Source organism: Neovison vison, chromosome 3, assembly GCF_020171115.1.
Source record: "Neovison vison isolate M4711 chromosome 3, ASM_NN_V1, whole genome shotgun sequence".
Lineage (NCBI taxonomy): Eukaryota > Metazoa > Chordata > Mammalia > Carnivora > Mustelidae > Neogale > Neogale vison.
This window is the reverse complement of record NC_058093.1, coordinates 213,634,249-213,758,658: the sequence shown is the minus strand read 5'-3', so window position 1 is coordinate 213,758,658 and position 124,410 is coordinate 213,634,249. Positions and strand designations below refer to the sequence as shown.

Here is a 124,410-nt window from a genome sequence, read left to right as displayed (position 1 = left end):
ATGCTTGCCTTATAGCATGAGTTGGGAAGTTTTCCTTTCTCTTCAGTTTTTTGGAAGCATTTGTGAAACATTGGTGTCAGTTCTTTAAATGCTTGGTAGAATTTACCAGTGAAACCATCTGGTCCTGGGTTTTTCTTTGCTGGAAGCTTTCTGATGGTTTCAGTCTCCTTAAAAGTTCTAGATTTATTCAGAACTTCGGTTTCTTCATGATTTAGTCTTAGTAGGTTTTATGTTTGCAGGAATTTGTCCATTTTTTCTAGGTTATCTAATCTGTTGGCATAGAGTTGTCATGGTGCTTTTTTATAATCCTTTAGTGTTTCTTAAAACAGCTTTATTGGGATGATGTTGGCATATAAAAATTGCATATATTTAAGTTATACATTTGGCATTTGCAATATGTGTGTATATTGTGAAATGATCACCACAGTCAAGCTAATTAATACATACATTACTTAGGTAGTGTGTGTATTTAGGGAGAACATTTAGGATGTGTCCTCTTAGCAAATTACATGCATAAAATAACAGTATTGTTAACTGTTGGCACCATGAGGTACATACATTAGATCTCCAGAAATTATTCATCTTGTATAGTTGAAACTTTGTATTCTGACCAACATCATCACATTTTCCCCTCTCCCCACTCCCAGCCACCACCATTCTACTCTTCATTCTATGAATTTGAATATTTTATTTTATTTTTAAAAATATTTTTATTTGAGAGAGAGAAAGAGCATGTGCATGTACAAATTGGGGAGAAGGAGAAGTAGACCCCCGCCAAGCCGGGAGCCCGATGCAGGACTCAAGTTCCAGGACCTCAGGACCCCAAGCCAAGGGCAGACCCTTAACTGACTGAGCTACCCAGGTGCCCCAAATTTAGAATATTTTAGACTCCACATGTGAAATCATGCAGTGTATTTCTCTTCTGTGTCTTGTTCATTTTGCTTAGCATACTGTCCTCCAGCTCCATTCGTTTTGTCGCAAATGGCAGGATTTCCTATTTAAGGCTATTACTACATCATACATAAATAAAAACGTACTTACATGAATGGATAAAGGAAACATGATATTCTTTATCCTTTCATCCACTGAGAGATATTTAGGTTATTTCTATAGTTTAAATAGTGCTGCGAAGAATACAAGAGTGCAGCTATCTCTTTGCTATCTTGCTTTCAACTCTTTTGAAATATTTACCTAGAAATGGTATTACTAGATCACTTGATAGTTCTTTTAATTTTTTGCGGAATCTCCACGTTTTCAGTGTTTATACTAATTCGTATTCCCATCAGCAGTGTATGAGGGCTCCCTTTTTCCAGATCTTCACAAACACTATTTTTGTCTTTTTGATAATACCCAACTGAGCAGGCGTGACGTGAAACCTCACTGTGGTTTTGACTTACATTTCCCTGATGAGAGATGTTGAGAACTTTTTCATGTCCCCGTAAGCCATTTGAATTTCTTCTTTAAAGAAGTGACATTTAGGTATTTTGCCCATTTTAAATCAGGTTATTTATATTTTTAGTGTTGAGTTATAGGAGTTCCTCATATATTTTGAATATTAATGCCTTATTTGATATATGGTTTGCAAACATTTTTTCCCATTCCATGGGTTGCCTTTTCACATGGTGGTTTCCTGTGATATACAGAATCTTTTTAATTTCATGTAGTCCCATTTGTCGGTTTTTGCTTTTGCTGCCTGTAATTTGGTGTCCCATCTAAGAAGTTATGGCCAAGACTAATATCAAGATGTTTTTCCCATTTCCTTCTAGGAGTTTTGTAGTTTCAGGCCTGAGGTTTAGTTCTTTAACTCATTTGAGGTGATTTTTGTGTATGGTGTGGGATAGGGATATAATTTCATTCTTTTGCATGTGGATATCCAGTTTTCTCAAAACCATTTGTTGAAGAGTGTCCTATCTCCATTGTGTGTTCTTGGCATCCTTGCGGAACATCAGTTGGCTATAAATATGTGGGCTTATTTCTGGATTCTCTCTTCTGTTCCATTGGTTTGTCTGTTTTTATGTGGTTTGGTTGTTATGTAATGTAATTTCAGACCAGAAAGCATTATGTCTCCAGTTTTATTGTTCTCAAGATTACTTTGGTATTTGTGGTATTTCGTGGTTCCATACGAAATCTATTTCAATTTTTCCATATGTGTAAAAGGTGTCATTAGAAAGATTTTGGTGAGGGTTACAATAAATATGTACATTGCTTTGAGTGGTATGGACATATTAACGATATTTTTCTAGTCTAAAAACATTATAAAATATTGATGAAGGAAATTTTCAAAAACACATAAATGGAAAGATAGTTAATAATTTAATAAATTTAATGTCTTTCCACTTATTTGTGTCTTTGAAAATGTCTTTCCATTTATTTGTGTCTTTGAAAATTTTCATCAATGTTTTATAATGTTCAACACATAGAGGTCTTATACTTCTTTTATTATTTCCTATGTATTTTATTCTTGTTGTTGTTGTTTATTCTTGTTATTGTAAATGGAATTGTTTTCTTAATTTCCTTTTTTGATAGTTCATTCCTTAGTCTTTTTTTAAAGATTTTATTTATTTGACAGACAGAGATCACAACTAGGCAGAGAGGAAGGCAGAGAAAGAGGAGGAAGCAGGCTCCCTGCTGAGCAGAGAGCCCAATGCAGGCCTCGATCCCAGGAGCCTGGGATCATGACCTAAGCCGAAGGCAGAGGCTATAACCCACTGAGCCACCCAGGTGCTCCAGTTCATTCCTTAGTCTTTAGAAATGAGAATTTTTGTATGTTGATATCATATCCTGTAAGTTTACTGAATTTGTTTTAGTAGTTTTTTTGTGGAGTCTTTATGGTTTTCTATATATGTGATGATCTTATCTGCAAATAGATAATCTTTTTGCATTTTATTTTATTTTTTATTTTTTATTAGCATTTAATGTATTATTAGCCCCAGGGATACAGGTCTGAATCCTCAGTCTTACATACTTCATAACATGCACCATAGCACATACCCTCCCCAGTGTCCATAACTCAACCACCCTATCCATACATCCCCTTCCCCCGGCAACCCTCAGTTTGTTTTGTGAGATTAAGAGTCTCTTACGGTTTGTCTCCCTCCCGATCCCATCTTGTTTCTTTTTTTCCTTCCCTAAACCCCAGACCTCTCACTTGCAAGTAGATAATTTTACTTCTTTCTTTATAATTTCTATACCTTGTATTTCTGTTTCTTTCTTTTTTTTTTTTAAAGATTTTATTTATTCATTTGACAGAAATCACAAGTAGACAGAGAGGCAGGCAGAGAGAGAGAGAGAAGCAGGCTCCCTGCTGAGCAGAGAGCCCGATGCGGGACTCGATCCCAGGACTCTGAGATCATGACCTGAGCCGAAGGCAGCGGCTTAACCCACTGAGCCACCCAGGCGCCCTGTATTTCTGTTTCTTGCCTGATTGCTCTGGCTAGGACTTCCAGGAGAGTGTTGAATAGCAGTAGTGAGAATGGGGATTGTTGCCCTTGTTCTGGATCTTAGAGGAAGATCTTTCAGTTGTAACTCATTGTTTATGATATTAGCTGTAAATTTTTCATAGATGGCCTTTCTTGTGTAGAAATTTGAGAGATTTTATCTATCACGATTGGATATAGAATTTTGTCAGTGTTTTCTACACCTTTTGAGATGATGATGTAATGTTTGTCTTGCATTCTGCTTGTATTGTGTATCACATGTGTTGGACTAACCTTGCATCCCAAAGATAAATCCCACTTGGTCATGGTATGTGACTCTTTTGATGTGCTATTGAATTTAGTTTGACAGTGCTGTTGAGCCTTGAACAGCAAGGGGGTTAGGAGCACCAATCCCCTACATAGACAAATCTAACTTTTGACTCCCCTCAAACTTAATTACTAATAGCGTACTGTTGAACCTTACCAATACAATTAACATATATTTTAGATGTTATATGTATTTTGTACTATATTCGTATAATAGATTAGAAAAAAGAAAACATTAAGAAAACCATAAAGAAGAGAAAACGGGCACCTGGGTGACTTAGTTGGTTAAGTGTTCGACTGTTGATCTCCGCTCAGGTCTTGCTCTTGAGCCTCATGTCAGACTCCACGCTGGGCATGGAGCCTGCTTAAGATTCTCTCTCCTTCTTCCCCTCCCCACCCCCACTTGTGTACCCACTCTCTCTAAGAGAAAAGAGAGTGAGATAATTCATTTACACTATTGTATACATACTTACTGAAAAAATTTGCATATAGGTGCACTGGGTCAGGGCAGGGTGGTGGCAGTGGCAGGCCTGGCCCTGGGATGGCAATGTTCTGCAGCCTGTAGCCTCAGTTCAGCAGTGGCAGCTGCTGGGTGCGCGCAGAGGTGCAGTATAGCTGCTCCCCCATCTGCCAACAGGGGTACCATCAGCCGTGGTCGATAGCCACTATGGCCAAGCTTGAGTAGGCTGGTCTTCAGGTGGCCGTGGGGCCAGGGCACCACTACAGGGAGGAGTCCACACCCAGTCCATGGGGACCCAAGGCTGCAGTGACCCCAGCACAGTCCTAGAGTCCTGTGCATGGAGGACTTGTGTGGGATGGGGGCACCAGGGGTGTGGGGCTCCCTTTGCAGCACGTTCTCTGCCCTCTGGGTACCTTCTTCTACTTGAGCCCAGCCTCCTGCCTGCCAGCCCCAAGAGTTCAACCCAGCCACCCCAGTAGTATGGTTACCTGCACCCTGCCCAGTCCTGGGTTCCCCTGGGGGGGGATGCTGGAAGCCTCATTAAGCCTCTCTAGGTACTTAGAGCCTGACCTCTGTGCCAGAGGCTTTCAGTTTGATCTTATGCCGTGGTAAATAAATGCCTTGTGGCTTATGCTGTCAGCACTTTAAAAAACCACATGTAAGTGGACCCAGACAGTTCAAACCTGTGGTGTCCAAGGATCAACTGTGTGTTTTTTCTTAAACATACATACCTATGATAAAGGTTACTTTATAAATTAGGTACAGTGAGAGATTAACAACAAAGCTAGTAATAAAACAAAAAATTTAACAGTATACCTGTTAGGGTCTGTGACCAAAGGAATGAGACTGACACAAAACGAAAATCAAGCAAAGCTTTATTTCACGCCAAGCATTGAAAATCAAACTGACCAGTCGGGGCCATCTCTTATGAAGAGGCGACGATGACGAGGACGCGGCTCCCAATGACAAAGAGGGGATGACGATGAGGACGACAACGCCGCTCCAGCGAGGCCGCTCCCCTGCAAGGCCACTCCCTGGATGAGGCCGCTCTGGACGACGAAGAGACAACGATGACGATGAGGATGACAACCCCGATGACACAGACTCTGCTCCCCATGATGCCACTCTGACAAGGCCACTCCCCAGACCATGCTGCTCCGGATGAGGTCACTAGGCCACTCCCCAGACGAGGCCACTCCAGATGAGGCCACACGCTGATGAGGCTGCTCTCCGGAATGACGCCGCTCCGGCAAGGCTGCTTGCAGTGGGGCCGCAGCTTGGGGCAGGAAGGCTGCTTACTGCGGTGCTGCTCCTGACGACTATTACTCCAATGACTACCCTAATGGCAGTTCTAACGGCTACTCTAACAGCTATCCCAACGGCTATTCTAACTCCTCCTGCTACTCTCCCCCCTGCCCTAGCCTCACAGACTAACCTTTATAGAGGTGGTTGAGCCTGGCCCACACACAGGTGGCCAATGAGATTTCAACTCACCACAGTAAATATATGCGTGCCCCACTGATTGGATGTCTCCATCTGGCCATGTTAGGGTCCGTGATCAAAGGAACAAGACTGACACAAAGCGAAAAACAAAGCTTTGTTTCGCACCAAGCATTAAAAATCAAATCGGTAGGGGCCATCTCTGACGAAGAGACGATGACGTTGACCCCGATGAGGCCACTCCGCAGATGAGGCCACTCCCAGGACGAGGCTGTTAGGGTCTGTGATCAAAGGAACGAGACTGATAACAAAGCGAAGGTCAAGCAAAGCTTTATTTCGTGCCAAGCATCAAGAATCACACTGACTGGTCAGGGCTGTCTCTTACAAAAGAGTGACAACGATGACCCCGGCAAGTCTGCTCCCAACGTGGCTGCTCTGGACGAGGCCTCTCCACAGATGAGGCCACTCCCAGGATGAGACCATTGCTAATGAGGTCGCTCCCTGGACAGGGCTGCTCCCTGGACAGGGCTGCTCCCTGGACAGGGGCTGCTCCGGCGAGGCTGCTCCCCATACAAGGTGGCTCCCAAAAGAGGCCACTCTGGAGGAAGCCTCTTCCCTGATGATGCTGCTCCTGCAGGGCCGCTCACCAAGGAGGCCTCTTCCCAGACGAACCCGCTCCCTGGAATGATGCAGCTCCGGCGAGGCTGTGGCTCAGGATGACAAGGCCGCTTGTGGCTCGGGATGGCAAGATCATTCGCAGTGAGGTTGCTGGCTCTCAGGGCCGCTGACGGCTGGGGGCCGCTGACAGCTCGCCTCAGGGCTGCTGGAGGCAGTTATAGCTCTTACAAGAGCTGTTACAGCCTTTATAGCTCTTACAAGAGCTGTTACTGCTCTTCTGCTTCTGCCCACTCTTCCTTCTACTCCCTTCTCCTTCCTCCTCCTTCCTCCGACAGCTCTCCTACTTCTCCCCCCTGACAGCCTCGCAGACCAACCTTTATGGGGGGTGGTTGAGCCCCACCCCTACACAGGCAGCCAATTGAATCCCAATTCCCCCAGTGGATATATGCGCGCCCCACTGATTGGACATCTCCACCCGGCCTGCCCCGCCCGTATATCCGGGGTCCACAAGCAAGTTCCTCTGGGAGGGGTAGGCCCTTACATTCCCCCCTTTTCTTTGGAATTTAGTCAATCCTTGACTTTTCAGCTAGTTCTATGTTATATTGAGCATATAAGATTAACATTTTATCACTCCAATTTTCTTTAGTATAGCAACAATAAACTTACAGGTTTTTTTCCAATTTATTTATTTTCAGAAAAACAGTATTCACTATTTTTTCACCACACCCAGTGCTCCATGCAAGCCGTGCCCTCTATAATACCCACCACCTGGTACCCCAACCTCCCACCCCCCCCCGCCACTTCAAACCCCTCAGATTGTTTTTCAGAGTCCATAGTCTCTCATGGTTCACCACCCCTTCCAATTTACCCAAAAGCACATACCCTCCCCAATGTCCATAACCCTACCCCCCTTCTCCCAACCCCCCTACCCCCAGCAACCCACAGTTTGTTTTGAGAGATTAAGAGTCACTTATGGTTTGTCTCCTTCCCTATCCCATCTTGTTTCATGGATTCTTCTCCTACCCACTTAAGCCCCCATGTTGCATCACCACTTCCTCATATCAGGGAGATCATATGATAGTTGTCTTTCTCCGCTTGACTTATTTTGCTAAGCATGATACGCTCTAGTTCCATCCATGTTGTCGCAAATGGCAAGATTTCGTTTCTTTTGATGGCTGCATAGTATTCCATTGTGTATATATACCACATCTTCTTTATCCATTCATCTGTTGATGGACATCTAAGTTCTTTCCATAGTTTGGCTATTGTGGACATTGCTGCTATAAACATTCGGGTGCACGTGCCCCTTTGGATCACTACGTTTGTATCTTTAGGGTAAATACCCAGTAGTGCAATTGCTGGGTCATAGGGCAGTTCTATTTTCAACATTTTGAGGAACCTCCATGCTGTTTTCCAGAGTGGTTGCACCAGCTTGCATTCCCACCAACAGTGTAGGAGGGTTCCCCTTTCTCCGCATCCTCGCCAGCATCTGTCATTTCCTGACTTGTTGATGTCAGCCATTCTGACTGGTGTGAGGTGATATCTCATTGTGGTTTTGATTTGTATTTCCCTGATGCCGAGTGATATGGAGCACTTTTTCATGTGTCTGTTGGCCATCTGGATGTCTTCTTTGCAGAAACGTCTGTTCATGTCCTCTGCCCATTTCTTGATTGGATTATTTGTTCTTTGGGTGTTGAGTTTGTTAAGTTCTTTATAGATTTTGGACACTAGTCCTTTATCTGATATGTCATTTGCAAATATCTTCTCCCATTCTGTCAGTTGTCTTTTGATTTTGTTAACTGTTTCCTTTGCTGTGCAAAAGCTTTTGATCTTGATGAAATCCCAAAAGTTCATTTTTGCCTTTGCTTCCCTTGCCTTTGGCGATGTTCCTAGGAAGATGTTGCTGCGGCTGAGATCGAAGAGGTTGCTGCCTGTGTTCTCCTCAAGGATTTTGATGGATTCCTTTCTCACATTGAGGTCCTTCATCCATTTTGAGTCTATTTTTGTGTGTGGTGTAAGGAAATGGTCCAATTTCATTTTTCTGCATGTGGCTGTCCAATTTTCCCAACACCATTTATTAAAGAGGCTGTCTTTTTTCCATTGGACATTCTTTCCTGCTTTGTCAAAGATTAGTTGACCATAGAGTTGAGGGTCTATTTCTGGGCTCTCTATTCTGTTCCATTGATCTATGTGTCTGTTTTTGTGCCAGTACCATGCTGTCTTGATGATGACAGCTTTGTAATAGAGCTTGAAGTCCGGAATTGTGATGCCACCAACTTTGGCTTTCTTTGTCAATATCCCTTTGGCTATTCGAGGTCTTTTCTGGTTCCATATAAATTTTAAAATTATTTGTTCCATTTATTTGAAAAAGATGGATGGTACTTTGATAGGAATTGCATTAAATGTGTAGATTGCTTTAGGTAGCATAGACATTTTCACAATATTTATTCTTCCAATCCAGGAGCATGGAACATTTTTCCATTTCTTTGTGTCTTCCTCAATTTCTTTCATGAAATGAAAGAAATGAGTACTTTATAGTTTCCTGAGTATAGATTCTGTGCCTCTTTGGTTAGGTTTATTCCTAGGTATCTTATGGTTTGGGGTGCAATTGTAAATGGGATTGACTCCTTAATTTCTCTTTCTTCTGTCTTGTTGTTGGTGTAGAGAAATGCAACTGATTTCTGTGCATTGATCTTATATCCTGACACTTTACTGAATTCCTGTACAAGTTCTAGCAGTTTTGGAGTGGAGTCTTTTGGGTTTTCCACATAGAGTATCATATCATCTGCGAAGAGTGATAATTTGACTTCTTCTTTGCCAATTTGGATGCCTTTAATTTCCTTTTGTTGTCTGATTGCTGAGGCTAGGACTTCTAGTACTATGTTGAATAGCCGTGGTGATAATGGACATCCCTGCCGTGTTCCTGACCTTAGCGGAAAAGCTTTCAGTTTTTCTCCATTGAGAATGATATTTGTGGTGGGTTTTTCATAGATGGCTTTGATGATATTGAGGTATGTGCCCTCTATCCCTACACTTTGAAGAGTTTTGATCAGGAAGGGATGCTGTACTTTGTCAAATGCTTTTTCAGCATCTATTGAGAGTATCATATGGTTCTTGTTCTTTCTTTTATTGATGTGTTGTATCACATTTACTGATTTGCGGATGTTGAACCAATCTTGCAGCCCTGGGATAAATCCCACTTGGTCGTGGTGAATAATCCTTTTAATGTACTGTTGAATCCTATTGGCTAGTATTTTGGTGAGAATTTTCGCATCTGTGTTCATCAAGGATATTGGTCTATAGCTCTCTTTTTTGATAGGATCCTTGTCTGGTTTTGGGATCAAGGTGATGTTGGCCTCATAAAATGAGTTTGGAAGTTTTCCTTCCATTTCTATTTTTTGGAACAGTTTCAGGAGAATAGGAATTAGTTCTTCTTTAAATGTTTGGTAGAATTCCCCCGGGAAGCCGTCTGGCCCTGGGCTTTTGTTTGTTTGGAGATTTTTAATGACTGTTTCAATCTCCTTACTGGTTATGGGTCTGTTCAGGCTTTCTGTTTCTTCCTGGTTCAATTTTGGTAGTTTATATGTTTCTAGGAATGCATCCATTTCTTCCAGATTGTCAAATTTGTTGGCGTAGAGCTGCTCATAGTATGTTCTTATAATAGTTTGTATTTCCTTGGTGTTAGTTGTGGTCTCTCCTCTTTCATTCATGATTTTATTTATTTGGGTCCTTTCTCTTTTCTTTTTGATAAGTCTGGCCAGGGGTTTATCAATTTTATTAATTCTTTCAAAGAACCAGCTCCTAGTTTGGTTGATTTGTTCTGTTGTTTTTTTTGGTTTCTATTTCATTGATTTCTGCTCTGATCTTTATGATTTCTCTTCTCCTGCTGGGCTTAGGGTTTCTTTCTTGTTCTTTCTCCAGCTCCTTTAGGTGTAGGGTTAGGTTGTGTACCTGAGACCTTTCTTGTTTCTTGAGAAAAGCTTGTACCGCTATATATTTTCCTCTCAGGACTGCCTTTGTTGTGTCCCACAGATTTTGAACCATTGTATTTTCGTTATCATTTGTTTCCATGATTTTTTTCAATTCTTCTTTAATTTCCCGGTTGACCCATTCATTCTTTAGAAGGATGCTGTTTAGTCTCCATGTATTTGGGTTCTTTCCAAACTTCCTCTTGTAGTTGAGTTCTAACTTCAGAGCATTGTGGTCTGAAAATATGCAGGGAATGATCCCAATATTTTGATACCGGTTGAGTCCTGATTTAGGACCGAGGATGTGATCTTTTCTGGAGAATGTTCCATGTGCACTAGAGAAGAATGTGTATTCTGTTGCTTTGGGATGAAATGTTCTGAATATATCTGTGATGTCCGTCTCATCCAGTGTATCATTTAAGGCCTTTATTTCCCTGTTGATCTTTTGCTTGGATGATCTGTCCATTTCAGTGAGGGGAGTGTTAAAGTCCCCTACTATTATTGTATTATTGTTGATGTGTTTCTTTGATTTTGTTATTAATTGGTTTATATAGTTGGCTGCTCCCACGTTGGGGGCATAGATATTTAAAATTGTTAGATCTTCTTGTTGGACAGACCCTTTGAGTATGATATAGTGTCCTTCCTCATCTCTTATTATAGTCTTTGGCTTAAAATCTAATTGATCTGATATAAGGATTGCCACTCCTGCTTTTTTCTGATGTCCATTAGCATGGTAAATTCTTTTCCACCCCCTCACTTTAAATCTGGAGGTGTCTTTGGGCTTAAAATGAGTTTCTTGGAGGCAACATATAGATGGGTTTTGTTTTTTATCCATTCTGATACCCTGTGTCTTTTGATTGGGGCATTTAGCCCATTAACATTCAGGGTAACTATTGAGAGATATGATTTTAGTGCCATTGTATTGCCTGTAAGGTGACTGTTACTGTATATTGTCTCTGTTCCTTTCTGATCTGCCACTTGTAGGCTCTCTCTTTGCTTAGAGGACCCCTTTCAGTATTTCCTGTAGAGCTGGTTTGGTGTTTGCAAATTCTTTCAGTTTTTGTTTGTCCTGGAAGTTTTTAATCTCTCCTTCTATTTTCAATGATAGCCTAGCTGGATATAGTATTCTTGGCTGCATGTTTTTCTCGTTTAGTGCTCTGAAAATATCATGCCAGCTCTTTCTGGCCTGCCAGGTCTCTGTGGATAAGTCAGCTGCCAATCTAATACTTTTACCATTGTATGTTACAGACTTCTTTTCCCGGGCTGCTTTCAGGATTTGCTCTTTGTCACTAAGGCTTGTAAATTTTACTATTAAGTGACGGGGTGTGGGCCTATTCTTATTGATTTTGAGGGGCGTTCTCTGAACCTCCTGAATTTTGATGCTCGTTCCCTTTGCCATATTGGGGAAATTCTCCCCAATAATTCTCTCCAGTATACCTTCTGCTCCCCTCTCTCTTTCTTCTTCTTCTGGAATCCCAATTATTCTAATGTTGTTTCGTCTTATGGTGTCACTTATCTCTCGAATTCTCTCCTCATGGTCCAGTAGCTGTTTGTCCCTCTTTTGCTCAGCTTCTTTATTCTCTGTCATTTGGTCTTCTATATCGCTAATTCTTTCTTCTGCCTCATTTATCCTAGCAGTGAGAGCCTCCATTTTTGATTGAACCTCATTAATAGCTTTTTTTATTTCAACTTGGTTAGATTTTAGTTCTTTTATTTCTCCAGAAAGGGCTTTTATATCTCTGGAGAGTGTTTCTCTAATATCTTCCATGCTTTTTTCAAGCCCGGCTAGAACCTTGAGAATTGTCATTTTGAACTCTAGATCTGACATATTACCAATGTCTGCATTGATTAGGTCCCTAGCCTTCGGTACTGCCTCTTGTTCTTTTTTTTGTTGTGAATTTTTCCACCTTGTCATTTTGTCCAGCTAAGAGTATATGAAGGAGCAAGTAAAATACTAAAAGGGTGGCAACAATCCCAGGAAAATATGCTTTAACCAAATCAGAAGAGATCCCAAATCGTGAGGGGGGATTTCTCCCCCCTCACGATTGCGTGAGGGATCTCCTCTGATTGGGATCTCCTCTGATTGGGATCTCCCAATCTCTTCTGATTGGGATCTCTTCTGATTTGGGGATAAAAAGAGGTTCAAAAAGAAAGAAAGAAAAAAAAGAATTAAAAAAAGATTGAATTAAAAATTCAATCAAGAATTTAAAAAAGAGATTGAAGAGATTGGGATCTCTTCTGATTTGGGGATAAAAAGAGGTTCAAAAATAAAGAAAGAAAAAAAAGAATAAAGAAAAGTATAAAAAAGAAAAAATATACGCATATATATTAGATAAACTAGTTAGAAAACGTTAAAAAATAAAAGGGTAAAAGTTTAAAAAAATTTTAGCAGAATAAGAGAAAAAAAATGAAAAAGAAAAAAATTAAATTAACTGCAAGACTAAAAAATCACAGGGAGAAAGCCATGAGTTCCGTGGTTTGTTTTCTCCTCCTCTGGAATTCTGCTGCTCTCCTTGGTATTGAAACTGCACTCCTTCGTAGGTGAACTTGGTCTTGGCTGGATTTCTTGTTGATCTTCTGGGGGAGGGGCCTGTTGTAGTGATTCTCAAGTGTCTTTGCCCCAGGCGGAATTGCACCGCCCTTACCAGGGGCCGGGCTGAGTGATCTGTTCGGCTTTGCTTTCAGGAGCTTTTGTTCCCTGAGCGCTTTCCGTAGAGTTCCGGAGGACGGGAATACAAATGGCGGCCTCCTGGTCTCCGGCCTGGAGGAGCCGAGAGCCCGGGGCCCCACTCCTCAGTGCGCCTTCAGAGAACAGCGCCCAGTAACTCCCGTTTGCCTGACCTCCGGCCGCGCTCCGAGCTCACCAAGCCTGCGGTCGGTTCAAGGTAACCCCGAGCTGCGAGTTTACTGTCGGCTCTGTCTCTGTAGCCGGCTTTCCCGTTCCAATATCCGCAAGCTCTGCGACACTCAGACACCCCCGATCCTTCTGTGACCCTGCGAGACCCAAGGCCACGCCGACCCCGCGTGGGCTTTGCCCCGGTTTAGCCTCTGGAGCGATGTCCCTCAGCGGCACAGACTTTTAAAAGTCCTGATTTTGTGCTCCGTTGCTCCGCCACTTGCCAGGAGCCGGCCCCTGCCCCCGGGGTCTATCTTCCCGTCGCTTTGGATTCACTTCTCCGCCAGTCCTACCTTTCAGAAAGTGGTTGTTTTTCTGTTTCTAGAATTGCTGTTCTTCTTCTCTTCGATCTGCTGATGGATTTGCAGGTGTTTGCAATCTTTAGATAAGCTATCTAGCTGATCTCCCGCTAGCTGAGGTAGTCTCAGCCTGCTACTTCTCCGCCATCTTGACTCCTCCTCCAAACTTACAGTTTTTTTAAGTCTTAGTTTTAATCCATGGTCAGTGGGGTCTGTTGGCTGCAGCTCCCATCTCTGGGGGGCGTCCTTACTCTGGGCTCGTTTGACGTGACCCACATGAATCCAGGCCCTAATGCCTTCTACTTTTACTGCCATGGGGGTGGTTAGGATAACAGTAAATGGTCCCTTCCAGCGAGGCTCCAAATTCCCCACTTGATAGCAACGTATCCAAACCAAGTCCCTGGGTTGGTAAGGATGTGGTTCCACCACCATCTCCATCCCTGTGTGGGCAATTTGGATCCCTGTGTGGGCTTTTTTAAAGACAGACTGTAATGCCTGCAGTGACTGGAGTACAGACTGATCAGTCATTTCTGCTAGGGCAACCTCCTGTAGCCGAGGACAGTGCGGGGGGGGGGGGGTCTCCCAAACATTATTTCAAATGGGGTCACCTTGCTTAAATAGGGTGTACATCGGGCCCTGAGGAGGGCAAAAGGAAGGAGATCTACCCATCCACCACCAGTTTCCAGAATTAGTTTTGTCAAGGTCAGTTTAAGAGTCTGGTTCATTCTCTCTACTTGCCTGGAACTCTGAGGCCGATAGGCACAATGTAGTTTCCAATTTGTGCCCACGACCTTGGCCAATGCCTGTGAGACTGAACTCACAAATGCAGGGCCATTGTCTGACCCGATCGCAAGAGGCAGCCCAAACCTAGGAATTATTTCTTCTAGTATCTTTTTGGCTACTACTGCTGATGTCTCATGTTTGGCAGGAAAAGCCTCCACCCAGCCTGAAAAGGTATCCACAAAAACCAACATACACTTGTGCCCATCTTTTCCAGGTTTCATTTCCGTAAAATCTATTTCCCAATAAATTCCTGGTTCCTTACCTCTTTCTCTTTTCCCTCTTCCCGTCTTAGTTCTTCCCACATTAACTGCCTGGCATTGAGCACATCTATCAACTACATCCTGAACCATACGTCCTAATTTAGAAACCTGGAACTGCTTGCCTATAAGCTCCTTGAGTTTGCATGTCCCTAAATGAGTACCCTGATGTATCTGGTCTACTAACTTCTTACCTAGTCTTTGAGGAAGAATTATTTTTCCTGTTTTAGTCTTGACCCAGTCCTCTTCATAGTCCAATTTAACCCATTTCTGTAAGTACTTTAAGTCTTCTTCTGAATAGTTTGGTTTTCTGGTAGGGCTGGAGCCGGGAGTGTAACCAGATCTTGCACTGTTTCTCGAGCTGCTTGCTTTGCGGCTTGATCTGCGAAGTAGTTTCCTTTTGAAATAGATCAGTCCTCTTTTGGTGTCCTGGGCAATGCATAACAGCCACCTCTTTTGGGTCCCAAATAGCCTGGAGGAGAGCCAATATTTCTCTTCTGTTTTTAATTCCTTTTCCTTCTGCTGTTAATAGGCCCCTTTCTTTTTTTTTTTTTTTATAGGCCCCTTTCTTTATAAATAGCCCCATGTATATGGAGAGTAGAAAAGGCATACCTGCTGTCCGTATAGATGTTGGCGGTTTTATCTTTGGCCATCTGCGGTGCCTTAGTGAGTACAATCAGTTCCGGTCTTTGTGCTGAAGTTCCATTTGGCAGGGCTGCTGTCCAGAGTTTCTGCTCAGGATAAACCACCGCGGCCTCTGCATACCTCTTTCCATTGACCATGTAGCTACTTCCATCTGTGAACAGAGTCATCTCGGCATCAGGGAGGGAATGTCTCTGAGATTCGGCCTTATTCCTGTGACTTGGGTTAAGACCTCCCCACAGTCATGTGGATGGTCAGCTAGCTCCTCTGGCAGCAGTGTGGCTGGATTTAGCACCACTGGGGGTTGGAAGGTCACTTTTGGTTCATTGAGGAGAAGGGCCTGATACCCTATTACTCGGGCGTTCGTCATCCATCGGTCTGGTGGAGTCCGGAGAAGGCCCTCAATAGCGTGTGTGATGGTTACAATAAGATTTTGACCCAAAGTCAATTTACTCGCATCCTTGACCAGGAGGGCCATTGCAGCATTTATGCAGAGGCAAGGGGGGAACCCACCTGCTACTGTATTGCATTTACTCTGCCCGCAGAGAGACACGACACGTAATTGAGGAGAGCTCTTTTATTCTTGCATGCTAGCTTCTTACACTCCGGAGGATCCTTCTTTCTCCGTGAGGAAGAACACACAGTTATATATGCATAGCTAACCAATCAAGAAGAAGTACATGAGTCAAGCACGTGGACACTACACCAAGGCATATAGGGCATGCAGAGCTCACGCAGAGATCATGCAGCGCCCGGTCCAATGGGGATCACTTCCTCATTCAAGTGGAGCTTGTTTACCGTGGAGCCTGACCGCACTGGCTCCTTGCCAGCCGCCATCTTGTCTGGCTTGCCTTGTGGGGTCCCGGACACCCCGACAGCTCGCCCTTTTCATTTTGTTTTAAGGGCTGGCAAGAGACCGTGCCTGTCTTAGGTTGAGGGGTCGGCTCGTATCCTTACCCGTCCTCAAACACTGTAGAGCATGCTACAGCTTCTGTCTTAGGTTGGTATACGGCCACCTCCTACATTACCCGTCTTTGACTACCGGTCTAGCATACTAAGCCAGACTTGAGGGGAGCTGCCTGTTTCTAAGGCAACCATGGCTTGTTGGAATATTAGGCGGTCTCGCCGAGCTGACACTCATATGCTTGTAATGAAATGGATTAAGAGGAGAAAACCCAGGCCAAATAATATAAACAAGACCCCAACACCTGCCCATTGTTTTGCAAAGCTGGTAGCATGATTCGCCCATGATATGAAGTCCATGGCTTTGGCTATATCAACCCTCGAGGCATTGAGGGAGGATATCTCCTGCCGTAAGGTTTGAGTAAGGTTATCAAACTCAAAGGTCCATGTACCATTGAGCAAAGTTCCGAGATGTTTGGAAATATTGGCTGCCCGAGATAGGTTGGTATATTGTGTGCTGGTGACACAAAGTCCTGTCATAGAGGTCACACGTGTAGAAGTCAGGACCTCTGAAATTATGTTCGTTTTTGTAGGAGGTCCACCCATTGGTTCAGTAGCATGATGCCCCTATGGAGATGTTGATTAATGGCACTTTGTGTAGAGAGGGCCGCTGCCGTGGAGCTGGTAAGATTGTTGAGCGCTTGAGCAGTGGGCACAGACAGTGCCAGAGCTGTTCCGGCAGCTGCTGCTGAGGTGGCCGCTACGGCGATTGCTGTAATAACAGCAGCAGTGATTCCAAAGTCTCTTTTTGCTTGTAGCATTACTGTTAAGTCTCTGTTGTGTACCTTTACTGGGAAAGGAATATAGGTTGGAATGCAAGCAAGTATAGCCAAATCATATATGGAACCGTTCCAGCAACTAGATACAACACAAGAATCATTATTTTGGGTACAATCTAAGCTATTATTACTGACATGACAATAATTGGATAAAATGAAGACAAACGGAGCCCAAACACATACTGGGGTAGGAGCAAACGGAATGGTTGGGCCCTTAGAGCAGTTGACATTTACATCAGTTTCAAAAAGGTGTACTGGTATTATATACATAACTACAATTTTTAAAACTGCCTCCGTTTAGGAAGGCTAAACCATTGAGTTGAGTGCAAGCACCCCTCTTGGAGCAGAGCAACCAGGAGTCAAAAGGATTGGCTGGAGCACCTTGTGTGGGATTTCCAAAGGAGAAGTTATATCCAGAAAAAGAATAATTAGTGAAAGTAGGAATTTTGGGGGAGAAGATGAAATCACAATTTGTGAAGACACAGTGTGGAGTGAGTTTGCTTTGGCATCCTGTCCAGCTAGGGGGCCACTGGACTTGTGACTTACAGCGTGATAAGATAGTGGGTTGAGGAGTAACAGTAGAATTGCCCTTAGGGACTAAGCGGGGAACAGTGCCCATTACAGTTATGGCTGATCCTGAGATAACACCGTTGGTGTGGTTGTTTATAGTAAAACTTGCCAGGGTCTGATTGGCAAGCACAATGCATGGAGGGGGAGAGCCACCCGAACTGTCGGAGAAGTTGAAGCGCGTGAGGAGACAGAAGCTTCCAGGTAAAAGGATTTTTGAAAAGTTGTTAGTGGCAGTAGTAGGATCAAAGGGTAATGTTGGCCATTCAGAAGTGGCATTAGTACTAAAGATGAATGGCAATAATTGGGAGCTATTTCCTAGAGGCATGGGAAAAGGCCAAGCCTTTACTAAGGCCCATAGCAGATGTTGTGTCTCTTCGTTCGTTTCCAGGGCTGCTTTCGCCACCATCAGGAGTTTCAGTGTGATCAGTAGGGTCCGCATTTTGCACCATTCGTGTCAGTCACTCCGGCACCCAGATAGGAGTTTGTTGATCCTGTGGGAAAACACAGACAGACCCTCGGGCCCAATGTAACATAGGATCTGGACCTCTCCATTGCCCCGTGAGAATATCCTTCCATTGTGCCCACTGTTGTGGTGCTTGGTTGGGGGAACTATGACGGTCAGCAGCTGAGCGTCCGTGGTTGTCCAAATTTTAAAAATTTAAGATAAAAAGGGCTAGGTTAAGTTTGTCTTTTGGGGATCTAAAGGATGTTCCTATTCCCCCTTTTAGATTAATAAACAGTTTTTTAAGGTTAGGTGTGTTCTTTCTATAATTCCTTGCCCTTGGGGATTATAGGGAATACTGGTTATTAATTGTATGCCAAAGGTGGTGGCGAATTCTTTAAAGGCTTTGGAAGTGGAGGCAGGGCCGTTGTCTGTTTTGATGGTTTTTGGGATGCCCCAACAAGCGAATGCCTGTAAGCAATGTTGAATAACGTTACTTACCTTTTCCCCGATCAGAGGGGAAGCCATAATGATCCCTGAACTAGTATCAACCGAGACATGGATAAATTTAAGATTTCCAAATTCGGGTATATGAGTGACATCCATCTGCCAAATATGATTAGGTAAGAGGCCCCGGGGGTTGACCCCAAAGGATTGAATAGGGATAAGAGGTGCACAGTGTTGACAGTCTTTGACTATTTGTCTCGCGAGGACTTTTGGTATTGGGAATTTTCTGGTTAGGGTGGTGGAATTAACATGAAATTTTTCATGGAAAAGTTTTGCCTGCTCTTGAGCTGAAAAGGCAAAGATAGTTTTGGTGGCTTGATATGCTATGTCATTGCCTTTAGTTAGGGGCCCAGGCAGATTTGTATGAGCTCTGATGTGCCCTACAAAAAAGGGGTGGGAGCGTTTAAGAATTAATGTTTGTAGACTAAAGAAATAAGGGGCTATGGTAGACTGTGGGGAAGTATATGGTATAGTTTCCAGTACAGTTAGTGAATTGACAATATAGTTACTATCTGTGAGTAGGTTGAATGGCATTTTATGTAACAGTTTAAAGGCTAGGATTACCGCAGCTAGTTCGGAAACTTGAGCAGATGAAGATTGAATGATGGTTGTAAATACATCCTTATTTATGAGAACAGAGCCAACTCCATTTTTGGACCCATCAGTGAAGACAGTTATACATCCTTGTATGGGGGTGGATTTAGTTATCTTGGGGAAGATAATGGGAGTATTTTTACAAAATTGGATCCATGGGTGTTTAGGATAATGATTATCAAATTTCGCGGTGGTTGTGCAGCAAAGGATGGCCCAGTCTGAATTATTGTTTATCAACCACTGTATCTGGCTCGCAGTATATGGTGTAATGATGGTAGTGGGCTGTGTACTGAATGTGGATAGACAGGTTTCTATACCTTTAAATATAAGTTGTGACATTGCAACAGGGTAAGGCTGTAACATTTTTGAGGGAGAGCTTGCCAAATGAATACTTTGCAGAGGACCACCTTGCCATATAATACCTGAGGGACTATGGTTTTCTGGGAAAATAATTAATAGTAAAGGTTGTTTTGGATTGCGGCGAACTATTTGACAAGATTGTAGTCTTGTTTGGATTAATTCAATAGCTTGCCTGGCTTCTGATGTTAGTGTTCTTTTTGAGTTTAAATCTGGATCTCCTTTGAGGATATCAAATAAAGGTTTTAATTCTCCTGTAGAAAGTTTCAGATATGGTCTAATCCAATTTATGTCTCCCAGTAATTTTTGAAAATCATTTAAGGTTGATAAATGATCCACTCTAATAGTGAGCTTTAATGGTCGGACTGTAGTGGCTGATAAAGCAGTTCCTAGATAATTTTGCAACTCATTTGTTTGTATTTTTTCTGCGGCTCAGTTTTATGAGAGTATGACTGCTGTTCTTTTACTTCCTCTAGAATTGCATTTCCCTCTTCTAAAGGGGGTTTATATCTTTCTTTGGGTGAAGTCAAACAACCTTTTACTAGAGTCCATATAGCCATGGTACCAGAAGGCAGAGGAGTTTTTTTGTTAGCCTTTTGTAAGTCTTCCCCCAAATGTTCCCATTGTAGGATGTTTAATAGTCCCTCATCTAAAAACCAAGGGGCGATATCTTCTACTGCTTGTAAAAATCTCCTTGCGGGGGCGCCTGGGTGGCTCAGTGGATTAAGCCGCTGCCTTCGGCTCAGGTCATGATCTCAGGGTCCTGGGATCGAGTCCCGCATCGGGCTCTCTGCTCAGCAGGGAGCCTGCTTCCTCCTCTCTCTCTCTCTCTCTCTGCCTGCCTCTCTGCCTACTTGTGATCTCTCTGTCAAATAAATGAATAAAATCTTTAAAAAAAAAAATCTCCTTGCGGAGGAGGTTTTTAGGGGCGTCCCATTAGCCTTTAACAGAGTCTTTAGGGGCCCTTCCATACGGGCTCTGGATATCTCTGAGCCCATAATTTCTCTTCACTTATGTATCGCTTCAGTTTTAGTGGCCGCTTTTCGCGTGCTTAGTTTAGTTTCAGTTTTAATGGCCGCTTTTCGCGTGCCTAGTTTTAAAGTTACTGAACCGCGTTTCGCGTGTTCGGATAGTCGCAATACCGCGAACGTCAAGGCTGCCTTTCCTTAGTTTTATCCGCTTACCTTATGACTTGCTTACCTTAATGTAGTTTCGATTCCCGGGTTTTGGCACCACTTATCGCATTTACTCTGCCCGCAGAGAGACACGACACGTAATTGAGGAGAGCTCTTTTATTCTTGCATGCTAGCTTCTTACACTCTGGAGGATCCTTCTTTCTCCATGAGGAAGAACACACAGTTATATATGCATAGCTAACCAATCAAGAAGAAGTACATGAGTCAAGCACGTGGACACTACACCAAGGCATATAGGGCATGCAGAGCTCACGCAGAGAGCATGCAGCACCTGGTCCAATGGGGATCACTTCCTCATTCAAGTGGAGCTTGTTTACCTTGGAGCCTGACCGCACTGGCTCCTTGCCAGCCGCCATCTTGTCTGGCTTGCCTTGTGGGGTCCCGGACACCCTGACACTACTGGATATAGTTTCTTGCTAAGATAGGCCACTGGCCTTTGCCAAGGCCCCAGAGTCTGAGTTAAAACTCCTTTGGCCACCCCTGCTTTTTCATCCACATACAGTTGGAAGGGCTTGGTAACATCTGTGATGGCCAACGCTTGGGCACTCAGTAAGGCTGTTTGTAATTTCCGAAATGCCCCTTCTGCCTCAGCTGTCCACTCTATCATAGTGAGTCCTCCTTTTGTCAGTTCGTAGAGAGGTTGGGCAATCTCTGCACATGACGGTATCAATAGCCTACAGTAGCCCACCATCCTAAGAAACTCCCTCACTTGTTGGGACATGGTGGAGCGGGGGTATCGAGTGATCACCTGTTTCCTGGATTCAGACGGTGAATGTACTCCTTCGTGGAGACCAAAGCCTAGATAAGTGGCATGGCTCTGACAGAGCTGTGCTTTCTTTACTGACACCCGATACCCTTTTTCCTGCAGAGTCTGTAAGAGAGCTCTCAATCCCCGCAAACATGACTCATAGTCCTCAGCGGCTACTAGAAGTCATCAACATACTGTAACAGAGTGACTCCTGGGTTGGAGGTTCTGTACTCACTCCCTTGTGTAGGGCCTCGTCAAAAATGGTGGGTGAATTCTTGAATCCTTGGGGAAGTCTTGTCCAGGTGAGCTGGCCTTGAAACCCTTTCTGTGGGCCAGACCACTCAAAAGCTAAAAGGGGTTGAGATTCCTTGCTAAAGATATACAGAAAAATGCATCCTTGAGATCTAAGACAGTATATACAGTTCTTTTGGGGCCCAGGAGGGAGAGTAGGGTACAGGGGTTAGGCACCGTCGGGTGGATATCTTCAACCCGTTTGTTAACTTCCTGCAAGTCCTGAACGGGTCGGTACTCCCCAGTCTTGGCCCTTTTGATGGGCAGCAGAGGTGTGTTCCATGGAGATTTGCAAGGAACTAGGATCCCGTCTCCTTGGAGGCGGTTAATTTGTTTTCTGGTCCTTTTCTTTGCTTCCTGGGGAAGGGGGTACTGCCGAATGTGAATAGCTGTAGCTGTCACCTTTAATTGTACCACCACTGGAGGTTGTTCTTTGGCCAAGCCAGGGGGCTTCCCTTCTGCCCAGACCTGGGGAAACTCGTCCTGTAGGATTTGGAGAAGTCTCCCCCCCTTTGTCTCCTCTGGTTTTGAGACTGGCTTGTAAAGGAGATATTCATCTACTGCTGCCATAAGCACTTGTACAGTGGGTTGTCTCAGCTATAGTCATGTCTCCTTCCAAGAACTGGATGCCAGCTCTTAACTTATGGAGGAGATCTCTTCCCATCAAGTTATATGGGGCATTAGGGAGGACCAAAAATCGATGTTTAACTACTCCCGAGGCCAAATTTAAAGTCCTTTCTGTTGTCCATTTATGTCTCTCTGTGCCATTTGCTCCTTGTACCCAAACTTCCTCTCCAGATAGTTTTCCCATAGGTTTAAGTAATGATGAAAATTGGGCTCCCATATCCACCAGAAAATCAACTGATTTCCCCTCCACTTCAATTTTTACCTGAGGTTCGGGAAGGGTCTCCGAACCATGGCCCCTTCAGTCTCTGGTGGCAAGCATTGCTGTCTTCCTTTTGGGGCACTCCCTGGCCCAATGTCCTTTTTCCTTACAATAAGCGCATTGATCTGAATCTAAGTCTTCCCGCCTGCCTTCTCTGTGCTTAGGCTCTTTTCCTTCCATTTATTATCCCCTACCCGTCTCCTCCCCGCCTCATGTAATGCCAAAACCTTAACCAGTTTTTTTGTCTGTTTTTCATTCTCTTGTGCATCCCTGTTGTTAAACACCTTTTCTGCTATTCCCGCTAACTCAGTCAGATTCTTCCCTTCAAATCCTTTGATTTTCTGAAGTTTCCTCCTTATATCTGGAGCTGACTGACTGGCAGAAGCAAGATTCATTGCCCTCTGATTTTTGGGTTCCTCAGGATTGATCGGGCTATACATTTTTTAGGCTTCAAATAGCCTTTCTATGAAAGCTCCTGGAGACTCATTCTTACCTTGAGTCACTGTGCTAATTTTAGATAAATTTATGGGTCTCCTTGCAGCTACACGGAGGCCTCCAAGTAGAGCCTGGTGGTAGAAACATAAGCTCTCCTTACCTTCATCAGAGTTTGGATCCCAGTCGGGGGGCTCCCTCGGGCAGTAGTCCTCCATTCGATGGGGATCGAGGTCCCTGCCAAGTCTCTCACTTATCACCTTATAGGTTTCTTGCATGATGCGATCCCGTTCTTCCCCATTAAAGAGAGCTATAAGGAGCTGTTGAGAACATCCACCCAGGTAGGTTGATGAGTAAGAAAGACAGTCTTCAAGAGGCTAATTAAATCCTGAGGGTGGTCAGAAAAGGATTTGTGTTGGGTCTTCCAGTTATAGATGTCAGAAGAGGAGAAAGGGATATAGCTTAGGTAGGGCCATCCTCTCCCATCTGGTAGAACAACCTCACGAAGAGGCAGCATTGGCACGGACAGTACCGGTGAGGTAAAGGGAGGCTGAGGGGGATAGAGGAAAGGGGAAGGATCAGGGTGGTCTCTCAGCTTGGTGGTCCCATAGGTGGACCCTGACTGTGTATGAGGTGGACTGGTAAAGGCATTTTGGGACTGAGAATCAAATTTAGAGGACAAATCGGGGTGGGGGGAATTCAACATCCTCCATATCCAATGGAGGTAGAACGGTCTTCTTCCCTGGATCCCCCTCATCTGTCTGTTCTGGTTTTGGTGCTCTGACCTGCCTTAGAGAGAAAAATGGTTTCGTTAGCAGGGAGAAGGTGGGATATGAGCCATGACGGCAGCTCTTCTATCAGATATTGCCAGGCCACGATATACGGTATTTGGTCTCAATGTAGATCAAAGACCTCACTCAGGGTAGAATAGGTCTGAGTCAAGGCAAACGTTCCTTCTGGTGGCCACCCTGTGGGGAAAGTGGGCCACTCTAATTGGCAGTGTTTTTAGTTTTCCCGGGTAAACCTTGTCACCTGAGTGGATTTACCTTGAAAATCCTTGAAATGTTCAAGAACAAGACCTAGGGCTGTCACAGGCCCCTTACTCCCCGTTTGTCCCATCTCTCCAAATACAACAAACAGCACAACAGGCAAAAAAAAACAAGGCGAAGACAGCCGCAGACCCAGCAATCCCCATCCAGAGCCTGCTGCTGGTGGGAACTTTCTTGGTCCCCTGCAAACACAACAAACCACACAACCGACAATAACAACAACAAAAAAAAAAAAAAAAAAAAAAACAGGCAAAGACAACTGCAGACCCAACTATTCTTACCCAGAACCTGCCACTGGTGGGGGCTTTCTTTATCCCCCAACCACCTAGGCGGACTCGAACCCCTCAACTGTCTAGGGGGACTCAAACCCCCCAACCGCCCAGGGGGACTCGAACCCCCTGACCGCCCAGGGGGATCTGAACCCCCTGTCGATCTACCAGCAGAGGGATGGGGCGTCCCCGCATCCACTCCAGCCCTGGGGAACATGGCTGCGTCCAGCTTCTCCCCGGTGGGCTATACCCTGGAGCTCCAAACAGATAGGATCCCAATACCCAAGATCGCAATACCTCCGGAGGCTTTTCCCAAAATTTTCGATGCTGGCTCAGTTCTCATTTGATCCCAGACGAGCCCCCAGTGTTAGGGTCTGTGATCAAAGGAATGAGACTGATATAAAGTGAAAATCTAACAAAGCTTTATTTCATGCCAGGTATCAAAAATCAAACTGACTGGTAATGATGCAGCTCCGGCGAGGCTCTTCGCGGCAGGGCTGCGGCTCAGGGGTGGCAAGGCCGCTGGCAGCTAGGCCGTTCCCTGTGGCACCACTGCTGAGGGCCGCAGTTCTGGGCGTCGGGGCACTGGCAATGGGGCCGCTGGCGTCGGGGCCACTGGCATCAGGGCTGCCAGTGGCTCAGTGGTGGCGAGGTTGCTGGCGGCGAGGCTGTCGGCGGCTAGGCCATTCCCTGCGGCACCACTGCCGAGGGCCATGGTTCCGGGCGTCAGCGCTGCTGGCATTGGGGCTGCTGGCTGCTCGGTTGTGGCGAGGCTACTGGCGGCGAGGCCGCGGGCAGCTAGGACGCTGATGGCGAGGCTGCCAGCAGCTAAGCCGTTCCCCGAGGCGCCGCTGCCGAGGGCCGCAGTTCCAGGCGGCAGGGCCACTGGTGTCTCTTACAGTTCTGACAAGAGCTGTCATAACTCTTACAGCTCTTACAAGAGCTCTTACAGGTCTTCTTCTCTCTCCCCGACGACTCTCCTTCTTCCTCTGACAGCTCTCCTTCTTCTGCCCCCGACAGCCTCGCAGACCGACCTTTTATGGGGGTGGTTGAGCCCCGCCCACACACAGGTGGCCAGTTGAATTTCAGTTCACCCTAGTGGATGTACGTGTGCCCCACTGATTGGATGTCTTCATCTGGCCTGCCCTGCCCCTACATCCCGGGTTTATAAGCAAGTTCCTCTGGAAGGGGCAGGCCCTTATAGTTTCCACCTGACCCAACCCACCCTTGTATTTGGGCGGTTACCTGGGACTGGTTTCCTGGACTTGCTTTTAAGTAAGTTCTCCTGGGGGGGGGGCAAGGTCAACATAAGATTTACTGCATAAACAACAATATGGAAGTTCAACCGGGGCTGCTCTGGCTGAATAGCCCCTTACACTATGTTACTGGTATCTAACTTCACCCCACTGTAGTCAGATAAGGTACCTTCTATATCTGTCTCTTAAAATCTATTAAGTCTTGTTTTGTGGTCAGGCCTGATGAATATCCCGTGTGTGTTAGAGAAGGATGTGAATGCAGTTGTGTTCTATATATTTCTGTTAGATCAGGTTGGTTTATTATGTGCACATGGTCCATTTTCTTTTTTTTTTCCTGATTGTTACTGATTTCATTTGTCCTGTTTCCAAGTCCATGGATTCTTCTACATGTTCAAATCTGTTTTTCAATCTCTTCAGTGAATATCTCTCTTTAGTTACTGCACTTTCTAGGATTTCCTTTTGGTTTTGTTTTATGTTTTAGGAAACATTACAGTTATTTCTACTTTGTTCATATATTTTCTGGATGTTCACTGTTCCTTTAGCTCTTTAAGCAGTCTTCACAATGGTTGTTTCCTCTAGTATATCCACCTTGTAGTTGTCTTGGAAACAGTGTCTTTTGGTTTATTTTTTTTCCTTTGAATTGGACTTTCCTTCCCATTTCTTTGTAAATCTTGTAATTTTGTTGTTGTTGTTTTTGAAAACTAGGCATTTGAATCTTACAGTATGGGAACTCCATAAATCAGATTCTTACCTTTCCCCCAGGTTTCCTGGGTTGGGTTTGTTGTTGTTGTTGTTTTAGGAAATCTCTTTGCTGGGGATCACATCACCTGAGATAGAAATTTTAAGGAGTTTTTTGTTCTTCTCTGAGCCTACATCTTTTCAGGATATATGCAGCAATTTTCTAAAGTTTTTGAAACTGTTGATTTTGAATACCTAAATCCTTCAATATTTAGCTCCCAAAAGGGGAAAATGGGGGGGGGAGTAGCCAGTATCTTTTTAAACTCCTTGGAAGCTGCTTTGGCCCATGGTTGTTACAACAATGTTGGCTTGCATGTGTCTGATCAAGAGCAGTCAAAACATAGATTCCTGATTTTTGGAGGACAAAGTCCTCATTAACCATCCTGACTCTATTACCCAACAAATGCAGGCTGCTCTTTGGTGAATTATAGACAGAGACTATGCCACGTGGAGTTGCCTCACAAAGTCATCTTTATTTGCAGCAAATTGTCACGCTTTCCCTGCCTGCAGAGATGACGCAACACCAACACACACACAGTGAACAGGAGGTACCTGGGGCTCGTAGACAGTGGTGGCATGCGGTGTTCATGTGACGAGCACGAGGTCACGTGTGGCCAGGGCGGATGTTTTTCAGGCTGTCCGTGCTGCTCGGACTATGTAGCCGGCGCCATCTTAGGGGCGCGACCCTGACAGCAAATAAGGAAATCACAGGAACTCCTTTCCAAAGCTGTAACTTCCCCAGCCAGGGATAAGCAGGGTTCTTCTGTTAGGGTTAGGATGAATATTCAGAGGTGGAGGCCTTGTCATTACAGGTGCACATGTGCACTCAGCATTCATACTGTATGTCATGCTAATGAGTTTTATGCCACTTACATGGATTTTAACATAATGGAACTTGTTAGGGTCCGTGATCAAAGGAACAAGACTGATACAAAGCGAAGGTCAAGCAAAACTTTATTTCGCGCCAAGCATCAGGAATCAAATGACCGGTCAGAGCTACCTCTTACAAAAAGGCGGTGACGATGATCCCAACAAGGTCACTTCCAAGAAGGCCACTCCGGACGAGGCCGCTCTAGATGACGCTGCTCCGCAGATGAGGCCGCTCCATGATTGGAGCCGCTCCCAAGAAGAGGCCACTCCCAAGACAAGGCCACTGCTCAATGAAGTTGCTCCCCGGACAAGGCCGCTCCCAAGAAGAGGCTGTTCTGGACAAGACCACTTCCTGGATAAGGCCACTCCCAATGACGAAGAAGCAACAATGACAGCAACAATGACAAGGAGGACAACCCGGATGACACAGACTCTGCTCCCCACGATGCTACTCTGACCAGGCTTCCACCCGGAGGAAGCCACCACTGCGGACAAGGCCACTTGTGGTTCGGGGTGGCGAGGCATTTTATGGCGAGGCTGCTGGTGTCTAGGGGCCGTTGGCATCTCAGGGCTGCTTGCGCCTCGGGACCGCTGGCGTCCAGGGGCTGTAGGCATCGGGACCGCTGGACCACTGGGGTCTCAGCAGCTCACGGGGCTGCTGAAGGCAGGGCCCCCGGAGGCTGCAGGCTGCAGGTGGCGGCTCGGGGCCGCTGGAGGCGGGACCACCGGAGGCGGGGCCTCAGGCAGCTCGAAGCTGCAGGCGGTGGCTCGGGCCCCCAGAGGCTGGAAGCTGCGGGTGGCGGCTCGGGGCCACCGGAGGCTGGACCGCCGGAAGCTGGACCACCAGAGGCGGTTATAGCTCTTACAAGAGCTGTTACAGCTCTTCTATTCACTGTTGACTCCCCTGCTCTCCCCGGACTCCACTGCAGCAGCCCCGCCACAGCCTGGCAGAGCAACCTTTATGGGGGTGGCTGAGCCCCGCCCCCACACAGGCGGCCAATTGAATTCCAATTTCCCCAGTGCATATACATACGCCTCACTGATTGGATGTCTCCACTCAGTCTGCCCCACCCTTACATTCAGGGTCCACAAGCAAGTTCCTCTGGGAGGGGCAGACCCTTACAGAACTGAGGTAGCTGTTAGGCTCTTTAGGATTCTTTTGCGTAGGCATCATCCTGGGGGCCTGTTCTAACAATTTGTTAGTTTCTTTTTTTCTTTAATTCCTTTATTTGAGAGAGAAGACAGAGAAAGAGTGTGACTTGGGGGGAGGAGCAGAGGGAGAGGGACAAGCAGGCACCCCCTGCTGAGCAGGGAGCCTGTTACAGGGCTCGATCCTACAACCATGAGATCATGACCTGAGCTAAAACCAAGAGCCGGACACTCAGCCACTTGAGCCACCCAGGCACCCCAATTTTCTAATTCTAAAAGATAAAATTGATAGTAGCATAGAAGCTTCTAGGAGTTTCCAGAGTTTTAGGGAGTCTCCCTGGTGATAGTCCCCACAAGCTACATGAGGAACACCAGCCCAGCTGCCTGCCACCGGGGTTGGGGGGAGAGAGTGGGTAGCTTACCAGCCAAACCTTCCCCTGGAAACTGCAAACCTTTTAATAGACTTCAGAATTCTAAAATAGTTCCTTCATTCAGAGTATGCCCGTGTCAAATGTTTATGTGGAGCAACAGATCCCTACTGCGTTCTGCACAGTCCTCTCCATTCTTCCTCTCATTTTTTGTTAAAATTTCAGTCTCTTTATTGATACTCTCATTTTTTCCATACATTGTTTTTTTCTGGCTGGCTTTAGGTTTGTGGGTTTTTGTTTCTTTGTTTTTGTAGAGAGTGAATGTGTGGGTCAGGGGGAGGGGCAGGAGAGGGGAAGAGAGAATCTTAAGCAGGCTCACAACCACCTTAGAGCCCAACATGGGGCTCGATCTCACCATGTTGAGCTCATGACGGGAGCTGAAATCAAGAGTTGCACACTTAATTGAAGAGCCACCCACGCACCCCTGGTTTGAGGTTTCTATTCATGGTTTTCCTAGCTCAGTGAGCATACCTGTCAACTTGTTGAGAACCAGATGTGCTGAGTATTTAACTGCTAACTCTGGAGACCTCATTCTTCTGCCTTTCAGATTGTTGATTTTTATTTGTTTTGGACTGAAAGTACCCATTTTAGGCTTTCCCAAGCTCTTCCTGCAATGTGTATTCCATGTTGCATGGGGTCACTAAAGTTCCTATTCCATTATCTCTGGGGTCATTCAGTGATTTGACGAGGAATTTCAGTAATGTCCAAAAACCAGAAGAAAAAATTATTGTCCCTTTCAATGTCCCGATAGATGCCACTGGGGGAAACCAGTGTAGCTGAAGGAGCCAAAATAAGAAGAACTCTTCCTTAGGTGTTTTGGGTAGGAGCATTGCAAGTGGCGTGATTGGTTGGGGCTGCATGTCTGGCTCATTTAAAAAGATCAAGGAAATGCTATAGAGCCAGAATTGGCTGGGTGTTTGGGGACTGGCTAACTGGATAGTACCGCATTTCTGATCAAGCAGAGTATTTACAGGAACACAAAAACTTGGTTTGCTGACATGGCATCCCAAGCAGGAGTGGCTCCATCTTGGCCCTAGAAATTTATCTGAACATTTTCTACTGTTTCAGCACAGCTCTTACTGGTTTTGCATTCACCTGGGTGCTACAATGTCTTACATGGCTTCTGGACTTCTCACAAAGGCACTTTGGTTCATGTATCTTTAAGGCAGTGTCTTTTGGGGGGAAATGAGGGTCTGAGGCTATGTGTTCTGCCATTTCACTGATGTCACCTATCGAGAATTTGGGCTCAAGGGATATTGGTCTTTCATTTTCTTTTCTTGTAATATGTTTGGTGTTGGTATCAGGGTAACACCTCATAGAATGAGTTAGAAAGTATTTTCTCATCTTCAGTATTTGGGGACAGTTTGAGAAGCACCACTGTTATCCAGATGTTTGGTAGAATTCCCCAGTAAAGTTGTCAGGTCCAAGGCTTTTCTTTATCAGACTGTTTTTTGAATAGTGACTTAATTTTCTCACTATTTTAGGTCTGTTCAGATTTTCTATTTCTTCCTGATGCAGTTTGGGTAGGTCTTGTGTTTCTTTCTTTCTGTTTTTTTAAGATTTATTTATTTGAGGGGTGCTTGGGTGGCTCAGTGGGTTAAAGTCTCTGCCTTCGGCTCAGGTCATGATCCCGGAGTCCTGGGATCAAGCCCCACATTGGGCTTTCTACTCAATGGGGAGCCTCCTTCCTCCTCTCTCTCGGCCTGTCTCCCTGCCTACTTGTGAACTGTCAAGTATATAAATAAAATCTTAAAAAAGAAGAAGATTTATTTATTTGAGAGAGAGAGAGAGAGAGAGAATGTGAGCAGGGGAAGGGACAGAAGAAAGAGGGAGAGAGAATCCTCAAGCAGACTCCCCACTGAGTGAAGAGCCTGACACAGGGCTCAATTTCATGACCATGAGTTCATGACCTGAGCTGAAATCAAGAGTAGGGTACTTAACTGACTCAGCCACCCAGGTGCCCCAAGTTTTGTGTTTCTAGGAATTTATCCATTTTGTTGGCACACAGTTGTTCATAGTATAGGCTTATCTTTCAACTGGACAGTTTAATCCATTCACATTTAAAGTAATTACTGATAGGGGAACCTGGGTGGCTCAGTGGGTTAAAGCCTCTGCCTTCGGCTCAGGTCATGATTCCAGGGTCCTGGGATTGAGCCCCACATTGGGCTGTCTGCTCCAAGGAGAGCCTGCTTTCTCCTCTCTCTCTCTGCCTGCCTCTCTGCCTACTTGTGATCTCTGTCTGTCAAATAAATAAATAAAATCTTTTTAAAATTTTTAAAAAGTAATTACTGATAAGGGGGTTATGTTTTCTACATACTTACACTTTTTCCCTTTATTTTCTGCACTAGTGTCTCCTTTTGTGTTTAGTTTATTCTTGTAATGAAATGTTTTAATTCTCTTAGCATTTCCTTTCGCATATATTCTGTAGTCATCATCTGTGTGGTTGCAATAGGGATTGTGTTTAACATTTTAAAGTTACAACATCTTGAGGCACCTGGGTGGCTCAGTGGGTTAAAGCCTCTGCCTTCCGCTCAGGTTGTAGTCCTGGGGTCCTGGGATCAAGTCCCGCATCATGCTTTCTGCTCAGTGGAGAGCCTGCTTCCTGCTTCCCTCACCCCCGCCACCTGCCTCTCTGCCTGCTTGTGATCTCTGTCTGTCAAATAAATAAATAAATAAAATCTTAAAAATAATACAAAGTTACAATATCCTTATTTGAATTTATACCAGCTTAACTTCTATGATGTACAGAAACTCTGCTCCTAGTAAGTTCTTTCCCAACCCTCTTTCAGTCTTGATTTTGCAAAATTACATCTTTATACACCATCAAAAAATAGATCACTCCTTTTTTTTAATGCATTAGTCTCTCTTAAATCACTTAGAAAGCAAAATGTAGAGTTACAAACCAAAGTTGTGATAAACTAGTTTTTATAAAAAACTACCCAATTTTTTACTTTTACGGAGACCTTTATTTCTTTATACAGCTTTGACTTAGGGCAGGTCTAGTGGTAACAAAGTCCCTATCCTTTTGTTTATCCGGGATGTCTTAATATCTCTCTTTTGAAGGATAGTTTTGCTGGATATAGGATCCTTGGTTGACATTTATTTTTATTCAGCATTTTGAATAAATTAACCCACTGCCTCCTGGCCCAGTAAGTAGTCAGCATTTGCCACCCTAAAGATGTATAATATAGGGCCGAGGAGGATAATTTCTTGCATTACAAGTCCTTTGTCACCTTAAGGGCATCTTAGGTGTTCTGAAAACTCCAGGAGGGAAGCCTCTACAGTAACAGAGTCCCTGAAGTCCCCAGCAGGATTGCCTGCTGATTCCAGTTTGGACAGATTCTACAGCCTTTAAATTGGAGGGATTGCCATTCCATGTAGGTAGATTTGCAAGTAAGAGCACCAGTAAAATTAAGTAAAATTTGTAAATAGGGAATATGTTGCCTTTCAAGAACCCAAAAGGACTAAAAGATTTTCAACTTGTGTTAACATTATGGATGCTGAGAAGGTTAGTAACTGTTTCCTAATCATGCCAGGGATGGTTTACCAAATAATTGATTTACCAAATAATTATCAGGATTTATTTTTAAAGATTATTCTTGTGAGGAAGCGGGGAGTGCAGAGGGAGAAGCAGATTCTGCACTGAGCAGAGAGCCCCATGTGGGACTTGATCGCAGGACCCTGGAAACGTGAGCTGAAGGCAAATGCTTAACCAGCTGAGACACCCAGGAGCCAAATTTTCAGGATTTTAAACTGAAGTGGTGGGACATTGTATTATATGAGGGACATTTGTGACCCATCCTCCTTTTGTGCGCTCTAGTATTTGTCTCATTAATGAGTGTGTCAAATGAATCTTTTTGGAGGAGGGATATCATCAATATAATGTCGTATTTGTGCTTCTTGAGAAAGTTGGATACAAGTAAGTGCTTGCCCTCAAAGATACCCCATGGGTAACCTGGTGAAGGTGTATTATAGTCCTTGGGAGATGAAGACAGACTGTGGCAAAGAGGCATTGAAATAGGCAATGAACAGAACATACTACCCAAATCTATAATAGTAGACTATTTATTGGTTAATGATTGGATGGAATTAGTAATTTCAATAATATTGGGTATTGGGGACTTGCGGGATGGGCCCACAGAATTGAGGTACCTGCCTTCTTTCCAAGTTTAAGTACAAGCAAAATTGGGCAATAGTGGGTATAGTCACTTTTTCACTCACTAGATCCTCTCTAAGTTTCAATCTTTGAAGTACATCTTTTTTTTTTCCAAATGGGGCTTGAATCCACAACCCTGAGACCAAGACCTGAGCTAAAATCAAGAGTCAGACAATCAACTGACTGAGCCACCCTGGTGCCTGAAGGAAGGCCTATTTTAATTTACATTGGGCTATATTAACTATTTTAGTGGAGGAGGGGTACCTATGGGGGTTCAGTTTTGTCAAGACAATTTGTCATTGTTAAAGTCTTTTCTTTATTGTTCTTTTTCTTTAAGTAAGCTCCATGCTCAGCATGGGGCTCAAACTCAAGACCCTGAGATCCAGAGTCGCTGTACCAAGTGAGCTATCCAGGCATCCATGTCATTGACAAAGTCTTAATTTTAACATATTACTCACTTGGGCAGAGCTTTCTTACCCAGCAGGGGATATTTTGGGGCAACAGGTGCTATGACTGTGAAGATTTTAGGCAAGACAGTAATAGTTCCAATGGTCAAGATAAGGCCTACCTATTTGTCCTCCACTTTATATTCAGTTACTTCCTTAAAGGATTATAAGGAGTAGGGTGGTTAAATTTATTGGGGTCTCAATACAACTATAATTTGAGACTCAGTATTAAGGCCATTTACCACCTAACACATTTAAGCAGAAATTAAAGTTAATTCAGAACCTATGTTACAGAGGCACGAGGCCAATCTGTACCTTTTTGTTACTGTATAAAATTTTTTTTATTTTGAATTTCCAGTTGGGTCAAGTTTTGGGCCCTTATTTTAGCCTTTGTTACAGTTGTCACTGCGTCCAGGTTTCTTTCTCATTCCAGTCACTCGGCATATACTTCAGCAGGTTCTCCTGTATTTCTCTTCATCTGTATGAATTTCTTCCTCCAAAGGTCCTCCAGTTGGCACCCTCAAGGTTAGGGGCCTCCCTCATGGTTTGGTTGCTTTATAGTGCTTAAGGATCCTGGATTTAAGTTTAGTTGTTTTTTTTTTTTTAAGATTTTATTTATTTATTTGACAGAGATCACAAGTAGGCAGAGAATCAGGCAGAGAGAGAAGAGGAAGCAGGCTCCCTGCTGAGCAGAGAGCCTGATGCGGGGCTTGATCCCAGGACCCTGGGATCATGACCTGAGCGGAAGGCAGAGGCTTTAACCCACTAAGCCACCCAGGCACCCCTAAGTTTAGTTTGAATTAACCCCTTCACTGTGCTACAGGGATGCCATGAGTGTTTTGCCCTGTCACCCTGACAATAGGGATCTTTGTTACAGCAGAGGCACAGGTGACAAAAGGGGGCCAGACTCAACCCAAAGGTCAGTGGATCAAAACCATCCTGTGTTACAGTCCTACGTTTTCTGGCATGCCACTCTTTCTTCTCCTTTCTCTTTGTACAAAGAATATATTGAGTATAGCCACATAAAGTCATAGCTTTAATTTTCTGTCTCTGTCCAGTCATTCCTACTGCAGATCTTCTGGGAAGTTATGGGCAAGTTCAGGAACCCAACGGCCAGGCTCGTGAGTGGCTGTTCTTCCTCCAGGGAGTGCCAGTCATTCTCCCCCGTATGGTGGTTCACATCTAGTGTAAGGTCATTTTGTCTATGGCGTATTTACATAAGCACTTAATGCTGTTACTTTCTTTCTAAGCACTGATCTAGCTGCATCCCATGGATGGTGATATATGGCACAGCAGACTCTTGAACAACACATTTGAACTGCAAGGGTCCACTTATACCTGGATTTTTAAAACTTTTGTACAAATACAGTACAATACTATAAATGTGTTTTTTCTTGTGGTTTTATTTTCTCTAGCTTTATTGTAACAATACATTATGTAATACATATAACCTACAAAATGTGTGTTACTTGAACTGTTTATGTTATCCTAAGACTTCCAATCAACAGTGGGCTATTAATAGTTAAGTTTTGGGGGCGTAGGGGGTGCCTGGGGCACCTGGATGGCTCAGTCATTAAGTGTCTGCCTTTCAGCTCAGGTCATGATCCCGGAGTCCTGGGATCAAGCCCTTCATCAGGCTCCCTGCTCAGCAGGAAGGCTGCTTCTCCCTCTCCCACTCCCCCTGCTTTTGTTCTTTCTCTTGCTGTGTCTCTGTCAAATAATTAAATAAAATCTTTAAAAAAGTTTTGGGGGAGTCAAATTTATATGCAGATTTTTGCCTCTGTGAAGGTTTGTTGCCCCAATCCCTGCACTGTTCAAGGGTTAACTGTATTTTTACTTTCTCTCTGTTCATAATATTTTAAAATTTCTCCTGACTTCCTGTTGACTTTTCTTAATCTTTAATTTGGAGATTTTATAGGTACCTTTGTTTGATTTCTAGTTTAATTTTATTTTGTTCAAAAACCTGTGTTGTATGATTTTTAACTTTCTTCAGTTTGTTTTATAGCCTAGGATATAGTCTCTTGATGCTTAGAAAATGTGAATTCTGCTGTTGGGTAGATAGTTCTATAGATGTCAAGTTTGTTGATATTATATCACTGTATTTAAAGTAGGTTTCTTGTAGATAGCATATGGCTGGATCTTTTTAAAAATAAAATCTGAGAGTCTCTGCCTCTTAATGTGTTTAAGCCATATGTATTTAATGTAATTACCAGTATGTTGGGATTTATGTCTGTGTGATACAAGAAATAAACATTATCTGGGTCCTTGGCGCAGAATTTCTAAAACTCTTGAAGTTTACTGTCTTTTTTATGTTAATGAGATAACTCCAGGGTGGGGGGTGCCTAGATAGTTTCAGGATGTGGGCTGGTGGCCAGAAAAACCAACCATGCCAAGTGTTATATGCCACTAATGAAGTACTGAACTACATCAAAAACTAATGACGTACTGTATGTTGGCCATTGAATTTAAATTTAAAAAGAAACCAAAGAAAACCAACCACACAATTAGAGGATTAAAATTTTCAGCTTCCCCAACCTTCTGGGAGGGGAGAGGTGTCAGAACTTGAGCCCAGTCACCATGCCCAGTGATTCTATCAGTCATGCCTATGTAATGAAACTTCCATAAAAACTCAAAACAAGTTCTAGAGAGCTTCTGGGTTGGTGAACATACGGATGTGTTGGTAGGGAAGGCATGGAAGTTCTCCTCTACCCTGTGTCCTGTACATCTCTTCCATTTGGCTGTTACTGAGGGGTACTGAACCTTTATAACCAGTACTTGTAAGTAAAGTGCATTCCTGAGTTCTGAGTCTAATCAAACCTGAGGGGGTAGAGGGAACCCCCAAATTTGTAGTCACCCAGGCAGAAGTGTGGGTCGCTTGGGCACCCCATTTGGGGCTGGCATCTGAATTGGAGATGGTCTTATGGGACTGAGCCATTTAACTTGTGGAATCTGATACTTGCTAACTCCAGGTAGAATGTGTCACTATTGAATTGAATTTTTAGACACCTGGTTAGTGTCAGAATTGGTTGTTAGGAAAAACAACACATATTTGGTATCAGAGGAAAAAACCCACACATTCTTCTCCTCTTATTGTTTTTCTTCTGTTTGTTCCTTCCATTCTTCTATTTCTGTTTTCCCTTTCCTGACATCTTTTCCTTTCCTGGGCTCACTGTTACAGGCATCACCTGCCCAGGATGGGGAAGGGGCAGGAGGGGTGAGTTGGCTGAGGTCTTGGGCATCAGAGAAGCTGATTTCCCTGTTCTGGTTCCTCAGATTCTCCCTCTCTCCCCCGCAATCCCGGAACCCTTCTCCCCACAGTGCCGCATCGTAGGCTCTTCTGTGGACTTCCCCAGACCTTCTGACTCCATGAACCGCCTCATTCTGAACAATCCCTGGAGGGTTTTCTTCCCGCCTAACTGATGCTATTAAGTTCAATTCCTAGAAAGTACTTCTACCTCTGCCTGGATTAATTTCACATTTTTTGAGGACCTGACCTATAAGTGACCCATCTCCTTGTGACACGCTGGGAGTGTTAAGTCTGCAAGACCTGCTCCCTGCACCACTGAGAACAGACAGCAACACTGCGAGCCCCATTGGTCTTTTTTTTTTTTTTTAAAGCTTTATTTGAGAGAGCGTGAGCTGGGGGAGGGACAGAGGGAGAGGGAGAAACAGACTCCCCACTGAGCAGGGAGCTTGACAAGGGGCTCCATCCCAGGACCCTGGATCATAACTGAGCCAGAGGCAGATGCTTAATCTACTGAGGCACCCAGGTCCCACGCCCATTGGTCATCGGTAGTGCCACTGGTTCCTCCACCTACTGCTCGTTTATGCATGAGATCTCTATCTTAGGAGGGTCAATAGAAAAACAGAGGAATGCCTGGGAGGGTCAGTTAAGTGTCTGATTCTTGATTGCAGCTGAGGTCATGAGACTGAGCCCCATGTGGAGCTCTGAGCTGGGTGTGAAGCCTGTTTAGAATTCTGGGTGCCTGGGTGGCTCAGTGGGTTAAGCCACTGCCTTCGGCTCAGGTCATGATCTCAGGGTCCTGGGATCGAGTCCCGCAGCGGGCTCTCTGCTCAGCAGGGAGCCTGCTTCCTCCTCTCCCTCTCTGCCTGCCTCTCTGCCTACTTGTAATCTCTCTCTGTCAAGTAAATAAATAAAATCTTTAAAAAAAAAAAAGAATTCTTTGTCTCCCTCTGCCCCTTGCCCATGCTTGCTTACTCGCTTGTTCTCAAAAACAAAAACAAAAAACTGAGGGCAGGGCCAGCCTATTTGGATAGATGGAGTTATTTTTAAGTTTTCATTCCAATCTGGTAATGACCCACCTCTGCATTTTTTGGAACATAAGCTGTTTCTGGGGGTCATAAAGTAGGTCACTGTGTAGACAAGCCTCCGCTCCTGTGGCTTCGTGGGATAGCATGGAACTTGAACCAGGTTTTAGATGCCATTACCACCCTGATGTCAGGAGCATCCTGACGTCAGCCCACTCCCCTAAAGGGACTGCAGACAATCAGAGAAGCTGGGAACAACACAGAAGAAACAGGAAGTAGAACTATGAAAGAACGGGATGATCGTGTGAAAACAAGTGTTGGTGAGCTTCATTTCCATACCACATGTGTTGAAATAAGACTGGAAATAAGACTCCAAGGGAGCCTGGGTGGCTTAGTCCATTAAGCACCTGACTTCAGCTCAGGTAATGATCCCAGTCCTGGGAGGGAGCAACTGTGGGGCTCAGTGCTCAGTGGGGAGTCTGTTTCTCCTTAAAACAAAAACAAAAACTGGAGCACTCTATTTCAGGGTGGTCTTGAGCTAAATTAGCCTTTTGAGTTCTCAAACATATTTTATGGGAAGATAGGAGGGGGAGAGACTTAATGACCATGAGCACAAATTCACTTCCGATTGCTGTTCTCATAAATTAGGACCATAACAAAGGCTATTCTAACAGCCAAGAAGGATCACAGTACTGAGAATCTGTGAATCCCAGCCTCTCGTTGTTGCAGTGAGGAGACAATTGGGTCAGAACTGGTTAGAGTCAGAAGCAGAAGTCAGGCACCAGCATCTTTAGGTCCAGAACAGCCGCTGGGGACCCAAAGCCTGAGGCTTCCTTGAGTCTGAAGACAGGGCTAAGAGAAACGGAGAGGGCTCCCTGGTTTCTGCTTATACCAAGACATCCTGTAGCCACCAACCCAGAAGCCATGGCTCAGGGTGCAGGTGGGTGTGGCCGGTTCATGGGGCAATGGAGAGATGATAGCGGACTTAGCACAAGCTGGGAGAGCAGACACACAGATTTCTGGAGTGGGCCAGGGTGCACCTGCTCTGGGCTCTGAGCCAGAGGGGGCTGACTCCTTCTGGGGAGCAGCCCCCGGGTATCTGAGGACCATCCCCACCCACACAAGGAGAGGAGCGCAGGAGGAGACTAGGTAGGCTGTAGGAGATGCGGTGGGGCTGGCCTACCCTAGGCCTTTCTTCCCCTTCACTGACCTACAGGTTGCTCACATAAGCTGGTCCCACCCAGTGCCTTTTCCAGTCTGTCCCTGAGCACTGCTTCAGGCCTGGGCTGAGGATCTATAAAAAGAGGGGGACTATGTATGCCAGTTACTTCAGAAATTTTACAAGTGCATAAGTAAATGACCACTTATGCCCAAAGAAGGGTGTCAGTGCTTTGGTGGATTTTCTGCCATTCATTTGACTGAGACCATTCTGCAACTGAGAGCAAATTACTTCCCAAACACGACAATAACATACTATAGGGCAAAGGAATGGATGAAGGCCAGACTGGGATCCCATCAGCTCCAAATAGCTAAGGGGGGCGGGCAGTGAATGAACCATAGGGTTGGAGAGCACCAGAAGAAAAAACCCAAAACAATTAACGTCTAATCTGCACCTTTTGCTTCTTAGGAGAAGCAGAATCCGGGGGAGACTCTCAGACTGTAACTGCCCGGCTATGTGGGTTTGGGGGTAGAAGGATGGGAAGGCAACTTCCCTGAGATCAGACAGCCTCCACTTGCTCAAAGCTCAGCACCAGCCAAGCCTTGGGCGACGGCCCTGGTTTTGGACCAGACTGCGTGTGGTTCAAAGTGCGGGTTTGTGGGTGGTGTCTCTCCGGGCAATGAAACTACAGCAGTTCCCTACCTATCCTGGCCTCTGACCGGCAAGCTGTTGACAATATCAAACTTCACCTGAGCCCTGTGCACCCAGAAAATTGCCATGATGAAGAAATGTCCCCAATCCTCTGTTTCCTGAAAAGCTGTGTTCTAGGAATCAGCTTACCTTAAAGAATTACCTTTCCCCATATGACCTCGATAAGATTCACTCCCCACTCTTTCTCAGGACTCCCTTGTTTACCTGAGGCAAGGCCAGACACAGACCCTGAACCTGGTGAGATTAGAAATGTTTGTCTCCTGAAATGAACCACAAAGAAAAGTTTTTGCTGCTCAGACCTCTGAGCCTTCCCCTACTTGCAGACAATCTCTGCAGCTCGTTTCCCTCTCTCTATACAAGTGGGAAGCTGAGCCATTCTGCTGAGACTCTCAGATCTTTGGATCTGGAGCGCTCTCCCTGTTGCAACAGCCTACATAAAACCTCCTTACCTGTCCAGTGGATTTTGTCTTTGACCCTGGACTACCTCCCTCCGGCTCCAGACCAAAGCCACCATGCCACACATCGCCCTTCCAAACCACCTGCTCTTTACCCCATCGCCATACTTTTCTCCACTTTCCCTCTCTGACCCTTCCAAGTTGATCTTGGAAGTTCACAACTTGATTAGTCTCATCTCAAACAGAAAAAAGAAAAAAAATTAACATCCAGCCATTAGACCAACTCTTGCTAAGCTGATCACCCTGAATAAATCAGCTTAGAAGAGAATAATCTTTAAAAATAAATGCAATACCTCTCCCTCAGCCTCCTCGTCTCAAAGAGAAAGGTTCTGGGAATCACTATCAGAAGGGGCCATGGGTCGAGCATGTTTCAGTTTTTGCTCCCAGAAAGGTTTTCCATGCCCTCATGAAGTTTCATTCTAATGATGGGCAGGTGAAGAGACTGTACACCACATACATAGTATGTAACATGATAGATATTAAATATCATGAAGGAAAATGGGAAGGGGGAGGCCACAGTGCTTGTAGGCAGGCTAAGACTAAGTCTCTTCCTTACATTTTTTAAAAGATTAACTCTATAGGGGCGCCTGGGTAGCTCAGTGGGTTGAGCCTCTGCCTTCGGCTCAGGTCGTGATCTCAGGGTCCTGGGATCGAGCCCCGCGTCAGGCTCTCTGCTCGGCGGGGAGCCTGCTTCCCCCTCTCTCTCTGCCTGCCTCTCTGCCTACTTGTGATCTCTCTCTCTGTCAAATAAATAAATAAAATCTTAAAAAAAAGATTAAATCTATAGGGGAAAAAAGACTATGGATTTAAAAAGCATGAAAAGATGCATCATCCAGTCATCATGTGGACTTTTCTCTGGATCCTGATTTAAGTCAACCACTTATGGGATGATTGGAAATTTGAGTACCGACTAGATACTGAATATCACAAAATTAATTTCTTTCCATGTGCTAAAATGATATTCTATTTTATACTTTGGAAGTAAATGCTGAACTATTCACAGAAGGAGTGATGTGATGTTGGGGATTTGCTTCCAAGAAATGCAGAAGGAAAGAGGAGGCTGTCGGTGTGAATGCAGAAGGATTGGCAAAGAGTTGATGATTATTGAAGCTGAGTGATGAGTACGTGGGATCCATTGTACCATTTCTTTTTCTACTTTTGTGTTTCCGTTGAAAAAGGCTTAAAAAAAAATACTGTAGTGGGCTAAGTTGTGCCCCCACCTGCTTCCAAAATTCACATGTTGAAGTCCTCATCCCCAGTTCCTCAAAGTGTGACTGTATTTGTAGATGGGGCCTTGAAAGAGGTAATTAAAGTAAAATGAGGTCATAGGGGTGGGCCCTAGTCCACTGTGACTGATGTGTTTATAAGAAGAGGAGATTATGGGACTCCTGGGTGGCTCAGTTGGTTAAGCAGCTGCCTTCGGCTCAGGTCATGATCCCAGCATCCTGGGATCAAGTCCCACATCGGGCTCCTTGCTCGGCAGGGAGCCTGCTTCTCCCTCTGCCTCTGCCTGCCTCTCTGCCTGCCTCTCTGTCTGCCTGTGCTCGCTCTCTCTCCCTCTCTTTCCCTCTCTCTCTGACAAATAAATAAATAAAATCTTAAAAAAAAAAAAAGAAGAGGAGATTATGATGCAGACATGCACGCACAGAGGAAACCCGTGTGAGAACAGAGCAAGAAGGCGGCCATGTACAAGCCAAGGAGAGAGTCCCCAAAAGAAACCAATCCTGCCAACACCTTGATCGTAGACTTCTAGCATCCAGAACTGTCAGACATTAATACTTGCTATTGTTTAAGCCACTTAATCTGTGGTATTTTGTTATAGGAATTTTGGTATGTGGTATTTTGTTACCAGGCAGCTCTGGTAAACTAACACACATGACTTCAAGAAATAAATGAATAAACTAGGGCACAGGGTGGTTCCATCAGTTGAGCGTCTGCCTTTGACTCTGGTCATGATCCTGGGGTCCTGGGATTGAGTCCCATATCAGCCTCCCTGGTCCATGGGGAGCCTGCTTCTCCCTCTTCCTCTATGTGCTGCTCCCCCGGCTTGTTCTCTCTCTCTCTCTCTCTCTCTCTCTCTTTCTCTCTTTCTCTGTCAAATAAAATCTTAATAAATAAATGAATAAACTAGAAAATTTAAAATAATGCCAGGCAAATTTGCGGAGTATGGCTTTCTGATTCTACAGTATTCACTTTAGCAAAGTTGTGAGATTCAAATGATCACATGCTGACAGAAATGTGGAAAATGGCATAAGGGTGCCTGCGTGGCTCAGTTGGTTATGTGACTGACTTCAGCTCAGGTCATGATCCTGGAGTTCCAGGATCGAGTCCTGCATCGGGTTCCCTGCTTAGCAGGGAATCTGCTTCTCCCTCTGACCCTCTCCCTTCTCATGCTTTCTCTCATTCTCTCTCTCAGATAAAAGATTTTTTTAAAGTTTAAAAAAATATGGAAGATGAAAACTACTCATAATGAACTAGGATCTCTTGAGGTCTCACTACATGGCAGGCATGAGGGTAGAGTTCTCCGTGAGATATTTTATTTGCTACTGCCAACAGTTCCATGATCGAGGTACTACAGCACCCATTTTATAAATGAGGTAATTAAAGGTCAGAGAGATTAGGTAGTCAGATAACTTAGTTGGATAGTGAGGTCTCACCCCAGATCAGCTAACTCCACACAGAACAACCCCCCCCCCAACCTGGGCACTGTTTCCTTAGAAGCGGTGGGGTTTCTTTCTCATCTTTGAGAAATCTCATTTAGGGGACGCCTGGGTGGCGCAGTTGGTTAAACGACTGCCTCCGGCTCAGGGCGTGATCCTGGAGTCCCGGGATTGAGTCCCACATCAGGCTCCCAGCTCCATGGGGAGTCTGCTTTGCTCTCTGACCTTCTCCTCGCTCATTCTCTCTCTCACTGTCTCTCTCTCTCAAATAAATAAAATAAAATCTTAAAAAAAAAAAAAGAAATCTCATTTAGATCTTGCTGCCAATACCTGAGGTAGGACAATTGGAAGATTATCTCAGGAAGTAAGAGCACATATCCCCTTTGTTCTCCTCTTCCGGCAGTGCACCATTGGGAATTTTCATCCTCAAAATCATTGCTGAATGGGGCTGAATTGGCAGAAACCAACTTGAGGCTGACCTTTTATCCAGACACCTCCAGGATCCTCTCTAAGGGAAGCCCTAAAAATCAGTCACTTGAGCATTCCTTCATGCCACATCATGTATGGAACTGAGATGGCACTTTACCTGTATTCTATGGAAAGCTGTCCTCTGTTACCCTACAGGGTAGCTGTAATTTGCCAATTCCACACTGTCTAAAGATTCTTAGTCTAATGCACACATTATAAATACATGAGCAGGAAGGATAATTTGAATGACCACTGTTTAACAGGATTTGCAAGGCCATACAAGACAAGGCACTGCTTTCCTCTTAATATATACTTCTCTCTATCCCCTCATTAATATCTCCATTCAAACAAGGCTAACTCCAGTTCCCTAACTCTACCATGCTCCAGCTCATTTCAGGACCTTCTCATGTGCTATTCCAGTTGTCTGGAATGTTTATTCATTCGTCTTTTCCTTCCGTGGTCTCGTCCTCTGAGAATCCTTTCATGAACCTAAAGACTGTAAACTATGGTAACAATCAGTGTTCTTTTGTCCCCCCCTTTTTTTAAGATTTTATTTATTTATTTGACAGAACACAAGTAGGCAGAGAGGCAGGCAGAGGGAGAGGGAGAAACAGGCTCTCCGTTGAGTTGGGAGCCCGAAGTGGGGCTTGATTCCAGGACCCTGAGATCATGACCTAAGCCGAAGGCAGACGCTTAACCGACTGAGTCACCTAGGTGCCCCACTTTTACCTTTTTTAAAGCAATGTGAACCCACCTCATACTTCCCTTAATTAAACAGTTTTCAACATGTGATGAATCTTTATTTGGGCCTCACTGGTTTTCCAAGAGAGTGCCATAGGCCACTAGGACAAGATGAAGCAAGATAGGCAAACATTTTCATAATTCACATCGTGTTGAAATAGCAAGTGTAAATTGATATTCACTATGTATAAGGCTGAGTGCTGCGTGATCTATGTAATTTCTCACAGTAACTGTAAAACAAGTATAATTACTTCCCTCTTTTTAGAAATAAAAGTACAAGCTTTAGAGAACCTAAGTTACTTACCAAAATTACACAGGAGGGGAGACATAGCTAGGATTTAAGCACTGATCTGTGTGTCTTTAGATCACAGCCTGTGTTGCTATAACTCTCCTAAGTGGTAAGGAAAGGTTGAGACCAATGCCATAGAGATGCTTGGCCCCACAGCCCCCTTCAAGTTTTCTTTAATCATCTTCTTTTGCTTTAACCAAGATTCCAGTTAGTAAGGGGGTTTATGCAAATTTTTTACCTCCAGGGTAGTAAGAGACTTTTCTCACCCAACTGCACCACACTGAGATATTCCTTGGCACCCGGGCCTTCTGGACCTTTCAGGACCAACACAGCCCTACCTACAGAGATCATTCATAGACAACTGGCACAGGGCACAGTGTGGGCCTTAAGAGCCTCAGCTTCAGTTAGTCCCTAGGAACTAAGGGACAATACTCTGCCAGTAGACCACAGAGTGGAAACAGGAACGGACCTCTGGCTTTACCTCCCATGCCCGGGGCCGCTACATGCAAGAGCCATCCGCCATTTTGGGACTCCTCTCACTGAGTTCCTGGAGGGCTCTTCTGTGACCCTCCGTGCTCAGACGTCCCTGGAAGTGGATCCAACCAGTCCCTAAGTGAGGCTCTTCATGGAGGCTCTGAGAAGCCCTTTACCGGTGTGATATTCCTTGGGTTGTTTCAGAGGTTCATCCTTTTCTGGAACCCTAGGTCTGTTGGGATAAGTCCCTCCAGCAGCACTTCCTTCCCACTTACTCTTAGAAAATGGTTTCTCCCTTTCCATGGTGCTTTATATTCTTAATGATGGCCCACTGCCTTCCTAAAACATCCCTGCAGTAAGCATCTTGAATCCAGAGATGTTAATTGGGTTACTGAAAGTCATCTCTGAATTAGAGATCTAGGAGTTCTCATCCAGAGATACTGAATGATAGACACGACTTTCTCCTCAATACTGCCTCACCCGTTCTATTTGTACACTCATTTTATGAATTAGGAAACTAAAGCTCAGCTTAAGTAAAATGGCCAGTGTCTATTTTGCAGTAGAGGCAAAATTCCAATGCCAAACTATTCCAAAAGCCTCATCCATTCAATCAGATCTGTACTGTAGAACATAAAACATCAGAGATGATCTGATCCACTTCTTAAGTCATGGCTGTCTATGTTTTGTTCTGCATTTTAAAAATATGAATATATTGGGGCTCCTGGGTGGCTCAGTGGATTAAAGCCTCTGCCTTTGGCTCAGGTCATGATCTCAGGGTCCTGGGATCTAAGCCCTGCATCAGGCTTTCTGCTCGGCAGGGAGCCTGGTTCTTCCCTCTCTCTCTGCCTGCCTCTCTGCCTCCTTGTGATCTCTTTCTCTCTCTCTGTCAAAAAAATAAAAATATTTTTTAAAAATTTATGCATTAAAAGGATAAGGAAATATTAATCCATATTAATTATTGAAATATAAATGTATATTAATTAATGCATTAAATATGCATTATTAATGCATGTTAATTTGATGCATATTTAAATGCATTAAAAGGATAAGGAAATGGACTTCACACCCTATTGCCATAGCCAGTCCTCACCTATCTCTCATGCTTTCTTTCTAATGAGTGGTAAGGAGAAGCAGAAATCAAGTTATTCTGTTACTCCACTGAAACCTAATAAATTGTATTTTAAGGACTCCTGAGAGCAGAACTGACTCAGCTGAGTTACAAGGGAGTTACTCTCTAAGGGAAAGAAGTTTGAGTTGACTTTCATGTAACTTGAATTTATAACCTCCAGATTACATTCATTCATTCAAACATATATTGAGTTCCTAGTGTGTGTCAAGCTCTGTTCTACAAGTCAGGGATATGGTGGTGAACAAACATCTAAGAACCTGCCATTCTAGCAGAGGAAGGCAGCCAATCTCAGAGATAAGATAATTTAGGTAGTGATAAATGCTACAGAAAAATAAAACACCTACTAGGCTTTGGTAGGATTTGGAGAGGAAGAGCTCGGGTTATGGAAGAGATTTCCCATGGACAACCTGGGAGCAAGAATTTGTTCTCATTGCCAGAGCAATAAGGGGTTAGAATAGCCCATTCTAGGAGAGGTATATCTCTAATTATACACATATAATTGACAATGTGATTTAAAGATTTGTTATTTGGTTAGTTTGGTTCATTTTAATAATTTCCAAGAGCTTGAATAATTCTCCGGATACCTTCTAAATCTAATTTCCGGACTGCAAGTGCTGAGAGCCACGCTCCAGAATGTGGTGCCCATCCCACAGTCCTGCCATCGTGGAGTCCAGCAACTAGGATGGCCCCATTAGCCCATTACTCTCTTACCACATCATCCTGGCCCAGAATTTCACTAACTGGGGAGTTAAAAATTTTCAGCTGTGAGTGCTTCTCTATTTTCCTACTCTGTTAAGACTAGGGTTTAGTGGAATCACAAAGCTGAAGGTATTCTCACTTGTGTGCCATGTGATACTGAAGTACATGGATTGAACACAATGGTTGGAAAGCCATTCCTTCCATGTAACCCCCGATATGCACAAGTAAACATTATTTTTAATAATTTAATAATAATAGCTATAATTTAATGACTACTTAGTACGTGGCAGGCACGGGGCTAAGGAAACAAATGTGACTTAGCCCACCAAATCCTCAGAACTGCCCTCTGAGTTGAGGCCCTTGCAAGGGAGAGAAGAGTGTGCAATGTTAGGAACGCCTAGCTCCAGTTACTAGCTGCGTGACCTCAAGTAAAGCATTCCTCAGCTGTAAAATGGAATAAGGTGCTACATACCTCATAGAGTGTGTGTACGTGTGTGTGAAGATTAAATGAGTTAATAGTTACAAACTGATACTAAATGTGCTTCGTGTGAGGTTTTAGAGCTACTGTTGTAAGTCTCAAATGTGCTATACTGGGTAGAAATTTGATGTCATTCGGCTCCATTTTCTTTTTGCTCTCAATTTTTAAAAAAATATTTATTTATTCATTTATTTATTTGACAGAGAGGGACACAGCAAGAGAGAGAACACAAGCAGGGGAAGTGGGAGAGGAGGAAGCAGGCTCCCCGCTGAGCAGGGAGCCCGATGCAGGGCTTCATCCCAGGACCCCGGGATCATGACCTGAGCCAAAGGCAGATGCTTAATGCCTGAGCCACCCAGGCACTCCTCTTTTCATGTCTTTATATCACTTTCTCACCAGTCTGACAGGCTTCTGGCTGGATGTATGCCTGCTTACAGTTTATCACAAAAAGAGCTTCATGTACACTTCCTTCCAACCATTGCCCCAATCCCTGAGCCAAAGGGAAGTATGGACAAGCTATTTGAAAGGAATGTTTGCAGCACTGTGTGAAGAGAGTGAAAACCAGCCACCATAACATGTTGCTGTTTTGCCTTTAAGGCTTGTTTAGAGCATATGTATCTTAATAGAATCAAACACACTACATAATAAAAAAAATATTACATGTAACTTCATTTTTCTTTTGGAGTAAGAGGCTTTATACACATTTGACTTCATGAACAAAACAAACCACACATCAATAATTACCAGAAAGCTTTATGGATCCAAAAGTATTCGCCATCAAAAATAAGCCACTGTAGGGGCGCCTGGGTGGCTCAGTGGGTTGAGCCTTTTCTTAAAGAATCCTCCAAATAAGCATTTTGCCAAAGGATCGTAGTTGTCAGCAGCAGTCAGGAAATAAGTGACTCCAAGTCCAACACAGCTGATCCTTCCTTACTCAATTGCTGGCCTATTCCATAACGAAGGATCTGGTGAGCTTATAAACACCTGCTCTGGCAGCCCCACTATGCACAAATCCTGGAAATCCATTTTTAGTAAGGATAATCATGACAATGGATCCTCCATGCTCTTTTACCTAGGAGCTGTAAACTGCTTTGCACCTGTAGGAGGTGCCCGTCAAGTCGGTTTCAATGCCAGCATGCTGTCCCTTTGCACTGAGGTGTTTTGCAGGAGTCATGAACCTCCACTGTTAACCAAAAAATTGGGTCTCACCATAAATATCCAATGGATTTGACCAAATTGTTTGCCTCCTCTTTTTTACAGATGTTGTGTTTTATGGGATTGACCTGAGCCTGGTTGGTGGGGGACAGGCTAGCCTTCAGTTCATCTGTAATAGATTTTAATTCATCAAAGCTACAAGATGAAGTGACCACATTACACCCCAGCTGCAGGAGCTCAGTCATGATGGCCTTTCTTGTACCCGTGTCCCCACTGGTGATGATGGCCAGTGGGTCTTGCAGCAAGCTAGCCACCTGGCAGCTCTTGTCCTTGCCCCAAGTGCCCATCTCCTCCAAATAGCAGAGTCTCGGGAGCATCAAGGTCACTTACATAGTAACATTCTTTGTATTTGAAAAAAAAATTGGCTGTCTAAATTATCTTATTTTATTTTTAAAAGATTCATTATCATCTTAAATACTGATATTCCATCATAACTCTCTTATTGACAGTTATTTTCAATGTCAAACTATAAATAACCCAGAAATAAATGTTGTTAACACACCTTTATCCAAATGTCAGATTACTGAGTGTATGAGTCCTTTACATTTTTTCTCCTTTATGGAGATGATTATGTGGGATTTCCCCCCCTCTTTTGTGTTATTAATATGGTGAATTTTGTTAAAAGATGTCTTCATATTGGACTGTCTTTGCATTTCTAGTATTTCTCACGTAATCAAATGCTATCCTTTTTTTTTTTTAAAGATTTTATTTGTTTATTTGACAGAGAGAGAGAGAGAGAGATCACAAGTAGGCAGAGAGGCAGGCAGAGAGAAGGGGGAAGCAGGCTCCCCACCGAGCAGAGAGCCCGACACAGGGTTCAATCACAGGACACCGAGATCATGACCTGAGCCGAAGGCAGAGGCTTAACCCACTGAGCCAACCGAAGTGCCCTAGTAAAACACTATTCTTATTTTCATGTGCTGCACAGTGCCATTGCATTGATATTTATCAGTGAGATTTGTCTCTAATCTTCTTTTTAGAGGCCATCTTGTCAATTTGTGTTTGGGGATTTTTTTTTTTAAAGATTTTATTTATTTATTTGACAGACAGAGATCACAAGCAGGCAGAGAGGCAGGCAGAGAGAGAGGAGGAAGCAGGCTCCCCGCTGAGCAGAGAGCCCGACGCGGGCCTCGATTTTTTTAGTAAAATAGCTCTGTCAGTTTGGATCTGTGCTGGACTCCAAACTTGAATCTAGTGTGGCTTGGGATGAATGAGCTAGCTGAAGGACAGACCCCATCCTGTAATTGATGGAAAAAATGTACTTCAGTGAAAAACTGCATTGCTCAGATCTTACCTGTCCAGTCTTCATTGTTTTCTAGTCTTTCATTGTTGGTTTTTTTTTTTTTAAGATTTTATTTATTTATTTGACAGAGAGAGTCACAGCGAAAGAGGGAACACAAGCAGGGGTAGTGGGAGAGGAAGAAGCAGGCTTCTGTGGAGCAGGACCCTGGGATCATGACCTGAGCTGAAGGCAGACCTTAAGGACTGAGCCACCCAGGCACCCCTCTTTTGTTGTTCTCGAGCTACTTTGAAAGACAACTAATAGCAACGCAAAATCATTCTTGTCTCTAGACACGTATATTCTGTCCTACTCAACTGACTTCCCTCCCCCCGGGGTCCAGTTTTACCTTCCTTTGCACATTTGTTTCTCCTTAGAACTGACTGGAACACCTCCCCATCTGCTCACTAACCAGTTAAATAAAATCTTTAACACTTGCTCATTTTTATATCTGCATGAGTCGTGATTTTATCGTCTTTTTGAAAATCTTCTCTTCTTAATTGTAAAATATACATAAAATTTGCCATCTTAACAGGTTTTGTTTTGTTTTTTTACTTAAAACTCCCAGGAACCTGTGAATGTTAACCTTATTTGGGAAAAGGGTCATGGCAGATGTAATTAGGTTGAGAAACTTGAAATGAGGATATCATCTTGAATTATCCAGATGGGCCTGAAATTAACAGGTTGGGGTTTTTTTGGTTTTTTTTTTTTAGTTATTCAGGTCAGTGGCATTACTCACATTCACTTTATTCTGCAACCATCATCACCATCCACCTTCCAGAACTTTTTCGCCTTACTAAACCGAAACTGTTCCCATGAAGTAATAAGCCTGCCTTCATCTATCACCTAAGCTCCTGGCAACCATCATTTTACTTTCTGTCTCTATGAATGAGACTACTCTAGACATCTTATGTAAGTGTGCTGGGAGGAAGAACTTCCTACCAATTCAGATAGCCTGCCAATTAACTGACAGATTCACAGGAGAAAAGACGAGCTCCATTGGCACATTCAGGCAGGGCATTCAGATGGGGGAGGCTGCCTGAAGAGCTGGAGCTAGAGATTTATATACCAATCTAACAAGGGAAAGAGATGGGAGAAGAAAGAGATTCTCTGGGCAGGACTAATGGGCTTATAAGAAAACAAATGCAAGGTAGGATACTGTGATCATGTTTGCTTATGCAGTTTCTCAGATGCAAGTGGTCTAAGCCGGGAGTGAACCTCCCCCAAAGGAATTTATGGCAGCTTCACTCTCTGAAGGATCTGCCTTTAATCAGGTAAAGGAAAGCTCCAGAAAGGCTTCTGCATCTGCCTCTGCTATATGTCAAATGTCTTCAGTTTAAAATAATCTTCACTCCAACTCAGGGGGTGCAAGTGGATCCCTACAAGTGGAATCTTACAGTATTTGTCCTTTTGTGACTGGCTTATTTCATTTAGCCTAGTGTCCTCAAGATTCACCCATGCTTTAGCATGCATTAGAATTACCTCCCCTGCCTTTTTTTAGAATTCCCTTTCTTTTTAAGATTGAAATAAGTGTTTACCATTCATCCACTGATGGACACTTGAGCTTCTTCTGCCTTTTGACTATTGTTAATAAATGTTCTTACGGCTATGGCTGTACAAATATTCTTCAAGATCTTCCTTTCAAATCTTTGGGGTATATGCCCAGAAATAAAATTCTAATTTTAATTTTTGAGGAATCACCATACTGTTGTTCATAATAGCTATACCATTTTACATTCCCACTAATTTCCATTGATTTCACATTCCCACGAGTAGTACACAAGTGTTCCAATTTATCCGTATCCTCTCCAACACTTGTTAGTTGCTGGCTTTTTTGATATTAGCCATTCTAATGCATGTGAGGTAGTATCTCATTATCATTTCAATTAGCATGTCCCCATAATGATTAGTGATGCTCAGCATCTTTTTCATGTGCTTATCGGGCAGAAAATTATCTTTTAACACTATACTCACCTTTTAACACTATGCATACAGCCTCCAAGGAGTCCTGCTCACTATACATCAATGGATAATACATCAGAGATTGAAAGCTCAGAATCATTATGAGCCTTACCTTCACTGGGTGTCACAGTTTTATTGGTGGTGGTCTTTTACTTTCCTGTGTGATGCATCTTACAAATTAATCTTTCTCAAAGCCATTTGACATTTGGAAAAGAGACTTTTCAAGGCTTCAGCACCAAAAAGTAATGGTCAGTGGTGCCTCACTGCGAGGCTTGGTGGGAAAACTCATTAAGAGGATCCATGGAAACCCTTTGGAAGAGTGGTGGCCAGGTAGGTCCTTTTCAGTAAGTGCCAGTGTTTCCTTTCCCGTCTTGGTTCAGAGTGGCAAGTGCATCCCTGGGGGGTCCCTAGGAGGAAGAAGCAGGTGCACAGAGCACGTAAGCCTCATGTCAGGCTTCAGCCACAAGAGAAAAAGGAGGAGAGAGTAGAAAAAGAAGGTGGGGAAGGAGAAATCCAAAGGTTTCAGTTGGCAAGGAGGGGCAGAATGGATGCCCACCGCTGCCCTAGAGAAGGGACATTGCTGTGGTGGTGAGCTCACCCAAGGCCAGATGGTCTTCTCACCAAGATATTCCTTGCTTCCAAATGGCCATCGAGACTCTCTAAGTATCCTCACTGCTGCAGCCAGCACCTGCCCACAGCCACCGCCAAACATGAATGGTCCCCAGAGATGCCACCTCCATAGAAACTCCTAATTGTGGAAGCAGGGGCTCCCAGCACTTTGTGCACCCCAGAACACCACACATACCACAGCTGTAGAGACACCCGGTGCCCTGCATCATTAGCAGTTGGGAAGAAAAAATTCTTGTGTTTCTCCTCTCCTCCTCACACAGAACCTTCTGCGAGCAGATGTGTGGGTCTTCTCCCAGAGTAACCAATGCTCCAACACCAGCTGGGTGTGCTACAGTTCAACTCAGTTCTGGCTCACTACTCACATTTAATGGTACGTCCCACAGATGAAGAGCTCCTTCCCATAATCTGCTCTCACTTCAGATCCCAATTGCAAGTTCCAGGTGGTTGCCACTATGTCTGACCTGTTGCCTATAAACTGAGATTCCTACAGTGCCTTCTTCAGTTCATCGATTTTCTAGAATGGCTCACAGAAATCAGGGAAACACATTTCCCTGGGCATTCTGTAATTGAGGATATGAAAAAGGATACAGTGGAAGAACTAGATGAAGAAATACAGAGGGTGAAGTCTGGATGGATCCCGGACCAACCTGGGTTCACCAACCTGGAAGCTCTCTGACCCCATACTTTACGTTTTTTTCCGGAGGCTTTGTCATATCAACATGATCATTAGCTTGATCTCCAGCACCTGTCTTCTCCTCTGAAGATGGGGGTAGAAGTGAAAGTTCCAAACATCTAGTCACATGAGGTCGTTCTTTTTTTTTTTTTTCCAAGAGATTTCAAGAGATTTAGTTCTGTATGAAGAACCAGGGTCAAAAAATAAATAACAGCAGGAACCAGGGAGCAGAGACCAGTATTATTTCACATGAGTGTTGGCCACATTCTTTGGGCATGTGATTAGCATTTGGCAAAGTCAGCCTGGGGCATATAGGGAACTATTGAGTAATGAACTAGTGGATGGGTCTTTCATTCAAGCCCTGATTCTTGATTGTTGGAGACCTAAAACCAACAGGATGATAGAAATTGTGGTGGCCCTGGATTGTTCACTGTGCTATGTATTCTCTGTATTTTTCTCCAAGGTAAATACCACAGATCACTAGAATATAAGCCGCAAGAGTGTAGATGGGTTCGTCTGTTCTGTTCACTGCTGTATCTACAATGCCTGGCAATTAATAGATCATCACATAAATACTGGATGAATGTGAGAACAAGAGAAGATGTGAATGGGTAGACGTTTTCAGATGTAATTAACACGGTGAGCTCTTAGAGGTCAGTCTTCCTACTGTCATTTCCAGTGATCTCTGTACTGCTGTCTTAGCCTTTTGTAGCTTCATATTAGATAGTAACATTTTCTCTCTCTCTTTTTTTAAGATTTTGTTTATTTATTTGACAGAGATCACAAGTAGGCAGTGTGGCAGGCGGAGAGAGAGGAGGAAGCAGGCTCCCCGCTGAGCAGAGAGCCTGATGCGGGGCTTGATCCCAAGACCCTGGGATCATGACCTGAGCCAAAGGCAGAGGCTTAACCAATTGTGCCACCCAGGTGCCCCAACATTTTCTCTTTTTTAAAATAAGTTTCTCTTTATTTATTTGAGAGAGAGAGCATAAGCAGGGGGAGCAGCAGGCAGAGGGAGAGGGAGAAGCATGTTCCCTGCTGAGCCAGGAGCCCGATGTGGGGCCAGATCTCAGGACCCTGAGATCATGACCTAAGCCAAAGGCAGAGGCTTAACCCACTGAGCTACCCAGGCACCCCTAGACAGTAACATTTCATCTCCCCATTCTCTGCTCATTTTCCCAGGCATCATTTTTGTTTGTTATTCTTAGGCATGAAAGCACAAGTATTTAGCCATGCTCCAAAATTAATACTACAAGTATTATGGGGCACCTAGATGGCACTGTCAGTTAAACCCCCAACTCTGGGTTTCAGCTCAGGTCATGATCTCGGGGTTACGAGATTGAGCTCTGAGTCAGGCTCTGCACTCAGTGTGGAGTCTGCTTGAGATTCTCACCCTCTGCCCCTTCCCCCAATTGTGCATACTATCTCTCTCGCTCTAAAATAAATGAAATATTTTTTTAAAAGATTTATTTATTTATTTATTTGACAGACATCGCAAGTAGGCAAAGAGGCAGGCAGAGAGAGAGGAGGAAAGAGGCTCCCCGCCAAGCAGAGAGCCCTATGCGGGGCTCTATCGCAGGACTCTGGGATCATGACCTGAGCCAAAGGCAGAGGCTTTAACCCACTGAGCCACCCCGGTGCCCCATAAATGAAATCTTTTAAAAAATACCATAAGTAGGGGTGCCTGGGTGGCTCAGTGGGTTAAAGTCTCTGCCTTTGGCTCAGGTCATGATCGCAGGGTCCTGGGATTGAGCCCCACATTGGGCTCTCTGCTCGGCAGGGAGCCTGCTTCCCCCACCCACCTGCCTGCCTCTCTGCCTACATGTGATCTCTGTCAAATAAATAAATAAAATCTTTTTTAAAAATACCGTATTATTTCTTGAAATAAGAAAAAATTTCTTATTTCTCAAAATAAGGAATATGTGAAGGAGATTAAGAGGTAAAAATTTACAGTTATAAAATAAATAAGTCATGGGAATGCATACTATAGAGAATATGGTCAATAATACTGTAATTATTTCATATACTCACAGGTAGTGACTAGATTTATCATGGGGATCCTTTCATAATATATAAAAATATCAAATCAGGGGTGCCTGACTGGCTTAGTCAGAAGAGCCTGTGACTCTTGATCTCAGGGTCAGGAGTTCCAGCCCCACACTGGGTGTAGAGATTACTTAAATAAAAAACTTTTTAAATTTTTTATTTATTTATTTATCTTAGAGACAGAGTGTGCAAGCAGGAGGGAGAGGGAGAGAGAATCTGAAGCAGTGCCCCAATAAATACAATTCAAATAAATAAATAAATAAATAAGCGAATCACTATGATGTACACCTGAAGTTTCATGTTAATTATACTTATTTTTTTAAAGATTTTATTTATTTATTTGATAGAGATCACAAGTAGTCAGAGAGGCAGGCAGAGAGAGAGGAGGAAGCAGGCTCCCCGCTGAGCAGAGAGCCCTATGTGGGGCTCAATCCCAGGACCCTGAGACCATGACCTGAGCCGAAGGCAGAGGCTTTAACCCACTGAGCCACCCAGGCGCCCCTGTTATTTATACTTCAATAAAAAAGAAAAGAAAAATGCTGTGAAGAATTTAAATCTGCAGTATTCATCATTCCATATAGTACTGTGCTCTGCTTTTCTTTTTATTTCACTAAATTAAAAGAATTACTATTTAGGGGTGCCTGGGCGGCTCAACCCATTAAGCATCTGCCTTTGGCTCAGGTCATGATCCCAGGGTCCTGGGATTGAACCCCACATAGGACCTCCCACTAGGCGGAGTGTCTGCTTGTCCCTCTCCCTCTGCCCCTCCCCCTGCTTGTGCTCCCTCTGTCTGTCTCTCTCAAATAAATAAAATCTTAAAAAGGAAAAAAAAGAATTAGTATTTATATTGCCCCCAACTTTATCACTAGGCTATCCTTAGATATTTTAGGGGAGACAGGAAGGCAGCTTCTCTTGTGCAGGAAATTCATGTTTGCACCATTTATTTACATGGGTGTTTTGCTGGTGTTCACAGAATATACCTGCTCATCCTGGTGATTCTTCAATTACTTGTTTTGTGCAGAAAGGAATGTGAGGATGTGCTCAGTCCAGGTCACAGGAGAGGGTCCCAAGAGCTCTTTCTCCTGAAACCCTATGAAACATTTGGGCTTCTGAGACTCTTTTAAGCTCTGCCCACTGCTGGGGGTGGCGCTGTGAAATGTGACGGGAGTCTCCAGTCCGGACCCAGGAGAAGGAAAGCTTCAGTGCAGTCAATCAATGTTACGTTCTTCAATGCAGTTTTGTATTCTGCAATTTTAGTTTGTTTTTCCAAATTAATAGTCTATAACAAATACCATTTTATCCAAATTTCAAAAAGTAATTTTGAGGTCAGTATAATTATCCATCATATTTGGGGCATTTATACCCAAATTTATTTAAGAATTCCCCTAATTCTGTTTATTTCAACTCTGACGTCTAATCTGGCAGCCGCTAGTCCCATGTTGCTGCTGAGCACTGGAAATGTAGCCGATCCGAATTGAGATATGCTGGGCACTTGAAATACACACTAGACTTTGAAGGTTTAGTTTGAAAAAAAAACCTGTTAAATGCTCAATTTTATATTTACCTTAAATAAATATTTAATTGTTTAAATTTAATATTTTTACAGGTATTAGATGTTTAAATTATACTATGCTGGATATACAGGGTTAAATAAAATATAAAAATTACTTTTACCTGTTTCTTTATAGCTCTTTTTAAAAAAGATTTTATTTATTAATTTGAGAGAGGAAAAAGAGTGAGGGAGAGAGCATGAGGGGGTTAGGATAGGCAGAGGGAGAGGAAGAGGGAGAGGGAGAAGCGGGCTCCTCACTCAGGAGCCTGATGCAGGGCTCAATCCCAGGCCTGGGGCTTGATCCCAGGGATCATGACCTGAGCCGAAGGCAGAGGTTTAACCAACTGAGCCACTCATACACCCCAATAGCTCTTTTAATGTAGGTAAAATTATAGATGTGGCTCTCATTTGCGGCTCACATACTATTTCTATTGGACAGCACTGATTTAAACCATTTCCAGCTTTAATAAACCATAACCAACCAAGATTCATCCTTGCTGTCATTTCTGATCTTTAAAATGTATTTTCCCCTCCATAATGAGCTTATGGGTTTTCTCCTTTGAGCTACTAATGTGGAGTTAATTATAAATTCCTAACACTGAACTCTTTTTCAATTTGTGGAATGAAACTCACTTGTTGGTGATGGGTTGTTCTTTTCTTCTTTCTTTATTTTTTTTTTAGATTTTATTTTTAATTAATCTCTACACCCAACATGGGGCTCAAAATTACAACCCTGAGATCAAGAGTTGGATGCTCTACTAATAGAGCCAGCCGGTGCCCTTGGGTTGCTGCTGTCTTCTTTTCTCATTATGTTTAGGACTGATAATGAAAGGGTTCTTTTCCTTTTCTCCTCTTTTATTTATTTGTATGTTAGACTACAGTGAAGGCTTGGGGTGTCTGAGTGGTGCAGTCAGTTAACCACTGAACTCTTGATTTCGGTGGAGGTCATGATCTCAGGGTCATGAGATTGAGCCCTAAATTGGGCTCCGTGCTCAGCATGGAGTGTGCTTGTCCCTCTCACTCTGCTCCTTCCCTGCTCTTTCACTCTCTCTCTCTCTCTCATAAATAAACAAATAAATAATTAAAAGAATACAGTGAAGTCCTGTGAGCCCATTGTCTAACTCCAGAACTGGAATTGCTTACATCTTCTTCTGTGTCCACCCCTATTCCAGACCCCTACCCATCCCGACACATTTCTGAATTTTATGTTTATCATTTTCTTCTTCTTTATCACAAATAATATAACAGATATGTATCTTCATCTGTTCAGGCTGCTATAACAAAATGCCAGAGGCTGGGTAGCTTATAACAACAGAAATGTATTGCTCACAGTTCTGGAGGCTGGGAAGTCCAAGATCAAGGCACCAGCAGGGTCATGTTTCATGACGTCTCTTCCTGGTTCCTAGGTCACAGCTTCTTACTGTGTCCTCACGTGGTAGAAGGGGATAGGGATATATAAGACACTAATTCCCTTTGTGAGGGCTCTACCCTTACAACCCAGACATCTCCCAAAGGCCCACCTCCTAATATCATCATCTCTGGAGGTTAGAATGTCAACATAGGGAATGAGCAGGGAGGAGGGGAGGCACAAACCTCCAGAGAACAGCAGTGTGTTTACCTAAACAGCATAATTTACTGTGTAGTTTTAATTGTATCTGAACTTTTACAAAAAGGATATCAGGCTGTATTAATGTTCTTAGAGTGTGTGTGTGTGTGTGTGTGTTTTTAAAAGATTTTGCTTATTTATTAGAGAGAGAGAGAAAGAGACAGAGAAAGCATGAGCAGGGGGAGGAAGCAGAGGGAGAATCAGACTCCCCAGTGACCAGGGAGCCCAATGTGGGGCTCCATCCTAGGACCTGCAAGATCATGACCCAAGCCAAAAGCAGACACTTAGCCATCTGAGCCACCCAGAAGCCCCTGGAGTGTGCTTTTTCATTCAACATTGTATGACTAAAATTCATCTCTGTTCTTGCTTGTACATCATTCATTTTCACTGCTATGTAACATTCATCATGGGAATCATTCATTCAGTCTCACCTATGTGCCTTTGAGTTGTTTCTAGGTTTTGGCTATTTCTAAACGTCTTGCATCTGCTAAAGAAATAGAATCTCTAACTTAAAATTTTCCCACAAAGAAAATCTATGTCTAGATGGCATCGCTACTGAATTTTTCTAAGCATTTAAAGACCTAATACTAATCCCACCTATGAGGCCCCACAGCTGGAGATGAGTAGCCTCCAGTCTCTCCTATCACCCCAGTGAGACAGGGAGGTTCTCTTTGTGCAAATCAGCTCCCCTCCTCCGTGCTGTGCCTGCCCTCCCTGCATTCTGCCTGGGAGATGGTCCCGTGAAGGATGGCCTTGGGAGGGGCTGGAAGACAGCTCTGGACCCCTGGGAGCACAGAGCTTCCACAGAGCCAGGAATTGGTGTCTTGTTGCCAACACCCTAGGCATCTATCAGGGATATGCCCGCAGCACCCCCTGCTGCTTTCAAGAAGAAATTACAGGTGCTGCTTCCTGTGTGGAGCCTGAATCCACACTAAACACACATGTAGACACACACACACACTCACTCACACACACACACACACACACACACAGAGCACAGGGCAAATTCAACCCCTAACAGCAGAGTATGAGGGCAGGTGCTAAGAGCGCCTTCTGGAGTGTTGGAAATTTTCCTTGTCCTCATCTGGAAGGTGGTAACACAGGTGTTTGAAGATTTTATTTATTTATTTGACAGAGAGAGACCACAAGTAGGTAGAGGCAGGCAGAGAGAGAGAAAGGGAAGCAGGTTCCCCAGTGAGCAGAGCCCAATGTGGAGCTTGATCCCAGGAGCCTGGGATCATGACCCAAGCTGAAGGCAGAGGCTTTAACCCCCTGAGCCACCCAGGCGGCCCAACACAGGTGTTTGTATGTGAATGGAGTCATCAGGGATGCCTGGGTAGCTCAGTTAAGCGTCTGCCTTTGGCTCAGGTCATGATTCCAGGATTGTGGGATCAAGTCCTGCATACAGCTTCTTGCTTGGCAGTGAGCCTGCTTCCCCCTCTGCCTTTCCCCCATGCTTGTGCACTCGCTCTCTCGCTCTCTCTCTGACAAATAAATAAATAAAAATCTTTTATAAAGATTTTTATAAAATCTCTCTCTGAGCACCTGGGTGGCTCAGTGGGTTAAAGCCTCTGTCTTCGGCTCAGGTCATGATCTCAGGGTCCTGGGATAGAGCCCCGTATCCGGCTCTCTGCTCAGTGGGGAGCCTGCTTCCTCCCCCCCTGCCTACTTATGATCTGTCAAATAAGTAAATAAAATCTTTTAAAAAATGAATGGAATCATCATGTGTACATTTATGATGACGGCCCTTTGCTGTCTATCCATTTTACATTAACTTTTTTAATCTCTGGGAGTTGAAGTTTGTTTCAAGCACCACTTACGGAAAAGAGTTTGCTTCCTCCTATTAATTGCTCTGGTGCCTTTGTGAAAAATGAATTGATATTATATATGTTTGTCCTTGACTGGAAGCTCTATTACATTTCTTTGATCTGTCTTTCTCCTTACACCAGCACCTTGATGTTTGATGACCGCCTTGTAGGAAGTGTTGAGAACAGGTCATGTAAGTCTCCCACCTGTATTCTTGTCTCTCAAGTATATAAAATAGACTAACAAAACACATTTGAGAAAAAAGTTACAAGTTTAGAAGACAGGCGTGCACACACACACACACACACACTAAAAGGATCCAACACCTGTATAATAGGAGACCCTTAAAAGGAAAACCAAGACAAGAGAATAGGACAAAGTCAAGTACAAAAAGTACAGATTAAAGAAAACTTGTCTTAAATTTGAAAAAAAAAATCTTTGAAACCATATAATCCAAGGGAAACAGTGAATGTGAGAAAACATCCCAGTTACAAACAGGAAGATGTATTCTGATAAAATCAATAAAGTTAAAAGAAAAAGAAATAGACTTGGGGCATCGAGGCAAAAAAAAAAAAAAGATCACAAGAGAAAGAAAAATCAGATGATTAGACTTATTGAGAGCAACATTTGATACCAGAAGAAACTGGAATGACATATTTAAGATATTCAAGGAAGGAAAACATGAGTGAAGGAGTTTAGGTCCAGCCAAACTGACTTCCAAGTATAAAGGCCACAGTTATCAATATGCCACCATCCCCCATGAAGACAGAGATGTATGTGGAGCGGGCATACATATGGTATAAATACTAAAAACACAAAAATGCCAGAATTGACTTACAAACCATCTCAGTGACAAGAAAGTAAAATTTACCCAGCAGATGTCATGATGTGCTATAAGAGCCAAAAGTTTTGTGTCCCACTTACTTTAGGGTCTGGAGCTCTGAGCCATGCAGGCTTAAATGTGATATTATAGGAGTGATGGTAATAACTAGCTTTGTCGGGGCGCCTGGGTGGCTTAGTCAGTTAAGCGTCTGCCTTCACATCAGGTCATGATCCTGGGGTCCTGGGATCCAGTCCCGCATAGGGATCCTTGCTCGATGGGAAGCCTGCTTCTCCCTCTGTCTCTGCTTGCTTGCTTGCTCCCCCTGCTTGTGCTCTCTCTGTGTCAAATAAAGAAATAAAATCTTTAAAAAACAAACAAATAAAACTATGGTGCGCCTGGGTGGCTCAGTGGGTTAAAGCCTCTGCCTTTGGCTCAGGTCATGATCCCAGAGTCCTGGGATGGAGCCCTGAGTCAGACTCCCTGATCAGCAGGGAGCCTGCTTCCTTCTCTCTCTCTGCCTGCCTCTCTGCCTACTTGTGATCTTTGTCTGTCAAATAAATAAATAAAATCTTAAAAAAATAAAATTAAATTAAAAAATTAAAAACAAAAACCTAGCTTTGTCCTCAGCCTGGAGCCCGGTGATAGGAGGGCCATGATGCCAAACTTGGAACCACAGAACAAGTCCAGACTCCTAAGGGCTGATTGTTGTTCTTGTAGGTGAGGACTTTGGAGACCTGGAAGTTGCTGGTACAGTTTAAGGTACATCCCACAATGTTGCTGCTGTTTCCTGTGCAGGATATGGTTACCATGTCTCTCAGAGACCCCGACATTGAGGCAGCTGAGTTAGCACAGACTGAGCCCTGAAGCCTGAAAAGATAAAGAGAATGAAAGCAGTGAGAAGCCCCGCAGCCAGTGGTTGAGAACTTGGCTTCTGGAACCTAGACACCTCACCTTGAAGGCCTGGCTCTGCCATTTATAAGGATATTAATCATTGTTGTAATGAGATTTAAGTGCACTAATATTAGAAAATTGCCTAGAACGAGTAAGTACTGGGTGGATGTTAACTATTAACAGTATGATCAGGGGGCACCTGGGTGGCTCAGTGTGTTAAAGCCTCTGCCTTCAGCTCAGGTCATGTTCCCAGGATCCTGGATCGAGCCCTGCATCGGGCTCTCTGCTCAGCGGGGAGCCTACTTCCCCCATCTCTCTCTACCTGCCTCTCTGCCTACTTGTGATCTCTGTCAAATTAAAAAAAACAAAACAGTATGATCGAGACCATGGCTCAGCCTACACCCAACAAGAGGAGAGACCCAGAAACGCTCACGTTTCCCACCCACCACTACAAGGTACCCGTGTAGTAACTAAGGAAGGTCAGTGGGTTCCTTTGAATCTGGGTCATTTGTCAACCTAAGGAAGTCCACAGGAAGTCCTGACCCGCAGTTCCCTGGGAGGTCTGAGGAGAGGATTTTCCAGGCAGAGCTTGCAGAGCTTTCCAAGCAGAGAGCAGAGGGCAGGGGCAGTTTCCCAGCTCTGACCAGAACACACTTGAGAGCCCCCAGAGCTGACCACTCAGTGGCCCTGCTGGGTCCAGGCCGCAGGTGCTATCTCCCAGTGGGCAGAATGAACCCAAACTGGATTAGAAGTGCAGAGGGGCTCTGGTGTTGCCTCTCTGCCGACTGGTCGCAACCTTTAGATCCAACCTTAGACCTCAGTGCTAGCAGGGTGGAAAAACAGACTGTAGGGCACAGGGTGGAGTCCAGGAGACCAGGAGGGAGACGGGGCTTGGATCAGGATTGTGGCAGTGGAAATAGGGAGGACTGATTGGATCTCAAACATATTTTGAAGACAGGGATGGTAGGATTTTCAGATGGGCCACAATCGAGAAAAAGAGAGGAATCCAGGGTGTTTTAAAGGCACTGGGCATGGGCAACCAGAAACATGAACCTGCCATTTTGGAGGAGACCTTGCTGAGGAGTGGGTGTGGAACCAGAAGTTCTGTTTTTAAAATGAATCTCACTGTGACTTTTGATTTTTGGCATTTTCCAATCTTAATTTGACCATAAAACCTTTCTTTTTCCAGAGCATCTATAGGGGCTCCTATTCCAAAAAAGGCAGGTTGGGGAAAGTGTCTACAAGGAGCAAGGAAAATGTGCATATACTATTATTTAAGAAATATTTAACTAGGGTCATGAAAATTATTTTAAGCTTTCCATAACCCTAATGCTTTAACACACACACAAAAAATTGCTTTTGTTGCCCAATTTGTTTTCCAGATATATTTTACACAGTTCATTCATTCATTCCACAAACGTTCATAGCATTGAAAGAAGCCTGCTACACACATTCATATACACATGCGCAGTTTCATGTTAATTATTGACAGCATATATATTTTCCTATAATCCAGTTTTTATAATCATTATAAAATAATATTCTTACTTCCGCGGTGGCAGAGAAGAATAAGGTGGAGAATTTGGGGAGGCCGCGGGGAGGGGTCAGGATGGAGGTTTGGGACCCCCGCCTCCCCCACCCCAGGGCCGCTGCGAGGAGGGATCTGGGTGGAGGGTTGGGGATCCCAGACAACCGCGCGAGCAAGGGCCATCTGGAGGCTGTACCCCCGGTACGCACCAGCCACGGAACCCGCGGACGCGGACGAGCACGCGTCGGAGGGCAGATGGGGGGACACCAGCCGCGGCCGGACCCGGAAGTAGAGGTTGCCGAGTTCCTCGCCCCCACCCCCGCCACGCCCCGAGCGAAAGCTGAAGCGGGAGTCCAGGCGGGAGCCGCGGTGGGGCTGCGGGTGAGCGGCGAGTGGCGGGCGCCAGGCGACCCCGGGAAATGGGAAGCGCCGGCCTTTTAGGGGCGCGTTGCCCGAATGCTGGCCGGGCGCCGGGTGGGGGGTAGCCCCGGGGCGTGAGAAAAGATTTGGTCTTCTTGCATATTCTCGCCGCCTCTTTCCCGGCAGGGTGGACCCCCACCCCAGGGTTTGCAGTGGGGGTTCAGGAAGTGATGGGTCAGCGCTTAGTCCGGTGCATGGAAGGAATAGGCACTAGAGTTAGTAACTCTCCTTCATCGAACCGCCCTGTAGTTCTTTGAGGTGCGGTCTGTTGTTTTAATCTGTTGTGACAGGTAGGGAAACTGAGGTTCGGGGAGGTGGTGCAGCTGTCGCGGCCACTGGTCGCCTCCTGGGCCCTGGCTCAGTCTTGAGGGCACCCTGGTGTGTTTCTCTGACTTGTTCTTGACGGAGAGGAAGGAGGGTCCTTTGTGAACAAATTAGCTGGAATCCAGGGGTAGTAATTTCTCCGTAGGTGAAAAGAAAAGGATGACGGGGGCCTTCTCTTGCCTTTCTGTTACTCAGCCTTTGGGAACAGGACGTGGGGAAGTCAGCCCAACGTGGGCTTGATGGCCTTTAGCCCTGGGGTCCCTAGAGCTTTGGCAAAGGTCACTTGACACCAGTCGGAATTGTTCTGAACCTTTGTTTACTCGTAGTTCAAAAACAAAAATTACAAGTCCAGCCTTGTAGAGTGGCTGGCAAGATCAAACAAAGCAGCAGTTTATAGAGATTGCTTGCCTACAGAGGAGGAGCTTTTGTTCCCTCTTTTCCTGACTCCATGGGGTTTGGGTTAAGTTCCTAAGGTGGGAGATCCTAGGGCTCTAAATGCTCTTTGGACCACTGCTAGGCCTCCACTCCCACGTTAAGTTCGGTTGTTCCTAAGACTGACAGGAAAGGACCTTATCGACTATGTCTCCCAAAGGCCACACACTATTGGTGGTACTGCTGGTGAGAGTTGACTAGGTAGTTAGTAACAGGCCAAACGGCTACTCTCTTTCACTTTGGGCCCTCCCAACTACAGTTCCAGTTTGGGGTGCTAACTCCATAGCACTTGCAGATCTTCCCTTTTGAAGTAAGAAGACAAACTTCAGACCCAGCTTTAGCAGGCCATAAGATCAAATGTGATTAACCATGCAGGTTACAGAAAGAAGCTGCCATTGACTACAGGATTTCAGGTCCTACAAAGCTATAAAATTTCTCTTTTAAAAGAATATACATTGAAGCATTTGTTAAAAAGCAAAAACTTAAGTGAATAATAACGTTGGTAGAGCAAAAGGGTTTTAAGATGGTATGTGGTATGATCAGAGTTTGCAAACCATTGCTTTCAGCTTTTATTCTCCTCATTGACTTCCCTTTTGAAATTGGAGTGTGCCTTCATGGAAAAATGGAGAGGCCCAAGATAATCACAGAAAATTAGCCACGGTTAAGACTGCAGAATTCTTTTAAGAGGTAGAACCTGATGCAGTTTAAAATATATATATACCTGGTAAGCAAGCAGGAGTTTCAAAAGCAACTCAGCTAACTTCCCAGGTAACTTTTGGAATATCTCTTTCTGAGCCTTAGTTTTTCCTTGAGATGGCTGTATCAGACCATCACCAGCGTTCCCTTCCCAGGATTCCGTGATTCTGAATCCTTAAAGGAAGTCCTATCTCTTTCCTAGTAAATCAGTGATACTGAGATCATTACAAAGTACTCATGCAGAACTGAAATATAAACTGTTGGACCAAGCCAGAGCTGCGAAAGACCTACACGTATTGGGGTGGAAATGGCAACTAATCTGACGTGTGGACAGGTGGTGTGAAATCAGGAGGGATGCTGGTGTGCTTTTGTCCAGCTGTATCCCTAGCCCGGGATAAATGAGGTACTCCCTTTGAAGATGCTAGGGCAAAACATTTTTCTCTAAAGGGATCTTTAGAAAAGACTGTTAATTTTTACTGAAAAGGTGTTTAGGATCCTTAGGTATGCAGAAGAGTACTAGAAATATAAAACTTCTAGAAACTTTGACACCATAGGAAAAAAGGACATTGAGAAGTGTTTGCAGTACTCAGATGTAAAGTCCATTTTTAAAATTTAGATATCTAAAAGTATTATTTTCAGGTAAAATTATTATTATTATTTGAGAGAGAGAGAAAAAGAGAACGCACACACTTGGAAGCAGGGGGAGGAACAGAGGAAGGGGGAGAGAATCTCAAGTGGACTCTGCTGAGCACAGAGCCCAATGTAGGCCTCCCTTTCACTGTCCTGAGATCATGACCTGAGCCAAAGTCAGACACTTAACTAACCAGGCGCCCCTTGTCTGTACTTTTAAATCTTAGTTCTCTTTGACCAGTCATTGACCACTAAATGTAACAGGTACGTAAGGGAGTTTGGTTACCAGAAGCTGCCCCCAGCCCCAGCTTCCATATCCTAACCTCAGGCCTGCTGCCGGGTAGTTCTTTGCCATTTCTTGAGCGTGTGTGTGTGTACACATGCACCCACAGAGGGCAGTGCTTTGTACAGTCATACACCTGACTTTCTTCATGTAATTTCTCTGAAACCTGATGCATGTTAGTATTTGCTGAGCAGATGCACTCCTTTCTAATTGCTGCTTGATGTTCCATGGTACACCATACTTGGATTTAATGATTCCCTGTTGACGTCTGCTACATTGTTTCTAATATTTGATTATGAATGGTAATGCTGCAGGGAATTTCCCAGCGGGGTGTCTCATCACAGGTGCCCCTGTATCCTCCCTCTTGAGAACAGTGTCCATGTCCACTGCTTGCTTCGCAGCCTCCTCTCCCTCTGTGGCCTCATCCCCCACCCCGTTCAGGCCCCACACCACTGCCCCTTGCCCTCTGACCTCTATTTTCTTTGACTCCTGCTCCCTACTCTAGCACTTACAGTTTTTAGGGCCTCCCATGGCCTCCCTTCCTCCTTACCCATCTTAGAGAATCATTCCCCTCAACCCCGGCCCCTCTCTCTCCCTCATACTGACCAGGCAGATCCCATCCTTGCTAAATTTAGCTCTCCTGCAGCTGTCAGCCTGTCCCAAGCACCGCCTCCTGTCCTTACTGGTGACACTTGCCCTAAGAGAAGAGTGGCCCTCCTTCTGGCCAGGGACAACCACGGCTTCCCACCCCTCACCCACCAGGAGACATCACTCCAGCAGGTCCCTCCTTGCCTCCTGCATCTTCTCTTTTCCCTCTTTACTCGACCTTTTCTATCAAAAACCTGGTCGATACCGATTTTTCTATTGAAAATACTGGTTGGGAACTCAATGAGTTCTAGTCTCAGACAAACATGCCAGCATGTTTGCCAGCATTTCTTCCATCTTAAAATGAAAAAGCCCACTGTGCCCTCTCCCCTCCTTCCAGGCCTTCTTGAGCTCCCCCACTCGGGCTTTTACCTCTGGCACTCACTGCAAGAAACAGCACCCAGCAGGGTCACCTGGCACCCGAAGTCTCCAGACTCCAAGGTCAGGTCTCTGCTGTCCCTTCACCCGGCCTGCAGGTATCTGTAGCCTTCTACATGGTGGGGGCTTCCCCTCTGAAGTGCCTTTTCTCTGGACTTCCAGGATCCCACCTTTCCTGAGTCAGCTCATCTCCCCGGCTCACAGCCTGGGCTCCTTTGCCCACTCCACACCTGCCATGTGCCACTGCCTCCGGCTCACAGCCTGGGCTCCTTTGCCCACTCCACACCTGCCATGTGCCACTGCCTCCTCCATAGTCCAGCTGGCTGGCCGGCAGGCAGCTCGCATTGAAGACACCTGTACCTTCGTCCCGAGCTGCTGCTTCTTCCTAGTTCCCATCTCAACAAATGGGGAATCCCATCCTGTAGCTGCCGAAGCCAAAGGCCCTGGAGTCTGTTCTCCATTCACCTCACTTCCCATTCCCAGTCTTGCTGGCTCTGCCTTTGGAATCTGCCCAAACCCCAAGTTTCACTCGGCACCCCCACCCCGCTGCTCCCCAGGGACCCAGATGCTCCCTTCTTGGAGCAGGCAGAGAGGTCCTTTGAACGCTTGAAGTCAGGTTATCCTGCCCCTGCACTACCTCCCAGTTCCCTCAGAGCAAACCCAAAGTCCGAAGGTGCCCTCCCTGCTGTCACCCAACCCTCCCTTGACTTCCCCCCCAGATGTTACAGGGCTCACCCCTGCCAATCCCTCCCCTCCCTGGCTCTGCTTCGCCCCATGTGGCCATGGCGACACGTATTGAGCATGTAGTAATAAATTGCTCAGTAAGTAATTGTGGGACGATTGAATTCATTCCCAGCGGTGGAATTGCTGGGGATATGCGCCTGGAGTTTTGAGAGACCTCTTCAGTTGCTCTAGGTAGAGATCGTTCCAGCTGAACTTCCACCACCTACTAACAAGTTTGTCACCAGCCCCTCACCTACGTGTGTGCTTACCCCGTGATCATTGCTGGTGAGACAAGCACAAGCTCTTTCTATTTTTTTTTTTTTAAGATTTTATTTATTTATTTGTCAGAGAGAGAGGGGGAGAGAGCGAGCACAGGCAGACAGAGAGGCAGGCAGAGGCAGAGGGAGAAGCAGGCTCCCTGCCGAGCAAGGAGCCCGATGTGGGACTCGATCCCAGGACGCTGGGATCATGACCTGAGCCGAAGGCAGCTGCCTAACCAACTGAGCCACCCAGGCGTCCCACTCTTTCTATTTCTGATATGCTATGCTAGGTGTTATTGGCTATCCTATCACAAAGGGCTGGTTTCCTCATTACATAAACAACTGCTAAAAATAAGAAAACAGCAGTCCAGCTGGAGAGAAAAAGCTTTAATAAAATTTTTTTATTTGCATAAAAAATGTGAATAGACCATTTACAGAAAAGGAAGGCAAATGCTTTTAAACACAAAGAAGTATATTTCTGCACTTCTGAAATCCTTAGGTGTCTTCTTTTCATACCAAAGTTTATGTTTTCTTCTAGTATTTTCCTAGTTTGGGCTTTTGGCTTAAACTTCTGCTAGATCTGGAATCTGTTTTGGTGGAAATTATAAAGTAGGAGTCTAGCTTTACCCACCCCCCCCGCCCCGCCCCACCACCGAAGTTTGCCCAGTTGTCCCAGTAGAAGTCGTGTGGTTGTTGTTGTTTGGTAATACAGTGTCATATTTGTCAACGTCCAGGCCATATGTACAATGAATCAAAAAGACAGACAGGGCTCATGTTTCTTTTACTTAGCCAGCAGGAATTCATTGTCCGAAAGCAGTCTTGGAACCAGCTGTCACCATCACCAGCAGTGATGTAGACCTCGTGCTGCTCCTGCGCTGCTGGGAATATGAAACAGTAACTAACCACGGGGGTTGGGGGGGGCGGTCTGTTGTAACCGGCTGGGGGCCAGCAGGAGGCATGGAGAGCTCTTTAAAGGCTCTGGGCCTTTGTACAGTTGAGCTGCATTCTCCGGGCTTTGCAGTATGTTCCAAGCAAGGGAACGCAGGCCTGAGAATATGTTTTTCTTTAGACAGTCATGTCCAGTTTCACTGGCCAAAACATGGCCTGCAATGTGAGAGGTTGCTTGGGGCAGGCAGGAAGGTAGATCAGAGTCCATTGGACTGTCCATTGGCTGTCAAGTTTTGCTGGGGTCCGGATTCCCTGGCCAGTGGGTCTCAGGTCTAGTTTTGGATCAGAAGGATCTGGAGAACATGGCCTGGCATCTGCATTTTATAAAACATCCCAGGGCGAGGCGCCTGAGTGGCTCAGTCAGTTGAGCATCTGACGACTCTTCATTTTGGCTCTGGTCTTGATCTCAGGGTCCTGAGATCATGAGCCCCAAGTTGGGATCTCTCAGCAGGGAGTCTGCTTCTCTTTCTTCCTCTCTCTCTCTCTCTCTCTCTCAAATAAAACTAAATCTTAAAAACAAAAAAAGTCCCAGGGCATCCCAATTATCAGCTGAGGTGGAGGTGAGCCTCCACCCTGGGGAGCAAACAGAACTCTGCCCTGGGAGGAGGGCCAGCCATCTGCCTACCCCAGCCTATCAGTCCAGATCCAAAGGCCCCAAAGTCTTCCTGGCATGGATTTGATGACAAGGCTGACCTGAGGTCATGGAGCCACATCTGCTTCTCCCAAAGGATCCCAGTCCCCCAGGTGTCCATCTCTAAGCCAGTTCCATTGCTCTGGTTTGTCCAATGTCTTCAAGTTTCCCTAACTTCTTTTTCTCACCTCAGGTTTGGTGTTTGCTTGTTTGTTTTTTAAGTAAAGTTTACATCCAGTGTGGTGGGGCTTGAACTCACAACCCTCAGATCAAGAGTTGCATGCTTTACAGACTGAGCCGGCCAGGTACCCCTATTTTGGGGGTTTGGTTTTGTTTGTTTTACTTTGTTTTGTTTTAAAGATTTTATTTATTTATTTGAGAGAGATAGAAAGAGCACAAGCAGGGGGTGGGGCAAAGGGAGAGGGAGAAGCAGACTCCCCACTGAGCAGGGAGTGGGACATGGAGCTTGACCCTGTGACCTCCAGATCATGACCTGAGCCAAAGGCAGCTGCTCAACTGACTGAGCCACCCAGGTGCCCCCTTTTTGTTTTGTTTTGTTTCGAAGTAGGCTCCATGCCCACTGTAGAGCCCAACACAGGACTTGAACTCAGGACCCTGAGATCAAGACCTCAGCTAAGATCAAGAGCTGGACACTTAACTGACTGGGCCACCCAGACACCCCAAAGAAATTGTGTTTGCTTGTTTTCTTTTTGTTTTTTTTCTTAAAGATTTGTTTATTTATTCTATAGAGAGAGAGCACGTGCACACGTGAGCAGAGGCAGGGCGGAGAGAGGAAGAGAAACCCAAGCTGACTCCTCAAGCGTGGAGACCAATGAGGGGCTTGATCTCACGGCCCTCAGATCAGACCCAAGCTGAAACCAAAAGTCTGACGCTAAAGAACTGCATTACCCAGGTGCCCCCTTTTTTCCTTTTTTTAAAGTGAGTTTCCTTCTTAGTGGTAGAGGTTCCATTAGAAGCATTTCTGTTTTCAGGGTCTTGTCTTCTCATCAGGAATCAGCATTGACAGTAGCATTGAGTCACAGAAGAGCGGTTTCTGAACCTCATTGCCATCACTCTGAAACTGGCGTGTGAAGGGCCGAAGCCCCCAGCAGCCTTAAGACAAGATGAGGACCGTGCTCATGGTTGCAGAAAAGCCATCCTTGGCCCAGTCCATTGCTAAAATCCTCTCTCGAGGTAGGGAGGATAGCCCTTGGGGTGGGGGTGGGGCACGGTCCTTTCCTTCTTTTCCCCAAGTGTACCCAGCCCCCTGGAGCTGATGTGCTGCAGGACAGCAGGCGTCAATGCAGCATCTCAGTATTATCACTGTAGCATGCGTTTATGGCCACAGCCAGTGTGGGCCAGGGCTGGGACTCCCAAAACCTACGTGCCCAGGTCACAGCCTGGTCACAGCTTGGCACCAGATAAGCCATTGTAAGAGCAGTGCGCTTGTCCAGTTGTTGGTCATAAGCAGCAAGCAGCCCTGGTAACTTACACAGAGAGAGAATTCACTGGAAGGAAGAAGACAGAGCCAGGCGCCCACCCTGGTCTAAGTCTGACACCTATCTTAGACCCCAGTCTAATTCTGCGGCCATGCCACACATACTGCCGTTATCCCAGGACCCTTGTCTCTTCCCTCAAGTGCTGCAGCTGCAACCTCTGTGCCTCATGTCACTCGAGAGGAGCCACCAGACTGACCCTCGTCTAGGCCCTCCTGGGACACCAGGGCACTAGCCCCGCTCTGGCCACTGGGGCAGTGGGAGGGGTGCTGCTTCCCTTCCTATCTCTGGATTCTGTCCAGGTAGGAAGGGTGCCCGGGTCCTGGGTACCTAGAAGTGGTACCCACATACCACGACCACGGTAGGACAGTGCGTTGGTATCTCTCTGAAGGGAAGGGGAGAGCTGAGAAGTGCCAGGTCCCCGGATGCCGAGGGGCTTTCAATGGGGAGCGTGAAAAGACATGGGACTTGATAATGAGGAGGCCCTCCAGAGGCTTTCAAGTAAAGTTGGAAAGAAGTGAGGCAGAAATGCAGGGAAGGGCCCAAGAGTGTCAATCTCGAGAGCATTCAGAGAGGGTGCTCCTTGCCTTCAGCCTGCCCAGGGCTCGGCGTGGGAGCACACTGTGTTGGTTGGTTAGCTGCAAACTGCGTTTCCCTTGAGAAGCCGTGACATCACCCAGCACTCAGTTACGTGCAGTGGTTGGGGACCATAATCACTGACTGCCCTGGGGAAGGGCATGGGGCCGCCTCAGTGGCTGTGGCTTGTCGGAGTGGCCATCACCATGCTCCTCCCCTGCAGGAAACATGTCCTCACACAAAGGCCTGAACGGAACGTGCTCGGTGCATGAGTACAGCGGGACCTTCGCTGGCCAGCCCGTCCGCTTCAAGATGACGTCTGTCTGCGGTCACGTGATGACCTTGGACTTCCTAGGTGAGCCCCCAAGGCCCTGCTCATCTATCCTGCAGAGGGAGGCCTTGCAGAGTGCCGCCATGGGTCTAGTCGGAGCCAGGGGAGGGCTCTAGGCAGAGGGGTTCGTGCAGAGCCCATGAGTCCTGAGGCCAGTAGATCATGGAGAGATGACCCAGGGTCCCTGGGTGAGGTGCCCAGAACCCACATCTTGGAGCTCAGCACCCCCTGGATCTCCATCCCAGAGAGAGTCCTTAGTTACTGCATGCCCTGTGCTCCTTCCTGTACTTCCTGGAGACAGTGAGTGCCCACCTCAGGGGGGGCCTGGCGCACGCAGGCGTTTGGAACATGGTTCCTGCTGAGTGTGACTGTTGTCCAGTGGCTAATCGGTGGCCGTCACTGTCATACTTCTATCTTTGCTATCTGTCACCTTGGAAGAGCCCACTTCAGTGACCCAACAGGCAGGTGCAGGGTCCTATGCTTGACAAGAGTCCAGCCAAGCTCTGACCCTTGCTCCAGAGGCTCATGGGCTGGGACTGGGGCCCCTAGGAGTTTCTGTCCCACACGGGTAAAGTGAGTCTTCTAAAGGTGCCATCTACTTCCTGGGATTGTTTGAGGACTCAGTGTGACAGTGAAGATAGAGAGCCTAGCACACAGCAAAGTCTCAACACTTCTTGCTGCTCAGTAACAGCAATGACATTGATTCAGTTGTGTGGCCAAGCATTTGGATTCCTGAGTTTTATCACCAATCAGGAGGCGGGGAGCTGGGATTTGAACTTGACTCTGTCTGACCCGGTTCTCCCAGGCTGTACGAAATAGGGATGCTCAGCATGCAGGCATGAGCCCTGCATGGAGAAGTGGTTGGAGGTACCAGTCATGAGGCTCCAAAGATTGATCCCCCACAGGGATCCCCTGAGCGTCTGTCCTGTGTGCCGTCACGTGCTGGGTGGGGGGAGAGTTGCAGAAATGCAGGCTGGGAGAGAAGGCCGAAGTATGAGTGGTATGGTTCGGTGCTCTGGCAAAGTGAGCCAGCCCAGGAATGGTGCTGCCAGCCACAGGGCATGTCCTGAAGTGAGGCTGGGGCAGCAGTGGCCCTGCCCAGGGGTGGCTCCTGTGGGTGGTAATGGTGTGGTTTCCCCTCTGCGGCCTGGGGGAACGAAGGCCCAGGTCTGCCCCTAATTGTTTTCCAAGCCTCCCTCTCCTAGGGTTATGACCATTGCAGAGGTCAAGCTCTGTGAGTCAGGAAGTGTGATTCAGATGTCACCATGGCTATGTTTGTAGGAAAGTACAACAAGTGGGACAAGGTGGACCCTGCAGAGCTGTTCAGCCAAGCCCCGACAGAGAAGAAGGAAGCTAACCCCAAGCTGAACATGGTGAAGTTCCTGCAGGTGTGTGCCGCGGACTGGGGCGGTGGGGCCTGGGAAGTCTCGGTCCTGGCCTCCCCGCAGTGCAGGCAGGCACCTGAGTCCTTCCCCCTTTCAGGAACCGGGAGGCCTTTGCTGGATACCGGCCTCCCAGCGATTTCTATCAGCGCCCCCTGCTGGCCCATGAGGCACCTTTCAGGCCTGTTCCTGGCCTTAGAACCACCCACAGGCCCACCTGGGCAGGCCTCTCACTGGGCCCTAGAAAGCAGAAATTCTGTTTTTTAAATTGTTTGGTGGTGCTGGTGATTTTCCTAGTTTTAAAACAAATGCATACATATTGTGGAAAATATTAGAAAGTAGAGGGAAGAAAAATTTATCTAGAATCACACTGCCTAAGACAACACCCATTAACCTTTAGGCTTATTTCATTTCACCCCTCTCCCCAAGCACTTTTTGGGGTTAAGATCATATTGCATTTATAACCTTTTTGTGTCCAAAACACTAAGTTCTGAGCGAAGTTCTCTAAGTGGCAAAGGCAGCCTAACCATGGCTAGCACATCTGCTCAGCCCAGGCCTTGCTCTGGGCACCCGTCCTGCTCTGCAGGGCTCACGTGCCAGGAGGGAGCGCATGGACAGTGTGGGCCAGGCCATGGAGGTGCCAGTGGCTGTGTGCTCTGTGGCAGGTGGAGGGCAAAGGCTGCGACTACATCGTGCTGTGGCTGGACTGCGACAAGGAGGGGGAGAACATCTGCTTTGAGGTGAGAGGGAGACCCACTGCGGTCCTCACTTCTGGTCTTTCTGCTGACTGTATTTGCAGTCACCCCATTCCAGGGGCTGTGGCCAGGAATCCATGATGTTGCCTTCAAAATGCCTTTTTTTTTTCCCTCCTTTATTTTGGAAATTACATAGACACTTCCAAATTTACAGACTCTACCCAGGGCAAAGGTGTGTTACTTCCCCTGCTGGGACCACTGTGTGAACAGACAGAAAGGGCAGAATTTTCTAGGTGGATGGGAGGGGGGTCGCTTTCAGCATCGCAGCCTACTGGGCACCTCTCAGGGACCTTCGGCCGAGGCTGGTTGCCACTTGGCTACGTTCCTCACTCCTTTTCTCACCTCTGGCCTTCACCGTCCACTCCCCACCCAAGATGCCCTCCAGCCTTCTGTCTCCAACCTCCCTGTATGCCTTGGCTGCATGTGTGGCGCCCTCACACGGGTCCTAACTTGACTGCAGGTGTCCTCTGATGCCACTCACCCTCCTGCCTCTGCACCCCAGCTCTCACCTGGGGCCTGGCACACCTGGGGCTCAGGAAACGCTTCCTGTGTGACAGAGGGAGCTCAGGGCACCCCGTGTTCCAGCACAGCATCCTCAATAAACATGATCATGCTTTGTCCCTTCCCAGACACTCCACTCCCAGCCCCTTCCCTACAGGGCTGCTCCTCCCCTGTGGGGGCCTTTGCGTCTGGGGATGGAAACTCATGGGGCTTTCTCCACCTCAGAAACGAAGGCACCTCTTTCTCGTAATGAAGCAGCGTGGCCAGGCTCCCTCACTGTACAGCCGCCTTGGTGAATCTGGCTCCGGTCTTATGCTATACTTCAGCCCTGAGGCCCCTCCACAAGCTCCCACCTTGGGAGTACCCTGTGCTCTCCCCAATCCTGCCCTCTGCCTTTTCCTCCTCATTCTATTTTCCTTCCCTGGCTTTTCTTCAGTCTCTTAAAAGTTCCATCTACCCCTCCTAGCACTCTGCCCTCTAGAAGGAAGGGAAATGGGTCAAGCGAGGAGGATTTTGTGACTGAGCTCCCTTGCATCCAGGGTATAAGCATTTCCTGGTTTGGCTGGGATGAAAGAAGGTGAGAGAGAGGATGGTAGTAAGGGGCGGGTGTTTGAACAGGTTTGTCAGTGGAAGAAGAAGCCATGTAGCAGGATTGCTGGGGAGAGACTGAAACTTCTGGATGGGGAAGGGGATGGTGGCAGGGCTGGCAGGAGGGAGAGGAAGTCCCACGCGGTGAGGTTCGGCTGGGAGAAGAATCGTGCCTCGCAGGTGGGATGCAGAGCAGAAGGCAGAGACCTCCAAGGTGGGTGACCACTGGGCCGCCTCCCCCAGGTCCTAGACGCCGTGCTGCCCGTCATGAATCCAGCCCACGGTGGCGAAAAGACGGTGTTCCGGGCCAGGTTCAGCTCCATCACGGACACGGACATCTGCGCCGCCATGGCCCGCCTGGGGGAGCCCGACCACAACGAGGCGCTGTCGGTGGACGCCAGGCAAGAGCTGGACCTGCGTATCGGCTGTGCGTTCACCAGGTGCCGGCTGCCCACCCCATGGCCAGAGCCCCTGCCTCACCGTTCCCCCTGGTCACCCTGCACTTGGATAGCACTAGGCCAGTGCCAATATTCTACATACCCTGAAGGAAGCCATCTGTCTGGCTGATTTAGACCACACAGGGCACCATGTGACAAGCAGGTTGTGGGTCTTGGGGAGAGGGTGGAGGGGATGGAATAGACTAGAAGGGTTTCCCAGCCCCAGGATCAGTGCAGCGTCTGCTCTTCTCTCTTGCCTTCCACGCCATGTGTGCTACACACACGTGATTCCTCTCAACCCACACACAGCCTCCTCGGGTCCGCTGCTGAGTGTGTCCTCACCTTGTCCCCTGTCTTCTGAGCAGGGCGCCGCGACCAGCTGGCCCCAGGCTGGACTCACATGGCTGGTTAATGATGGTGTCTTGAGCAAATCCATGACCAGAATATCTTTCTCTGTCCCATGCCTCCCTGTAGGTTTCAAACTAAGTACTTCCAGGGAAAATATGGCAATCTGGACAGCTCCCTCATCTCTTTTGGGCCATGTCAGACCCCTACCCTGGGCTTCTGTGTGGAGAGACATGATAAAATCCAGTCGTTCAAACCGGAGACCTACTGGGTGCTGCAGGCCAAGGTTTGCTTTCCCTTCCCTCTGCATGCTGGGTCTTTCCGGGTTCAGGCTGTGGACTCTGAGGGTTTTCCATCATCATCCTAGCCCTGCAAGCCCTGAAGGCCAAGCGCACAGAGGAGGGAGGCCAGAGTGTTCTTCAGGGTGCCCAGAGAAGGGACCCTAGCCTTCATTGGCTTGGATGCATTGAACTTACAGAAGCAGAAATGAAGTCAGCTTTGGCAGTGTGGAGGGGAGAGGTCATAACTCGGGGCCATCAGCTGTGATGGTCAGATCCAAGGTCCGAACCGAGGGCCATAGTCCCCTGACTTCAAATGTTTTGAAGTCTTAGAATCCTCTTTCCAAATAAAATCTTCCATGTAAGCTGCTTGTAACATTTAAAACATAATACAGAGCTGGTCTGGTTGACATGGGGCGGGGGGGCACCCGGAAGGGCCACACCTAGTGTTGGCCAGGCATTAGATGATGGGCAGGGATGGCCTTTGAGGTGTAGGTTCCCATGTTCCTTAAAGACACAGCAGCCTCAGCTTTGGGCTCCCATCATTAGACCACCAGCCTAATCTCAAGGGAGAGGCCTGAATCAGAGCAGCCCTCCCTCGGTACCGGGCTGGGTCTCAAGCTGCCTGTCTATGCACCTAGGCACACCCGTACAGGTATGGCCGTGAGACTTAGAGATGGGACCGCTGCCCTCCCAGACAAGGAGCAGCTTCATCTGCCTCAATTCCCTTCCCTGGCAGTGCGCTCAGCTGGATATTTCTTTCCCGTCTTCTTTTTTTATCCTTTTTCCTACAGGTTAATGCGGATAAAGACAGATCTCTTCTTTTGGACTGGGACCGAGTGCGAGTGTTCGACCGGGAGATCGCCCAGATGTTCTTAAACATGACAAAGTTGGAGAAGGAAGCCCAGGTGGGCCTTCCCTGCCCACATCTGTCATGTTTGCTTTGGGTGGGAGGAGGCCTTTAGACGCTTCTGGCTGCAAAAGCAGCTTGTGACCTAAGGTGCCATCTTGGTCTCCTTTTCAGAAACAGACATGTTTTGGAAAGAAAAATGGTTCCTGATGCTCGCAGTCACTGTGGTGTGCCCCTGCTCTGTACTGGGCACTGCCCCACGTCCACCGACTGCCAGCCCCTTTCCACAGGAGCCCAGGGGCATTCTCTCCTTTTGGCAGGACTCCCATTTCACACAAATGTCCCTTTTCTGTGATGCTGAACGCTAACAACTCCACCGGGACCTGTGTGACCTGCCGAGGGTCACACCAGCTAGCGTGGGGTAGCCCAACCTCGGTCAGCTTTCATGGCCTCTGTGGTGCTGTGGTTCTTTCTCCTCAGGGTTTTATTGAATTTGAGGGTCACGTGTTTGGCTGTTAGGAAGAGGATGATGCCACCTGGCAAGGGGCTGGCTGCCTAGGGTGGAGACAGGTCCACCATCATCACAGCAGCCCGCAGCCTTACCAGCTACTGGAGTCGTGAAGGTGCGGCCTGGCCTCCTTCAGCAGCCTTCTCTTGTCGAAAGCTGCTTCATTCTTTATTCACAATCACGTTGCTCAGGAGACCCTTGCCACCTTCTCCAGATCTCACCCATAGTAGTCCCAGTCTCCCCTGATGCACATACCCATTTTGGCCTAAATTTGCCCCCACTTTTGTTGGTCTAGAATTCAGAAGGCACAGTCCTGACCTGTAGCTGGGTCTCCATGGGATTGGGAGGGGCAGGGCACTGGACTTGAGTTGTTTGGATTGTTTTTGCCTCAGGCAAGACAGAGCCCTCTCTTCTGACAGCCGCTCAGCCCAGACTTTGAAGCTGACCAGTATTTTCTTTAAACTGCTTGGTGTTTGCAAGTATTTCAAAATAGTTACCAAAATTGGAAAATTACAAGATTTCACATAAAAGTCCTGATTTGCAGCTTTTGTTGACGAACTGGAAGATGAGGCAATGCCAGTAGGCCCATGTGGAATGTTCGGGGGCAGTGAGGGGTGAGCAGCTGCCCCTGGGGTGGGCCCGAGCTCCGTGGCCTGGCCCAGACCTCACCTGCAATGCCCATGGCCGGGCCGCCTGGCTGCCACTGGCTCCTGGAGGATTTTGAGTTCACAACCCCTTCTCCTGGCTCTTTGCCATTCTTCTAAGTTTTCTTTTTCCCTAGAAATTCTCTAGAAAAGAGTTTTTTTTTTTTCTTTTTCCCTTTCTGGGCCTAAATAAATACTCAAGTCTTGAGACCACTGTAAAGAGTGAAATTGAGAAGCAGAAAGACCAAGTGAATGAAACCAGACCTTTGGCCACACAGCCGGATTCTCTATTACGGCATCCTTCCCCTGCCACCGGAATCCCTGACTGTGCTGTCTTCTAGGTGGAGGCCACAAGCAGGAAAGAGAAGGCCAAGCAGCGGCCCCTCGCCCTGAACACTGTGGAGATGCTGCGAGTAGCAAGCTCTTCTCTGGGTATGTAGGGGTGTTCCTCAAAGCCCACAAAGACTTCTTGGGACGGGTCCATGGCTCACCATTCAGCCCTGGTGCAGTGCCTGGGGATGGGGGCCAGTGCTGATGCTCTCGCCACTACTAGCGGCACTCTCCCTCCACGCTCACCTGTGCTGAGTGCCCCCCCGGTCCCCCACTGTCCTTACCCCTGCGGAGGCCCCCCCCCGTGCTCACCTGTGCCAAGTAGCCCCCTCCATGCTCACCTGTGCCAAGTGCCCCCGCAAACCCCTCTCTGTGTGCTCACCTATACTGAGGCCCCTCGCTCTGTGCTGTCCTGTGCCAAGTAGCCCCCTCCATGCTCACCTATGCCAACTGCCCCCCAGTTTCCGCTCTGTATGCTCACCCATGCTGAGGCCCCTTGCTCTGTGCTCACCCATGCCAAGTGCCTCCCCCACCCCCTGCTCTGCTCCCCCAGGCTGAGGCCCCTCGCTCCGTGTTCACCTGTGCCGAATGCCCCCCCGCTCCATGCTCACTTGCGTCAAGGAGCAGCCCACCTGCAGTATCCTGTGAGGCTTAGTGGGAATCTGAGCTTCGTGCAGAATTCATTTTTCTTAAATTGCAGAGTGAAAATAACTAATAACAAACTAACATGCAAGAGGATCCCTTCTCAGAGGATTGTTGGTTAATATTCAACAGCTTCTTTGAATTTATGTGGGGAAAATGCAGACCATTTTGTATGACTAAACATCTCCTCAGTTGCTGCCTGGGTTGAACACATGGAAGCCCATGGTTAGGGGTCCCCTGCAGGGCAAGCCCTCATGTGTCACTGGCTCAGTGGAGTCCCCTCAGAGGCGTTAGACGATGGAGTTCCAGCTCTGGACCCAAACTCTGGTACCATCTCAGCTTGGCTACTCTTTCTTGTCCCAGAGCCTCGATTTCCTCACAGGAACCCAGGGCGGCCGTCATGGCCATTGCAGGGTCTTGCTTGTTCTGAGGATGACATGACTGAGATGGTGCACCCTCACAAGAGTGGAGGCAGTGAGTGCCACCACCCGACAGGGGGCATCCTGGCATTAGCAACCCAGAGCAGCTTCCCTGGTATAGGGGGAGAGGCCACGAGTGGGAGGCTGGCGCTCTGGACCCACCTCCTGCATGGACAAATGCGACCAGTGTTGACGTAATCTCTCTGGGCCTTGTTTCCATGGCAGTGAGAAGGGGTTGGGACTGGAAAGTCAGCCTTCTCTGACAGCTTTTGGCCTCAAGGCATTGGTAGCCGCTGCAGCCTGGGGAACCTGGACAGTTGGAGAGTGGCATCTTCAGGGATCCTCAGGGCAGTGATGACACCAAGTGACCGACAGCTGAGGGCCAGCATCTGCTGGTCAGGGAGAAGCAGGAGGATAAGCCATCCCTCGGTGGTCCCGGAGTGCCATGAGGACAGAAATACCCAGGTGGCTCAGAATGGGGGGCGATTGCTGTCATAGTGGGACAACAGCCAACCCCAAAGCAGACCCCAGGTGCTCCATGGAGTGTGCGAGATCAGCACTCTGGAGCCCACATTGAATCGGCATAACCCATGTCATGAGGGTGGGACTGTGGAGCGTTCCTATCCTAGGTCCACTTCACAAGTTCAAGACTTGGCCTTGGAGAATGCTGCCCAGGGACAGATGCCTGGCCAGTAGCTCCATGTGCTTGTGGTGCCCACTCGGAGCTATCCTGACCTACCAGGAGGCCCTGGCCACCTTCGGTGGGGAGCCCGAATGCCCAGACCCATAGGCAGGGGCCTGGCCATCCCCGGCACTTTGGTCCAGCTGAGCCTGCCCTCTCTTGCAGGCATGGGGCCTCAGCATGCCATGCAGACCGCCGAGCGGCTCTACACACAAGGCTACATCAGCTACCCGCGGACCGAGACCACCCACTACCCCGAGAACTTCGACCTGAAGGGCCCTCTGCGACAGCAGGCCAACCACCCCTACTGGGCCGACACAGTGAGCAGAGCCACTGGGCACGCTTGTTGCCAGGGTCTGGGGACCCAGCCCAGGCGCTTTCCAAACCTGGGACTGGTGCTGGCTCCCTCCCTGTGGGAATACGGCTATGTCCAGACTCATACACCACCTTGTCTTCTCTACCTCAGGTAAAGCGCTTGTTAGCAGAAGGTATCAACCGGCCACGGAAGGGCCACGACGCTGGTGACCATCCCCCCATTACCCCCATGAGGTCTGCCACTGAGGCCGAATTAGGTATCGGACACTCCCCCAACACACACGCACACATACCCACTCCAGGCTTCTGGGTGGGAAGCTACTGTCACATGGCACCTTTGGACAGTGTCAGGCCCCGTTGGCAATGTGGGGGCTCCCTCCCTTCCCCACCTGCTCCTGGCTATGGCAGAGAGGGTCCCCTGAGAGTTGTGTTCTGTGGCTGTGAGACAGGACAGGACTGCAGTGGCCGCTGGCAAGAGGCAGGAGCAGGAGGAGCATACAGATGGGCCAGGACAGAACAGGCCAGGACCAAGACTGGGAGTGCTAGGGCCCCGCCTACCAAGGCGGTGGTGGTGGCCTATGTCCTGGGAGGAGGCAGGAAAGGGGAGAACTGTACCTGTAGAGACTGGCCACTGTGCACAGCCCGAGTTTGAAGTGATGGTTCCAAGTCCCTTGCTGCGGACCGGCCAGGCCCTGAAGAGCAGTCCCACATCAGTGCGGGGGTGGAATGTGGGAGCCTGAGCTGTGAAGGAACCGCCTCAGCCAGGGAGAGTCACTTTCTCTTCCTGTGTTTCCTCCTCTCTTGAGCGTCGGTGCAGGCCAGCCCTGCCATCCTGTGCCAACAGCCAGGGCTCTGCAGCCTAAGGGAGAACTGGGGTGGGGGGGGTGTCCTAGAACCAGTCCCTGGCCAGGGACAAGCTTCTGTGCGTGTTGCAGGGGGCGAGGCATGGCGGCTGTATGAGTACATCACCAGACACTTCATCGCCACGGTGAGCTACGACTGCAAGTACCTCCAGAGCACCATCGCCTTCAGAATTGGGTCCGAGCACTTCACCTGCACGGGCAAAACCGTCATCTCTCCAGGTACAGCTGCACATCCCACTGTGGCTCCTCCCACACCTCCACAGACTAACAGAATGTTCTCCGTCATTCCGGGAGAGGGAGGCCCAGTGTCTCGGGTCTGAACTGCCTGGGCAGGACCCTGAGTGGTCGCATCTTGTGTCCCCAGGCTTCACGGAGATCATGCCCTGGCAGAGCGTGCCTCTGGAGGAGAGCCTGCCCACCTGCCAGAGGGGCGACACCTTTCCTGTGAGCGAGATAAAGATGCTGGAGAAGCAGACAAGCCCACCCGACTACCTGACTGAGGCTGAGCTCATCACACTCATGGAAAAGCATGGCATTGGTGGGTGCACCTGTCTGCCCTGGCCCTGGGCCCGAGGGTCCCCATCCTGGGACCATGGGCCAGGAGATGGTGCTTCCAGAGCTGCTCCGTGACCCCTCCGTGCCTAGCACCTGGTAATTGGGGCCCAGGGTGTGGCCAGCTCCTCAGGCAGTGTTCACTCCGATGGGAGCTGCCTGGTCCCTGATGTTCCCTGATGTGCCCCACAGCTGACCAGGCTCTGGAGGGCCTCGAGCATCCCAGTTGTTGTCCCTGGCTTCTGCTCTGTCACCAACAATTATGACGGGTAACGTCCCACCTGAGGCTGGGGCTCTGGGGACAATGGAGGCCTCAGCTGGAGAGCTGCACCTGCTTCTTCCCAGGGGCCTGGTGCCTGCTGTGGGTCCTGCCCTGGGTCCTCAGGTACAGAGGCTGTGGGGTGTGGGTACTGCTCCCCCAGCATCCTCTGTGCTTCTCCATTGACAAATCCATGGCTCCTTAGACCCCATGACCAAAAGTGAGTTTGTGTCCACGGAGAGGGCTCTTGTGACCTTCTGAACCAGGCAGTGGCCAAAAGCAGCCCTGTTGACTTGGGGCCCCCAGGGCTGTTTGAAGAGGCTCTCCCCTCTAGCAGTGGCAAGAATGCAAGGGATCCAGACCCCAGTCCCAGCATTATCCTTTAAGTGTGATCCCCTTAGCCTCTGAGCACCATCTAAGGAGATTCCTCAGCACGGTGGAGCCGTAAGGGCAGCATCTGACAGTGCCAGGGGACTTTGAAGTCTCCAGGGGAGGTCCCACCCCGGAAACTAATCACGAGGCACCTGGGAGCCAGAAAGTGGGTGATCCTGAGCAGGTTTCAGAGGGCACGATCTGGCAGCAAGCCTGGGAGTTTCTCTGTGTTCAGGGGTCTTGAGCCCTGGTTCCAGAAGGCTCAGGTATCTTAGAATCAAGGCAGGAGAGCCCGAGGTGGTCACCTTTCCCATATGTGAGGGGCAGGTGGAATGAGCTCCCGTGACATTGGCAGAGTTCCTTAACCTCTGTGAGCCTCTGTTGTCTGTAGACAGGGATTAAGCCCCCAGCACTGGCACTGGGAGAACCATCTTTGGATTCACGAGACCATTCTTGAAACACACACTTGGTGTCCCACACAGTGCTGGCCGGAAATAGGGGAAGGGGCTGAGAACCGGGGCCCCATGGGAGGTGGGTGCAGATGTGGAGCCTACAGCGTGATGGAGGCAAGCTGAGGAACCCCAGAGCCTTGCTGTGTATTGCAGGGACGGACGCCAGCATCCCCGTGCACATCAACAACATCTGTCAACGCAACTATGTCACTGTGGAGAGTGGGCGCCGGCTCAAGCCCACCAACCTGGGCATCGTCCTGGTGCATGGCTACTACAAGATTGGTGAGTCTGGCCGGCTGTGGCTTCCTGGCTTCCTGCCAATGCTGTGGCACTGCATTTTTTGGCCTGTGGTCTCTGATGGGCCGTGGCCCTGTGGGAAGGCCCTACCTCCCACTGCAAGGGTACTATACCAGCACCCCCCAGAGGACGTTTCCCAGCAGGGTGCTCCATGTTGTTGATGGATGGATGGACAAGTACAAAGGTTCCAAAAGAGAAGGTGCAAGGGGTGCTTCCCCACAGACCAGCTGGGCCCTGGGTCCTCCTTGCAGAGCTGTCTGCTCTGTCCCCGAGAGATTCCAAGGAGACCAGGGGAGATGGTGGGGCATAGGCCTGGCCCCAGGACTCCCAGAAACTGTGACACTGTCCCAGAGACAGAATGCCCCCGGCCACTCCACACGGGATTTTCTGGGTAGGAAATGAGGAAGGGCCTGGGGTCATGGGACTCCAGGCTGAACTGGTGGGGGCCGGCCACAACCCCTCGATGTGAGTGCTCCCAGTGGCACCTGACCCCTCCCCACCGCCGCACCTTGCAGACGCAGAGCTGGTGCTCCCCACCATCCGCAGTGCAGTCGAGAAGCAGCTAAACCTGATCGCCCAGGGCAAGGCTGACTACCGCCAGGTCCTGGGCCACACGCTGGATGTCTTCAAGAGGAAGTTCCACTACTTCGTGGACTCTATCGCTGGTGAGGCTCCCCTCTTCCCTACCCCTGGGTCAGGGCCACCATGGCCGTGTGGGACTGGTATACAGATCTGGAGTCCAGACTCTGGGGCTCCGTTGGGAGGACAAAGCAGTGGCGCCTCACTGCCAGGCTGTCATCATCATCGGGGTTAAACCACGGGCATCTCACCACCGCACACAAGCCACCGGCTCAGGTGACCAGTGAGGTGGCAGCTCTGCCCTTCTGTGACCCCGCACCCTCGGGGATTGAGAGGCACGCATCAGGTCCTGGCCCACTCATGGGGACCTCCCCTCTGCCTGCCTATCTGAGGTGAAGATGGGCTGCCGGGCCCAGAGGATGTGACTCTTCCCTGCACTGCTTGCCCCCAGGCATGGATGAGCTGATGGAGGTGTCTTTTTCGCCCCTGGCGGCCACGGGCAAGCCCCTGTCCCGCTGTGGGAAGTGCCACCGGTTTATGAAATACATCCAGGTAAGCAGGGTGAAGGGCTGTGGCCTCCCCTCTAACCTCTGGCCCTGGCAGGCATAGACTCAGTCAAGTCTTGCCACCTGTGGAAGCCTCTGCTTTATCTTCAGTCCTGCAGGAATAACGGTCTTGGTCCTGGTTGTCACACAAGCATGAGAGGCCTACCCGGCCTTGCCCACAGACACCCATAGTGTCCCCTGACCCCAGGGACATGTACACTGTGAGGCCACTTAAACACATTGTCTGGTTTTTCCTAACAAAACATTATTTGCTGTGCTGGGTACTTGTGTACACACAGGGGATTTAGAACTGCCTTTCTTCATGTGTGCAGCAAGTGTGCTGAGACTCGTGGCCAGGGGTCCTTGCCTGAGAGGTTGTTGCCTGGCAACACATTCCACGTTTTGTGTTATGTGTGACCTATTACCTATTACATACAACACTTATTATGTGTCTGCATTCTGTTACGTACAGAGGTATACTATCGTGTTACACGTTACATGTTGGTGCTATGTACTACACAGTACCTACATATTCTCTACACAACGTATGTATGATATATATATGACATATATATGACATAACATGCATGATACATATCATATATATGACATATCATGTATTATGTATTGCATGTTATATTTTCTGTATCACATATTACATTGTGCATGACTTGTTACATGTTGCATATTCTGTGTTGTTTGTCCTATGTTATAGATTACATGTTACATGCATTGTGGATTACATGTTACCGGCTACTTAGGTATCATGAGAATGAAGGTAGGCAGGAAAGTTGGGTGGCCTCAGTGACCCTGAACCCCCTCACTGGTGTTACCTCAGGCCAAGCCGAGCCGCCTGCACTGCTCACACTGTGACGAGACCTACACGCTCCCCCAGAATGGCACCATCAAGCTCTACAAGGAGCTCCGGTGCCCGCTGGATGACTTCGAGCTGGTCCTGTGGTCATCAGGCTCTCGGGGCAAGAGCTATCCACTGTGCCCCTATTGCTCAAACCACCCGCCCTTCCGAGACATGAAGAAAGGTGAGTGCCATGTCTCTGGGCCTAGGCCGCTCCCTCCGGAGACAGGCTGGCCTGTCCCCCTGGGTGTCCATAGTGCCTCTTTGGGCCCCGCCCCGGCCCCACACCATGCTGGTCTGTGAGGGGCTCTGCCCCAGCCCCCACACCAGTGTGGGGGTGGGAGTCCTGGGGTGGATTTGGGCCCTGCTGAGGTGGCCCAACTGTCTGCCTCTCTCCATGCCAGTCAGAGTCGACTAGGCAACTATAGTCAGCTCGTTCAGGATCTGGGCAGCAGGAGTGCTGTGCCCCCTCCCAAGTGAGAGGATGCAGCCGGCTGGGGGACCCCTCCTGGCAAGGGGGTATGCTCTCAGTCAGTGTCTACCACTGTTCTGTCTCCTCACGGTTATTACTGGAGAAAGGAAAGCATGTGTCCGGGTGGGACCGAGAGTCTAAGAGGGGGCCCAGGGCCTCACATGCTCGCCCTTGGCTATGCTGTCCTTTACACCACACCCAGCCCCTTGTGTCATCACCCCATGCCATGAACAGGAATGAGGCACAGTGAGAGGCATCTACCCACCTTCACCTGGAGGCCTGGGGAGTCCTCAGGGGTCTCAATTCACCCCTCCTGACTCAGGCCTCACCTGTGTGACAGGGACAGTCTGCATTTGAGCTGCTGGCATCACTGAGGCTCTGCCCTGCCCTCCAGCAGCTTCCAGGGATAATCTGTAATCTGATGTAATCCGAGGGCATAAGAGCCACTTGGCTGGAGCTTGGAATGAGCTGTGGAAGCAAAACAAAGTGGGGGATGAACCTGGCTGGAGGCCACCAGGAAGGCCTAGAAATCATGAGGGGTTGGCTCTCGAAGGTTGAGGAGGTTTTAGAGAAGCAGAGAAGCAGGGGCAGTGGCAGCAGGGGTACCGAGACCCAGCATAAACAAGGCCAAGAGGAACGCTTCTTGCTGGGATGAGGGCTCCAGACCGTGAGACCCTGGGAGGAGGCCCCTCGGGGGGAAGGGGGAGGAGATGGGGGTGTGCATCATGGGCTGCCCTCCCCCCACCAGGCATGGGCTGCAACGAGTGCACACACCCCACGTGTCAACACTCGCTGAGCATGCTGGGCATCGGCCAGTGCGTGGGCTGTGAGGGTGGCGTGCTGGTGCTGGACCCCACCTCAGGCCCCAAGTGGAAAGTGGCATGCAACAAGTGCAACGTGGTGGCACACTGCTTCGAGAACGCCTACCGCGTGCGTGTGTCCGCCGACACCTGCAGTACCTGCGAGGCCGCCCTGCTCGCCGTGGACTTCAACAAGGCCAAGTCCCCACTCCCAGGCGACGAGACACAGCACACGGGCTGTGTCTTCTGCGACCCCATCTTCCAGGAGCTCGTGGAGCTGAAGCATGCAGCCTCCTGCCACCCCATGCACCGCGGCGGCCCAGGGAGGAGGCAGGGCCGAGGGCGGGCTCGGGGCCGGCGGCCGCCTGGCAAGCCCAATGCCAGGCGGCCCAAGGACAAGATGTCAGCCCTGGCCGCCTACTTTGTGTGATGGCCTTGCCATTCCTCACCAGGCCCCACATGGGTGTCCTGTGGGCTGCAGAAATCATTAAAATGCATTTTGTTCTTCTCCAGAGCAAGCGGCTCAGGACCTTTCACTAGCGCCCGAGGATTATAGGGTCCTCCCTGCCCATGTTCTCCTTGCCCTTCCCAGCATCCTTGCCCCAGCTCTCCCTCCATTTTGCCCACACCTCCTGAGTACCCTTGCTCTGCCCACAGCCCGGTGCTGCCCATAGGGAGGCCATCGAGTGTGGAAAGGGGGATCGAGCCCAGTTCAAGTCTCACATCTTACTTCAGTACGTGTGGGAACACATGGTAGCTTTGTGCACAAGTAGGAGGTGTCCCCTCCTTGCAGGAGGCATTCCCAGCAAGGCAAAGAAGAAAGAAGGGCCCCAACTGCCTGTCTTCCCAGGTGGATGTCATAGGAGGGCCACCTGTGGAAGGAGGCAGGGCTGAAAGAAGTCCTCACCAGACCTTGGCCATCTCCACAGCCCACTGTTTGGGGTCAGAGGGTGGCTCTGAGCAGGCTTGTGTGTGGTGCATGCAACCCTTGTGGCCTCCCAGGGCCTGTCCTGATTCCTGCTCTCCCATGAGCCCTTATTGTCCCAGACAGAGGCAGGCCAGCCACTTCCTAGGAGGAGCTGGGTGTGGGTGCTGTGCTGAACCAGAGGGACCCCGCAGAAGCTGTCTGCGATTTGTCGGACAGAAGCCATCTGTCCGATTTAGGAAAGAACCCATCAGCCAAACCACCCTGTGAGCTGTGCCCTACCTGCCATCCTTCCCACGCCCCTTTACTGCTCCAGCCCCTGTGGGGAGGTGGTAGGTAGAACAGCTTTCCAAGCAGTATGGTACTACACCTCTGTGAGGGACAGATCAGGAACATTTTGCATGTGGACTCCCTATCTGGGTAGCAAGCTCACAGTCCACACTGGAATGTACAAGGCTCTGGGAAGAGCTTCCATCAATAAACTTGTGATGGCCCAGCATTCCAAGCCAGTGCTGCACCCTCCAGGCTCCCTCTTTTGGGAGGCCCCAGCAAACAACCCAGGTGTCCCAGGAACACTGCGAAAGAACTCTAGAAGCTCAAAGAAAATATGCAGTGAGTCGGGGAGATGACAACATGACCTGAGGGCAGACTCCCCAGAAGCTGTTGAGTGGGATGGTATCCCAGGGGAAGGGGGGGCACTCGGAATGCTTGTGTTCCTCCCCACCTCCCCTCTTGCTAGGAGCAGACTTGGGGGGCACCGGCAAGGCCACATCTGCTAGTGGATAATGTCCCTGGCACAGGGCTGTGGCTCTCTGCCCGCCCATCACATAGCTAGTGGACCCAGGGCCTTCTCCAAGAGAGGGTGACCCAACTCCATTCTGCTCTGGGATCTCTCTCTCTCTGTCACACACACATGTGTGCACGCACACACACACACACACACACACACACACATACAAAACACACACACAGCCCAGGTGGATGGCCAGAGGGGCTTGCGGTAGGGCAGAGACTGTACCTTAGGCTTTAAACCCAAACTGCGTATTCCTTACCAGGATCCTGCACTGAGATTTCAGCCCCAAGCAGGGCTAATCATAAAGGATTTGTTCATTTTTCTCTGCAACTGTCCCTTGTGTGTGAATCTCCTTAGCATTCGAAGCTGGAGTCTACCTTTTGGATCCCGTCATCTCGTATCATCCAACAGCATTCAACTCTTCCAGCGAGGCTGCAGGAGCCAGGAGGACAGGAAGAGACGAGGCCCGCTCTGGCTGGAACAGCCTTCTGTGCTCCTTAGGACTGCACCTTCTGCCCTTGAGGTCAAGGAGGTCTGTAGCTTCAGGCTGACCTGCTCTGGGGGAGCAGGGGGCAGAACTCCTTCAGACTAGGCCTTCGAGCATGACTCACGGAAACAGGGCCTGGTTGTGCCGCTAAATTGCCCTGGACAACATCCATCCCTGTCACTTCGAGACTCTGGTGCACATCGCCACTACGTACCTCATGTGCATTTGCTCTGTCGAGTGCGGCACACCTTCCAGGGCTGCTAGATGGGAGAAGCCACCGCGGACCTACAGTTACCAGCGGCCAAGATGCTCCCTGGGCCCCCTTGGAGAAAGCGGCACTGCCAGCAATGGGAAGCTAAGCGGGAGTCCTGAAAGTCAGGGGTGAGGGTTTGTCCCTTCTTTCCAAGGTCACAGCATGGCTGATGGTTTGAAAACCCAAGAGCAATGTCACCACCCCATATAGACCTGTGTAGACCCATGTCTACGATAGGTCCGGCAAAGTGAGAAGGGGCGGGGCAGGAAGATAGGAGGAGGTAGGTGTGACCACCCACAGACGCCTGAGGTCGTGTCAGGGGGAGTAGAGGGTTTGGGATGGGGTTTCAGAATAATGGACATGTGGGGACAAGGAAGGGGTTGTCAAAGGGGGCAGAGACAGTAGCAAAACCCAGGCTGAACACTTTGGGAGCTCCGTGTGGTCTGCTCACCTCCGCCAGGGGCGCAGCCGGGTAAGAGAGGCAGAGCTCAGAGGCAGTAGCTGGGTGGAGTGGGTGACATGGAAAGACTCCTTTCACAAAGGTGAAAGCCAAGAGCCAGAAGCTGAGGCGTGATGGAATTCACAAGGGGAGGGGTTGCCAGAAGCCACAGGGCACAAGTCATTTCACAGGCAACGCCTTGGCCTAGTTCCCCTAAAGGGCCAGCTCCAGGCCAAGTGGCAGTGCCTCACTTTGCTGTTATCTCTAAGCCACCAACACTGAATGCAATCAGTGCTTCAAAGAATCTAATTTAGGCCCTCGCAAAGGAGGCCCGCAGGGACCCCAGCTTTCACAGGCACCCCATTTCACCGTGCAGGAGGGCCTGTGCCAAGTACCACTTCCCCTGTGCCCTGGTTCTCAAACTTCACCCCATAGTCATCCTGATGCCGGCAGTCTGGACAGACTTTAAGAAACACTGATGCAGGGTCTCACAACGACCCCGTGAGATAGCTTGGTTGCTACAGTCCGCATTTTCCTGATAAGGAAACAGGCTCAGATGAGCTAAGGAACATGCCCAAGGTAGGACAAGTCATAAGAAGTAACCTCAAGGGGCACCTGGGTGGCTCAGTGGGTTAAGGCCTCTGCCTTCGGCTCAGGTCATGGTCCCAGGGTCCTGGGATCGAGCCCCGCATCGGGCTCTCTGCTTGGTAGGGAGCCTGCTTCCCCCTCTCTCTCTGCCTGCCTCTCTGCCTACTTGTGATCTGTCAAATAAATAAATAAATCTTAAAAAAAAAAAAAAAAAGTAACCTCAAGCCTTGCTTGGGGTCATCACACTGACAGGGGGTTATGGGATCTAAGAAGGTGTAAGTAGGAGAACGACATGAGCCAGCGCCTCTCTCCCACCCTGCTTTCTCTGCCTAAATACTCCCTGCCTTCTAGGCTTGCCTCTACCCGAAATGGTTTCCTTTCACATCAGCCAACTGCTAGTTCTCTAAGGTTCGTTGCTTCCCTAAACCCCTCCTGTTAGTGAAGCATCCCGGAGACTGTGATTCCTGGGAAGGAGTGAGCCCCATATGTGGGCCTGAAAGTCAAGGAGGTGGGGCTGCAGTACGGCTTTAGAGGGCCCTCCTTCCATAAAAATGTTTTAAATTTTTTTAATTATACCATACAACTGTATTAATATAAAGATAACTATATTAATACTGTATATTAAAGCATGTCCTTTGATCTCAAAATTCATTTATTTCTTCTAGCTCATTTATTTCTTCTGGGCATCTATGATGGCAGAAATATGCCCCCTCCAAAGATGTCCAGGTCTTCATACCTGGAATGTGTGTTAGATGGCAAAGGAGAACCAGGGTTGCAGACAGAATGTTGGTGTCATATCTACACATCTAACTTTTTTTTAAAGATTGATTTATCTATCTTATTTATCTATCTTATTTTATTTATCTATCTATGGGGCACCTGGATGGCTCAGTCGTTAAGCGGCTGCCTTCAGCTCAGATCATGATCCCAGGGTCCTGGGACAGAGCCCCACATCGGGCTCCCTGCTCAGCGGGAAGCCTGCTTCTCCCTCTCCCACTCTCCCTGCTTGTGCTCCCTCTCTCACTGTGTCTCTCTCTAGCAAATAATAAATAAAATCTTAAAAAAAAAAAAAAGATTTATCCATCAGAGAGAGAGTGCCCACGGGCAGAAGGGAGAGGCAAGAATCTCCAACAGACTCCCAGCGGGGCTAGATCCCAGGACCCCTGGGTCATGACCTGAGCCAAAACCAAGGATTCTCCGGCTCAACCCACTCCGGCACCCCATCATTTAACTTTTCAATACTGAGATTATCCTATCTCATCTGGGCAGCCCAGTGGCATCATAAGGGTCTTTAAAAATGGAACAGGGAATCCAAAGAGAAAACGAGAGAGGTGGCAGCAGGAGGACTTGTCCAGATGTTCCTGGCTTTGAACATGGAAGAGGCTGCAAGCCAAGGAATGGGCAGTCTTTAGGAACCAGTAAAGCAAAGGAACAATTCCTGGCTAGAGGCCCCAGAAAGGAACGCACCCTACCAACACTTCAGACTTACAGCCCATCATCCCTTGCGGGCTTCTGACCTTCAGAATTGTAAATAATAAATTTGTGTAAGTTTGTGGTAATTGTCATAGCAGCAATAAGACACGAACACAACGCCAAAAGTATGCTGGGCCCCCAGGGACTGTGCCTCATCGCCTGATGGCCCACCGGCCTTGGGGCAGTCTGGGTCTGTATGTGCCTGCTCTGCGGTTCACCAGCTGCCCATAGCACATGTTGCTTAATATCTGGGCGCTGGGGGCACCTGGATGGCTCAGTGGGTTAAAGCCTCTGCTTTCAGCTCCCGTCGTGATCCCAGGGTCCTGGGATCAAGCCCCGCATCGGGCTCTCTGCTCAGCGGGGATTCTGCTTCCTCCTCTCTCTTTTCTCTGCCTACTTGTGATCTCTGTCTGTCAAATAAATAAATAAAATCTTTAAAAAAAAAATCTGGGCGCTGTGAGATAGGAATTGCTTTCCCCATCTACACAACCACCCGAGGCTTGAGAAGGGAAGCAGTTCGCCAGTGATCACACATTTTGCTCCAGAACCCAGGATGGGGACCGTGTCGCCGCGCAACCCTTTTTGGGTGGAGCGCAGCTCTTCTCCACCGGTAACGAAAGGGCAGCGAGGCCGCCAGGGGGCAGCAGAGGCCCGACCCCGCCCGTCCTCGGCCCGACTGCGCCTGCGCGGAGCCCGAGGCGGCGGGGGACGGGAAGTGGGCGGGGCCGGCCAGGAGCGGCTCGCTGGGCAGGGAGCGGCGGAGTAGCAGGTGAGGCCATGGGGGTCCCGAGAGTGAGGAGGCCCGGGGCATGGGACCGGGGGGCTGACCTCGCAGGAGTGAGGCTCAGGTGGGGACTTGAGACATATAGGGGTGAAACGGGGCGCTGAGAAACCGGAGGGTGCGGAATAGGGGGGCTGGGGAGGCAGGGAGGCCGAGACGGGAAGACCAAAGGGGTTCAGGGGCAGAGTGGGGGACTGAAGAACGGAGGGAGTAACCAAAGACCTGAGGAACCCGAGGCAGAGAATTGGAGGGCCAGGGAGGCAAGGGTGCAGACCTGAGGGGCCAGGGGCCGGCGGGGGTGTGGCCAAGCCGAAGACCAGGTGGGAACCGAAGGCGGTGTTGCAGAATGGATGTTGAGGGGTGACGTGCCCCCCTTTGCCGGTGTCCGAGCCCCTGTTCTTAGGAGCATCTGGGTTGGGCCCACTGCCCTGATCCCTACCTCACCAGCCCCTGCACCTTTGCGGGTCCACATCTCTGCCCACGTGCCCTCACCCCGCGGCCTGCCCCCGCCCGTGGCCCCCGTCCAAGTGATTTAAAGCGAGTGTTTAGTGAAAGCGAATGCTTGGGCTGCTGCCCTTTCAGCCCTAGGTGTGTGAGATAGGAATATAAGGCAGGGAGGTGATAGACTTCACCACTGGTTGCTGTGTGACCTCATGCAATCCTCTTAACGTCTGTGCAGTAGGGAGAAATGGCACCCCGTTTTAGAGATTTTAATGCGGGGCTTAACACATAGCTAGGGCTAGTTGATAGTGATGGACTTCTCCCGCACAGCCTTCCACCCAGCAGGACACATGCCCTGACTGACACATGTCCTCATGGTATTTCCTGGGGCAAGGCCTGTGGGCAGGGCTCTACTCCCACCACGGGAGATGGAATGTAAGGCCAGCTCTGTGAGGTCATCTCTAGCACACTTCTGGCCTTTTTTCTTCTTATTATTCTTTTTTTTTTTTTTTTAAAGATTTATTTATTTCAGAGAGAGAGAGAAAGCTGGAGTGAGAAGCAGGGGAGAGGGAGAGAGAAACCCCAGCAGACTCCTGGTGAGCACAGAGCCCAGTGCCTGGCTCCACACTAGGCTCGATCTCACAACCCCAGCTGAAGCCAAGAGCCAGTCGCTCAATCGACTGCACTACCGAGGTGCCCCTTACTTCTGGCTTTCATGGCCATATATGTTCTGTTGTCAGATCTCACTCTTTCCCACCTGTAACCAAGCCCGAAGCGACAAAAGGTTTCAGAAGACCTTCTGTGAGTCCGGCTTTGCCATTTCCTACCTGTGTGACCTTAGGCAGACAGCTTACCCTCCCGGAGACTATTTCTTCATCTGCAGTGTGGCCTAACAGCTTATTCTCAGGAGAGTTGTGCAAGAGGTAACAAAACAAATACCACTCCAAATACCACTTTGAAAGCTGTAAACCTCCTTACCAGTTCATTTGTAGAATTCCTTTGAGATACTGCCGGAGGCCCTCCCTGCCTTTAAAACCTTTCTCCTCTGATCACGGTCATGGTTGGGGTTCTCCCCAGAATATCCTAACTTCCTCTTTGAAGGTGTCGGGCCTCAGGGTGCTTATCTCAGCCCACACCACCCACTGGCAGTGGCAGAAGGCAGCCTGCGTCTTCCCTCTGCCGTCACACTTGCCAGCTGCCATGCACAGAGGGACGGGCTCATGCCTCAGAGGGCAGGGGTGGGCTTCCTGACTCAGGGAGCAGAGCGTCTAGTTGAGAAAGTCAAGCCTCTAAGAAAGTGGTGGGTCCCCAACAATGTGAGTGTACCTAATGCCCCAGAACTGTAGAGGGGAAAACGGGCAGAACAATAAATTGTATGTCACGTGTATTTTACTGTACATTTTTTAAGAAAAAAAAGATACATGTGTAGGAAAAGATCTAGAAAATTGATACCATATTCTTCGCAGTGGTTACTTAGGAATAAACAAGATTCTCCATTTACAGAAAAGCTTTTAATAAAGAAGGCAATACTGTTATAACGATGACACAGTTTCCTTTCTTAAGGATTGCTGTCTTTTGCTTTACTTCTGGGTTCTGAAGTTGAGCAGGACTCTCAACAAGTATTTTGTCTGTACCATCTAGAAAAAGGCAGTTGAGGCAACTGGGTGCCTCAGTTGGTTAAGCGGCCGACTCTGGATTTCAGCTCAGGTCATGAGCTCAGACCTGGGATTGAGCCCTGGGTTGGACTCTGCTCTTAGCTGGGAGGCTGCTTGAAGATTCTCTCCCTCTGCCCTTATACCTGCTTATGCTCCCTCTCTCTCTTAAATAAATAAAATTTTTTTTAATCAAGAAAAAGCCAGTTGTGGGGCACCTGGGTGGCTCAGTGGGTTAAAGCCTCTGCCTTCGGCTCAGGTCATGATCCCAGGGTCCTGGGATTGAGCTCCGTATCGGGCTCTCTGCGCAGCAGGGAGCCTGCTTCCTCCTCTCTCTCTACCTGCCTCTCTGCCTACTTGTGATCTCTGTCTGTCAAATAAATAAATAAAATCTTAAAAAAAAAAAAAAAAGAAAGAAAAAGCCGGTTGTACAAATATGCGTTAGTTGAGTTTATGAGTCAAAACCCATAAACTAGAGGAAAATAAATATTTTTTTCTTTGGGATCGAGCACATGGAAGGCACTTTGGACCCCAAAGGTGTTGCAGTTCAGCAGAGCTTGGCTCAAAGAGGTCTGAGGTAGGGGTGGGGCCAAAGTGGGACTGGACAAGGCAAATCACAGAAGCAGGGAGGTGAGGGTCTGGAACAGAGTGATGGGCACAGAGATGGAAGAAGAGGCCATGAGTGACTGAATTCCCAGGCTGGTGACCCAGTGAGGAGGGGGGGCGGGTGAGCCCCCAGGGTGAACCCCATCGAGGGACTTTGAACAAGTCACTTGGTTCTTTTGCTCTCTCCCCCCACTGGCAGCCCCCACCTGGCATGACCCCTACCTGGGGAGAATGAGAGCAGGTTGCTGGGAGTGGGGAAGAGGAGCAGCAGGGAGAGTGCCATGGGCGCAGGCAGCTGGGGCTGCTGGCGGGTGTTAGCCGGGATGGCCGTTATTCCCGCTGCCGTGGCTGCCAGCTGATGGGCTGTGCAGGGCAGCAGCATTCCGGGAGCCGGAAGGCCATGGGCCATGTTTGGCCAGTCTGGTAGAGGCAAGTGACAAGGGGCTGGCAGCCCAGTGTACCTCCCTTGGCCCCTCCTTGTCTTGATGACTAACCCAGACTCACAGGCAAGTCCCCCTCCCCAGCCCTATTCAGCACTGCATCCAGCTGGACACCTTGCCCCAGCTCTGCCTCACCTCCTACCACCTCATCCTGCTTCCTGCCCGCTCTGCCCCCATTGGGCCAGCAAGAGCTCGGGACCACAGGACAGCCCCCTGCCTTCTTCCTGCCTCTATCTGTAGGCCCTGGGCTCCTGGGAGAGGGGATTGTTTTGCTTCTCTCTGTAGGGCTTATGTGACAGATTCAGAGTTTGTTGGGAAAAAAAGAAGGGCGAGGAAGGAACTTACTCTTATCTTTAACCCCAGCTGGACCCTAGAGAAGGAGAGCCACGTCCTGGTTCCTCTCCTTGCCCTGCGCCTCCACCCGCTGATGCAGAAACCAGCATCTTTGGTCCTCAGCAGGCAGGATGGCCCTAGGTACCTGCATTCCAAAATGCTGAGCTGATGCCACCAGCAAGTAAGGTCACAGGCGAAGGGTCTTGTATTCTGTGCTTTACACCAGGGACCCCGCTTTCTCAAACAGGCCCTCCTGTGCACTCTGGGGAGGTCGGTGAGCCAGCCCTCCTCTGAGGTCTTAATCATATGCTTACAGGAGCGCGGGCACTGTGAAACATTCCAAGCCCTGCAGAGTATTGTTTCTGGGCTCACAGGGACCCAGACAGCATTTCCCCAACCCTGGAGCCCCAGCTGTTGCTTGGGACCAGGCCTGCATTATTCATATTTCTCCCTTAAGCAATAGGCCAGAGCTGTTCGCAAGCAGAGGAGGTAGGTGGCTTGGCCTCTTTCTCTGGCAGAGGGTGTGGGAGCCTGCTGGGAAATTCTCACCATCTTCTTGTTTTTCCCTGGCTTGGTTCTCGCTCAGCAGCTCGGCGGGCCTGCTCGCTCCCCAGGCGACCCTCACCACCACCCCCAAGAGGCTCCCAGCCTTTTCTGATCTCCCCATTTTACAGAGTCTTCCCCTCATTGTCTAACCTGCTCTTGTCCTGATTCCTGCTTCTTTATCTCTTTATCTTTTTACCTGTTCGCCTTTTGTGGGTTTTTTTTGTTATTTTTCTTAAAGATTTTATTTATTTATTTGACAGACAGAGATCACAAGTAGGCAGAGAGGCAGGCAAAGAGAGAAGGGAAGAAGCAGGCTCCCTGCCAAGCAGAGAGCCCTATGCGGGGCTCGATCCCAGAACTCTGAGATCATGGCCTGAGCCGAAGGCAGAGGCTTTAACCCACTGAGCCACCCAGGTGCCCCCCTGTTCGCCTTTTGTGACCCGGGTCTGCATTGTATTTACTTCTACTGATAAGTAAAGGTGGGTGAGAGCGATGATTTTAAATCCGTCCCCATAACCTTCCATCGTAAGTGCCCTAATTTCTGTATTATTTCTGTGTCTGCTTTAAAAAGTCAACTTTGACAAGTCTCTGAAGGAGAGATGTTTCGTGGGTTTGGGTTAGTTTTATTTTGTTTTGTTTTGTTTTTTTTCACTTACTCCCCCCTCCCTTGTCCTTGCAAGTCCTTTCCAGATTAGACACTCAACTAACTCCCTTTCCCCTTCACCCCATGCTCTTCTTGTGTGGGTTTTTTTTTTCCCCTCTTTATTCTACCACAGACTTGTGCTGAGTTAGTGGCTGTAGACAAGGGCAGCTGTGCCCATGGGTGTGGGTACTGAGTGGGCTCTCACCCCTCCTCTCGCTGGCAGGCCCCTCCAGCCTGCAATTTCCAACCCCTGTCACCACTGCCCTCTGGTAACGTTTGTAGGCATGAGGAATTCCAGAAGAGTCTGCCATGCCTTCTCCCTGCTTGTACTCGTCAGAATCCGGAAGGCCTCAGGGAGGGGATGGGCCGTGAAATTGCTCCCTGAATTCTCTGCCTGCAACTTGGGATTGGACCCTCCAGTTCAATCTGGTTCTGCTCCCAAAGCAAGCTTCCCACCTGGGTGTTGTGGAGGTGCTGGGGGTGCCCCAGCCCTGAGAAGGCTCAGAGGGAACAGGCTGGAGGGGAATGGGCTAGACAAGGGCCTGTGCTTGGCATTGGTGGCCAGGGCGTTGCACACGTGGGTGTGGGGTAGGAAGTAGGGCCTGCAGAGCAAATGGGGGAGGGTGTATGCCAGAAGAGAGATGCTCTGGGACCATTTGGGTCTGGAGAGTGGAACATAAGAGGCTGTAGTGCAGGTGGGCCATGTAGGAGTCTGACACACAGGCCTTTACTGGCACCTGAACCCTGGGAGGTAGGGTGAAGGAAGAGGGTAGGCTGGTGGTACATGGAGGCCCTGAGCTGGGGAGAGGAGCTGGAAGCCCACCTTGGGGAGGTGGATGTGGCGAGAGCCCGCTGTGAGTAAGGCCCTTGTGGGAGAAGAGCTGGGTGTATATAGTATAGGCTCCAGAATCCCTCCTGGACCCCATCATCTCCCAGTCTCAGTGTTTCTGTCTGTGAAATGGGGACTCACCCTGGCTCCCAGGGTTGTTAATGGGCAGTGCACAGGTCCTAGCAGCTAGTAAGCCCTTGGCCTTCCTGAGGACAGGGCATGAAGAGCCTGAGAGGGGGAAGTCAGTGCCCACAGCAGTGGGGTCAGTGGCCTGGGCTGTCCCTGGTGCCTCTCCGTCAGCTGGGTTTCAGGAGGCCCAGGACTCTTCCTGTTAGAGAGGACACATCACAGGTGTCCCCCTTTCCTCGCTTCTCTCCTGCTCACACCCCGAGGTGCCCTGCAGCCTCTGTGGCCTCTTCTACTCCCCCTCTGGTCCACATCCAAAACATCCCAGGACCAGCCCCAGCACCATCCAGGCCCTTCTTTATCTTCCCTTGACAGGCATTCCTTCTCCCCACTAGGCTCACAGACGTGATGGCATCACCTCCTCACCTTCCGTCTGTGGAGCTCGCAGGGTCAAGTTGAATCCATTTACCTGCTGTGTTTTCCTGCCTCAATGGCCTGGGCCCCGGTGTCCCCCTCCTGTCTGCCTTTGTCCATGCCAGCCATCTCCTACCAGGAACATCCCTGCCTTCTCTGTCACTTTTCCTTCAAGGCATCCATGTGGCTTCTTATCCCAGCTCTGTCTCCTGAAGCCACTTCTCTTGGGCTTCCGAGTGCCCCTCTTAGAACTGTGTCAGGACACCAACTAGGCTTGTTGCTCCCCCTTACTTGGGTCCCCTGAACTCTATGTGATGCCAGTAGCCCTGCCCTTCCGCTTTGAGGCCCCAGGCTTGGTGTGACACTTGCTGCGTGATGCCTCCAGGTGAAGGCACCACGCACTCCGCACTGTGGGGTGAGCGCACCGATCCCCCCTGTGTCTTCTGACCCTCACGTCTCTCCTTAGAGCGAAGACCATCGGGATCCCAGCAGAGAGACAACCCCACCCCCCGCCCCGGGATGCTCTGGGCATGGCCTCTGAAGCCCCCCAGCAGAGCAGCCAGCCAGCAGAGGAGATCCCAGGCTTCCTGGACGCCTTCCTCTGCGACTTCCCAGCTCCACTGAGCCCAGAGAACCCTGCACCATGGAAGCTCCCGGGGACAGTGCTGAGCCAGGAGGAGGTGGAGGGCGAGCTGGCTGACCTGGCGCTGGGCTTCCTGAGCAGCAGGTAGGTGACAGGCCTGCCAGGTGGGGACAGCATGGGGGCGGGAAGCAAGGGTCTTGGCATGGGCCACCTGCCAAACTGGACTACAGCTGCCGCTCACCCCGCACGCCCTGCCCTGTGCCAGTTGTGCTGCCTAATGACATCCCCGTGATGGGGCTGCATTGCTTCCCCAGGGCTGCTGTCACAAAGTAGCCCGGTCTGGGTGGCTTGGAACATTAGACACGTACTGTCTCATAGTTCTGGAGGCCAGAAGTCAGGGATTAGGGTGTCGGCAGGGTCATGCTCTCAAACAAAGGCTGTGGGGGCATTGGTTCCAGGCCTTTCTCTCAGCTGCTGGTGCTGCCAGCAGCCCTTCCTTGGGGTTCCTTGGCCTTTAGTGGCATCACTGCAGCCCGGCCTTCACTGTCACATGGTGTCCACCCGGTGCTTCTGTGTCTTCCCTTGGCATTCCCTCCCTGTCTGTGTCTCTTCTCATCTTGTAGGACACCCTGCTCCAGTGGGGACCTCCTCTTACACATGCAAAGACCCTAATTCCACGTAAGGTCATATTCTGAGCAGGTTAGGACTTCAACATCTCTGGAGGAACACAGTCCAACCCATGACAGGTGCAGTCAGTCCTGTTTCTCATTTCACAGATGGGGAGCCAGAGACCGGGGGGTTAAGAGCCCGGCCGAGGCCTCAGGGTGGGGCAGGGGCAGGCCATGTGCCCCTAGTCACAATGACCCAAGAGGTGATGGTGCTGTCCACTGTTCACAGGCCAGGTAACCGGGGCACGGAGATGAGACACAACAGGCTGAGCAGATTAGAAGGGAAAAACAAATAGACAGTAAAGGCTAGCAGCCCATACCAAGTCTGCATGAGCCTCATCCCTCCCTAGGGGCCGGGCCCACACCCCTGAGTCAGACCATGCCCCCAGCCTCAGCATCCTGGCATTTGAGTGTCCCCAAGCATGCTGGGGACTGGTCAGCTCAACCCTGGCACACCATCCCCCTCCACACCCCTCAAGGGCCTGCTTGCTAGAGTCAAGCAGAATTAGTGACTTACTCACCCCTGCAGTGTGGGGACCCGGGTCCCTGAGCATGAAGGTCAGGGTAAGCTGGCTTGGTCCATCCTGACAGCCCCACGCCCCACTGAGCTCAGACGTACATGCCCAGTGACCGTGCCCCTTTAGGGTGTGGCATGTGTGGAGAATGTCACTGGTCTGTTTTGTTCTGCTTTGAAGAAATATTTTGGAGGGGACATAAGGCAAGTAGATGCAACAGAATAGGCCTGGGTTGCTGCTTGCGGGGGAGGGGAGGGCTCCCGGGGCTCTGCCTTCCTCAGCGCCCCGGGTCCCACAGGGTCTGTCCCACCAGCAGTCACCAGGCCCCCTGTGTATTCTTTAGGGGTTGTGGGAAGAAACGCAGGCCCAGCAGGATTGGCGCTTGTGCTAGCTCTGCATGCATGCGAACCCAGAGACAGGAGAGCCACAGGCTGCTGGCTCAGAGTCAGAAGAGGGACAAGCTATAGGGCCGGACCTGGGAGGGGCACCGGGGCGAGCCATCAGTCCGCTGGTGGGGGGGAAGAGGGGGCACAGAGGAGGGATGGGGCCAGAGGGGCAGGATCCCAGAATGCTGTGCTTGTTTTGCTTCACGGCAGTGGAGATGGAAGCTGGTGAAAAAGGGGAGGGTAGCCGGTGACCAGCTCTCCTGCCCAGGGAGGGGCCTGAGCTGGAGAAGTCAGGGGTCTGTCTGTTGGGGTTCGCAGGGTGCAGGGCCTTGGGGGCGAGCAGGTTTTAGTTATGTTGGAGGGCAGCTATCTCAGGCTACCGGTAGGAGAAAAGCAGGATTTGCCTGATATGACATGGGGCCCCTTGAGGCCCTGTGGCAGGCCCAGGCTCAGGTGTCGAGCAGATAGATACCCCATTAATTAGCAGGATGCCAGAGCAGGCCTGAGACCATTACCCATGAGGGCAAGAGAGGCCAAGGGTCATAGCCCCCATCAGCCTCCTAATGAATCCATTTTATTTATTTATTTTTTTAAAAAAAAGATTTTATTTATTTATTTGACAGAGAGAGATCACAAGTAGACAGAGAGGCAGGCAGAGAGAGAGAGGGAAGCAGGCTCCCTGCTGAGCAGAGAGCCCAATGTGGGGCTCGATCCCAGGACCCTGAGATCATAACCTGAGCCGAAGGCAGCGGCTTAACCCACTGAGCCACCCAGGTGCCCCTAATGAATCCATTTTAAAACACCTTTAAAACATTATATTTTAAAGTCATGTATATCCTACTCACCTTGATGGATTTATTTTTGGTTCCTCTTGTTCTTTTCTAGTATTTCTTCCCCATGTAGACACAGTGTTCATGTGTGCGAGCGCACGTTGTCTGCTGAGTCTGCCTATCAGGAGCACCCCCACGGATGTTCCTGGCAGCTTCCTAGGGGCTCCTGTCCCTCTCCTTCCCCTCCCTGTGGCTGGCGTGGAGGCCCCTGGGTGTCAGGGGCCCCCGGCAGAGTGGTGCCTGGTGTTTTTTCAGATTGTAGATTGTGTCCTTCATGAGACTGTTGGGAAGTCAGATCACCAAGTTCAAGGGTGCAGTGATTTACATCCTATCTTCCCCCTCATTGTCAGCATTTCTGTGTCCCATCTCAGGTCCCTGAGCAGTGCACACCTCAGGCTGTAATTACTCCTCTCCATTTTCAACTCGGTTGCTAGGCTGCAAACTTGAAAACCCCAAAGCAGGTGGAACTGGAATGTTTCTTGGGTACCTAGCCTTGCACACACCTTCTTTTTACTGGGCATCATCTGGAGTCTTTAGGAGCCCTGACCACGGGAGGATGTTGCGGGGTGGGAGGGCAGGCTAGGGGGGAACCCCTGGGCGGGCACATCCAGGAAACAAGGCCTATGGCCTGAGGCCAGGCATTGTCTGTGTCCCCAGGCCGGAAGCTGCTTCCCTGCCCTGGTGGCCTTTCAGGCCTGCAGGAAGCCACGGCACCACCCCCCAGAAGCAAAGAAAACAGCACCGCTTCTCCCTGCTGTGAGAAAGGAAAACCCAGTGGTTAGCAGGAAATCCCCAAATGGCAGGGGAACTCATTTCTCATGTCTTGGCTGGTTGTTTCTCAAAAGTAGTTCCAGAGGCCTCTCCCCTGAGTCACCCTCTCATTTTAAAAAAAACAGATTCATCCCTGTAGGTTCCTAAGGCTATCTATAGACACACTGTGGATGCCCAGCCCCCAAAGAGAAGTGACCCATTTGCGTGGCTGTTGGGAGGTCCTTGTACTCAGGGAAAAACCAGGTGTGTCTGCCCCGCAGAGAAGCACTGGTTGCCCTGGGTGTGGACCCCCAGCCCTCAAGGACAGATGCACAAAAGCGAACACACATTGTCTGGCCTGTGACGGGTTCCCACTGGTAGGGAGGCAGATTCCGAGGTCAGGATGCATCTAGCGGTACAGGGGCAGCAGAGGAATGGACCCCTTCTGCGCAGGGGAGCCAGGGAAGGCTTTCTGTGGCTGCGGTGTGGGAAGCACTGCAGGCCGAGCAGTTCAAACACAAAAATGTATCATCTCAGTGCTTGGGAGTCTGGAAGGCCAAGATCAGGGTGTTGGTAGGGCTGGTTCCTTCTGGTACTTTCTGGCTCATCACCTCAGTGCGTCTTCACACACAGTTCTCCTTGTATGCATCTGTGTCTGGGAGGTGTCAGCTCTGTGGTCAGCTCAACCCTGGTGCACCATCCCCCTCCGCCTCCTCCCCAAGGGCCTGCTTGCTAGAGTCAAGCAGAATTAGTGACTCTTACTCACTCCTGCAGTTGGAGACCCGGGTCCCGGAGCATGAAGGTCAGAGTGAGCTGGCTTGGTCCATCCTGACAGCCCCACGGCCCCACTGAGCTCAGGCTTTTTTCATAAAGACACCAGGGTTCCTGGATTAGGGACCCATCCTTCTATATGACCTCACCGTAACTAATTGCATCTATTTCCAAATCAGGTCACATTCTGAGGCCCTGGCAGCTAGAACTTCAACATAAGAACTTTGAGGGACATAGTTCAACCCCTAAGACTCCTGAAGTGCTAGAGGGCCCCAGCTGGGGTTGGTGGCCGGGAGCCGTCATCAGCCGGAACACCAGGCAGTTTGTGCAGCCCCCCACAGCCCCAACCCGTGCTTGCTGTAGCCCAGGACCTGGTAAACGGCATCAAGCTAGTGTCCCATCCAGCTCCCCGAGGCCCAGAGGCCAACCTGCCGCTTGCTGCCGCGCGTTGTGGCACAGGCGGTCATCACTCCCTCCAGACAAGTGTCCCTGAGTGGGAAGGTCTCCATCCGGAGCATTCGGGGAGGCACTGGGGTCTTAGCTTCTGCCAAGGTGCCAGCCCATCTTCACTCCTTGTTCTGGTCTGCAGGGGCGCCTCACCACCACTTGGTTCATCTCTGGCCCACGAGGCCGTTTCCCAGCTGCTACAGACAGACCTTTCTGAATTCAGGAAGTTGCCGGGGCAGGAGGAGGAGGAAGATGACGACGAGGAAGAGAAGGCCCCTGTGACCCGTGAGTTCTCTTTCCTCTCTGGCTGGGATGCTTAGCAGACGACAGACTCACGCACCAGAAAAAGGATGGGATGGGGTGAGAGGTGGGGGAATGCCAGTTCCAGAGCTGTCAAGGTTCACCTGGCCGCCACCGCCCTTCCCATTTTGCTGGAAGAAGGGCGGTCATAGGCAGCACATGGCTGAGGGCCGTGGAAGGGCAGCGTCTACGCGTGCTCCTGACGGCTGTCTGGATGCAGAGAGAGCGCTGGCTCCAGCCTCAGGTCGGCAGGGGGAGTGCGGCCGCTGTCTCCCTGAGCTTTGGAACCGCCCAGGAGATGAATAATGCTTTTCCCCGTTCTACGTGGGAGGAAGCTGAGGTGGCAGCTCGGTCGCCCACTTGCTCTTCTGCCTCAGCTGACACTGCCCCAGGGTGGCATAGGAGCCAGGAGTGTGACATGTGCGTGGCTCCTGGGGGCGGCCTCAGGGTCCAGCTGGCAGAAAATGCCTTTTATTTGGGCTGGTTGCCCGACCTGATCCAACTCAGGACCCTGACAGGTGGAGACTCCACGGCGTCTGGAGAGCTAGCTTGGGGAGGGGCCCGTCGGTCTGCCTCCTCCTGGGGTACTGGTTAGTGCGGTATGCCCCCAGCCACCACGCACTGCCTGGGGAACCCAGAAATGGGCAGGGAACCTCATGATAAAAAAATCAGAGCTCGCTCTTTGCATGTCTTCGTTTCACTTTCCTGATACAGTGAAGGAATTAATGAAATTGGGAATTAATACGGTGAAAACTCGCCCATCACCTCATCCGAGGGGGATACATTTTAAGACCCCCAGGGGATGCCTGAAACTGTGGATCGCACCAGACCCTCTGTATATGCTGCATTTTTTCCTATACATGCACACATCTGATAAATTTTAATTTATAGACTAAGCACAGTAAGAGAGTAGCAACTGATACTAAAATAGAAGAGTGATAATAATACACTGTAGTAAAAGTTACAAGAAGGTGGTCCTCTCTCTCTCTAAATATCTTGGTCTGTACTCACCCTTCTTCTGGTGATGACGTGAGATGGCTGCGTGGTAGGATGGAGTGAGGTGAGTGATGTAGGCATCACAGTGTAGCACTGGGCTACTGTTGACCTTCTCCCCACCCCCACCTTTTTTTTTTTTTTTAAGATTTTTTTTATTTATTTGAGAGAGAGAGAGAGATTGAGAGATAGAGAACATGAGAAGGGAGGGTCAGAGGGAGAAGCAGACTCCCCACTGAGCAGGGAGCCTGCTTCGGGACTCTATCCCTGGACTCCAGGATCATGACCTGAGCCAAAGTCGGTCGCTTAACTGACTGAGCCACCCAGGTGCCCTTGCTGTTAACCTTCTGACAGTACCCTCTGATGACCCTGTTTCCAGACCGCAGTTGACTGCCAGTACCTGAAACCTCGGAAGGCAAAATCGTGGCTAGGGGGACCTCCTGTATAATTTGTTGATTTGCTCCTTTATATATTGCTTATGATTACTTTAGTCTTTATGGATTTAGTCTCTTTATGTATTGCATATGGTTACTTCTGTCTTGTCCCATATTTGTTATCTGTGTTACTTGAAGTTGAGCCTGAGTGTGTGTTTAGGGCAAAACAAGGGACAGGCTGGGGGAGAAAGAAGACAAATGCACGTGGCCCCTTGCTTCAGCACATGCCGAATTCTCATCCGCCCCCCCCCTTCCGTGGCTCCCTGCCCACATTCCATCCCAGCATGGCCTCACATTCCTGCCTGGGAGGTGCAGAAGACCGAAGCTGACAGTGACAGGCAGCCTTTGTCCTCAGCGAAGCCCCACAAAGGGAGTGCCCCACCCCAGAGTCCCAGCGGGAAACCAGCACCACCTGCTGGCGGGAAGGCCCTACAGGGGGCTCCTGCAGGCCAGGGTATGGGGGGGATGGCCCCTCGGGGTGGGAACTCACAGCCTGCCCTGGCCTTCCATTCAGGCCTGGGCTCATGGCCCTGATCAGCTCTCCCTGTCACTGGGGCAGAACCTAGGAAAATCTATCATCTTGAAGCCCTTCCTGTAAAATGGGCTTCCAGGCAGGTATTAAGAGCACCACTGCTCAATGCCAGAGTTATGACTAACCCCCCCAGGTCTGGGTCATGTGGAAACACCAGCCGGCCCCTCTTCAGTGAGCTGGTCCTGTGGGCGCCAGGATGAGACCCTCAGCGGGGAAAGCAGGTGTGTCCTGCCAGTGGCGTCAGGAGTCAGTGAGCCAGCCAGTTGTCCCATGGCTTATCTGTTGCTTATCATTGTCGGTGGCAATTGCCTTTGCTGAAGCTAAAATTCAAGTTCAAACGTGTTGATGGAAATGGTAGCACGACCTAAGGCAGGAGAGTAAGTGGTGCCCTGTGCCTCACCGGGTGTCTCAGGCCTAATAAAAGCAGAGCCTGGGGGCACCTGGGTGGCTCAGTTGATTAAGCGTCTGCCTTTGGCTCAGGTCATGATCCCGGGGTCCTGGGATCGAGCCCCACATTGGACTTCCTGCTCAGTGGGGAGTCTGCTTTTCCCTCTGCCTGCCATTCCCCTTGTGCGTTCTCTCCCTCTGACAAATAAAATAAATAAAATCTTAAAAAAAAGAAGCAGATCCCAGAGGGAGAGGGAAGGAGCCCAGGAGCCCAGATGGTCATCTGAACGTAACTGTCTACAGAGAGGAGGAGGAGGAGGCTAGGGAGACAGCGCTGTGCAGTCCAGCTGAACGAGGGGTCTCTGACTTTTTGGCAGGGGATTCACTGGGCTGAGCACGTGTGGACATGTCTTCCCAGAGCTGAGCCTTCCTGTTCCCACAGCCCCTCAGGCCAGCCCGGCTGGTCTCCCACTTCTTGCCAAACACCTGAATGGTGCCTGTGTCCTGGGTGTGCCCACAATGGCTAGTACTAGACACACCCACCCCCCACCCCCCACTTTCACGTGTGGATTCCCTCAGACATGTCTTCCGTGGCCTCTTGTGCCTTCCCTGGCCTCTCCCCCTTTTTCTTTTTCGCTTTTTTTTTTTTTAAGATTTTATTTATTTATTTGACAGAGAGTGAGACAGCAAGAGAGGGTGCACAAGCAGGAGGAATAGGAGAGGGAGATACAGGCTCCCTGCTGAGCAGGGAGCGAGATGCAGGGCTCGATCCCAAGACCCCTGGGATCACGACCTGAGCAAAAGGCAGATGCTTAACCAGCTGAGCCACCCAGGCGCCCCCCTACCTTTTTCTTCTGCAGCCTCTGCCTTTGGGCAGGAGCTCTTCCTTCTCCGACACCTCCCCCCCCTGAGGTGACCGACTCCAATTCACCTGTGCCTGCTGCATGCACCTGGGCCAGCAAGAGTCCCAGGAGCATTTTGTGTGTGGAAATGACCTGAGCCTCTGAGGCTTACCACCCAAGGATTCCTTGGGACCTGTTCCTTGTTAGTTCCTTGTTAAGCTTTTCTTTAAAAGGCAGGTTTAGGTAGGATTTGGGGTGTTTGGTGTGTGTGTGTGTGTGTGTGTGTGTTGTAGGGCTGTTATCTGTTGTGTAATGAATTCCCCCCCAAAATTTAGTGGCTTAAAACCAACATTTATTATCCCATAGTTTCTGTGGGTCTGGAATTTGGGAGCCACTGAGCTGGTGGTTCTGGCCCAATGTCTCTCATGAGATCGTGGCCCTGGGCTTGTGGCCAGTGGAGCAGAGGTTCCATTTCCAAGGGGTTTGGCCACTTAGCTGTTGGCTAGAGGCCTCAGCCCCTCCCCACATGGACCCTCCACAAGGCTGCTTAAGTATCCTCCCACCATGACGGCTGCTCTCCTCAGGGTCAGTGATTCACAAGGGAGATGGAGAAAGAGAGACAGAGACAGAGACAGGGAGGGGGAGAGAATATGCCAGGTGGGAGCCACAGCGCCTCTCAGGAAGCAGTTCATGGTCATTTCCGGTTGATTCTGTTCATTAGGAGCAGGTCCCTAAGGCCCATGCCCACCGGGAGGAACCAGGCTCCCAATCAAGCATTACAGAATTTATGGACGTATTCTGAAACCATCACCTGGGGCTAACACTTGTCCTGGAAAATTGAGAAAACACCAAAAAAGTCTTAAGAAAAAAACATCCGCTGTCAAAACCACCACCTGCAGACACCCACTGCTGCCATTTTGACTGTATGCTTTTCCTGCCTTTAGTTTTCTGGTCCAAGCCGTTGAAGGCTTTTTTGGGTCCTCATGATCAAACCGTGTGTGGGATTTTCTGTTCTCCTTCTTTGCTGTGACATTTTTTTCCTTGATAATTGTGACATAAGCATTCTACACCATCACGCACTCTTTAGAAGTCCATTTTAGTTTTACCCTTTAATTTTTTCCCATTAAACTTGGCAACAACCGCAGGCTCACATGCTGTCGTAAGAAATAACAGGGGTACCATGTGTCTTTTACCCAGTTTCCCCCAATGGTAAGGTCTTAAAAAACTATAGTAAACCATCACCACCAGGATCTTGACATCGTCAAGATACGGAACGGTTCAATTCTCCAAGGATCCCTCATGTTGTCCTTTGTGGCTACCCTAATGCCCCATGCTCCTGTCCCTAACCCTGACAACCATTAATCTTCTCTGCTTCCATAATTTCATCTTTTCAAGAATGCCTAGAAATGGAATCCTAGAGTATATAACTTTTGGGGATAGGCTTTTTTCTCTCTGCACCATTCTCTGGAAATTGATCTGAGTTTCTATCACATGCCAGGAGTTCGCTCCTCCCTTCTTTCCTTCCTTCCTTCCTTCCTTCCATGAGTAGTATTCTGTGGCATGATATACCAAAGTTTACCTGCTCTCAGGTTGAAAGTCATCTGGGCCATTTCCAGTTTTTGCCCATTGCAGGTGAGGCTGCTGTGAACACTGGGGAACCCAGGGTTTTGTGCGCGCGCGGTGCCTTAATTTCTCTGGGCTAAATCCCCAGGGGTGCAGTTGCTGGTCCATGTGTCCATTACATGTTTCGTTGTGAAAATCATGTTTAATAGCAGCTTAATTCTTCATCAAGAGACTGGGCCATCATTTATTCTGTCGCTGGATATGTATTGCTTCTAATTAACGTGCCATTGTAAATTATTTTAAGCTTTGTCCTGAAATTACCTTTGCGTTTCTGGCTGTTTCCTTGGGTAGGGGTCCCGTGAGTGGAGCTGCTCACTCTGGGTCGGGAGGCTCCTTCCTGAGCATGTTGTCCATGCAGACATTGCCCAGTACCGATGACACAGGCTGTCATATACAGGCTAGGGTGCTCGGAATGCCCCTGGGGCTGATGGGCTGGGGGGGAGGGGACGTGCAGGCCTGTGGTGGGCACTGTCTGGAGAGCTCCAGGGGCCACGGGGAAAGGGGAGGCAGGCAGAGTGATTGGAGCCCAGCTGGCCTGCATCGGTGCCTCCCTAACAGTCCTCCTTTGTGCCCAGCAGTGCTGGATGCCAAGGGCCTGGCACACACCTTCTTTAACCGGCTCTGGGAAGTGTGCAGCCAGTGGCAGAAGCAGGTGCCCTCGACTGCGCGGGGCCCTCCGGGGCCGTGGCTGGTCTCCATGCATGCCATCCGGAATACCCGCCGCAAGATGGAGGACCGGCACGTGTGCCTTCCCGCCTTCAACCAGCTCTTCGGCCTGTCCGTGAGTGCTTCACCTCCAGTGCTCCTCCTCCTGGGCCTCAGTCAGAACAGCTGAGGACGCCTTGCTTCAGGGGTGGGAGCCAGCCAGGGTTCTGAGCGGAGCTGCCAGCCAGAGCCAAGGCAGGAGTGATGCCTGTAGCTGTGCCCCCCAAGCACACCACTGGGGGGAGCAGAGGACTGATTCGTCGGCCCAGCATTTTTGGGCTGGAGCAACCACCAGCCACCTTGCTTTTCCAGCTGACGGACTGAGGAAAGGGAATGACCTGCCCAAGCCTATTAGAACGGGGGAGCAGGGAGCCCAGGATTCACACCCACTCCAGACTCAACAGTTGCTGAGCCCTGCCTTGTCTCAGGCACTGGGAGCCACCTGGCACCCCTTCCCTCATTTTATGCTCCAGCAGCTCATTACAGAAAGTGAACCAAGGCTCCAGAGGCTTGTCCTTTTCCAGTGCTGATGGCCAAGGCCGTGCTGATTCTTCCAGTCCCACCCCAGTCAGCACCTGGGCTCCACCTCCCAGACCAGAGCATCCGGCTAGGTGATAGCCTGGGTCGGGGCGAGGGCGGTGTAACTCCCGCGGCACTCCCCACCAGGACCCCACGGACCGAGCCTACTTTGCCGTGTTTGATGGTCACGGAGGGGTGGATGCCGCCCGCTATGCCGCTGTCCACGTGCACACCAATGTCGCCCGCCAGCCCGAGCTGCCCACAGACCCCGCCAGAGCCCTCAGAGAAGCCTTCCGGCGCACTGACGAGATGTTTCTCGGGAAAGCTAAGCGAGAGGTGAGAACCAGTGAACAGGCCTCACACACAGCATGCAGTCCGCAGCCGTCACATCTGAGAGGCCCCGCCCCAGGGTTGATCTCCATGGAGGCAGGGGGAGGGAGCGCCCTGTGGCAGATTCTTCCCAGTGGCCTCACACGGAGGCCTGGGCGAAGCAGGGCAAGGCAGGTCACGGCAAGTGATGGGTTGAATAGTTTGAATAACGCTTTTGGGCTCTGAGCTCTAATCGGGGCCACCTGCCACCATCCGGGCCAGGAGAAAGGGACTGGCCTGAGACACAGGATGTGACTGAGGACACGGGTTCAGGCCAACTGGCTCGTGCATGAAGTTTGTGCGCTCAGGGAGGGGGACCTTTGCTATCTCTAGGACCAGCCTGTCCTGGGAGAGGAACTCTGTCCACGATTAGCAAGTACCCCAGTTTGTCAGAACATCAGAATAGAGGGGCATCTGGCTGGCTGTCAGAAGTGCAGGGGACACTTGATCTCAGAGTTGTGAGTTCGAGCCCCAGGTTGTATGCAGAAATTACTTAAAAGTTTTGAAAATTAAAAAAAAAAATTTTTTTTTTTGAAAAGAAGATATAGAAAATAAAACCCATGATTAATACACACAACTCCCTGGGGCACCTGGGTGACTCAGTGGATTAAGCCTCTGCCTTCAGCTCAGGTCATGATCTCAGAGTCCTGGGATCGAGCCCCGCATCAGGCTCTCCGCTCAGCAAGGAGTGTGCTTCCCCCTCTCTCTCTGCCTGCTGCTATGCCTACTTGTGATCTCTGTCTGTCAAATAAATAAATAAAATCTTAAAAAAAAAATAATACAAACCCCCACCCTGCCCCCACTCACCCGGGCAGGGTCTTGGCAGGCTGCTGTGCCCACTGTGTGTGTTCTTTTTTTTTTTTTTTTTTTTTTAAGATTTTATTTATTTGACAGACAGTGATCACAATTAGGCAGAGAGGCAGGCAGAGAGAGAGGAAGGGAAGCAGTCTCCCTGCCGAGCAGAGAGCCCGATGCGGGGCTCGATGCCAGGACCCTGGGAACATGACCTGAGCCGAAGGCAGAGGCTTTAACCCACTGAGCCACCCAGGCGCCCCTTACTGTGTGTATTCTTTCCTCAGGAACTGTAGCCATGTAGGGATGTGGCCCTTGTTTCTGAAAGAACACATCCAACACCTCCTCTGTGAACTTGCCACCCACTGGACCTTACCCACAGATCCTCACGGGGCCCTCCCAGCAGCCCTGCTAGGAAGCTACTAAAATGGTATCCATTTTAGACATCGGGAAACTGAGGCCCAGAGTGCTTAAAGGACCTGCCCCAGTTGACATGGCTCATCAGGAGACTTGGGAGGGGATTCGCTGTCATCAGGCACTCCAAGCACAGACCCCAGTGGAAATCAGCAAAGGTAGACTTTGCATCTTACCAGAAAACCATACAACATCTAGACCTAAGTGGCAGCCCCATGAAAAAGGGACAGGCCTCAGCCCCCATGGCCTCTGTCACCCTGGGCCACCTCCCAGGGTAATGATCCTCTGAAGCAGGCTCTCAGATCAGGTTGCTATTATTTTAAGGTAGCTTTGTGGAGATGTAATCCACATGACAGATTACACATATTGCCAGCATACAACATACCGTCAGTTCAGTAACAAGTAAAGTGTGAAGTTGGATAGGTTTTGGCATTTGTCTACAGCTGTGTAACCCTCCTCCGAGTTACAGACCCAGCCACCACCCCTGAAGAGTTTTCTTCTGTCCTTTGTTACCCCACCCTCCTGCCCACATGTTCCCCAGAAGAGCACTCATCTGCTTTCAGACATTAAAGATGCTAGAGCTCCTGTTTTCTAGAGTTGTGTGCAGACGAGACCACACAGGCTCTGCTCTCCTGTCGTGCAGCGGAGACGCCTCCTGTCCTTATGTGCTTCAGCAGTCCGTTCCTTCTTTCTGGCTGAGCACTGTGCCAGGAGTCGGTCTGGCTGGCTGGGTGTGAGCCCTCCGAGCCGGCACCCGGCCCACCATGCCCCTCTCTCCTGGCAGCGGCTCCAGAGTGGCACCACGGGGGTGTGTGCTCTCATCGCAGGAAAGACCCTGCACATCGCCTGGCTCGGGGACTCCCAGGTCATCCTAGTGCAGCAGGGACAGGTGGTGAAGCTGATGGAGCCGCACAGACCTGAGCGACAGGTAAGGGCCCCTCCCTCTGGGCCTGAGACGTCCCCAGCCCCCATCACACCGCACTGCGCAGGACGGCAGATGGTCATCGAAGTAAGAGGGCCCTGGACCACCTTCAAAGAGAACTCCTGGTGTTCCCCCAGACGGAGGGCTCTTGTTGACTTGAGTGACTGGAGTTTGGGGGTGGTCCCTGAAAGCTCACAGCCAAGAGTCCCAAGTAAGCCCTTCTCACCACAGTGACATGGAGCCTAGAGCTGTGGGGGAGAGCTGGGCCCTCTGCCCAGCAGGCAGCCCAGGAAGGGGGGTCAGAGGGCGGGATCCTACACTTCATGCATATGGCAAGGGGTCAGCCGGCCACCTGGGCTATGGGGGGAGAAGGTTCAAGGGAGGAGGTATTGCTGAGCCAGGGTCAGAAGGAACCAGGCTTGGGTCTTGGATGGGTAGAGGCTGCGCTAAGATCCTGAGGTGGCCAACTGTCTGAACCTCGGGGTCCTCACCCAGATATGAGGATGGTCTTCCTCCACAGACCCCCATCTCCCAGGCGTCTAGTCTGTCTCCTTATATAGGGAAGCAGGGAATTGGCTACTGGGGAATGCCCGTAGGCCCTGTCCCCGCTTGGCTTTCCCCACATGTATGGGTGTTCCAGGGCATTCCACATTAGCATGGGAAGTGCCCCCACCCTCCTGTAGGGCTCCACGGAGCTCCAGTCTTCTCCAGCCCTGTCCGTGGACGTGGAGGCTTACTCAGTGTCTTCATGCTAACAGCAACACAGTGGCAGATGACTTAGTACTGTATTTCTTTTTTTTTTTTTTTTTTTAGATTATTTATTTATTTATTTGACAGAGAGAGATCACAAGTAGGCAGAGAGGCAGGCAGAGAGAGAGAGAGGAGGAAGCAGGCTCCCTGCTGAGCAGAGAGCCCGATGCGGGACTTGATGCCAGGACCCTGAGATCATGACCTGAGCCGAAGGCAGCGGCTTAACCCACTGAGCCACCCAGGCGCCCTAGTACTGTATTTCATGGCTCAGGGTCCAGCACGTTAATAGAGCAGCGTCCTAGAAGTGGGATGGAGGGGTTGGAATGTTCTCAATGGTGGTCCTGGCATGGTTGCCACACTGCTCCCCTCAGGCTGTGTGTCCACGGGAGTCCCTTTGCCCACAGTCGCACTGAACCGCTGGCTCCTGCCAATCTGAGAGGAAGGAAAGCGGCTGTTGGGTTTATGTTTGTCTTAACGGACTGAGCCCGAGCATCTTCTCCAACACCGGAGGTCATTTCCATTGCCTTACTGGAGAGCCCTTCCTTCTTGTCCTTGGCTCACAGGTCTCCTGGGCTGTTGCTGTTCTTATCAGTTTGTAGGTCAGCTCCTTGTCTGCAGGGTGATTTCCAAATAGCCCCCTGCTTTGTCTGTGTTTAGGGGCTTTTTGCCTTGTAGGCACTTTGGTTTTTATGTAACTGAACGGAGCTGTCCTTTTGTGGTTTCTAGATTTGGAAAGCACTGCAGGGAGTGTCAGGCAGCGATCACCAAAGCAGCCAGGAATGACAGCATTCCCGGGCCTCCCCTCCTACATATGCTCATCTCATCATATGGAGGAGAGGACTGAGGCTCAGAGAGGTTAAGTAACTTGTCCAGAGCACACAGCTGAGAAATGGCAGCTATCCTATGTCCCTCCACCATCACCACAGCTCTGGGGCATTTGGTGTCTGCTCCCCGTTGGACCATCCTACCCCGAGATGGGCAGTCAGGTGAAATGCAGTCTAAGTCAGGACTAGATGCAAGCCTCTGGGTTCCTGCCTGCCTGCATCCCCGCAAGTTCGCTGTCAAGCTACACTACCTCTGCGGCCCAGCGGGGACTTTTCCAGGCAGCATTTCCCAAGCCCCACTGAGCCCCACTGTGTGGCACCGTGGCAAAGAGCACAGCCCCCTTGCCAGCCTGCGTATCCAGCTACCTCTCCCCAAACCCTTCTGAGTCTCTCTTCCCCCTCCACCTGCTTATTCCTTCCTCCTCCTTCCCTGCCTGTGTTCATGCTCCTTTTTGCCTTTTTCTGGAACTGTCACACCACAGCGGGTTCTCAGGCCCAGACGGAGCCATGCAGGCAGGTCAGGGCTCCTGCAAACCTTCCAGGTCCCACTGCTGCCCTCATCTACAGGGAATCACATGGGAGGCTCAGCCTTTGCTATTGGTGTTCCCCCACCCTCCGGCTCTGCAGTAGGTCTGTATCTGCATAAGAGACGTAGAGGAGGGGCCCACTTCTGTGGTCCCAGAGAGAGGGGACTGGGATTTCCAGTAGACACTGTCCCATGGGGCATGGGAAGCTCCCAGCTGAGGAAGCTGGTACCTCAATGTCTAGCATAGTGGCACTGCTTTCATTTCCAGGGGGGTGGGAAGGGGCATGGTAGAGGCAGAGAGACTTCGAGAAAGGACAGGGCCTAGTTCAGGTTTCATCCAGGCCTGCCAGGTGGCCACACATAGCACAGGCTTGCTATTGCCCCAGTGGCTAGCAAGGAGACAGTATCCCAGAGTGAAACGTGAGGCAGCAAGGATCTGTGGCCGTGGCTGCACTGTGGCTGAGATGGCCCTTGCCGCAGCTGGAGGAGGACCTGCAGGTTATTCGTGGTCCATCACCATTCTCCTAATGCTTCCTCTGTGCGTCATTCCCGGGCCACAGCTCCCAGCACTGTCTCGGGAACCAGTGCATCTTGGCTGATGCAGCCTTGCCAGGGACCCTGCCCCAGCGCCTACTCTGGCTGTCCCCCACAGGACGAGAAGGAGCGCATCGAGGCACTGGGTGGCTTCGTGTCTCACATGGACTGCTGGAGAGTCAACGGGACCCTGGCCGTGTCCAGAGCCATCGGTAAGGAGGCAGGAGGGTGGGAGACCAAGGCCTTTCGTCTGCGGCCCGAGGGTCACCCAGCTGTCAAGAACAGCAGCATCCTCTGCTGAGAAATACAGCACCTGTGGTCTGTGGGGCCGTGGAATCAGACTGAGAGACCCCTGGTGAATTTAGTGCATGAGCAAACACCTCTAGGTCTTCCATCTCACACACGTAATCCCAGTTTAAGTGGTATGCCAGTCTCTTCTTGTTAAAACATTTTCCCAGAAAAACCTACTAGGAGACCCTTGGATAGCTACTGTATGTGCTGGAAGGTCGTTTTCAAATATTCCATCAATGAGGATTATCGATTATCCTCTCCCCATTCATGCTGATTCTTTTCTCCATCTTAAAAAAAATAAAGGGAAAATTCTCTTCCATAGTCCTGTTTTGTCAGCATCCTGCTGCTGCTGGGCCTCAGATAGGGCTTGGCCACCACACCCCATACCTCTCCCCTTGGGTACTTAGATGCCGCTCTGTTCCTGCTGAGCCCCACAATGTGACACCCGTCCCTCCCGGCCGCCTGGCACGTGCCAGCTTAGAGCCCTTCTCCCTGCTGCTGCCGCCATTGAGCATCTGGACACACCACAGTGAGGAGGTAGCCGGGTGGGTCTCTCCAAGCAGAGGCTCCTTCCACAGAGCAGAACACCCCAGGCAGTTCAATGGCAGAAGGTGGTGGGGGCTGGTGTGCTCTTGGAGGGCAGGTGTGGAAGGAGGGGACTCGTGGGCCTGGGCAAGGTGTAAGGAGGAGGCCATGGCTTCCAGTAGCACTTTGAAAGTAAAGCCTACAGAACTAGCTAGAGGATTGGATGTGGGGTCCCAGGGAGAGGGTCCTGAGGGCAAGGGAAGCTACAGACCTGAGTATAAGGAAGGAAAGGTAAGGTCTTCTCCCTCAGCCACCCCAACTCTCCGACTCCGGGCCTGGATCCACTGGAAGGGAAGAGGCTGTTGGTCAAGTTGACCTCTGGCCCGGCTGGGCTGTGACTCTGCCCACTGGGACACCTAGATTCTGCCACATCGCCCTCTTGTTTTTTCCATAGCCTTTAGCACCACGTGGGTGTCGAATTTCACCAGTGAGCATGGGTGTCAGAGGGTGGCCGGGGCCTGGCGGGATGGCACTCGGCAGTGGGCAGCCTGGCCCTCTGACGTGAGGCCCTTCTCTCCCGTGCCCAGGGGATGTCTTCCAGAAGCCCTATGTGTCAGGTGAGGCGGACTCGGCCTCTTGGGAGCTGACCGGCTCCGAGGACTACCTGCTGCTGGCCTGTGATGGCTTCTTCGATGTCGTCCCCCACCAGGAGGTCGCCGGCCTCGTCCAGAGCCACCTGGTCAGGCAGCAGGGTGGCGGGCTGCAGGTGGCTGAGGAGCTGGTGGCCGCAGCCCGGGAACGGGGCTCCCATGACAACATCACAGTCATGGTGGTCTTCCTCAGGGACCCCCGAGACCTACTGAAGGGTGGGGCCCAGGGGGCAGGGGATGTGCCCTCTGGCCTCTCAGAGCCAGAGACCAGCACTCCACAGAGAAGCTAGGAGCTGCAGGCCATCGGGTCCCACCCCCTGCCCCATCCCATGCCCTTCCCCCTCAGATGCCTTAGGACCTGACCAGTGGCGATGGGGCTTGTGTCCCCCTCCCAGTGCTTTCCCAGGGCCCCGAGTCCCCCGTGCTGCTTGCAATCAGTCCGTCCTGGAGGCTGTGGGACTGTGCTGGGGGGTATGGATGGGTTATTTATGTCCTGCTCACACAGGCAGTGGGATGGCCCAGATCTCTGTAGGAGGCCTAGGGAAGAGACCTCACTAAAGAGAAGAGGACCTGGGAAGTGGGGCAGCTCTTATCCGGGCCCCATTGGGTGGGGGCAGGACCAGAGATCACAGGCGTGAGCCGCAGCCAGACCAAAGATGACAGGTGGGCGCCTGGGGCAGCAAGGCGCTGCACGCGAGACCCCGGGTGGACCCAGGGCACTGGCCACTTCCAAGTGTGTCCCGGGTGAGTGGCGCAGGTTTCTCATTGGCTCCTCCCTGGTCACAACTGGGAGGACTTCTCTTTCCAGATGCGCCTGGCTGCTCCTGGCCTGCCAAGCCAGGTTCCCAGAGTGGGGAGCGCAGCCCCACCGGGAAGGAGGGAGCACCAGGGATCTGGTCTGTGGTGGGCGCTTGTGGCCCCCTCCCCCAGCCTCCCTGGTCCCCTCCCAGCCCTGCACACACCAAGGGAGGGGAAGGTCAGAATGATGACACGTGGGTCTTTGGTTTGTGGTCTTCGCCCCCCACCCAGGGAAGTCTTAACTCAGAAGCAGTATTTCAGGTTTTTGTCTGTTTTGTCAGTGCCAAATGGACATGTTGTGTCATATAACTGAAACAGAGCTGAGCGTTTATTTTATTCTTAGAAAACTTAAGTATTGATTTTTTTTTTTTAATTTGAAGAAACTTCTTTTGCAGTATTACTGACTTTTTTTTCCTTAATCAGGATTGAAACAAAAACTTTTCCAGGTGGCGTTAATAAGCCATTCAAGTGCCTTAAACAGCTTTAGGTAAAGGCTAGGACCGCCGGGCCTGGGACGGATTCTAATAGGCATGTTTCCGTTTTTACAAAAGCAGGATTTATTTTGTTACAGTGGCATGATCTGGGCTAGAATTCTTCCCGGACGTGTTCTTTCTGCCTCTTGTGATTTCATTCGCTGCTGACAGCAGAGCAGCACTGAAGAGCATAGGCTATGCTGTGCAACTGGGCCAGACCGCGGGGTTCCGGGAGATCAGGGTGACCGTGGCCCTGCCAGCCTCCCTCGTTTGACTAGAATGTCTTGTGTTGGTAATCAAATGGGTTTCATTGGGAAGCACCACTTAGAGGCCCCAGCAAGTCCAGAGGCAGCCCAGGGGGGCTTGGGCTCTGTTCGGAGCCCATCCTACACAACTGTTCCATAGCCCCCAAAACCTCTCCTCCTGTCTGTCACCGGCCACAGCGGGCATCCTCTGCCACCTTGCTCTGCCCACAGCCTGACCACCTGGGGGAGAGCTCTACATTCCCTAGCATGCTCTGGGCAGGCGGGGCTCAGGAGCTGCAAAACTGGGGTGACTCCAGCGAGGTGGCTGTGGTGTGGGTGTCCAGTGGGAAGTGACAGGGCTGTTTGCAGAGTCCAGGCAGAGGTCAAGGGCCCAGAGAGAGGGCTCTCTGCTGGGAGGACCCAGGCCTCCAGGTCTGGGAATGGCAGTGGCTGGCCAGGAGAGTGCAGGGAGGACCCTGATCCTAGTGTACCGAGGGGCGCCTTCTGAAGAGGCAGCGGGGCAGTGGGAGAGGCCCCCCGCAGGCTCAGCATCTACCCCACACTCCCGCAGCAGGGATGGAGGAGCCCAGATGACGCGATCCATGCCGTGACCCCCAAGGCTCCTGATGGACAGCATCTTAAACACAATCGCTGCAATTCAGAGACAGTTTGATGGGAGCCAACAATGACCTAGTATTGCTCTCGCTGAATCTGAAGGCCCCACTGTTTTCTGGGGGTCCAAAGCCCCCTGTTTGGCCCTTCCCGGCACAGGGCTGGCAACAGCATGTGGCCCTGCCCTTCACTGCTGGCCTGGCTGCCCCCGGGCATGATCTTAGCAGAGGAAGGAAGTGTGGACTTCCGTTGTTCTCTCTTCTTTGCCGGTCTCTGATTCCATGATTGCCACCAAGAGCGGAGCTTCACCCGTGGAGCCCAGATCTCACTGTGTGCCATTCTGATTCGTGCCCCGGCCTCAGGCTTGTTGCAGTGACACACCCCTCTGGCAGAGGCTTCTGCTGTCTGGGGCTGCTCGTCCTTGTCTTGGGGCTGAGGGAGCCCCCGTTCCTTCTGCACAGATGCCAGCTCTGGGCCAGCACCTAGGCATAGAGGTCTTTTCCCTCTTGACCAGACCTGGACTGGGAGCCATGGGCATCTTCAGCCTCTGAAAGCCCTGGCCCCCCTCCTCTTCGGGCCACAGTCCCAAGAGGGCCCCTAGCCAGGACCCCAGGTCTGGAAGCCTCAATCTCCATCTCAAATCCTAGCTTTGCCACTAGCTCATTGACTGAGCTAAGCAAGTCATGGAGCCCTCCTGGGCCTCTCCTCTCTAGGGCCCAGGGTTGCACAGAAGCTGTGATTCTGGAAGGTCCAGGGCTGTCCTGGGGAGCTGCTGCCAGTTCCAGGACAGCAGCTCCTGCCAGCGGGAAGGAGTGATGAAGTATTATTAGGGTCTATTCTTATAGTTAAGTGGGCTGGAAGGGAATGGAGCTGCTGATGCTTGCACCCAATCTGGAACACAAAAGCTTGAGAGAGCCCTACTAGAGAGCTCTGCTTTTACAGGTAGAACAGATTCTGAGCCAGCAGGGGTGGGAGAAGCAGACTGGGCCCAACTTCCCCCCCACCCCCGCCCCGTAGCTGTGAGGTGGAAGGACATGGAGCTGGGCTGGGCACAGCCAGGCTCTCCCTGACCTCTCTTGTCCTTGGCACCCGGGCCAAGGAAGGAGGTGTGCTTTAAGGGGGCAGTTGTGGGGACAGGCCCCACTGGAGACATGCAGGCTCTCTGAGGTCCCGAGCCAGCCTCTGGCCACAGCCCACTCTCTCCCTACCCTCCCCAGCCAGCACGCTGCCCTCCCCTGTTCCCGTGCCCTACTGGCTCAGAGTTCCGGGTTCCCTGCCCAGGTGGGGTATAGTCCCGGGGCCAGGGGTACAGCCACACCAGTTCCCAGGCCTAGCCCTGACAAGGGCTCAACGGAAACCTGCTGGGCCTGTGCAGAGTAAGCTGGTTCGCCTTGGGATCCTGCCGGTCGCCCCCAGGAGGCAGCCCCAGGAGACCAGCACTTTCTGCCAAGGCTCCACAGCTTTGCCAAACATGCCAAGCTTTGCCATTCATGCGCCATGCAGCCTTGCCAAGGGTTTATCTGTGCACATCTCAGCAGGGCTCCTGGGAGAGGTGTTTTCTGCAAGGGGCATCTTGTCCCAAGACAGGATGGCTGTTCCCTCTGTCTGTAGGAATGAGTCCCGGGCTAAAGGGGCCAGAAACTTGGTTTCCTCCCAGGAGTCACTGTGCTCAAGTGTCAATAAACCATGAGTTCTGAAACCCTGTCACCTGAGTCCTGCCTTCTCTTGCCTCTGAGCCCCCGGTGCCCCTGAGTGTCCAGGGCGTGTTCAGAAAGTGCTGGGGCATGGAGTGGGGGGCTGGGGACCATCTGGCAAGCTCCCCACAAAGGCAGCACACTAATTTGGAACATTACTAGTCTGGCCTGGTTCTCTTGCCCGGGCTCCAAGCCCACCCTGTACCAGCAGCACGAGGGCATGGCCACTGTGGGCCTGCGCAGAGGCTGACAGGAGAGGGGTGAGGCCGCTGGGCGGGGGGCATATTACAACACAGGGGCACCCACGGGAGCCTGGAGTGGCCCAGAACCACTGAGGATGGGGACCCTCTCAGCAAAAGACTCAAGGGGACAGAGCAGGCCAGCAACGGCCAGGACCGCTCTTGAGCTCCCAGATGAGCTCAGACTCCAGGAAACAGGAAAACATCCAGAATGCCTCCATACAGATGCTGCTGAGCCAAGGGCCCAAAATGCTGCCTGGACTTCCCAGAATGGAAGGGAGGCCCTTCCATTTGTGTTTTGAGCTTAGTTGGGGTCAGCTAGCCAGACGGCTACGTCCCTTCCTCCCCCCACCCCTCAAGCCCTGCCCTGGATACCAAGACTTTGCCCACGTTTGGGCCTTGCCAGAGCAGCTTCTAGTCCCTTCCCAATTCACCCTCAGAGCTTTCCGTGACCCTCCAGCTCCAGGCCTCATTGCAAGGGAGGCAGCTTTATCTGTCTCCATCTTGTCATCGAGAGGGGGCTGGGGCTCCCAACCAGGCCCTGAGCACCACCCCCCAGCCCCGCCTACTCACCCATCTGTCTTCCCCCTGCCCGATCCCCTCCGCCTCCTTGGAAGCTCCCTGCAGAATCTGCCCAGCAGAACCTCGTTCTTAAGTATATGCTGTCTTGATTGTTCACAAATGAATTGCCTCATGTGTCTGACTCTCATTGCTAGAGCCAGATGGTGGCTCCACATTGCCCCCAACCCACTGTCACTGAGCCCTGAGCCCCAGGAGAGCATCCTCTCTGGGGCCATTGGGGTGAGAGAGCAGGGAGGGGGGTATGAGGGACCAGGCACCAGGCAGGGACCGAGTGGCTTCTGGGGCAGCAGGGTGTCCCTCACCTGCCAGAGCAGCCCATCCTGATGTCCCCTGGGGGCTAGGGATATCAGCCAGTCTGCCAGGAGGGAGACAAACCTGTACCCAGAGGCCAAGTCTGGCACAGAGAACTGTCTGCCCCCGAGAAGGGTGAGAGCAGGGTGGTCAGACTTGGTCTTGTGCCCTGGGGGGAGAGGGGGCAGGGGGGTGCACTCAGCCTGGGGAAGCAAGCCCAACAGTGAGCAGAGCCAGGAAGACGAAACCAGCTGGGAGGGCTGATGACCACGTTGCCCCCAGAGTTCCCCTCAGAGGGTCCCAGAACGCCTAGCTACCTCCTTCTGGTCATGTGTGGCACTCCCATTCTGGTCAGACTGTCCTGGGGCAGAACAAGGTTCTGAACCAGTCAAGGACAGGGCTGCTGTGAGGTCCGCCCAAAGCCACATTTCATCTGGGGTCTGCTTCTGGGGACCCGGGCCAGTGGAGCCCCAGACATCTGTGTATCCAAGGCCAAGCCATGGCACAACCTCCTCAGAGCAGCCCTGGGATTTCTCTGACCCGATAGAGGGGCCTGGGCAGGTGCCAGCTCTGGCCACAGCACAGGTGGCCTCAGCAGCCCCGCTGCCCATTGCAGGCAGGCCCTCGGTCATTATGGCCGCACTGTGGGAGACCACCACCCCTCCTCCTCCTGGCCCTCCTCCTCCCTCTTTTTCTCCCCCTTCCCGAAATTATAGAAGTAATAGGATGACATAATAAAACTTGGAAAAAAAGAGAAGAGGAAGAACAAGATTTGATTTCGGGTAGAGAACAGAATAACCAAGGTAAGCAAACAGTTCGAGACTCAATGTCCTCAATACAATGCAGAATAATTACAGCCCCCCCACCAAACTCAACAGGATCTGGCCAACAGTATCAAAGCTCTATGTGTGCCTTTGAGGGCCTACCTCTCTGCATCATCTTTATAAAGATATTTTTTTAAGATTTTTTAATCTTTTTTTATTATGATTTAAAGATTTTATTTATTTGACAGAGATCACAAGTAGGCAGAGAGACAGGTGGGGGGTGGGGAAGCAGGCTCCCCGCTGAGCAGAGAGCCCAATGCGGGGCTCAATCCCAGGACCCTGAGATCATGACCTGAGCCGAAGGCAGAGGCTTTAACCCACTGAGTCACCCAGGCGCCCCAAGTTTTTATCTTTTTTTTAAAGATTCACTTACTTATTAGAGAGAGAGAGAGCACATAACAGAGGGAGGAGCAGAGGGAGAGAATCTCAGGCAGACTTCCTGCTGAGCATAGATCCTCATGCAGGACCTGATCTTACAATCCTGAGACCCCTACCTGAGCTGGCCACCTAACCGACCAAGCCACCCAGGCACCCCAAGATTTTATTTTGAAGTAATCTCTACACCCAATGTGGGGCTCAAACTCACCACCCTGAGCTCAAGAGTCCTGCGTGCTGCTGACAGAGGCAGCCAGGCACCCATCATGACACGTTTCTTTTTTCTTGCCTTTTGTATGAAAATGGGACTCTGCTGCATGTGTTCTTCCCATTTTTGGCACTCAGCATTCTGTTCTCCCATTCGTCCGTACTGTGTGGGTCTCCGGCCTTTTGCAGAAACAGAACTGCTCTGAACATCCTCGATGGGTCTCCTAGTACTCGCATGCGAGAGTTTCTCTAGGGCCCATACCCAGGAGTGAAATCACCGGGCAGGACTGGCTGCCGAACTTGCAGGGCTGGGCTCAAATCAAACGTGTACCCCTTGATAAATTATTAGGAATTTCAGTGCAGCAGCAGCAGAACATTAAGCCATGTGTGGGCCCACAGGACTTCTCGGTTCCATCAGACTTTTTCATTCTTGTCAGTGGAACATGAAACGGCATCTCCTTGTGGTTTCAGATTGCGTTTCCTTGGTTACCCAAGAGGGCGGGCAACTTACACATATATTGACTGTTGGGTGACTCTCTTTTTAAGGAACAGGGGGCAGGGGTGCCTGGGTGGCTCAGTGGGTTAAGCCGCTGCCTTCGGCTCAGGTCATGATCTCCGGGTCCTGGGATCAAGTCCCACATTGGGCTCTCTGCTCAGCAGGGGGCCTGCTTCCCTTCCTCTCTCTCTGCCTACTTGTGATCTCTGTCTGTCAAATAAATAAATCTTTAAAAAAAAAAAAAAGGAACAGGGGACAGGGTTGTTGCCTTATTCTGCTCTTGCCCCTAAATGACCGTGTGGGTTTAGGTAGGTCACTTCCCTCCTGGGGACTTATTTTTCTCATCTGAACCTAGGGATAGGCTGCTTTGCGGTTCTGCCCTTAGATTCAAATCTCTTAGGGCAGGAACCATGTTCTCTTCATCCTTGTGTCTTCAGCTCAAGGCCCGGCCCCGGGATGGTGCTGCTGAATGTCACATCTACAGAATGAAGGCCGTAATTCACCAGGTCTGTCTCTAAGTGTCAGCAACAGCAAAGGCAGACTGGTGGGGTTGTTTCCCCTGGAAGCAGGTGGGGCAGCAGGCCGAGGGGCAGAAGGCAGAGACCTGGTTCAAAGGCCACCTCTGCTAAATTTCTGCAACCAGGGGACATCACTTCTCTGAGCGCCTGCTTTCTCATTTGTAAACGGGGTTGGGGGGGCGGGTGATGACAGCCCCCTCCAAGGGTTGCAGCGAGGAATAATTTAAAGGTGGAGTGGTGGTTACTCTTTCACCCTGCCTCTGGAATTCTAGGATGCATCCCCCAGACAAGACCTTGAGGGGTCGCTCTTCTCTCTGGGCATCAGATCTTTCCTCTGTCAGTGAGGGGAATGGGCCACCCTTGATTCCCCACTGGTGGGCCACTGAGTGGGCATAGGTTCCAAGTTGGAAAGTAAAGCCAGCCAAGCTAGAACTGTATTTCAGTGTTGACCCTCTGAGACCTGTGTGTGATAAGCTTAGGGGAAGGTCAAGATAAATTGCTGGAAACTTCGGGGGCTGGCCTCCTCCTCCTCCGCCACTCACAGGTGCCCTAACACAGGTGTTGTTGGTGAAGTGCTTGGGATGGCTTCTTCCTTCCACTGAGCAGCTGAGCAATCCCTGGAAAGCAAAGTACACCCCCACCCACACTAAGCGACCGCTGGTGGGCGAAAAATTGGTCTCCAGCTGCTCCTAGAGAATGTTCTGGAAAGTCTCCTGGACACTTCTGACTCAACATAGCCCAAACGCATCACACTCCCCGCAAACTCCACCTCATTTCAGGGATTGGCATCTGCAGCCTCCACCCAGGTGCCCACAGGAAAACCCAGGGACCACCTCCATCCGCCTCCCCGACCCTGTGGTACCTCTGAGTCCTCTCAGGGAGGGCCATGTAATCTAGTCTCCACAAGGTGACACCTTGTGAGAGCAAGGGAGGGCCCCTTTAGTGACTGAACTGGGACAAGAGGCAAACCCTCCTATGTCTGAGTGCATAGCTGTATATCACAGGAGGCAAGGACAATGAGTAACATAACTACCGGGGCTGTTACTGTAGCCAGTGATGGAACACAGCCTAGATCTCCACCAGCTGGAGTTGCTCCTAGGGCAGACTCTTACTCAGCCTTTGAAATGCTGTTCCTGA

The 124,410-nt window shown here is 49.4% G+C and overlaps 2 protein-coding genes and 1 pseudogene across 6 annotated transcripts; 2 read left to right on the top strand and 1 right to left on the bottom strand.

Moving 5' to 3' along the window:
• Positions 1-24,718: 24,718 nt before the first annotated feature.
• LOC122903621 lies at positions 24,719-48,266 on the bottom strand (annotated as a pseudogene).
• A 14,802-nt stretch (positions 48,267-63,068) lies between these two features.
• On the top strand, positions 63,069-86,782 carry TOP3B (DNA topoisomerase III beta). 3 transcript variants are annotated; one of them, XM_044243787.1, is made up of 19 exons: positions 63,069-63,153; positions 69,892-70,055; positions 70,135-70,336; positions 71,438-71,569; positions 72,827-72,933; positions 73,593-73,667; positions 75,015-75,211; positions 75,683-75,839; positions 76,626-76,739; positions 78,175-78,265; positions 80,072-80,226; positions 80,373-80,478; positions 81,157-81,303; positions 81,449-81,622; positions 82,873-83,001; positions 83,532-83,681; positions 84,047-84,147; positions 84,979-85,180; positions 86,217-86,782. In XM_044243787.1, exons 3-19 carry the CDS (start codon positions 70,267-70,269, stop codon positions 86,696-86,698), a joined length of 2,589 nt encoding a protein of 862 aa, XP_044099722.1. In that variant the 5' UTR covers positions 63,069-63,153; positions 69,892-70,055; positions 70,135-70,266; the 3' UTR covers positions 86,699-86,782. The 3 variants fall into 3 exon arrangements, with proteins under 3 accessions (XP_044099722.1, XP_044099723.1, XP_044099724.1); XM_044243788.1 differs by lacking the exon at positions 63,069-63,153 and having other exon boundaries at positions 70,154-70,336; XM_044243789.1 differs by lacking the exon at positions 63,069-63,153 and having other exon boundaries at positions 75,015-75,172.
• A 5,183-nt stretch (positions 86,783-91,965) lies between these two features.
• PPM1F (protein phosphatase, Mg2+/Mn2+ dependent 1F) lies at positions 91,966-119,751 on the top strand. Of its 3 annotated transcripts, XM_044243784.1 has the most exons (9): positions 91,966-91,995; positions 93,189-93,371; positions 98,504-98,764; positions 103,130-103,272; positions 108,677-108,879; positions 109,470-109,658; positions 111,682-111,825; positions 114,572-114,665; positions 115,857-119,751. In XM_044243784.1, the coding sequence occupies exons 3-9, from the start codon at positions 98,568-98,570 to the stop codon at positions 116,207-116,209; spliced, it is 1,323 nt and encodes a 440-aa protein (XP_044099719.1). In that variant the 5' UTR covers positions 91,966-91,995; positions 93,189-93,371; positions 98,504-98,567; the 3' UTR covers positions 116,210-119,751. The 3 variants fall into 3 exon arrangements, with proteins under 3 accessions (XP_044099719.1, XP_044099718.1, XP_044099721.1); XM_044243783.1 differs by lacking the exon at positions 93,189-93,371 and having other exon boundaries at positions 91,971-91,995; XM_044243786.1 differs by lacking the exons at positions 91,966-91,995; positions 93,189-93,371 and adding an exon at positions 96,413-96,504.
• The last annotated feature ends 4,659 nt before the right edge of the window (positions 119,752-124,410 follow it).

What these genes read in the sequence shown, in the direction of transcription:
- TOP3B (XM_044243787.1), top strand. Translation starts at nt 70,267, where the DNA reads ATGAGGACCGTGCTCATGGTTGCAGAAAAGCCATCCTTGGCCCAGTCC. An exon ending in GGGAGAACATCTGCTTTGAG is followed by an intron (nt 73,668 to 75,014) that starts GTGAGAGGGAGA and finishes CGCCTCCCCCAG; the next exon opens with GTCCTAGACGCCGTGCTGCC. An exon ending in AGTTGGAGAAGGAAGCCCAG is followed by an intron (nt 76,740 to 78,174) that starts GTGGGCCTTCCC and finishes GCTGTCTTCTAG; the next exon opens with GTGGAGGCCACAAGCAGGAA.
- PPM1F (XM_044243784.1), top strand. Translation starts at nt 98,568, where the DNA reads ATGGCCTCTGAAGCCCCCCAGCAGAGCAGCCAGCCAGCAGAGGAGATC. An exon ending in ACCAGCTCTTCGGCCTGTCC is followed by an intron (nt 108,880 to 109,469) that starts GTGAGTGCTTCA and finishes ACTCCCCACCAG; the next exon opens with GACCCCACGGACCGAGCCTA. An exon ending in CGCACAGACCTGAGCGACAG is followed by an intron (nt 111,826 to 114,571) that starts GTAAGGGCCCCT and finishes TGTCCCCCACAG; the next exon opens with GACGAGAAGGAGCGCATCGA.